A 144179-nucleotide genomic window follows, 5' to 3' on the forward strand; every position below is an offset into this window, starting at 1 on the left:
GGAAAGTCTGAATCCACTTTATTTTAAAGCTGTGAAAACAAAATGTTATGGACCAAATGGTGTTAATTTCGATGTATTGGGTTCACTCTTTGCACAATGAAACTTAATGGACTGTAAAACCTGTATGTGTGTAAACAGGAACCAGAGGGTCGGATTCTCCTTACACCTAGTCAGGTCTTACACTGATGTAACTCTAAGGGTTGTTGCCCCTGTGTGGGTCTGGAGAAGGGCACAAACGGGTTGTAAAGAGGGCATAGACTACCCACCACAGAATGTCCCGATCATGGCGGGAAGTGTTCTCTGCCTGGTTTAGAGACAACATCTGGCTGTGTGCTGGGCTCCCTCCATGCCCCTGTTGTAGGGGACATATCATGGTGGGCTGGAAGCAGGGCACAAAGTAAGGATCATGGATGGAATGCATTTTGTTTCAGCTATTCTGTGCTGCCACACTGTTCCCCAGAGGGTTATTATAAACCAGCACAATTTAGAGCAGCCTGTGCTAAAATTAGGGATGCATAAAGATGCTTTAAGCCACCTTTTTCCTCCTCCTCATCTGCCTTTCTTGAGACTAGTGCAAAAGAGAAGTATGGGAGAATCTGGCCTATTGACTCAGAAGGAGTTACTGGGGTAAGTAAGTGGACAATCAGGCCCCCAAAGTACACTTCTTATTACATGATCTGGCAGCAGATGGACCAGAGGATACAGTATTTCTGAGAACATAGACATACTTTATCATTTATAAACTGCAGTGTTCCCGTGCATTTTGAAGCACTCTTCATACTTGTTCTTAAGAGCTTTAAACAGTCTGTATTTAATACTTATATTTAAGTACATTTTAAAGATACTTAAAGCATAAATAACTCTTTATCTGCAAGTACTTTTCCAAAATAGTTTTTGGAACCAATCACATCCCTCCCAACTCTCCCAGTTTCTGGATGGCTCCCAGAATCCATCGTCCTGACTTGGGAGCTTCAGACCCTGCGTTCCAGTTGCTGGGGCATTTATTTTTCTGTTGGCCTTGCTGTGCACCAACCAGGGAAAGTGGCAGCCCTGGCCCCTGCTCTTCTGATTGGTCACTGCAACATCAGCCCAGGGGTGAGTCAATGTGGTGGTGCTGGGGTGTTGCAGGGGAAGGGCAGGCAGACACATACCTCTCAGAGAGTCCTGCATTGAGAGAATGAGCCCAGGAGCTCCATCCCCTGCAGGGTGGGGTAGGAAACGCCTGCCAGCATCTGAGCACACTCTAGTGCTGCAGTGGCTGTTGGGAATACAGGAGTTGAAAGTACAGAACGCCACTAGCCATCACCTTCAGCCCCCAACTAAAACCTATCCAGCGCATCATCAAGGATCTTCAACCTATCCTGAAGGACAAGCCATCACTCTCACAGATCTCGGGAGACAGGCCAGTCCTTGCTTACAGACAGCCCCCCAACCTGAAGCAAATACTCACCAGCAACCACACACCACGCAACAGAACCACTAACCCAGGAACCTACCCTTGCAACAAAGCCCGTTGCTAACTCTGTCCACATATCTATTCAGGGGACACCATCATAGGGCCTAATCACATCGACCACACTATCAGAGGCTCATTCACCTGCACATCTACCAATGTGATATATGCCATCATGTGCCAGCAATGCCCCTCTGCCATGTACATTGGCCAAACTGGACAGTCTCTACGCAAAAGAATAAATGGACACAAATCAGACGTCAAGAATTATAACATTCAAAAACCAGTCGGAGAACACTTCAATCTCTCTGGTCACTCGATTACAGACCTAAAAGTCATAATATTACAACAAAAAAACCCTTCAAAAACAGACTCCAACAAGAGACTGCTGAATTGGAATTAATTTGCAAACTGGACACCATTAAATTAGGCTTGAATAAAGACTGGGAGTGGATGGGTCATTACGCAAAGTAAAGCTATTTCCCCATGTTTATTTTTTCCTGCTACTGTTCCTCACATGTTCTTGACAACTGCCGGAAATGGCCCATCTTGATTATCACTACAAAACATTCTTTTTTCTTCTTCTCTCTCCTGCTGGTAATAGCTCATCTTACCTGATCACTCTCATTACAGAGTTAACATGGGGCAGGCAGGTTCAAACTGGGCAGGATCCAAGTGTGAAGGGGCTCATTGTGGGGGGGATCCAGGCGTGGGGTGAGAGGGTTCTATGTGGAACAATCTGGGTGCAGGCAGCTCAGTGGCGGGGGGGTCTGGGTGCACAGAGGCTTGTTGTGGGGGGTTCCAGGTACAGGGGGAATGGGACACCCATTGTTTCATGTTCTCTGTGTATATAAAATCTCCCCACTGTATTTTCCACTGCATGCATCCGATGAAGTGAGCTGTAGCTCACAAAAGTTTATGCTCAAATAAAGTTCTTCATGAACACATAAAAGATCAGAAAGCAAAATACTGCCATGGACAGGTGTACCTAATGTAGTCTCATCAGACATGCTAGGAATGTTTGAGTTTGATTTTTGAAATACTGTTAGCTACTGTACATGGAGGTCTTGTTAGAAGTAAGCAATGAATTGGTGTTTAGTGATGCAGGTGACAGCACTTGTTAATTTGGGGGAAGAGGAAAGAAAACTCAGAATTCTGAGGGAGACAGGTAGATAGTCTTGTGTGTTCATTTGAGGAGTTTATGCAAGCTCCCTCTCATTCTAATGAGAAGAAAAAACAGAGGACATGGGAAAAATAACAGCTTAAGCCCTGATTCAGGTAGACAAATACTACAGCTTATCTTTATTCAGCACAGCCCTTATTCCCACACTTCACTTTAAGCACATGCTTAAGTCCTGTCCTGAACAGGGATGGTTTGCTGAATCAGGGTCTAGATTAGTAACAAACTGAGCCCCATATTCATTTATTGTAATAATAATTTGCATTTATGTAGCACCTTTCCTCTTTCTATCTCAAAGTGCTTTGCAAACATTAATGAATTAAGCCTCCTTACCCCAGTGATGTAGGAAGTGTTATTATCCCCATTTTATATATGGGGTACTAGTATAAAGAGGTTGAAATCACGTGTCTAAAGGGAGGGAAGACAGTCTGTGACAAAATGAGGAATATCACCCAATCTGAACACTCCGTTCTGTGCTTTATTCATCCTTTCCACCAGATTTGTCTAAAATAAGTAAAAGGAATTTAATTTGATGTCTTCATTTAAGACAACATCATCTTCATTTACAACATCACTCATTTTTTTCTTTAAAACAAGCAGATTTTCAAAGAATGGAAGCACAGGTATGTCTGATCTGTTGCCTGAATTACACACAAAATTTTGAGGAACACACCCAGATAACAAAAATAATGAAAGTGACAGATTAGTGTATTGATTCATAATCACTGTCTAGAATGCAGAACTTATGAACAGCATGATTTTGAAAACAATTACTTGTAATTAAAGCTGTGCTGGTTACAAACAAAACAAAACTAAACCACCTTTGTGTATAACACCAATTAATTACTTTTTTTCAATAAGACTAGCTCTTAAACGTCTGTGCTGCTATTTATATCTGACCACATTCAGAAATGATATCAAATAAATATTGTTTAGCAGTATTATTTTGTTTTTAGGATAGTGTAAATACCTCCTTTCAGATAACATCTCTTGAATGAATTAAAAGTTAACCACTTCTACAAGACTAGGATATTTACCACTGTTGTCATTGTGATGAAAGGGAACTATATGCAGACAAACACTGTCTTATGAATTCAGTTTCTCTATCTAGCTTACCTATCTGCCTATCCATCTCATTTTGATTTTGCACACCCCCAGATTCAAAGAAACTAAAAGATGGTTTCTTGCTTGGAATTTTGGATTAACCAAAACCCAACCTACATGGTGTTGCAAAAACAAATTCAAACCACAGATGCCTCAGGCCATCTCTAATTAAAATAAGATACCATGTTTGATCCTGATTCTGAGAGTGGCTGAGCACATGCAGTTCCCTTTAACCCTGCTCTCTCTCTCCCCCTCAGGCTCTCAGCACACTTATTCATCACCAAGGCCTCCACAAGCAGCTATTGGTAACAACAGCTCTTTGGCTCCCTTTCTGCTGGCAGCTGGGGCTCATTGGTGAGGTAGTTAGGCTTCTCTTCCTAGCAATGGCAAGGAGGCTCCTGGCAGCTCCACCTAGAAACTTCAGTGGCTCTGGCAGCCATGTGGTGTGACTCTTCCCTCTACAAATGTTTTCCACATGACCTGCCACCATCCCACAGACCACCAGTTTGGTCCACCGGACTAAAGAGTGGACCATCTCATCCACCCCAGCCTTTAAAAAAGTTGGTCAAAATACATAAGCACATGGGGAAAAGAAGCACATGCATAAGATGTGATAACTTTCTAACTATAAGGATAGATAAGCACTAGACTAGGCTTCCAAGAAGCTTGCAGAATCCACATTGTTGGATTGTCTGAGAACAGGTTAGACAAATACCTCACAGGGATGGCCTAGTCGGTCCTGCCTCAGCATGGCGGGCTGGATTAGAAGACCTCTCAAGATTCCTTCCAGTCCTACATTTCTGTGATTCACACTACCAGCCATATGAACATTCTCACCCAGATAATGGCACATTTAATACTTCTGAAATGTCACATATGCCCTTGGAAGAAAGCAACAGAAAGTTTCCTTTAAAATCATTGGCAACACTGTTGACAAATAAAACTCGCCATATAACTGCAGGCTATTTTGCATATTCACGAGTGAGTGAGAATGATTGAAATTATGGCTGGGTTTCATGTTTTTTCCAGGCTGTCACACAAGGTCTCTGCTACAGCTCAGCCATCCATGGAAGGCCATGATTCATTTTTTGGTAATCATATCTTTCTTTTGATCCACAGAAATATTCTCCACATCTGTATCAGCCGCTCAAAGTGTCATGATCTGCAATGATGTCCACATGCACACAGTTCTACAAGCAAGTGAAACAGTCAGTGGGGTTTTACCGCCATTTCTCACAATATCTGGAAGATGAGAAAACATTACACAAATCTGACATATTATTCTGTGACAGTATTGCTGCTAGGCAACTAGCATATAGTAATATGTGATGTTGACATAGCAAGAGGCCCAAAGGCTGGGATTTCTGAGATGTCAGCCTTCCCTGAGCACCCATCGGGAGTATGCAGAAGCCATCTTGGTATAACCAGAGCACTCTAGCTGTGAAGTTCAAACCTCTTACTTAGTGGCTCAGTAGATGGGCTCTTATTCCTATGTAACAGTCTTCTCCAGTGGAAACTGAAAAAAAAAGTGCATTGTATTTGAACGATGCATGATAATCTTATTTTTAAAAAAGAAGGGACTTCTTAAGAACTTGATCCTGCAACCCTTACTCCCACCTGTAGTCAATGGGACTACTCACAAGTAGTGCTAGAATGAGCAAGAGTCATAGTTAGGGTTCAATTCACAATAACTTGACTAATGTCAGTAATGTTGTCTTTCACGCTGAAATAATTCCATGCTTAAGATCAGACAATACACTGATACTCTTGTTTCTGGAGACCTCCAACGCAGGTCCCACCACAGCTATTAGACTGTATGAATCAGGAATGTTCTTTTTTGCCAGAGAGTACCTGTGACGGGGTGTGCATACCCCACACTAGGCAGGAAAGGGTTAATTCCGCACTAGGGGAGGCAGAAGTCCCGCCCCTTAGACAAGACTGGGCAGGCTCCAAATGCTACACTAATATAAAGGAGAGAAGCCCAGCTCATTCTGGGCTGACTGCTAGGGAGGAAGGATGCTCGGTGGAGGCTCCAGCCTGGGAGCTGCTTCAGCCTCTGATTGCAGGAACTGGAGATCCTAAGTCCCAGACGGGAGACCTGTTGCCCACAGCCAATCAAAGGGAGTCAGAGTCCCAACCAGCTACTCATACCAAGGAGCTCAGAGACCCTGATGACAAAAGACTCCGGCTTTAGGACTCAAGGTAGGAAGTGGCCCAGGAGGTTGTAGTGAGTGGTACTGTGCACCTGAAGACAGTCAGCATGTTGCGGTAGGATCCTTGCTGACTGGTGGTGACTGCGCTCACTGCTGACAGGGCTCTGGACTGGGACCCAGTGGAGAGGGAGGGGCTGGGTCCCCCTACCACCCCTGTTGCCATCCATCCTGGGTGGTGGCCCCTTCTTTGACTCTGGTCACTAGGCCACACAGCCCTGACCCCAAGGGTAGCTGTGTTGAATCTGTCTACTGTGCTTTATTGTGGTGAGGGCTGAAACAGTCAGGTAGACGGTGACCACAGTGTCAGCACCCCCATTGCCTGCTGCAACAGGGGACAGGGCGTGCATACACTGCAAGAGTACCATTTTTAATGTGTCCTGGCTATAGTTAGAGTCTAAAATCCTTTTGTCTAGGAAAGCAACCCTAGAAAAGCATGTAAGTATGTGCTTAAATAATCTCCTGAACCAGAACCTCTTCTTTCTCTACTTGGCATTATTTTTAATTTTTTTTAAAAAAGAAAAGCATAGTGTATGCCAAGGTAAAACTATGACACCCAAATAATATTACCAAAGATAAACATTACTTCATACATTAAGTTCTCTTCCTTATCTCTTTTAGTGGTTAAACTAGTGAAGGGGTGTTTGTGTGAGTTTGTTCTCAGAAGCCTCCAGCTGTATCTGCCCACTTCCCCATTTCCCTTAATGTTTTTTGAACTCTTGCAATGCTTCCATTACAGGAAGGAATCATGGTGGAATACAGTACATACCAGCTGGCAAAGTCATGGGGTCCCAGAAGGCTTTGGCTAATGGATGTGACTATGTTGATATGGTTAAGGTGAATGAATTAGAAAATTCCAAACTTTTCCTGTAATTGCATTATATTACATATTGGCTGGTGTTTTTAATTTTGAAAATCTAATGAATGGTAGGGAAGCCCATGTAGAGCCACAATGGCAGCCTAATAGTTAACTGATAAGAAGTATTCTATCCTTTTTTCACTGCTGCTCATGTAGTCATTAAAAATGGAAAACAAGATGACAAAAATAGTCATGTATCTTTGAACCCCAAGATCTTAAAAGTTAGGGTACAGAGGCAAAAAGCTGCATGGGTGTCATTTTTGTTGCATTTCTAGTAGAAAGTTATTAGACTGTGATATGGGGACTTCCACAGCTATAAAACTGAAAGTGACAATGTAGTAAAGGATGTCCTAGGAAAAAATATGGAGGAAAATTTACCTCCCCTTCCACCCATACAATGTACCCATCTGTTTTCTGTATTATATGCAAGAACATTTTTTTCCAGTTGATTTTACTCCTATTTTGGCCAAAGACCAGCATCCTGGAACCAGACCAGAAGTGTAAAGGTAATGTACATTGCCACAATTAAATCAGATGCTAGAAATGAAATTGCTGTCTTTGTCCTCCTTGTTCATGAATTCATGAGCAAGACTGAGCATGAATACTCAGATGTATAGTATCTTTCACACTAAACATGATTTAACCTCTTGATGAATGTATAATATATGATCTGGGAAAAGTTATGCATATAAGCTTTATGTTGTATATGTTTTGGAGTACATCGTCAGCTTGTGTGAACTGTCATAGCGCCATCGTGAACCAATGACAGTTTACACGAGGTGATGATCTGCCCCATTGGGTATATATCTTGCCAATCTTGCATTTCCATGTATTCATTATCCATATTGCCAGATCCTCAATTGTTCATAGATTCCAAGGCCAGAAGGGATCATTGTGATCATCTAGTCTGACCTCTTCTGAAACGCAGGTATACAGAACTTTTTTGAAATAACTCTTAGAGCAGATCTTTTAGAGAAACATCCAATCTTGATTTTAAAATTGCCAGGGATAGAGAATCCACCATGACCCCTTGGTAAATGGTTCCAATAGTTAATTACACTCACTGTTAATTACTCTCACACCTTATTTCCAGTCTGAATTTGTTTAACTTCAACTTCCAGTCATTGGATCATGTTATACCTTTCTCTGCTAGATCGAAGAGCCATTGTGACAGGTTCGGTCACAGAGACCCCCTTGGCACTGCCACCTGACATACTGGGAATTACTTCTGAGCCCATTTTCCCTGCCAGCTTGGGACTCCAAAACCCTGTCTTGGTGAGTCAGACACACTAGTCCACTGCAACACAGACCCAATTTGTAATGATACCTTACAAGATACCTTTTACATAAAGCATATTCCAGTTACTTTATATTTACATTCATAAGCATATTTCCATAAAACATATGGAGTGCAACATCACACCCATTATCAAATATTGATTGCCCATGTAGGTACCTATAACCTGTGATCAAGGACCCCTAACCTTCTCCTTGTTAAGCTAAGTAGATGACTCGGGAAGCTTAATCATTATTTGGCATGTTTTCTAATCCTTTAATAATTCTTGTGGCTCTTCTCTAAGCCCTCTCCAATTTATCAACATCATTTTGAATTGTGGACACCAGAACTGGGCACACTATTCCAGCAATACTTGTACCAGTGCTAAATACAGAGGTAAAATAACAGCTCTACTCTTACTCAAAATCCCCCTGTTTATGCATCCCAAGATTGCATTAGACCCATTAGCTGTTGTAAATCTTCACTAACTTCAGGGGAGCCAAGTATATTTTTGCACACATTGAGGATATGGCCAAAGGTGGCAAGCAACAGTACCCCAGAGTTCTTGCTGAGCTGTGGCTTCTGAACATTGTAATTTAAAATTGTTTGTATCTTTTAGTACATCAATTCAGTAATATAACTTTCTATATGCACCAGACACTTAAGGCTTGAACCAAAGTCATTTGAAGTCCAAAGGAGTCTTTCCATTGACTTCCAGGGCTGGCTCTTGGTTTTTTGCCGCCCTAAGCAAAATATTTGCTGCCCCAAGCTCCGAGAACACAACTGCCCAAGCCAAAAAAAAAAAAGGGGGGCCAGAATGCCGCCCCTGGAATTGTGCCCCAAGCATGTGCTTGCTTTCCTGGTGCCTAGAGCCAGTCCTGTTGACTTCAATGGGCTTTGGATCAGGCCATAAATTTTAGGATGTCTTAATGATTCTCAAGCAAGTTATAAATAGTGCTATAACATGAAAATTCCTTTTGCTTCAGAAAAACTCACTCTTCCTCTTTTTTTCCTCTTCAAGGTTACATGGGCTTAGCACATCTAAAAGAAGTTATTAGAAACTGTAGTAAAATACATATTGTGACCTTTTCTGTTTGATATCGACCTTGTCTCAGTTATCTATGCCTTTGTCATCTCCAGATTGGACTGCTGTAAAATGCTCTATATGGAGCTAGCCTTTGAAAACTTCAGGCAGTGCAGAATACACCAATCTGGCTGGTTGAACAGGAAGGACATTACACCACATCTCTATAGATGGCACTGACTTTGTTTATTTCTGGTTGCAATTCAGGATGTTGGAATTTATATTGAAAGCCTAGTATGGTTTGGAGCCTAGCTACCCAAAAGATTGCTCTGTCCCCATATTCTGCCTCTGAAACCAAGATCACCTAATAAGCTCATGCTAACACTCTCTCAATTAATGGCTGGGCATGTTACCGGCAGGACATTCTCAGTGCAATGTCCTCAACTCTGGCTCTTGCTTCCCCCATTGGCCCAATGCAGTCTGAGTTGTTAGTCCTTGCACTTTGAACTGGAGTCTGTTTGTTCAGGCTTCTGCCTGAGAATCTGGAGAGGAGTTTTATAAGTCTGATTTATTAAATTCAGTAATATTACATTATCCACTTTTTATATACATGTGGCCCACAATACACTTTGTGAGGGGCACATTTTAAAAATTCAGAAAGAAGTGCTAGGAAAAACCTTGCCTCAAAAACCTTTTGTATGTTGTTTAATGTTAGATTGGCTGGAACTAAAGAGTACACGGGAATTAGATTAGTCTTCTTCCATATTTCAGTCTTCTCATTTGTGCCAGGAAGGTCTTACGGAGGCAGGTGCTAAAGGGGTTGATGTTAAGGAAGTTACCTGTAACAGGGTCACCACCTCCAGAGTATCACCTCATGACTGGGGTGGTTCTGGAGGGCCCTGCCTCAATTTCCTGCTGAGGTTCCCTGAAATAATCCACAAAGACTTTCTTATGGCTAGTAACACATTTTCTTGGGATGGTTTTTGAGGCGTTTTGAACTTTCTGCTCTAAGTCCCAAAATAAAGTCCATCACCACAACACCAAAGTCCATCCTCAGCTCCAGCATATTCTGCCAGTCCTGGGTTTTTTCTTCAGTCCCAGCCTGCTCTTCATCAAGCAGCCACTTCTGGCCCTTTCTTGATGAAGTCCTTCCTTCCCTCCAGGAGAGGATCCAAAACTCCTGGAGCTACCTTCTCTCAGGCTCAGTGAAGTCAGCAGGTAAACCACACTGCTGCTCTCCTGGCTCTCCCATAGACACTCAGGATCTCCTGCAGGAGTCTTGCTGTTCTCTGCAGCTCCTTTGCTGACATTTCTTTCACATTCTACCCACCTCTCTCTCCCTTATTTATCCCAAAGGCCTGATTGAATCACATGACCTCGCTTCATTTTCCCCAGCTAGGGAGGTCATAGAAGGGACTGAGACCCATTTCCCATTAAAGGGCTAGCCCCCTGTGACACTGCCGTATCAACTTTAGAAGATTTTATATAAAATGTGGTTCCCCAAATGATAACATTATTCCTAAAATTATTAAAGCAGAGAAATCAGAGGACCTGTTATGGAAGAATAATTAGATTATGTTTGAGGACTGAGACAGGTTTAAGACACATGTTGCTGACTTTAAAATTATATCGAACGTGTTCATTAGGGAAAACATTGCAGAAAAATTAAGAGCCAGATCCTCAACTCATCTAAATTGGCATAGCTCCACTGAAGTCACTGAAGATCTAGCCCTGATTTTTTTTAAAAAAAATGTAAGTTAGTTCCTGTAATATACTTATTTTTGGCTGGAGAGAAGGTTCTGAAGGTCAAGATTGATTAGATGCCTTTTCTGAGCATTTAAAAAATTATTTTAAATTTAATCTATTAATGGTAGGGTAGCTATTATCTTTTGCTTACACAGCCCTCATAATTTATCTGTTAGGACTTCTTCTGAGTGTCAAATTCTTACAGTAGCTTTCAGATCCTCAGGTGGCTGAGATAGGATTCTTTCTTTAATTAAAAGAAAGAGGATTGAGTTTCAGGGTAACTGTGTTTTGATATTCCCAGGTGTATCTAAAGTCATTCAGATTAGGAGAAGTAGGTTTCAGTATTTGAAATTAGACTTTGTTAAACTGGAAGCTGAGGTTGCAATTTTCTATCCACCAAAAATATGAGTGATTTTAAATAGTACAATGTACATTTTCACTGATTATGATAGATGCCAAATGGCTTTTTGATTGAGGGCCAGAATCTGATCTCATTTACAGTGGAGTTACTCTGGATTTACACCAGCATAATTGAGATGAGAATCTGTCCCTAAATTTCTTCTTCCCTAAAGAAAAATTGTTTGTCACATTAACCAATCTAATAAAAACAATGGGCCACAGCTGATGTAAATTGGCACAAGGACACTGAAGTCAGTGAAGCTCCGCCAATTTCCACTGTGGAGCACTTGGCCCTATGTTTTCCTGGATTAAAAATATCCCCTTTGGGGGATTTCACTGCACTTTATTGATCATAAATTGGGAGTTTTTTTGCAACTAAAATTTTTACGATATTTCATCTATGGGCCAGATTCACTGGTAGGCTCCAGCTTCTCTGTGTCACTCCAATGAGGCAAAGCAGCCATAAACTCAGTTTAACTGGCCAGTTAAGCTGGGTTCATGGCTGTTTTGTGTTGCCAAAGCTGGAGTGTATTGGTGTATCTGGCCCTACATACCTGTATTAGCACTGCAATGTCAGCGTCTGTGACTTTTCCAATTGGATATGTAGTTTTCATTGTTTGTATCTTTCTTTATAGTTTGCTGTATTTTCCAGCTATTGTAATCCTGCATAGCTGCCTCACCTGACTAATCCTTATTTGAGGAGGCAGACTTTGCAGAGCTGGCCCCTTGGGTGTAAGATTTCACATTTTGGCAATGGCCTTAAAACTGCCAATAAAAGAATGTTAAATAAAATTGAACAACATATTTAAGCAAGTAGTTTATCAGCTGCCTGTAAAGAGTGACCATGCAAACTAAGGGCCAAATCCTAAACCTGAGCAGCTGAGATGGGAGCTAGGGGTATACATGAGGAGAAGGAAAGAGACTTCTTTCCACCGACCAGCTGCCTTGCTGAGGCTTTTCAGGTCACTGATCCTACATGCTCCTAGCATGGCCCCACCACCAGGAGGGGAATGGCAGGAAGATCAAATGGATGGCTTTATATCAATTTCAATGGGGCTTTGGATCAGACCCTTTGGAATCCCAGTGCTACATGCCCTTAGAGAGGGAGATGGATTAGATCATCTAACAGATCTTTCCATTACTAATTTCTACTAGTCTACATTACTGCTTCCTAAGTAAGGCTCTGTTTCTTAATGATGTTTCAAGAGAGTCTCGGCCCTTTTGGTTTTCAATACCCTCCAGGGAAAAATTGCGCACTAGAGCACTAGGAACATTGTCTTAGCTGCGTGACAACACTAACATTTGACTGGTCAGCACAAATTCAAGACGCGTCCAGAATGAAGAGTCACCTTTATGCTCAATTTTAATATTCACAGCAATGCTTACATTGAAAATGCACTAAAAGCTGACTTCACTTTTTGATGTTCACTTGAGTGTTAGGAAGTATGTTTGTCCTCTCTTTTTCAGCAGGAGCCCATTGGGGAGCAGTTTTGGTTAAAGCCTGCTACTGATCTCATATGATGTAAAGAGGCTGAAATATGTGAAGTTTGCAACTGTTATTGTGTCATGTTTACATGCATTAATGTGCAGTAGAAACAGAGTGAGTGTGGTCAAGTGAACTACTGTAAGATAGGTTTCAGAGTAGCAGCCGTGTTAGTCTGTATTCGCAAAAAGAAAAGGAGTACTTGTGGCACCTTAGAGACTAACAAATTTATTAGAGCATAAGCTTTCGTGGACACTACGGTGCTAATAAGCGATGGTCACATAAACACCACCCTATATCGGAAACCTACTGACCGCTATTCCTACCTACATGCCTCTAGCTTTCATCCAGATCATACCACTCGATCCATTGTCTACAGCCAAGCGCTACGATATAACCGCATTTGCTCCAACCCCTCAGACAGAGACAAACACCTACAAGATCTCTATCATGCATTCCTACAACTACAGTACCCACCTGCTGAAGTGAAGAAACAGATTGACAGAGCCAGAAGAGTACCCAGAAGTCACCTACTACAGGACAGGCCCAACAAAGAAAACAACAGAACGCCACTAGCCATCACCTTCAGCCCCCAACTAAAACCCCTCCAACGCATCATCAAGGATCTACAACCTATCCTGAAGGACGAGCCATCGCTCTCTCAGATCTTGGGAGACAGACCAGTCCTTGCTTACAGACAGCCCCCCAATCTGAAGCAAATACTCACCAGCAACCACACACCACACAACAGAACCACTAACCCAGGAACCTATCCTTGCAACAAAGCCCGTTGCCAACTCTGTCCACATATCTATTCAGGGGATACCATCATAGGGCCTAATCACATCAGCCACACCATCAGAGGCTCGTTCACCTGTGCATCTACCAATGTGATATATGCCATCATGTGCCAGCAATGCCCCTCTGCCATGTACATTGGCCAAACTGGACAGTCTCTACGTAAAAGAATGAATGGACACAAATCAGACGTCAAGAATTATAACATTCAAAAACCAGTTGGAGAACACTTCAATCTCTCTGGTCACTCGATCACAGACCTAAGAGTGGCTATACTTCAACAAAAAAGCTTCAAAAACAGACTCCAACGAGAGACTGCTGAATTGGAATTAATTTGCAAACTGGATACAATTAACTTAGGCTTGAATAGAGACTGGGAATGGATGAGTCATTACACAAAGTAAAACTATTTCCCCATGGTATTTCTCCCTCCCACCCCACCCCCCACTGTTCCTCTGATATTCTTGTTAACTGCTGGAATTAGCCTACCTGCTTGTCACCATGGAAGGTTTTCCTCCTTTCCCCCCCCTGCTGTGGGTGATGGCTTATCTTAAGTGATCACTCTCCTTACAGTGTGTATGATAAACCCATTGTTTCATGTTCTCTGTGTGTGTGTATATAAATCTCTCCTCTGCTTTTTCCACCAAATGCATCCGAAGAAGTGAGCTGTAGCTCACGAAAGCTTATGCTCTAATAAATTTGTTAGTCTCTAAGGTGCCACAAGTACTCCTTTTCTTACTGTAAGATAAATAGCGATAAATAATTCAGATTCTCATTATAACAGGGGAACACAGCTCCAGTACATTGGAGAGAGTCTGTCTTTGTGTGAATTGGTATGCAGTAGCTGTTTAGTAGCCATAGCATGTAATCTAGCATTAATATTAACATAAATCAGCAGCTGGAATTAACAATATTTCTAAAGTCTTATATGATAACTGAATTCACTCAATATTATTTAGTCCTCGTGGGCATTTTAATAATCATGTAATAGAAATGTTGGAGTAGTTGCAATATTCTTTATATTGCTCTATGAAAGGTCTTTAACACAATGTCTTTAGCAGTTTTGATAGAATGTGTTGTACAAAAAGAAATATGCCTATTTTGGTAATATGGGTATGTTTCATTAGCTCAGCCTGGAGCGATATGACATTACATTTAAAAAGGAATACAATTAATAACAATGAGAGGTTGTTTTTTTTTTTTTTTAAGCACTCAGAGTATAGCTGGAGGAACTGAGCCAGGTGTCAGGGCAATTAAGTAGACGTGCTGCATTACCTTTGTCTGAACACTCATAACATCAGCCTGTCTCAATATGTTGAATAGGAGATTTCTTTACCATAGGATTCCTAATTTATTTTGATTTTCCTACAAGTCAGATAATAAAAAGGAGTTTTTATTAATCTTTAAAAATGTGCAAACAGCAGGAATTAGCATGTTTTTGGTTTGGGATATTTTCCATACAGTATGGAACGATTGTAAGGGAGCTAGGCACAATAGGGTCTCAGTGGTGAACTTAATGGAAACATCACCTCGGTATTGTGGAAGAGGACAAAATAATGCTGCCACACACACAGCCCATGTTCTAGATAACTTTTGTCCCTGGATTGCAGCTATCTTTTGAGACTACTAAAATAATCAGCATGGGTATTCTGTTGTTCAGCATTTACCTTTTATGTTAAATGACGATGCAACTTCTGGAACAGAGTCCTTGCCTAGGGTCACAGTATCCAGCATTTCTTTCATCTCTAAAGAGGTTTCATTATCTCCTGCAGTCCTAAAAATGCTATTTTGTTCCATTGCAAGCCAGACTGAATAAGGGTAACAATAGATAAATGGATTGGCCGTGATTGAGCCACTTTAGATACAGCCCTAAATAGGGGCTAGCACATAGCTGTGCCAACCCAGTAAGAACACCAGGATTTCACTGTGCAGCAGAGGCAAGTCCTCTAAGGAACAATTCCTCCAGAGTTCATATTTTGTGCTGAAGGTGATTGGGGAAAGCCGAGTCCACCTTGCAACATACTTACGCCGCAGCTTGCATCCAGACAGCTCCATTGGCAGGTGCAGACAAGGGAGTGAAGTCAAATCTCCACCTACTTCTGTCCCTTTCTGCCTTGTCCCACGCCGTCCCTCACACTTGCTTGCAGTCCCTCGTAGGCCTGCAGCCCAGATCGAGATAGGTGCTACCTGGCTGCGCAGGAGGGGTTGGGGTTGGCTGACTCACACTGTGGCTGTGTAGGGTGAGGGTATAACCTGAATGTGCTATTCTGAACATGTAACTTGATTTCTCAAAACAAATGCAGAAACAAAAGGTGTCAAATCTCATGGCCGCAGGGTAGGCCCACTCTAATCCTCGAAGGCATCATTCAGGTTACAAAATAAAATCCCATCGAATCAAAACTAGCGAGGGTGGGGGGAAGGAAGTTACTGACAACATTTTATTGGTTATCGTCAACAGTATGTAAGAGGATGGATGAAAATGCTGCTCCTGAGCCTGCGGGAGTAGGGATTAATAAGCAACTCCGTAGCCATTCATGAGTAATAGATTACAATTTTGTAGATAATAAATTCTTGGTCTGAGAAGCTCCAGGTTATTTCTTACTTACACAGCTACTTGGTTAATGTAACACTAAGCCAGCCACCTCAGCTGCTTGCTGTTTTCTACTTTCCCAAGGTTTCTGACTGCAGTAATTCTAACTGCCAACTCATGCTTCCGGTGACCACTATTTAGTCCCTGCATATATGCAGAAGCACACATCTCTTCAAACAATTAAATCACCCCAAACTGCTCAGGGACTGCAGACCTGCAAGTGTTATGTGAGCAGTTCCCCTCCCCTGCTAAGTATTATTGACAAATCCATCAAAGGCAGTGATGCATTGGTTTCCACCTTACCTAGAAGGACACTAGGGCAACAGTGACATGCTGTCACCGTGGTAACTGCTGCTGAAGTGAACAGCCTGTTGGGATAGGTGACCTCTGTTGGCAGCACGCCTGGAGATGTAGCAGTCGCATGGCAGCCATGTTACTGGGACCCAAAGGAGCGGCCTAGTGCCCTCCAATTGATTCATTAGGCCTTAAAGGTATCGATCGCTCCAATTTGCAGGAATTTATGATATTGATATGGGACTGATTAACATTTTGTGCCAGACTGGTTCGATATGTGCTTGTAACAGCTTTTAATGATTAATTGACTTTTATGATTCCATCTCAATGCTGTCAGTGAGCTGTGAACTGTGGGCAGGCTCATTCCCAAACTGCCTCTCAAGTGGCACAGGGCAGTGATTGAATACCTCGGAAATTAGTGTCCTGGCTGTCTCATTTTAGGAAAGATAAATGCTATGACATTTAATGCAGACCTTAATTTAGAACAGAACTAAGCAAATCATTTCGCAATTTAATCATAAACAGGTAAATATCAAAACTTTTTTTAGCATTTTACAAGTTAAGCAGACAGACAATGGAGGTAAAGCAAAGCATGCAATGGGGAAAAGGCAGAGGTAAAATAAGGTAATGAGGACTGGAACAATCAGCATTTTAATACTCAGAGCTTAATACAGATAATAGTACATCCAAAATTCAGGTGTGTTCTGCTAAACCGAAAATCTCTTTTTCTCTCAGATACTCTCATTTGCTTTCCACCATGTTAGCTGTAAAGTGAGGGCCTATTCCACATGACATGAAATCTGAAAGAAAAAAAAAAGGGTAATCTGCTACCTAAAACAAACATAAACATTATGGAAAAATTGCAGAGGAAAACCAATATTGTATTATACTCTTTAAGAACTGAAAGAGATTGTCTGGAAGGCTGTGTGCTGTCAACTCCTACTTTGTTGTATTCATATTTATAGTCTATTCCTCTCCATTCATTTTAATTAAAAAGATTACAAGTTTCTTTTAAAATAACTGTCTAAGCAAGACATCAGATTATGCATGTTTATCCATAAAAGAACTAAAATGACATATTTTGATTCTCTTTGAATTTTGTCTTCCTCCTCCTTACCATTCTAAGTAGTTGAGTTGATTGATGTAAGGAATAAGGACACTATGGGCCAGATTCTATAAATCATTGGGTCTTTTTGAACCACTTGGGTAGTGCAAAGAGACTGGAGAGATTCTGAATCTCCTCACTTGAGGATTCCCTTGGTGTGGAGTAGGCCCCAGCTCGTGTAAAGCTGGCACAGCTGATTCCTATTCCATCTGTGTCTACAGCACCATTTTCAAGTAGTTGTTGTGTTGTGGGCAGGAAGGGGCATTGCTGAAGAACTACTGGCCTATGCCAATCTCCATCTCACAGATGGCCCCTAAGAGCTGTGTTTCCCAGAGGGCCATGGGAAGGTTCTAGATGGGTCGTGGGCCTGGTGTGGAGGGGAGATCCCTGGGCAGGGGAGGTGTTGGAGAGTGGGCCCGCCACACATTCACTCCAAAGTGGTGGCTCTTGTCCCATGGGGCTGGCCTGGCTCCTCACTCCAGGCATTGTGACTTGGCACATAGGATTGCAGTACCTCTCAGGTTTGACCTGACTGCCCGATGCCACTCACTCAAATTTGTCCTGGCCATCCCTTGTCATGATCCCATGCACCAGATTGCAATGCTTGGAGCACAGAGCTGGGCCCAGTCCCACAGAACCAGAGATGCCACTATGAGGTGAGTAGAGGATGGATTTTCTTGCCAATTCCCACTCCCCTGGAGCCCCCCCTTTGCACCAGGCCAGGATTAGGGCTGCGGTGCTGGGGTGGAGGTTGCTGCTCTGGGTGGTCAGTGCCCCTTCTGAGGAGCAAGAAGGAGGAGGCAGTGGAAGAGGAGAAGGATGCTAGCCTATGATTTTGGTTCTCCTCTGCCCACAAATTTGGACCCCGGGTGGGTTGCAAAATAAGACAAAATGCAGTTGGTGCGTCACCAGACTAAAAAGTTTGGGAACTGCTGTCTTAGAGGACATAGCCATCTGATGTAGATTACTACATCCTGAGGCTGCTCTAATCTACACCAGCCAGGCTAACAAAGAACTGACCCCAGGATCAGAGATCCCTAGCTGGCTCTTTTACAGCCCCTCATACTCATCTTAGCTGCACCCATTAGACACTAGGTGCAGCTGAGAATCTAGGTCCATATTTTAATGTGTAGCTATAAACTAGTGTTTCTTTTGCAAACTGGCTGGCCAGTTGCAAGACACTATGCACAAGGTTTTTTGCCCCCATAGTCCAGTGAAGAAATGCCATCTGCTCCCCGTAAAAAAAAAAAACTACACAAACACAATATGGGTTTTCTTTTCCCTAACTGAAAGGAACAAGTGAAGTGGGGAGCCTAGCCTGGGTTGCTTGGCTTACTGAAGAGGTCCCTGCCAGGGCAAGTGAGCAGGATAGAAGAACAGCAGGGAGGGAAACAAATCACAGATGAATAATGACAAATGTTGATAAAGTCATGGATTTTATCTGCATTTGGACATCCTTGATTTGCTTGTCAGTTCCCTCTTCTGTCCTGTGCACACTGAGCCACATTCTTCCCTCAGTTATACCCACTCAACCCCATTGATTTGAATCAATTTGCCTGGCTAATGATGCTGTGAGCAGAATACGGTCCACTGTATATTTAATTACATCACAATAGTTATACATTCAAGAAAACAGGAGGACATTGGCAAACCCTTTCGCAAAGACAACATCAATCATTTTACCAAGAAACAAAATTTCTTTCTGCTGCAATACATCAGCCATTTCTTGACAAAATCCCAAACATTATGTTTCCATGAGTTCAGAGGGCAGTTACCAAGTGCAATTTCCACCTGTAGATGGTGCTTTTGTTTTGCTTTAATTATTCCTTTTTTTCCCCCAGTGGAATAGCAGGATTTAATTAGGCTTCTTATAGATTTCTTAGGCAATTTTTGAATATATATATTTCACCGTCTTGATTATGGTCCCGTTTAATTCATGAATGTCCCAAATTATGAGCATTGCATGGAATCAGTTGCCTTTGGCTATGTTTGGTATTATTGTTACCTTCTGTTCAGTTAACAGTATGTAGATAGGCACTGGAAAACCTCAAAGCTCTTTCTGCTGTTTTGGAATTGAGAAAGCAGAAACATAATTGCTTTTGTTGGATCACAATCCTGAATAGTAAAAGATTTTTTAAACATCTGCCCTTCCTTTGATTGGCTTTACATCATCTCTCTTTTTTGTCTATTGTTCATTATTCTGCATTATATTCATTAATGAAAAAATCTATCCATGACAATATTTCCATATGCTGTAAAATGACTGGGATTCACTGCATTTAATCTGATCTAGCCCAACAGAAGCCCTTAATAGAATGTGACAATATATGTTAATTCTGTGAGGTTTGTATTTCATACTTGTTCTGTATAATATCTGATCTGCCCTGCATACAATCTCCACTCCCATAGCTTGGAGATTTTTAACAGAGCCAAATTCTGCCTCCTGAGATGAATTTGCAACACCTAATGAAGTCAATGGGAGTTCTGTGCATGGATGGGAAAGCATAATTTGGAGCCTCAGTCCTGCTCCTACTCAAGTCAATGGCAAAACACACATTGTCTCAAATCTGGCCAAGACCAGGCACTAGTGTAGTTACATCTAACAAGAGATTCACTCTGACAGGAGAATTTGCAGGTATCACTACATGCTATCTTCCCCTTTCCGTTCTATCTCTAATCGAATGACTTGATGCATCTCTTTTCTTTTCTAGTACTGCTGTCAAATACCTGTCATGATATTAACATCCATTCCCTGAGAAATTTAACAGCAAAAAATAATGTCGATCCCCAAGTGGACCAGCATAATCTTTCATTCCACAGAGAATCTCTTTCTCTTTTTAAAATACATTGGAATTAAGAAATATGCTCAGTATTTTAAAACAGAAAGGTAATACAAATAAATGGGGAATTTTCTTGAGTCTGATGTTAAAACAGTGTTTAGCGGAATCTTAAGAGTTCGTCCAAATGACAGCATAGTGCATTATTTTTATTTGACTTGTGCATTATATTTGACATGAACACTGCAAATATTTCCATGCTACCTGTGAACTAGGCAAAAACAACAAGCGTTAGGATGGTGACTTTCCAGCTTACTCATTGGATACATCCATGCAGCAATTAAACACCCATGGGTGGCCCAGGTCACTGACTTGGGCTCACGGGGTTCAGACTGTGAGGCTGTAAAATTGAGGTACAGATGTTTAGGCTCAGGCTGGAGCCTGAGCTCTGGGACCTCATAAGATGGGAGGGTCCCAGAGCCCTAGCTCCACCCTGAGCCTGAATGGCTGCACTACAGTTTTACAGCCCTGCAGCCTGAGCCCTGAGAGCTTGACTCAGCTGGCCTGGGTTGCCTAGGGGTGTTTAATTGCTGTGTAGGCAGAACCATTTAGGACTAGACTTTCCAAAGAGTGGAGGGCCAGATTTTCAAGCAGTCAGAAGTCACAATTGGGGCCAGAGCTCAAAGAGACATAATCCCTCCAGGAGCTTCTGCAGGTATGCAGTGCTACACTGTAAAGCATGGCAGCATGCAACCTCTTGAAGGTGTGGAGAGGGGCCTGTCATAAAAGTGGCACACCCAAGAGTGCTGGTAAGAGAAAGATCCTACTCAGTGTTTCCCCTCCTGTTTACATGACAAGGGAATGATTTTCAAATGGTGCCATCCCTGTCACACGGCAGGAGTCAGTGTCCACTGATAGAGAGGCTACTGTTGCAGGGTCCACTTTGGAATGGATAGTGTCCATGGGGGCATTGAGAGGACTGAACTTGTGTCAGGCCACTGTGCAGCAGTGCAAAGCTGGCAATGCTTTGTGCAGTCTCCTTTCCCCTTAAACAATTGACAGTGATCAAATACAATCTAGTCCTCATTATTTGCCTTCAGTTTCTTTTATTGTGTTTTGGAGCTACGTTGCTAAGGAAAAGAGATAACCATGGTTAACTAATTGATAGAAAATAAAGAGTCATAGCAAACATCTGGAGAGCCAGATGAGAACAAGCCATTGTTTGGTTTAATATCCTTATAGCATTTTCTGTAAATAGCTAAGCTGAAGGCAACAGCCTTCATCATTTTTATTATGTACTTATTCTAAAATATTAACGAATAGGCTGAAAAAGTAATGCTGGATGTATGCACCGTCATCCAGATGTGATCTGAGAAATGGGGCTAGGCCATTAAAGCCAAATCATCATCTTTGCTTCTGTGGGCGGAAGGGATGAACACCTGGTGGATTCTGGCACAGAAAGGGGGTGCAAAAGGGAGAAGTGTGATCTCTGGGGGTACCTTGGGGATGTGGAGCCATAGTTGGGAAGGGGATGGCACAGAGGCCCTTCCATAAGTGAGTCAGAGGGACAACCAATCTCTCTGTAGCATCCCCGACAGCTCGACAGGGATTCCCCGCCTAACTTAGTGCTCACCGTTTCAGAAGTACTTTAAGTGAGCTCATTCTCCATACTTGGAACAATCCCTTGAAGCATGGTTTTTGGGACAGCAAAGAGAGTGGGAAGCTATGGCTCCATATCTCCCTCAGGGTCGTGCTGCCAGAGAAGCAGGGAAATAAGGTGGTGGCAGATAGCACAGAGGCACAGGGCCTCCAACCAGTTGGGTAAGACTTCTAGAGGGTCTCAGGAGATCTGTATGTTCCATGAACTAAGCCTCCTGCCCCACACAGAACAAACTGAGGGAAATGCCAGGGGTGAAAACGCTTGCCTTGTGGGACAAAGATCTGAACAGAGGACAACCTGGCCTAAAGCCCACATAGATAGTAGCAGTAAAGGGGCTAATGCCTAACCTGCCTCAAATGTCTGAAGTTAAATGTCCAGATTTATTCCAATAATCATTATTCAATAATAATAATAATAATTCACACATATATTGCACTTTTCATCAAAAATGTCAAACTATTTTAGATACATTCATAAATCCTCAAGTGCCTCTGTAAGATAAAGAAGTATTCTTATTCCCTATTTTGAAGAGAGTGAAACTGATATAGAGAGTTTAAGTTGCTTGCCTAAGTCACTCCTAAGGCTGTGCTTTAACTGCTAGACAATACTTTCTCTAATTTAATTTACTATTAAATCAATAGCCATATCCCAGAGCTATACAGATCATCTGACTGACTCCTCAACATGTCTTCAGTGAATATGTATAATATGTGTATATGGCAATGATCATGTACAGAGTTATATTGTTTTGTATGAGAGATTTGCTATTAACAAGCATTGTTGCATTAAAATGAACCTTGTTTTAGGAGACACCACTATTTTTTCTAATTGACACATCAGTTATGAATCCATTACAACAGAAAGCTGTAGTACCCGTAAACTTCTACACTTCAGTTTTATATGATCAAATATTACTGTGAGTTTAAGTGGACCATGTTGTCTCAAATTCCACAGAGATGTAATCCATATAAGAAAGAAAGAAAACAAACTATTTTTGGATACATTTGGGCTATGCAAGTCAAGCCACTGCTGAGCTGCTTTAAACTCATCTAAGAACAATGGACAAATCTATTGCTATGTAATGCACCTTTTTGCCATTTTTTTGGTACTCACTAATACTCGAACTCTTTGTATGGAAAATAATACACTTAGTGTCATGCCATCATACTACAAATACAGAGATGTAGGAGCTGTTTTTAAACTAGTGTTGGTCCCAGTCCTGGAAGCCATCTGCATGCTAAATTCCCATTGACTTCAGCGAGAGTTCTCTGAATGGAGGGCATGCATGATGGAGCCCACCAAGCAGATGGTTTCCAGCATTGTATATCATCTCTGCTCCATCTCTAGCTAGATAATCACCACTAAAGAAAGCCCCAGCTCTCAGCTTTTTGATAGAGTGGAAAGGACAAGTAGCCTGTTTACTCTCAAAAGGGTTTGTTGATATAGGTATACTCATAGATCTATGCCTCCTAGTGTAGACACAGCTTATACCAGAAAAAGAGTGCTTTTGCTGGGATAGCTTGTACCAGCTCCTTGAACAAAATAAGCCATAGCAACAAAAGGATTTTCTTCTCCACGTAAGCTGCACCTACACTAGGTCTTTTGCCAGCATAGTTATGACAGTTAGGGGTTTAATTTTTTCACATTCCTGTCCGATATGGCTATGCAGCAAACTTTTAAGCATTGCCCATACACTTCTAATCATATGAGTGGCCTAGTTGTCTCTTTTAGCAAGCTGTTTGCAGAGGATTAAATGCTGTTGGAACTATGTCACTGGAGGCTTGGTGGGTATATTTTGAAATTGTCCAGACTGACAGTTATTGCTGAGCTTTCTTTAATAGCACTCAGTGGAAGAGAGAAGATGATGATATAAGAATACCAGCTAAGCCAAAATACAGTATATTTTGATGGACCCAGCTAAGTATGGCTGGATATTTGTAAGACAGATTGATGTGGAGGTTTGCAGAGGAGAGAGGATGACAGAAGTTCCTTTCAAAATTCAACTTCAGCTCTTCAGCTGAACTTTTAGATGCTTATCTGAACTTAACGCAATACCACACCTTTGCCAGCTTGCCCAACACTAATTGTAATATAAAGGTCAGGGTGAAACAGAAAGTAGAAGACAAGCCGTCAGTCATGCAAAAAGTCTTGCAATAGTCAAATGGAAATGTCTTATGATTGTTTTTAACATGAGTCAGTGAATCAAGTTATAGATTCTTTATAATCTTCTAAAAAAACTATTGCTGTTTCCATGCAAATGCATATTTTTATATTGTTGGCGTTTACACAAGTATTACTTGGGTATAGCACTAAATATGTGATTCTGCAGACACCTTCTTTTGATCATATTTGAGTGGGTCATCTGATTAACATTTGGAACTGACACAACCCCTTGTGCTCTTACAAATAAAAACTGCTCACTTTTTCTACCTGCATTCCCATCACAGTAATAAAGTGAGAGAGATGGCAGGAAACTACCAAATCAAGTCCGTCCTCTCACATCTTCACCCAGGAATGTTCTCATCTCACCCTCTAAGCTTTCATTTTATCTACTTTTAAAAAAAAATTGCATTAACTTTTCCAGAGACAGCAGAAAACAGTTTGTGACAGACCTCTCCCAATAACCCTTAAACTATGAAAATTGTTAGTATTAATGATATTTTTTACTACTTACAAAGCAATACAATAAGATATTGTTGAAATGATATAAAAATACATTTCCTTTGATTCATGCATGGAATTCCAGGGTTTATCACTGAACATTTCCCATTCAGCACACAAGTCTGGGTGCCCAAAGGGAACTTATTCTCCTCTCACACTGGCCAAAATCAGGAGAAAGTCCATTTGAGTCAGTTGAGTTACACTGATGTAAAATTAATGTGAGTGAGAAGAGGATCAGGCCCTTACTTGTATAATGGAGTGATATAGTGCTCTTCATAATTACATGCATGTAGCGAGGAGGCGTGACCTTCCTCAAAGAGTGACAGGGAAGGATCACAACACGCCCCCTGGTGGGCAGAACCAGGAAAGCCATGTCCGCCTCACTGGAAGCGGAAGGGCAGGACAGGAAGTGGAAGTACAAAAGATGGGCCCTGCAGCTTAGTTGTGGTGGAGCCACCGCAGGAGATGGATGTATCCTGCCTGCTGCTGGAGCCTGCAGAGGAGCTGCCAGGGCTGCCTCCTGGGGACTGGCCAGAGATCCCAGGGCCACTGGCTGAGTGAGACACCTACGAGCTACTAGGGCTGCTCCTGGCCACCTACCCTGGAGAGACAGAGGACAACGACAACATAGAGGTACCAAACCGTGGGGATGTAGGAAGTAGCCCAGGGAAACGAGACAACAATTTGGCTGAGTGCTGGCCTGATACGAGGTCAGCGTGTTTTGGCTGGATCCCCGCTGATGCAGAGGCGGACCACTCTGCCACTATCAGGGCCCTTGGCTGGGAGGCGGTGGAGTTGGGCAGGCTCGCATCCCCTTACCACCTAGCACCCCACCGTTCGGTGGCAGCACCCCATCTTAGGCCAGGAGGCCCATGGTATCCTATTGACTACCTCTGTCTTCACCCAGCCCTAGACTTTGTTGGTGCTCACCTTTACCTGTGCCACTAGACTTTGTTGGTGCTCACCCTTACCTGAGGCTCATAGACTGCTTAGCAGCTCTGTCCTGATTGTAGGTCAAAGCCTACTAACTGTATGCTGCCCCATGCTGACTGAGGGACGGAGCACTAGGTGCAGCTAATTCCCCATTTTGAGCTCACCTTTACAGGTATGCGGCCGTGAGGAAGCGCGGCCTCCTTCAGAGAGTGACAGGCCTACAATGCAGAAAAAAGTCATGTCCTGAAATACGAAAAAGAGTACACATTGTTATGGAGAATAGAGGGGTATGCTTCTAAACTGTTCATTGTGCCATTTTTTGTTGGCAATGGAAGTTTGAAAACAAGTAACCACTTCTCCTCTTACTTACACCAGCTTTACACTAATGTAACTCCATTGACTTCAGATGTGACATGGTCACATTTTGAAGGGACTCCAGTTTGAGCAGGCAGATGGGAATGCAGTGTTGCTAGCACTGCACTTGCAAAGCTATCATTGCATCCAAATTTGGGGGTTGCTCGGAATCTCACCAGATGACAAAGGAACTTTTGCCAGAACCACCTGCAGTTTCCCCCTTGGCTGATAGAGGCTGCTGTGCCACAGGCAGCCATAACTGCTTGTTTGTCCTCTGCCCCTTGACTGGCCAGAAGAGCTGCCCTTCTAAATTCCACAGCAGGGGCCTTACTGCACTCCACCTCATGAAGGCAGTTAAAGTTGGGAAGCTGCTGGAGTCTGCCAGAAGACTGGAGGCTAGGGAGCTGGAAAGGCTACAGGAGGTTACTGGGGGGAAATGGGCCTGGGAGGGGGGCAGGATTTTGCTGGGTGACAGGGCACAGCTGCAGGAGCCTGCCAGGTGGGGGAGTTGGGGATGGTAGGAGCCTGGTGGGAAGATTGGAGGAGCAGGGAGGGCTGTGTGCAGTGGGAGGGAGGAGAAGAGTCAAGGAGAAGCTGTATGGGGAGCTGGAGCATTGAATTGTTAACCTATGGCTGTCTCATACCGGGAATGAGCAGGGAAAGGTCAGAAGACAGAAAAGAAAGAAATAAAGTTTAATGAAAAAGCACAAATTATTTATTTTCAAAATAAATCTCATGATTTTTAGGCCAATCTCTTGATTTTAGGTTCTGGCTCATGATTTTTGAACTCATCAGGTTGGTGTGTGAGCAATTTTGCAAACACGCAATTAGGAGATTCTTTAAAATTTTTTCCCTGAATGTGCTTTTGCTTTTGGTAGAGCAGAAGTCAAATTTGTTTTCTTGTACACCCATGTCTCTATCCATCAGTTGTCTCTTGTCTAATACATAGAATGTAAGCTCTTTGGGAGAGGGACTGTCTTTTTGTTCTGTATTTGTATAGCCCCTAGCACAGTGGGGGTCCAGGGCTATGACTGGAGCTCCTAGGTACTCTGATAATACAAATAATAATACTAAATAGTAAAGGCTGGTGTGTGTGTGGGAATGAAACACATTGCCCCTCATTTCTAGCGGTGCTGAACACCTGCACCTCCAAGTGACTTCCTTAGAGTGTGGGATACTTAGACCTTCAAGCTGATCATCACAAGAGTGAGGCACCCAATTTCAGTACACTTTCCAAATGTTGCCCTTTCTTTTTGCTGCCTTTTGAAACTGAAAAGAGAGCAGGAGTCTATTATAGCTTTCGTGATAGCTAAGGATGGACCACAACTTCCTCTTTTTTCCATGTGCTCAGAACTTTCGTAAATATTCTCCTTCCCAGCTGAAATTTCTCATCTTGGAGCCAGAGGGTGAATATTTCTTTTAAACTTTGAGCTAAATCCATCCATCAATTTTTGAATAATGGAAAGATGAGGAGAATACACTTTTAGGTACAATTTTACACATTGTTTTGCTCACACATAGCTCAATAACAACTGTCCTTTACCATTTGAAATATTAAGACTGGAGAAGCCATGCCTGGAGAAGTAGGCCCTTCCAGTATTCCTCCCTCCTCCCCAATCCCCCCCGCACACACAGAGTGAAAAATAACGAATTTGTAAGTATTTACACATTGTTTTGTACTTGTGCAGTGCTAAACTTTTGCCAGTGACTGGAACTATGATACTAATTGCAGAGCTAAGGGCTTAGACCTGTTCCCATGGAAAGCAATAGGAAATCTTCCATGGAGAATCAGGAATGAGGTGTATCCTAGACTTTGAGGAAGTAGACATGACCAAGATCGTCCTCAAAGATGAGCAAGTGCAATAATCAACTAAATTACCTTTGTTTTTTGTAGTCCAGTTCCCTTTGCCCTTTCCCCAGGAAGCTGAAGTACCATGGAGGAAAGTTTACTCTAAAGCATAGAGGTGACAAGGTCTCTGAGATATGTTTTGCTCACAAATCTAGTGACTGGTTATTCTGTCTTCCTCTGTACTATTATAGTACAAATCCATCTCTCCATAAGCTTGGTGCTGGCCATCTGGACAGGATGAATTTAATGATTTTAACGCAAGTCTCGCTATATTTGGTGTTTTTCTTCAAGTCCAGCTCCTGAGGCCATGTGAAAATCTCAGCTTTCATTTTTTACAAAAGGAAGTTTCTAGCCCTCAAGATAGTGGAGAAAAGCCTAAACTCCAACTACCTTTTAAAGGTTCGGAAACCAGAAGGTAAATAAAAGAACCCCAAATGTATTATTATTTTTAAATGTAATGCTTTTTAAGCCAATGCTGGGATTTTGGGGGGCTGATGGGTGATTTTTGATCACTTGGGATTGGCAATACTGTATGTTTAATAATTTGCGTTACTTGACATGATGCTGACCACGAATTTGCGTTCAGTGTCAAGGACAAATCATGTTCAGCTTCATGGCAGCTCGTCATGCTGAAACCTTGCCCTCGCTATGTGACATCATGCTGAACACAACTTGTCCTTGTCTACGTTGATCGTAAAGTCATAGTCAGCATTGGATCACGTGCAAAGATGTTACGATTTCCAGATGAATACAGGGCTTTAAGAGAAAAGGCAACCTTTGCTTCTGTAACTAATTTCACAAATTGCTGTTATTCAACCTTCTTTTACTACTGCTTAGAGTTGTATTTTCCCCAATGGGTAGTCCTAAAATGTGATATCAATATTTATTGTGAAATTGCATGATTGCTAAATGAATGTGATTCTTCAGCAAGGCTATTTTAACTGCTAGGTTATTTTGGTAATGAAAGAAAACATGTCGTATCAGTGCATCCGTATCACAATGCACATGCTGTGTGTTGACTATCAAGGTAGACAAGCTCCACCAAGTTTTTTTTTCATACCCAAAGAAATAAAAACAGAAGGTTGTTCTTTTTAAAAATCAAAATAGTCTCCGTGCAGTGTATCTGATTCAAACCATATTGTTAGCAAGGTGGAACATTGAAATGATTAAGAGTTTTCTATGGTAAAGGTTTAAGATTAGAGGGCCCTGAAGAAATAGGACACATGGGCCAACATTTTCAAACTTGTGTACCTAGTGTTACTCACCTAAATCCAGGTTTCAGAGTAGCAGCCGTGTTAGTCTGTATTTGCAAAAAGAAAAGGAGTACTTGTGGCACCTTAGAGACTAACAAATTTATTTGAGCATAAGCTTTTGTGAGCTACAGCTCAATTCATCGGATGCATCCGATGAATTGAGCTGTAGCTCATGAAAGCTTATGCTCAAATAAATTTTAGTCTCTAAGGTGCCACAAGTACTCCTTTTCTTTTCACCTAAATCCATACATTGACATCTAAATAAAAAGTGCCTTTTTTCATAGGTACTATGCATCCACCACTCTTGTTGCATCACTTGCTGCTGCAAGTCCTTAGCACCTTTGAAAATCAATCCACTATTATTCTCATCATGCCCAAGTGTGGATTTAGGTTTCTAACTTTATACACCTAGGTTTAGCAATTGTAGCCATGGAGTTCAGAGCTCCTTTGGTCTACTGGAGTGGTACTAAGAAACTAGACTAAGGAGAACCTGACCCCTAATCTTTCTGCAGGAAGGCAAAAAGGATAAAGAAAGTCTGTGGAGGTTGACAGGTTATTTATCCACCCGAATATTAAATGAGCTCTAGAAAAAAAACATAAGGACCATTTAAATACCTCATTGATGGGCTCAGTAAAAAGAATAGAATGCTGTTTCCATCAACTTCAGTGGATTCAGGATCAGAGCCTTCAGGTGTTCTAACCAAGGGATTGTAACAATGTAAAATACCTTTACCCTTCTGCAACTAATCCTGCTTGTGTCCCTTCTGGGACCGACAGAGAGATCCAGTCTGCCTTCAGTTTCCTTTAAGAGTTGCACTCATCTTCTGAGTATGTGAAAAGCCACAATGCTGAAAGACTTTCAGAGCTGCAGCTTAACTTCTTTGAATAAAAAAGAAAACCCAGAAGTACATCAGATTATATGAGCAAAAGAAAATAGATGGCATATTTTAGGTTAAGTTGCAATCTTTATTTCCTAGCTGATTAAAACAAAATCCTCTCTGGATGGCTGCTTTGTAGGTAAAAGTATCAATCCTGCACTAAGTTCATGTTGGACCTTTCTTATTAAATTGGAAATTATGACAAAGATCCATGTCAATAGCCATCCTCCTGCATTCGGACTCTTAAGAAAGGGGACAACTGATAAATACCCCTAAGAAATATTTGATTTGAACAACATGTGGGTAGAGTATTTTGGGACAGCTTTCCCCATATTTATTCCTCATTTAAGAAAGCGAAAGGTATTTTTGTTTCTACAATGTAAAAGATAACATAATTGGAAGTATGTTATATATATTTCACAATGGAGCTGATACTTTTTTAGAGATTTCTCTGGATCTTCTGTGGAATAAACTGGTTCCTAATATTGGGATTCTAGGTATTTGTCAAGGCATGAACTTTTCAGCCCAGGACAAAGGCTGTAAAAGCATCATCCTCATACCAAAATAAAAGTCAATTGTGGTTTAGCTTATGATAATTCATCATGTAAAAAGATGGTAACATCATCTGTTGTCTAATGATTAGAGCACATGACTAAAAACCTGAGCTGCCTTCTAGTCCTCATTCTGCACTGTTTCCCTATGTGGCTTTGGATAAGACACTAACCTTCTTTGGCCTAATTTTTTACAGTGACTAATGATTTGGAGAGTCTCCGTTTTTTGGTGCCTACTTGGAGACACCTCGAGGTAGCCTGGTTTTCAGCGGGTGGCTGCTCAGTACTTTCTGAAAATCAGGTTTCTTTAAGGAGTCTCAGCTTGGGCACCCACAAACCCTGGCATAAAAATCACTAGTCACTTTTGAAAATGTAGGGCTCTGTCTCAATTTTCTCACATATAAAATAAGATTACTAATAATACCTACCTTATTTGGGTGCTGTGAAACTTCACGTATATTTGCAAGGTTCACTGAGATGGCAGGATCAAAGGGGGAGGGTATATACTTTGTTATGAGTCAGTAATGTTCATAAAATGTCAGAAGATCGCCCAGAGCAGTGGTTGTTATAAATCACTCCTATAACTTTAACAATGCAAAACCTTACATAAAATTTGGCAACACAACACAGAATGGTTTGGTTCAGTGGTTATGATGATGATGAACTGTCTGCCTAATATAGTGCAGCATGGAGCATCAGCTTCAGAAGAGATGCACTTTTGATCATTTCCCTTTTTAGTTGCTTATCTAAAGGAGCATTACATTATATTTTCCTTTATCAGTTCAATAATGTTGTCCTCCTGGACATGATGTAAGATGTTTTAACTGTACATGATATAGGAAACAAGAACTTCACAGAGATCTGCATCCAGTTATCACATAATTTCAGAAATGGACTCTAAGTAAATCTGATTTGAAGAATTAACAGATGTAAATACAATTCTTGATACTTAAGGTTACAACAAGGTTACTGTTCATGGAGTAAAATCCTGCAACGTGTAGAGAGAATACTTTCTGCCTTCCTTTGGGACTGAATACACAAGTGCAGTAGATAGAGGTGATAGAATGCAGCAGTCAGTTTGTCGTACAGGCCTCTGTCTATATTAAAAGTGGGGTTTTTAAGAATGCTCAGTGTTGACCTAGCTCTTTTACTCCGCTGGGAGCAGAGTTAGGCTAATCCTGAATGCTTGTGAAAATCCCACTCTACATTTCCTCTGGTACTGCTGTTTACTACTGGTTCCGCAGAAAATGTCTGGGGCTGAGCCACATCCCAAACCAAAAGGCCCTCTGGCTGCCCATTGATATACTCAACATATAACTTAACCCTGAAACACCAGCATTCATTCAGGCCAAGGTGGCATTTGTTCATTTCACCTTTTTATTTCTTAGGAAAGGGGCTGGTCTGCCAGCTCCTCACAGCTGCAACTGGGAGAGAAAAAAAAAAAGCCAAAGTTCCCATATAGTCTGCTGAAAATTCCTGGGGTGTAAAGCCTCTACTAGGTTACAAAACACAGTTGGACCTTTGAGCAGATATTGTATAGGGGATTAAATCCCCCTCTCTTACTACAGGTACCTCCTCTTCAGTGTCAAGAACTTTGCTGTAAAATCTTTTCAAGTAATTGATTCCTATGTCGTCCCCCGTCGTCCCCCCCCCCCCCCAAAAGGATCATGAAGCCATTTCTTGCAGGTTAGGAGATTGTCTAACACTCATTCTGCCCCCCCCTCCCCACCATAAATCTCATTACCGTACAGCTCAGTTTTCTGCTCGAGTCAGATTAAAGGGGGGGGGGGGGGGGAAGAGAGAAGAAAAGTTTTAGACACTTAATGACTTTATAATGTACCTGTTGAATTTAAGAAAAACAGATGCATCATGTACATTTAAAATATACTTTGCATCCCACACCCGCAAACTGTTTTACACAAATCAGGCTACCATTAGGACTTGCTCCCGAATTTTTTTCTTCCAGAGAGGTGCAAGATTGTAGCTCATTTTCTGCATGCAGAGATCTCTAAAAGTAGAAGCAGGTGCTTTCAGGCAAATGGATAGAAGCTCAACAAAAAAAAAAAATCCCCTGAAGCAGGCAGAGTTTGGAACATTATAATCCTGTTGGTTGTCTTTGGAGCAGTTTGCAATTCCATAAAGGGAATCCAGATAACACACTCCTGTATCCTGTAATAATTTGTATTTTAACAAATGTGCAATTGGCAATTAGAAAATTAGGAGGAAAAAGGGAACAAAACTGAACAAACCGCTTATTAATTAGCCATATTCTCTGTGGAGCAGAAAGACGTATTGCTCCCGTTAGATGGCGCTAAAGACTTTACAACCATTTGTAAAAATGTGTTATTGTCCGAAACGAAAAGAAATGACACCTAAAAAGAGAGAAAATATTGGATCATAAAACAGTAGAAGGGGAGATCTGAAGAAAAAGATGAACATGAGTGGTAGGGAAGTTAGGATCTCTCAAGCAGCATTTATGTCTCACGTGGGGACTTTCTAACATCAACAGATCTCTGACTGAAATTGTCTAGCGAGAGCCCTTTATGGCAGTGAGTTTTCCACCGTGTGTGTGTATGTGTGTGTGTGTGAAAGAGAGAGAGAGCATGAACCTGCAGCCCTTATTCAGTCAGCACCGCTATTGACTTCAAAACTTGAATATGGATTTCAGGATCTTGCTCTTAGTAAACATGTGAAGATATGGCTCTAGACAAATGCAAATCCTCTCATCATTGGAAAAAAACTTCAACTCTCTCCTAGACGTGCTGCCGATCCATTTCTGAGCTGTGCGTTCGTCTGACCAAAAATAAATAAGTAAATAAATAAATAAATAAATATTTTTTAAAAAAAATATGGATTTGGCTAAACATTAACTGCAGGGCCTGTGTGTGTGAGATAGAGCGAGCGAGAGAGCATTAACATGTAAGGCTTGATCAAACAAATATTCAAGCCCCTTGTTCATCAGTGATGTAGCCTGTTCAGAAGCTGCAAAGAAAGCATGCACCTGTATGGACCCCCCCACACACCCCCCACTTTAAAGTCCCAGTTTGCTCTCTTTTAGGATCTGATTTTTTAAAAACCTCATACGTGTAAACAACTAACTATATGGCAACAGCATAGGTTGTAAGTGCTGCGACCGTGTGATCCCCATATGGGAAGTTTCATGCCCCTCAGATCGCTCTCAGCATCTCAGGGGGCTCCCTGGAGTGAAAATCTTGATACGTTCATGAAACTAAAATTCTAAAGGTCCTTTTTTGATTGTTTCCCCTACCCAGGCTACATGAATCAGAAGTAGACAGGGGAACGATCTATACAGCTCTGTGGGCTGGGTATTTAAATTAACACCCTAGGAAAGGATTAGGGTTCTACAAATGAAAAAGAAATACCCACCACGCCTGTGTTCCTACTGTTGGACCGCGAACTTTCTGTCCGGGTAAGTTCTCCTTTAAGAGATGAACTCTTCCTTATGCATATTTAACGCCGTTTGTCTGCAGTATCCAGATGACGCGGGGCTGAGGCTGACATGCAGGAACTGAATTATAGTGGAGTAAAGCAGCCACCCTTTAAACGCACTCTCGGCAACGGCTCTAGTTGTGAGCCAGTTGCTCCTACTATAAACATACGTAAGTCAAAACAAGAGAGAAAGGGAGGAGGGGTGAATCCTAGGCTTGGGGATGAGTAGAATATTTTGCTCCTTTCCATGCCAGACCTCATAACACAGCTGGAAACAGGATTTCTTGTCCTGATACCCCTTTTTTCCCCCTTCTTCGTCCAGACTCAGGGCTCCTGAGCTCTGAGCCCTATGTGTGTGTGTGCCTTTATCTTGAGCAGATAAAATGTTGATCTCAGATTTTCCTTTAGATGAAACCGATTTCCTGTGTGTGTAGATGTGTGTGGGTCGAGTGGAGCGGAGGACCACCGCCAGGGTAAGTGAATCGCTTTGTGGCGGGGCGGGGGGAGAAATAGGGAGAATATAATCACACATTCATCAGAAGGCTAGTCCACCCCGTTCGTGGTATGAGCTGGCAAATCATGTTTCATATGAACGCGTTATAAACCGAGACTCTAACTATATAGTACGATGGTGTTGTAAAAATCAGCAACTGGGCTAAGTGCTCATATGTCCAGAGAGACGTGAAGCCTTCCCTTGTAGATCTTCAAGTGGGAGGGAGAAACTTCCACTGCCACACTCTTAGCGGTTCCCTGCCTTTAAAGTTAACTAAACTAGTTCAAGTGTGTTGTTCGAAATGTGGTTCAGTGGTTATGCCTTCAGATTTTCCGTCCTCGTTGTGAATAGCAGGCATGTGTCCTCACATGTACAGTGTGTGTGTGTGTGTATACATACACACACACACATATATACACATACACACTAAGTATTTTATGACTCCATCTGGAGAATTTAAAAGCCCAGAGCTGTAATGTTTATTCTTACATATCTTACCAAAAAAAGTGGGGGGAGGGAGGGAAATGTGTGAGACACGTCTCCAAGTACAACCCAAGTGCTTTCCCTTCTGATTGAAAAGTTACATGCAAACGGCTTTATTTTAACATTGCCTGCTTTGTAGTTTTCAGGAAAATTGTAAAAGGAGCTGGCGATGAACCCTCAGTTTTATTTAGTAATGTATTAATTATTATTATCGATGCTGAATTGACTTAAAGTGCTTTGGAGGCCAAACTAGTTCCTGTTAGGCAGTTACAATTACTTTCTTTTCAGCTGATATTTTAAATATAGTTGGGAAGACGGGGTGGGGGAGATGAATTTCCAAAGGTGTCCCCACTCACCGCCCGAAATGGCCGGGACTAAATGTGTTACTGTTTCTAGAAGTTTGCTGTTACTTTGCATAAACAAACGAAACTTAGCTGCGTCTGTGTTGGTGTCAGGTCACACAAAGGTGTCAATGGCAAGTTTAGTTACAACTTCTGTTTCTCATTCCTAATGTGCCAACTCCAGGATTTAAATAAACGGGTTTTGCAATCAAAACTGCCCGGGAGCCCTGATGAGTTGGGCTTGGGATGTATTTTGTGCTAGGAACAGGACAGCTGACTGTTGGTTCGTTGTTTTTGAAAGACAAAGAGGCATCAGTGGGAATTTAGGCTCAAGTGTTCTTTGCAGTCTTATCTGACTAGCGTTGACTCCCCTCCCAAGTGCCAAGGCTGCAGTCCATACCCAGTGGTAGGAGGGTATGTGTGCATATCAGAACAGTAGCTGGGTTGCTGCTGGACTCTGGAGAGGGCTTTGCATGCCAGCGAGCGAGGGGCAGCTCTCAGGGGCCTGCAATAGTCACTCTGAAACAAGCAATGGGCAAAAGGGGCGTTCAGAAAAGAAGCCGAAAGATCAGTGGGGTCGAGGTCACCTCTGCACTTCATACTTTAGCAGTCCCCAACGGGCTTCTTAGGCCACTGAATGCGGTAGAGGCAATGCACCTACAGGTCCTCTGTATGTAGGTCTTCTGCACCAGAGACACATCAGGGCTCCTTGATTGTTGTTTAGGTGTTTACCAGGCCGCAGTAAAAATGGCCAGGCTGAAATGTAAAAATACATGGGGGGGGGGGGGCGAAAGTCCAGAGATTTGACAAGCAGTGGGAAAGTTTAGGTAGTTTGACACACTCTGGGAAATTCTGCCACGGCCAAACACACAGAAATGGGATTATGAATTATTACAAAACTGGTTGTAGCTGCATAATATTAAAGTTAAATGAAATATGCATCTATAACAGTAAAATGCAAGCATCACAATAAAATGTCTACAGGGCGATAGTGATCTATTTAGAGCTGAATTTTATCAGTTACCATCAAATTCACTTTTGCATGTGAACTTCGAGATAAAAATTGTTCTCTCACACACTTTATAGAGCGTGTGTGTGCACATACAGTATTTATATCCTTTAAATGATGAGCCAGCCCTCATACAGCATATCTATTACTCTCTCACAAAGGTGTGAGAATCGCACTCAAGGTGTGAGCATACCATGTTCTTTTAATACTTTGAAGAAGGAAAAAAAGCCTCCAAATCTAGCGCTTTCTCCCTTCTTTGGAGAGTGCAGTGCCCCCCTGAGACTGAAGCACACAGCCACTCGCTGGAACCCCACACAAAAAAAGCCCCCAACTTCTGGAACAAATTGACAAAATACCTAAACATTTTTGAAAACTAAGGTTATCGAAATGTAATACAAAGTGAGGAAGGGTGGAGCTTGTGTCTTTGTTTTGTTTGTGATTACTTGACTCATATATTGCCCCGCTTGGCTACCCAGTTGTGATGTGTATATAGTCATATGAAACTCTTACGTCCAATAATACTTTAGTCATCATTCCATATCCTCTTTCTCTGCATATACACAGATTGCAGATGTGCATATTTCCCCGATGATCAGTTACACTAAGTATTTAGAAAAAGACAGTGGGTGTTCAGATTTTTAAAGGACTGCTATTGTTAACGTGTTCATGTTTTACGTGTTATAAGACCAAAGTCTTTTTCTCTCTTATATATTTCCTCCTTACACTGTAACATAGCAGAGAAGAAACCAATTTATCTTTATTGAGGAAACACTTTTTGCGTCTCAAAGATCCCCTCTCCCCTTTTGTCACCACGTTGCCTCTCTGCACGCGCATTTTGGTTAGAGATGTTTTTCAGATGCCAAGCAGGGCAACCAAGATTTATTCTGGAGGGCACCTGTAAAAATAAACTTGTATCTGGACAGGCAGCTAAAGAGAGGCGCTTAATTGTGTATTCACCACATCCGGAGACCATTCAACGAAATTTCAGGCCAGATAGCTTCAATTTACTATGATGGGGGGACAGAAGAAATACTATTTCACTGGGACCCAAAGGACACCAGAAACACGTATGTTGCCCGTCTCGCGTGGAATCCAATGGGCGTTCATGCCAGGATACCAGGAGGCAAATTAAAAGCGTGGGTCTGCTGGTATCAAAACAGAAAGTGTGAGTGGATTTAACCAACTATTTGTCATTTCTAGGCGCGAGATCTAGGGAAGCTAGGTGGGGGGAAATACTGTTTAATCGGCGGAGAGACATTATCATCTGGACAATGCACATTTTGTCACTGGCGAAGGTTTGTATGCGACTGCAAAGCCACAACTCATGTGATGACCACTGCACACAAATCGCGTTCACTGTGGGCACAGAAGTAGCCCCGTTGACTCCGGGGTAAACGGATGGGCTGGAAAGCACTTCAACAGGGGGAGGCTGCTCCCGGAACAGGGGCCGGGGGTGGAGAGAAGCGGGCCGGATTTAGCCCGATTCTTTCCCCCGTTGAAGTCAGTTGGTGCTTTGCCATTGTTTTCACCAGGAGCCAGATCGCGCCCAGCAGGCTGCAGTGTCCCGAGTGTAACTTGAACTTGAAGAAGGTATCTGGCAGTGGGTTGTAGCCTGGAGCTCTCTGGAAAGCAGTCACAACTCATTTGTGTCAGAGCTGTAGCTCGCTGTAAGATATGCAGTCCTTGCTAGAAATAAATACAATCAAATCCGCTACCAAAAAAGAAAGGCTTCTATTGTAAATATGCAGAGGAAGGAGAAAGGCATCTTGCCATTTCCAGTGCTTTGAAATCCCCAGTATTTGTGAGTTGTTTTCCTCTTCAACCTCGGTATCATTTGCTAAGGTCTGACGAGGAAATCTTTGAAGCGGGGACTATATAGGCTCAGAGCACCTCCCTCCAATCCCACCCCGCACCAGCCTAGTTCTCAGTCTGGATTCTGGATGCATCTGGTATTGATGCCTCTGTTTCCTCAGACCTTTCTGTACCTCGGGCTATGCCACCAGTGCTCCTTAACCCTGGCCTGGAGAGCCAGGCCAGGGTCGGGGGGACCAGAAAGGCGGGGATTCTCCTGTCTTGAACTTCAGCAAAGCTGAGAACGAACGTAGCAGAAGCTGGCCCTGGAGTAAGACAGGGGGGACAGCGGGCTTGGTATCCAACCGAGCCAATTGCAGATGTTGTGCTGTTGTTTTGCTTTGCTTTACAGAGTAACTCTCCCTTTGTACAGAACGGATCAAATGCGCGACTTGAAAACTTGAGAGCCGGCAGTGAGACGCCCTTGCCTACCCAGCTTGATAATGGGAGGAAGCAAGGAGAGAGGGAGGCGGGGGGGGGGGGGACCCTACGAGGAGACTTTGGCAGAGAACAGAAACATGAACTCCACGTAGGATGCTCTGGCTGGGGGTGGGCGGATCATCGCGAGTGACTTATCTGCGGGTACTAGGTACCGCATGGTTAACGCTGGTGGCACCGAGGCAAGTTCTAACCTCCCTCCTGCACCCCCATTCCCCCCCCCCCCCCGCATCTCCGCCGCATCGGGGGATGTGTGCGCGGCGATGCGCTTGGCCTGGGGCTTTGGGGAGGGAGTGCTCGGTCGCTACTATGCCCCCTGCGCCCCCCTGCCCTCTCTCGCTGTCTTTTTCGGGACGTTGCAGAAAGGAGGGTGGCGGGAAGAGAGGTCCCAGGAAGAGCTGGCTCGTGAGCAAGGGCGAACACCCCCAATCATCGTGGCTGAGACGGCCACCAGACCCCGTTTCCAGGAGCCCTGTCCCCCACTGCGCCCTCCGCCGTGACACCGGCTCTCCTAAGACAGCCCTGCAAGGCGAGAGCCACCCTCTCCTCCCCCACCACCATATCTCTCTGCCATTTTCAGACTGCCAGAGGCCGCGGTCCGTGGCCCAGCCTTCACGTGGCTGCCCAGAAGACAGAGTCACCGAATCCTGCTCCTGGGCAAGGTTGACAGAGACTCGGGAAGTGGGGGCCTTGGCGCCGTGCCTGAACCGGGGTGAGCGAGTCCGTGGCTGGGGCCGGTTAGCTGGACGTGTGGCTGTCAGCAAAGGCGAGCAGGAAGAGACCCCCTCCATGCACGTGATTGAAATCCAGGCTGCTGCCCCAGCTAAGCCATTCCTTAGGAAGGCCTCCGGAGAACGCTTTCTGCTCCCCCTATTGCGGTCCCGCGGCAAGTGCACAGTGGGTCATTCTCAGGGTCTTTAAACTCCTGCTGTCCACGGGCAGTAGCTTCTATTCAAACGACAACGCGATACCCCCTCCGGAAGCCACCGGCGTCGCTCCACGGTAGTGTGGTAGCCGCCGACCCACGAGCCTTCTAGGGACTCAAACGCATGGCCCGTGCGCAAGTTTTTCTTTCCTTGGAGCTGGGCAATAGGAGCCCCAGGGCGGCTCAGGGTGATGAGAAGAGCTTAGGGGCAGGCTCAGCTATTGAACGCGAAACGGGGGAAACTCTCGTCGAAAACACTCAGTAGTTATGAGAGAACAGATAAAAATACGGGCGCAAAAATCTAGTAGATGTCAAAATCACTCAGAACATATTTACAGGGTGGTTTTTAGGGGACTTGTGACAACAGTTTGGGGTGGATTGTTCATTCCCCAGGGCATTCTTTTCCAATATGGGCTCCAAGGTGCAGTTCAAGGCTCAGGAACAAAGCGGGCATCTAATGGCAAGGTAATGTTCCCTCTTTTTTGTTTATTCTTGTGTTAATAAGGGAATTCTGCTCTACAGAGGTTGGCATATTGAGTTACTTACATTTATTTGACAATTAAAAAGAATAAAGACGATTAATCAACTTGTTCTTCAGGTAAATATGTGTCCTGTGTTCTACTTAGAATGGCATAACTCCTTTCGCCTAACACTCAAAGAAACATAGGTATCATTAGCAGTATTAAAAACTTCATTTCAGTTATTAATAATTATTAGGTACACTCTAATCCCCTACTTTTAGTTTCAAATAAAAAAAGGGGGAAAGGCAGTATTTTAAAGTACACTCTATTATAGCCAAAGGAAGTCAGTCCTGGCTAAAAAAAAAATCCATGTTTTGTTTTTTAAACTAACTAAATAACCTGTTTTAATCACTATGATGTAAATTAGTGAGCATATCAGGAAACTGAATATTTATTTATTTTCTTCTTTTGAGGTATCGATAGTATTTAATCTTCAACATTTCATAAAGCTACATGCTTAATTTAATGTCACTGATAGGAGCTTTTAGCATATGGAGTTGACATTTTTTTACACATATGTGATTGATATATATCATAGGCCGGCAGGATTTCTGTGTGCATATTTTAATCTTTTGTAAATAAACTGCGGTGTGTGTGTGTGTGCAAGAGAGAGAGAGAGAGAGAAGCAAATGAAGAGTCTGACACCTCATATTTCATCTATGGCTTTTAGTGTGGACTCTGAAACGAATATCTGTTAGATTTCTTTGAGCAATGTCCCAGTCGGTTAGATGGGCCTCTCTTTTGAATGAGAGTCCTAGAGGACGAAACAAATGTATGTTATTCCAGCACAATTCTTTACCAAACCCTTTTTTTTCTCTCCCTTCCCTCCTCCCTTTTAGAAAGAGTAGTTTCAGCTCTGCTTTTCTGGAGCCATTCTCTGACGGTTTAGGGATGTAATAATGATAAATGCTCAGCAGTTCTCATTTCTTTTGTACTTTATAAACATGCTTCTTGTCTGGAACTTGAAAAAAGCCCCACAGAATAGCATGTAATATGTCTCCTGTCCCCTTGCTCTTGGCTTTTATCTATATAATTCACACACAAAAAACACGCACTTCAGTTTTGTACCTCAGCTCTCTAAATAAGTGGTCTACAGAAAGCTACCCGGATTGATGCGACTAAGTTAAAGTATACATTAGTACTCCAGTTGGAAATGAAGCTTGGAATTGTTGAGCAAACAGTTTACTCTCCACTGTGGTGCTGCACACTGAATGCTGTATAGTGAGTTCTACGGAGCGCTGGCAGGAAAGCACCACCAAGCATGTCCAAAACTAATAACAAAAAGGTTACTATATATAAAACGTTTATACATCCAAAACTGCCTCAAGTTGTTTAAATTTCGGTTTCGTGCACATAAATATAGCAGCCATGCGGTTCCCCATATCCCAGTTCCCGCTTTTTTTAATCAATTCATTTCAATTTGAAAGGAAGGCCCCAGACACAAGTCACAATCAACAATCGTTTAGCTTTCTAACACTAAACATGCACCTTATAAAGAAACAGTATATGTCTATGTCGTCTCAAACACATATCTTGATAGTCTAACATTGTTTTTAAGAAATGGTCATATCAGAGTAACAATCTCCATTTGTTTTCCTTTATAATCAGGCTATTTTTAAGCATTCTTTTAAAAGAGAAGGGAAAATTAATTCTACACATGAACGATGACTGGACTTTTGCAAACATGGTGTAGCAGTGTGATCCCAAACCATGATATCTGTAAATAAAACTCTTACTATATAGTATGTGCATTTCAATAAACCTCAGAATACTGTATGTGGATACCTGAAATGGACAGAATATGCTACTAAAGAATTGGAATGCATTTAACAATAATGTTATGAAAATTATTTCCATGCCTAATATTTTATGTTGGTATTCAATACTAGAATGACATTGATTTAAAATCACCTACATATAAAATAAACATGTCTACTCTTGTCTATTGTCTTGTCAGTGAGATTGATTTGTAAAAGCTATTGATTTTGTATTTTAAATATAAGAATTGATGTGGTGTTATATTTTCCTCTCATTGAAACATACTATAGACCTATTCGGAAAAGTCATTAAACTTTTCCTTTTGGTAAAAACAAAAAACAAAACACTCCCACACCCCCTATCCAATAAACCTGTTTTGGAATTATAGTTTTCAATACACTGTTAGAAAATATATTCTGGCACAAATTTCAATTGCTGTGCAAGGACTGCATTTAAATGCTGGCTTTTAATCACAATTATTTTTTTATTAGCAGTAGGTGTAAACTGGAAGAAAATTTGATTATTTAAAGTGATGTTCATCCTATTATAGCTGAAGAAAGAAGCAAAGCAGTGGACAAAGATCTTGGGTGGTTGTGGGTTTCATTAGGACTACAGTCTTCACATATAAATCAGATTCTCATCTCACTGCTTTTCCTACCTAGAAATTTGTTGTATGTTTTTTGTTTGTTTGTTTGCTTGTTTGTTTTAAGGTGAGTGGAAACTAAGCCTTAGTGAAGGACAGAGATCTCCATTCAAATACATAGTGAAAGTGGTTTTTGACTAGAGGGACCTCCCATTACAAGCACCCACTATAATAATGACAATTAAAAAACAAAAATGTGGTTCTTCAGTGAAGAGGGATTGGGGAATTCGGAAAGAATTCAAAGGTCCTCTTTTTTCCTTTATCACATCACACCCCCTCTGAAAAATACTGTCCTAGCACTAATCATTTTTAAGTTGCTTGTTTTACTCTTAATTTTTAATTGAAGGACTTTAATTGCAAAAAGATTTTTGTTTAACAATTTGCTGAATAAAACAAAACAAAGCAAACCATAAACCCTCCTCCCGGAACATCCATCCTTCCCCGCAAAGAGCCTAAATGCAGTATACAAAATAGCAAACAAAAAAAGAGAAAGTCCAAACTATTATCAATGTCTTTGTATGCTAACTACCTGTATTGCCCTGCCCTTGAGAGAGGGGCCACTCTAACTTCAGATGCTGTAGTATAGTTCTGCCTTGCCGGTAAGACTGAGTGCTGGCAGGAAACTTTTTGGTAATGCTAAAGAAACACACACACACACACACACATCTTGTATCCAGTCATAGTTGTAACAACAACAAAAAAGTAAATTTTAACAGGAGTGAAAATGGAGTTTTTGAGGCAAACATTCAGCAAAGTGTCATTAAGACTTATAACCACCGTTTTTTTTTTAGTAAGAACTTGATCACTTATACTGAACAATTTCAATAGACAAAGAAAACCCAAGCTTTACAGAGTTTCATATATTTATTTATTTTAGTTTAGTTTAACTGCTGCTACCTACTGAAGTTTTCCCATCTCTGGAGAGATGTTTGCTTCTCCATCATTCTGCCTCAATTTCACTTTAATTTCTGTGGCTGCAAATGTCTTAATGTTTTCTGATTTCAGGGAACTAAAAAGGGGGGGGGGAAAGATACTTGAATATGTGCCTCAAAAAGGTTTCAGTTTATAGCTATCAGTAACACCAAGAGACAGCTCCATTAAAAAAAGTAGTTTTCCACTGCTCTTCAAAAGCCGTTATTTTTTTACATCGCTTTTAGGAAGATAGATTAACAAAACGTCACATTTCAAGCCACTCTGATCTGTAATTAAATGGAGGAGCCGGGTTGTATTCTCCTATGGCTTTTACAGAAGTTGCAGTGATCCAAAGTCAGGTTGCTGTGTCAGAGTGGCATTTTTATTAATGAGAATACAAAAAGCTTGCATATTCTTAGCCCGGCTTGAATTTAGTTGCTAAGCAACCGGTGTATGGTAATTCATCCGCGAAATTTAAATCTTTGAGAAAGCATCGTGTGTTTTGCTGAATGGTCGCCACGAGGAAAACAACTTGTGGGATCTGCAGCAGCTGTCACTGAAGAGCAGCACTGGTCGGCAGCAGGGATCAGAGCAGGACCTCCCTGCAGACCTCGTTGTCCACAACCTGAGGCAGCTCAGCCTGTTCTAAAACACAACTCTCACACAGTATACAGCTGGCGCATCCACATTCAGGGGCTGCATCCCCCTCCTCACCCCTACCTCCACTGCCCAGCTTCCACCTCTCTGTTTACTGCATGTGAAGGCCTGTTTCATCCTTTGCATGATCCACCTGCAACTAGTCACACATTAGTCAAACTGATGAGAGATTGTGTAAGGTTACTCTCTCTACTCCCCCCCCCCCACTATCCTCCTTTATCTCTCACTCAGAAAATTTCATATACTCTGGCAGCAAAATCACCTAGGGAAAGTTCAGAAGATCTTTGGTTCCGCTGATAAACTGGACCTAGAGCTCTAATTGCAGCAGCCCCACAAGAAAACCCCAATATTTTACAGCTGAAATGCTGGAAATAATGACTTGGAGAGTTTAGAAGATACCATATGTGCTAATAAATATAATAATCTATTGACTATGACCTACTCTGATCTAAGAGAATCAAAGTTTCCGATTAAATATCCCTCCTATGAATTTTCCTTTCCCAGGATGACAGGCTAGGTTAAAGATTAAAGAATGCAGCACCCTTATTTCCTTATTAAAGTCAAGGTCAAGCCCCTGGTGCAGAACTAGTGGGCATGACGTCACCTAAATGACCTTCAGCCGCAGGTTAACAACAGCTCTAAGGGGCTGAATTGGCCATGTGTCCGCCAAGGCTACACTCAATGCCACTGTCTGCACCCTGTCTTTGGGCCAAAGGCTGCAGGCTTCACTTAGGCAAAGTTCTCCTTGACTTCAATGAGACTTTTGCCCCCGGAGTAAGGAGTAAGAGTCTTGTTTGGCCTTTTCTTTCTCCCCCCAACAGAACCCACCCTGCCACTCCAAATATAGTCCCTTAGTGTTACTTTGGCATTAAAGAAGATGGGGGAGGGCGGGTTTCTGTAATTCTTCACTGTATGATAGCTTTTTAGTTAGCAAAAAGACTATCAGGCAAAAAGTTTCCTACTGCTGTGTCATTGATATCAAGGTTCCCCCCTTCTACTGAAGACCTTACTCATTCAACTATTTCAGACTACAATTGCAAATATCTATATGTGTTACCTCTGTACCCCATCGCTTCATTTTATCCAGCCATCATGCTGAAGAAGACCAATTTCCTTGCAGTATCTATCTTCCTGGGTTTATAAAAATCAGTCTATATCCTACATAATTCCAAGCCTGCATCAAGGGCCTATACTTGTTGCATCTCTTTTAGAGTTTGATTAATTACCCTGGAACTTAGGCAAACCAAACTACATGTGGCAAGAAGATCATCTCTACAATTTTGTCCAGAAAGCTGCCAGTTATAGATGTATTTTCTTCTATTTACATTCAAATTGGAACAAATATATCTGTATCTTAAAAGGTATATCTATATAAATATATAGAAGTGTCATTTTTTCTTTAGCTTGAAGATGTTGATAATTTATTACAAAAATAAACGAATAAATAGAACAATATATTGTTGTTTTCAACAGGATAAATATTTTACAAATATATAATTTTAAAAAAACAAATTTAATTGTTAAAATTATTTAAAATATTACACTTATTGATAAAATTATCAATAGTATATACTGCATTTCATATTAGAACCAATTATTCTCTAAACGTTCCATTTAAAACCATTCATACAAAACAAATGATGAGCATTGTAATGTGCAAACACCAGTCACTACATTAAAGCATAAGGAATCTTTAAAGATAATTTCAGAAATGAACCGCTGTATTTTTAAACCAAGGGATAGCTCTTTGTTATATTCCGAAAATATGTGGATCAACAGCAGTGAGGTGACTATTTTAAATACACCTGAAAATGATTCATAGCATACAGACTAGCCGGGGAAAAGATGGGATGTCAAGGAGAAAACTAGGGCGTAGTAGAAGACTGCAGAATATGAAAATGTAAACTAAAAATAATCACATCTCGGGATTACCCAGACTGATCAAACACAACTTTGTAAACCATTTGGCTTTCCTTTAGGTAGAAAAATAATAAGGAAAAATGATGAAGACTCAGATACCAAACACAGAACACTGATATTATAAATGAATACAATTACTAAATTCATTAAGAGATCTGGCGGTATATAACAATATTTTCATTATTTACATGTGTAACAGTACAACCCTTAACACAAAACCTCTTACTTATTATCTACCTCTTATTATCCCTTAGACTCACAACCCTGAAGTTCCTAATACATTCAAATGATTCGATTTCTTATTGGGGTGGGTGAGGGGAAAAACATGGCCTCAATTTTTGAGCACAGAATGAACAGATTTTGCACGTTCCTACTACCAAATGTTATTCCTCTAGTGTAAAAATCAGCCCTTCTTATGCAGAAATTCGCAAAGGTTGTCTTTTAATAGAAACCAGTGTGAAGCCTATGTAGCTCTTTGTTGTCATCCAAATCCAGTAACCAAATACCACTAAGAAATTTAAATAGACCTACTCCATGTCTAATAAGCCACCACCCTTCATGTGTGAAAAATAGGGTTCCACCTCACGTGTTAATAGTATCCACCACATAAAAACAAACCCACTGCTTCCAAACTGGAAGTCCTTTCTTTGATTTCCCTTGCATGTAGCAAAATTCATGATTCCTCCTTTCCTTCCTTCCCTCCCTCTCCCCTCCCCCCCCCCCCCGTTATAAAATTACTGGGAAGCTCTTAAATTAAACAAAGAGAATAAATGAAATTGTCTTGTATCCCCTTTCACTTTTCCTTTTTCTAATATGGCCTTTTCGGATTTCACAAATCAAAACGAGCGTGATATTTACTAGACCTGGTGTTAAAATAATGCATCCCAGTACACGGCTATATGGTTTGATTTGATTTATGAAAGTGACACAAGGCCTGTCAAAAAGGAATAAATGTGTGTTGTTTCTACAGCAGTTTTCTGGGGTTTTAACCCCAGCATCAATATCACATAGCGAGAAAGAAGGGAGGGAGGAAGAAAATGGGGGAACGGGGGAAACCAGAGATTATTGAAAGCTTACATTAATAAAAAAATAAAATATTTCTCTATAATACGTTTTCAGGGGGTACATAGAGGCATTAAATTTAGATCTGTAGTTTCGACAACATTACCAATTCAAAATGAAGAGTTGAAATATTCATTCACTTGTGTGTATATTGCAATAAATTTAGCAGATAAATATGACAGCCTACCTAGTGCATCAATTGGCATCTTTAACATTACTTATACACACATTTGTTGTAAAGAAGGAATGGCAACACTAAAGTCGAGTGAAGGAATAACTGTACTACACCACTGCACACCTCGTACAAAAAAGCCTAAACCAACCAAACAACAACAACAACAACAAAAATGGTAAACTATGAGGACCGTAGGTAGGATTTTGAAAATATCATCTCTATATTTTTTTTTGGAAAAAAGTACTTTCTTTAAATTATAACGATAAATTAAATACAAATATTATACAGACATAAAATGTGTCAAAATAATTTATACTTAAAAAGCTTCTAGCCTTCGTTTCTTAGTTTGAAAAGAGACTAAACTTTAAAAAAACATAACTGCTTTCACTATTAGCCATTAATTATCAGTCCATACACTTACACATCTACTGCATTGAAGTTTAATCTTAAATTAAACAATTATTTTAAAGAACGTGGCCTTTTATTCTCTAATCTTGCCTTACTATGCCCTTACACAGGGATATTTATAAAAAAACTCTATGGAAATTTACTCTGTATACGGATTTATAAGAAATGAGTACTGTACTAAAATGCTAACAGCATGAATACTGGAACTCTGCATTTCCAGATACCTGAAGTAGACACCAGATACAGAAAGCAGGTTATCCTTCGTTCTATCACTTAAATATTTGCAATATTTCCTTAAGAGAACTTTTTCGACACAGTGTTTATGCATCAGACACAGACTATTTCATTCTAACAAATTTATTTTCTCAATCAGCTCTTACGGAATCACTACTCAAATTAAATTACAATCAAATTATCACATCAAAAGATACCCTTATTACCTAACAACTGTCCATATTTTCATTTCATTTTGATTTGTGCTCGTCTGAAAAACACACGTAATACAAGATCTGGGGAAAAATAAATTACCGTTTTGCAGCAGTTCATAGGTATTCTGAATAAAATATTAAAAGAAGTCATTTAATGAAAATATAAAGCAAATATTTTTAGATCAACAACGGATCTAACAATTCTATATTGCCGTCTTTTTGAAAAGTCTGTTTATTAAAACCTACCAAAAACACTGCTCGGAAATGGCAGTATTATATAATCACATCCACCAGCACCCATTCAATCAAAGTTGGCAACGGATTTAGGAGAGGAGAAGTTCAGATTAAGTGCAGCTGCAGACGCTCAGTACTTCTAAATCCCTTTCTCTGAATCAGTCCAGAAATAAAAATAAAAATATTAATAAAAAAAATATTAGCAGTGGATTTTTTAAAGGAATCTTCCACGGTGATTGGCAGCCGTCAGGAGCACGACTTTGACAGCCCTAAATTATTTCCCTTTATCTGGCTGTTTCCCTTAATTCATGAAAAGTCCTTTTATAGAGCTCGAACTTTAGGGACCAACAATCTCTCCTCTTTTTTTCTCACGGTGTCTGTCCCTCCCCCCGCTCCCCCCAGCTTTCGGTATGCGGGTATTTATTCTCATATTTTTGTTTATATATATTTGCTTCCCTATACAGTCTGCTTGTGTTTAGTGCAGTGTGCATATTCCCCCCCCCCCCCCGGAGAAAGTGACCCTTTTCATTTTGCAAGATTCCCCCTCCCCCCCCATGGATATCTTGCACCAAAATGATGTGGTTTGGCCAAGAAAAACAGGGTCCTGGAATGCAGCAGGCACCCTCCGACCAGGCAGATGATTTTGCTTTTGCTTCCCTTTTTTGGATTGCTCCCATAAAAAAAGAAAAAAGTGTGTGTGAGAGAAAAAAGTTCCCGTGATTCGTATACGAGAGCCCTTGGGGGGGGGCATTTTTTGGGAGGTGGGGGCCTAAAGGGAGAGAAGGGGTGGGTGCTGTTCATTGCTGAAATAGGGGATAATTTAAAAATGTTTACAAAAAAAAAGAAGAAGAAAAGAAAGAAAAAAAATCTGCAGTTTTGGTGCATTATGCATCTCCACCCCCTCCCAACCACAGTATAAATGTTAGCGCTCGGATCGACCTTTTCAAACGTTTCATATAGATATCTATATCTATGTATATATAGATATATATACTCTATAGATAGATAGATAGATAGATAGATAGTCGAAACAAGTCTGGATTTTTGTGTGTGTGGTGTTGTTGTCGGTCCCCCCTCCCCCTTTCCCTTTCTCGCCTCTCTTCCTTTCCCTTACTGTTGTGACTCTCACTGCACACTTGTTTGCAGTCCATGGTGTGGGGGCGGCGTGTCGGAGTTCACGTTGCCGACCTGGGAGTAGACATCGTCGGGGGTCTGCTGCTGGATCCCCGGGGGGGTCATCCTTTTCTCTTTCTGCCTCCGATTGCAAAACCAAACCCTGACCACCTCCTTTTCCAGCTGCAGACTGTCCGCTAGGTTCGTAATCTCCTGGGCGGAGGGCTTGGGGCATTTCAGAAAGTGACTCTCCAAGGCCCCCTTGACACTCACCTCGATGGAGGTCCGCTTCTTCCTCTTCCTGCCCTGGGCTGCGATCTTGTCGATGCTAGTGGGGCTGCCCGTGGAGGAGTCGGCTTCCTCCAGCCACTTGTTCAACAAAGGCTTGAGCTTGCACATGTTCTTGAAGCTGAGCTGCAGAGCCTCAAACCTGCAGATGGTGGTCTGGGAGAAGACGTTCCCGTACAGGGTGCCCAGGGCCAAGCCCACATCTGCCTGCGTGAAGCCCAGCTTTATCCGCCGCTGCTTGAACTGCTTGGCGAACTGCTCCAGGTCATCCGAGGTCGGCGTGTCCTCATCCGAGTGGGGGTCGTGGCTGTTGACCCCGCCGTGGTGCTGCTGGTGGTGCTGATGCTGGTGGTGGTGGTGATGGTGGTGGCTGGGGTGATCCCCCAGCTCCGGCGTGTCTCCCCTCACCAGTCCCGGGTGCACTAAGCTCTGGCTGCCAGGGGGAGGGCTCAGCATCCCGTTCACCGTGAACCCCCCGGGCTGGGAATAGATGAGCGATTGCTGCTGCTGTCCCCCGGCCATGGACGGGAGGTGGGCGGCGGCGGTGGCCCCCCACGCGCCCGGGTGGCCCTGGTGTGGGGGACCCAGGTGGGGTGGCCGGTGGTGCAGCGCCGTGCCGCCGTGCAGGTCGTCTCGGCCGGAGTTGCCTTTCACATCCGGCTGCTGCTGCTGCTGCTGCTGCTGCTGCTGGGGGCTGCCGCTCATCCCCACCGGGCTGGTGGACCAGGGCGAGCCGGCTTCCACGGCGGCGGCGGCGGCGGCGGCGGCGGCGGCGGCTGCATGAGGCAGGGCTGTCACCCACTGGTGGGCATGGCTCAGCATATGGCCGCCGTTGCTAGCAGCCATTGCTCCCTGCATGAAGTCACTCTGGACCATTTTGACGGAGGGGTCGCCCCGGTAGCCGCCGGAGACCGAGGTGACGGCGACGCTGCCCGGCTGCATGCCCCCGCCGCCGGAGTCCGAGTGCACGATGGAGCCGGCGGAGAGGATGCTGTTGCTGGGTAGGTAAGGGTTAGAAGCCGCGGTGGCCATTCCGCTCCCCCACCCCCCTGCCTGCTGGCGTGCCACCAATCCGCACAACTGGGGGCTCTTCGGCTCCCTTTGTCAACACCCTCTCCCGGGAACTCGCGCCGCTCCGCAGGCACCCGGGGCTCGCCTCCTCACCAGCCTCGTGGGCGTTTGGCCCCGATCTCCCGTGAGCGCCCTTCCCCTGTTAACGCCTCGGCTGCTTCTTTTTGCAGGAAGACAAAATAAATAATAATAATAATAATAATAAAAATCAACGCTCAAAAGCAGGGGCGGGGGGGGGGGGTGGAGACACAACGGCGAGCCCCCTTCTCCTTCTCCCCGGCACTCCCTCAGGAGCACATCTCGCCCGCGCCGCCTTCCCCTGCCGGAGCGAAACTTTTTCTTTCCCTTCCTCCTCGAAGGCTTTGTGCGCGCGGGTGGCTCTTCTCTCTCGCGCTCCCTCTCTTCGCTCTCTCCCTGCTCGGCTCCCGGCTCTCGCCTCCTCCTCCTCTCTCGCCAAGTTTGGTCGGCGTCCTAGGAAAACTTCCTGGGCTGAGGCTGGCGGCGGCGGTGCTGGGGATGCTGCTGCTGCTGCATGTCTCAAAGTTGGGCTCTCGCTGGAGCACTCTGTCCCCTTTGAAACGCAAGTCCCTTTGGAGCCTTCTCGCCGGAGGCACGGGCTGGGTGAGACATCTTCCCTCCCCCCTGCCCCCCTCTTAGGCGGCTTTTTTTTTTAAACAAACAAACAAACAAACAAACAAACAAAAAAGGCAAGGAAAGAAAAAGGAGGGAGGTGGAGAGACGGTTCTCCTTCCCTTGCAAGGTTGGTGGTTAATTCCAGCAGCGGGCTGCGGGAGGAGAAGAGCCTGGGTAGAGAGGTGTGCGTATGTGTGCGTGCATCTAGGGGCTCCTTGGTACACTAACTCCAGCGGGGGAAGTTGGCGGCTTGCAGAGCGTGCCCGGGTGGTGCTGGGAGGAGAGCGGCGCGGCTCGTCCCCACCGGCGCGCTCGCCCTGACAGCTCTCGCTCGCTCGCTCTCTCTCTCTCCCCGTCCCTCCCTCGCAGCGCGGGGACGGCCGAATGTTTACCCTCCGCCGAGCGCGCGCACCACCACCACCACCCTTTCCCAAATACAAGGAAGTCGAGCGCAAGGGCCCCCGCTGATTGGAGACCCGCTGCGTGATTGACACAGCCGGAATGACGGGCTCCGGACGCGAGGCCCCCCCTTCCGGCCGTTCCGATTGGTTGCTTTTTAATTTAGGCAAAGTGGCGTAGAAGCTGGAAATCTGCCCCCACCAGATCCCCCTCCAGCTCCCTTCCCGGCCCCTCCTCTTCTTCTCCCCTCAACGTCTTAACTCTTAACGCCCGGCGGATAAATCTGAGTCTCCCAGCACAGAGCAATTTGGGCATGTGGGGGAGGGAGAGAGAGGGAGAATAAAACCCCCCTGGGCATGGGGGGGGGGGAAGGAATGAAAAGAAAGATGAGGGGAAGAGACACTATCTAATAATGCATTTATTTTACTTGTATGCACGAGTCTCCTCATGGGCGAATATTTCCCATCATCTGTAAGCAGCCATTGTATATTGGCTACAGTCTACATAAATCAAACAGTCATCACCTACAGAAGGAAGCATCCTGTTCTGTTTCAAAGTTTTGTATTCCATTTATCTCTCTCTGCATATGTCAGAAAGGCAAAGTGGGGGAGCTAATATCTTTTTAAGATTTACTAAGGTTTTTGGCCAGTCTGCACCGTCAAGATCCCTTACCAGATCTTAGACTGAAGCTATCATGGCAAGTTGTTCCCTTAATTACATGCAATCAGCCACACGCTTCTTTGTTTTAGTTTCTGAGTTCCCCCGTATGTATGGGAACTAGAATGCAGCTCATATGTCTTTGGACACTTATATGGATAGCTGCACCGAACTGTTTAATATCAACGATATTTGAGAGGATGCACAATAAAATGTCTTTACCACACAGAACAAGCTTCTGACCATGTGCATTATTATAAAACATGTTAAAGCTGAATCCTTATCATAAAAAAAAAATCCAAATTGAATCCTGCTCCAGATCCACCAAACAATCCTCTGTCCCCATTTCCTTCTGATTTGTGTATATCAGTATATATATATGGGTTTTCCTCCACTATTTTTTATTATTCTGCGAACGCCGGTATTTCACAGGAAACCGATCTGGTCGTATGAAACGTTTTATTATTTCTAATCCAGCTGAAAGAGTTAAGGGGGGCGGGGGAAGGAGAAGGAGAGAGAGAGAGAGAGAGAGAGAGAGAGAGAGAGATGCGACCAAGCGGAAACGCTGCACACAGGCAACCTCAGTGAACCAAGAAAAAAGAGAAAGTGGCAACCAAAACAAGGGCAAATTGAACACTCCTCGGGGATTTCCAATGAAATAACACAATTCGGACATTCAAGGAACACATCTTTACTAATGATTGTGTTTGTGTTGTGTAATCCATACAGGCTACCTATCCGTCATGTATAATGCATATACACATATAGTGTGTGTGTGCGCGCCTACGGATAGAAAAATGCATTATGTTTACATTAAAATGTGAAACATAACGCCCCCCTCTTTCAGTTAATAATTTCCCCACAAAATTCAGCTAGTTGAATTCATCTTCCAGCACAGACTACATCCCCAACAGCAAGTATGCAGCATTTGCGTGGTTTGAAGATTAACTGTAGACTTGCAGAATTTATTTAGGACCCTTTCCAGGTCCTTGCTTGCACGGTAAAAGATATCATCTTAGGTAGGTTTAGAAAAACCATTAATGTGAAGTATACAGATCTGAAGAGTAATGGTAACTAAACCCTAAACATAACTATTTTTTTTGTTCCCATGCGTCCTCCAAAGGTTTCATTTTTATGTGTATAAAAGATCTAACACAGATTTCATTGAATAAATCTGAGATCTCCAGGTGCAGACGTTTAAATAGTCAGTGCCAGAACCCCATGTTTTCCTTTCCAGCCGATTTTGCTTGGATCAGGCTCAAAAACCGAGTGAGTCTCGTGGTTTTGTTTACACTGAATGGGGAGGATAGGAACGGTGCCATGGGGCCGTCTTTCATTAATATACAGTGAGGATTTTGTCTAAATTACTGCTATGAATTTCACAGTACACGCTTTCAAAAGCCGTCTCAGGTGGCCTGATGAAACGTGATAGCGCCTCCGCAAACAGATCTACATTCTTTAAAAAATCCTAAAAATATTGTACACACGCACAACAAAAACTAAGCTTGTGCTGGAGTTTTGTGTTTTATTAAAAAAAACAACAAAAACAAAACAAAAAAACAACAGCCAACAACAACTTAGTTCCCCAACTCTCGCCCACGCCCTCCCTTGCAGAGTGTGATTGTTTTGTCTGGAAAAAAAAAATCCAAAGTATAAAAGGGGAGAACAGTTAGTGCTGATTTTCATTTGCATAAATTTTCATATATTTTGGTGAAAATAATAGACAAGTGGAGAGCTGGGCTTAGTGGAGTCAGTGCAAAGGAAAATCTTAGCATGGATCGTTTCGCTGGAGTTCAGAACATGATTTTTCCCCTGTCACCTTATTAAACCCACAAAAATACAAAATTTTTAAAAAGCCCTCTAAATCCTGGAAGTCTGGTCGGTAAGTGTTTTTAATTTTTTTTCTCTATTTTTGTTTTATTTAAAGTCCTGTGAATCTATTTTTAAAAGCTTAGGAAAAGACAGGGAACCCATGGCAACTCTCTGGAAGGAAGCAAGCCTAATGAAAAGAAAAAAAACAACAAAAACAAAAACAAACCACCAGCCCCCGTCGCTCCCCCCTTCAAAAAAAATCGCCCTAGTGAAATATTACATAAAAAGCTCATTCCAAAGCTCAAAGCTGTAAAGCAATTCTGTAGTACTGGAAAGTGTTCTGGTTACTACTTCACTTTTCTGGGCACTGTTAATTATTGTAGCACTCGGGGGGGGGGGGGAGCCCTAGAAAATATTATAGATTCTAAAGAGTGAAAGATTTTAAATATTTATTGTTTTCAAATGTTTCTTCAGGAGAATCTCTTCTGATGACTGGGGAAAATCAGCTTTGAACAGCAGTAGTGTGCTGAGGGGCAAGGCAAAAAGTAGAGAAGTGGACACCTGCTGAGAGCTGGGGAGTGAAATAAATCAGTCTGGTGCTGGGGGAGGAAGATGAAGAGGAGAAGGCGGAGGAGAGCGATGGTGCACACATAGGGTTAATATTGTAACTAGGGAACAGACGGTTAAGCACAACATCTAGAGCTCTGTAGTGAAAGTCCATCAGAAAGAGTATAATCAATCAAAACTAACCAGGACACCCCTTCATTTTATTCTCAAAGGAGATTGTGGCTTGAGCATTATAAACCAGATTTCACTTTGTTTCTCATTTCTGACAGTTTTCCTTGTCCCTAGATCCACTTTCCCTGAATTCCATCTAATGGAGAGGTATAGTCTAATGATCTGAAACTCTTTTATAGCGTTTAGGTCAGTGTGATAAATAATGTGATAAATAATGTAAGGTGAAATTAGTAGGCCAGATACTGCTCGTGAAAACTTTATATAGGCTTAAATATCCATTACATTACTTTCATTTATTATAATTTTAATTTTATTTGCACCTTTTTGCTCTTTTGGATACACAACAACTCGTGATCATTGTAATTCCCTAGAATTAGTTACTTCTTTGGAAACGATCGATACTCAAATCAGTAAAATGACTTGTAAAACTAGGGAGGTATAGGTTTCAATTTTGGGGGAGAAGAATCGCTCAGTTTCCACTTCTTGATGACGGGCTCAGCCTCTCTTTTGACTGGGGTTAACTCTGTGTTCTCCATTGGAACAGATGCCGTATAGAGCTGCTCCCTCAAGATCATTTGTTTCCTTGATGGGGGAACATTTCTGAGCAGAACATATTGGTTGCCATAGAGAAAGAAATAAAAGGAAGAACACTAGTCACATTAAGCTATATGTTTGTGCACTGGGCTTTAGATAAAAGGACCCTAGTTCAGCCAAAGAGAACGAAGCCAAACCAGAGCTTTCTAGCTTCACTAAAACTAGCTTTATTTTGTTTTGGACTTTTACAGTTGAAACATATAAGATAATTTTATTGGTTGTCGTTAATTTTATATGATACGGTTTGCAGAACAAAATAAACTTTTGAAGTGCTCAGTGAGAGCACTGATGGTCAGCAGGGGGCGCACTGATGCGACTCAGAGCCTGGTGAGTAAAACGCTACTACATTGAACAACAATTCTGTTCCTCCAGAGTTGTCAGAGGAACAAATGCCCTCTCCAAATTATATGTGTCTATGATATTTTATATAGTTATATAAATGGTGACATCAAAATAGTGAACTCGTGGGGTGGATAAAGAGGCTAGAGTAAATTCATGTCCTAAATACAACAGACTTAAGTCCAAATAGAGCTGTCACACCGCTAGGATAGAAACACAAGATTCTACATTGGGCTTTACAGTTTGGCTAATAGTTAAAAAGCCATCCTAAAAGTTGTTAATTTGGTGCATTATCTTAAAGTGAGCTAAGGCCTTCGAGTAAGTGAAATCAGTTAAATAAATAAAAACATCATTTAAGGTATCACACAGACTTTGTCCAAATAAAGCTTTTAAACCGCAGCAGATATAACAAAGAGAACCCCGGGTGTCTTTATATAATTTAATATTTAATTGCCATTTTAAACCTTCAGCAGTATCTGCAATATTCCCAATAAAGTAGCCACTCACGCTCTTTCAATTACTGTACTTCATTATCTCGAATGTAGCTATAAAATAACATTTATGTTAACAATCTAGATCATCTGAAGTTCGTATCACTAAACACATGCAAAAAGTACACAAGAAGTTCCAGCTATTTACAGACATAAAACAATCTTAACTTCGGTGTCTGCTCAGATTTTCTGTCGTTTTGCAAACATATTGTACATAGTCTTAACATATTGCGCAAGGAGCCCATTCCTGTTAGCTATTTTTCTAGGTGGCTACATCGGACACATAAGTCAGCAATTCAGCTTCTGTGATTTTATTGATAAGTACATATGTTTATTCTTATGAAGGTCTATCTGTATATCTATATGCACACCAGCAAGTTAACATTCCTTTAGCAGGAGCTAAACACCTGTAAAAGTGGAAGTGCCAGGGAGCGCTGGTGGGGCAGGCGCATGTTTGATGCATAACCATAACAAACTCTGCCAGGCCGTAAAGACAGGTTGTTCTCTCGAACTAGAACTTCGTCAGTTTCAGTGTGACTGTGCAAGTTTTATTCTTTGTTTTTACAATATGAAGACCAATTAAATCCTGGAAATAGTATTGCCAATAAATCTGGTGGAAAGCAAAGTCACTGTTCAAAAACATAATAGAGAGAAATAAACAGCAAGAGAAATAATGAAAAAATAGACATTTCTATTTTGCAAAGTGTTCACATGCCTTCACTTTTACAACTGAGTTAAGCCTTGCCGTGTATTGAATATGACTGAAGATGCATTGAGATATTTACATGACTAAAACTTCCAACCTTGCCGCATTTGCCAAAGAAAGCAATGACTATTCCCCAAACTATTAGAGTACATCTCTATAGTGCAATTTTATTCACAAGCGTCACCACATAATCTTGGATTTATCATTGTTTACCAAACAGTTTTTGGACATATGACCATGGGATTTTGAGCTTAGAGAGGCCAGTGATGGTTAATATCCCATATTTGAAAATATTGCATTTTCGTGCAGTTCGTGCTTTGTCTTTTTTCCACCTCAAAAGCAACTTGCATTTATAGTCCAAGAAAACAATTCTAGTAGGTCAACTCCTCAGTCTTATTCCTGTATAAGTTACTGCCTGTATACATCGAAGCGAATAAAAGCAAATAGAAAGCACGATCACTTAAAACGAGCAACAAGTTAATTTGATAGAGTTACTTTCCATCCCGGCTGTTAAAGATATTATTTGGATGTGATCGCCACGTTTATGCCTTAAGTACCAGAACAATTAAAACAAAGCTACAAAGAGGTTTTTTTTAATTATTTTGTCCGCAAAGTCTCATTTGCAAAATGAAGAACATTGCCGAGGTATTGGGAAATACAAAGTGGCTATTTGCTGTATTTAATATTCATCTACTTATATTCGAGAATGCTTAGGTGTGTAATAATATAATCGTGTAGAGCAACTGCCTAATTAGCATTTACAAATTCAAATATTAAACAAAGACATGCTGAATATACAGTATGCTATATGTAAAATGTTTTCCTTTATAATACAGCAGTCAGATGAAAAGGTGGAGTTGACTGGATTCCAGATTTGTAGCATTCCTGGGGTAATGTGATTTGCTCTGTTTTTAAACCTTACCCATATTGTAGTTCATATAACCGTTCATAGCTGAACAAGAGATATTACACCAACCAATCTGGAGAAAAGAGGAAAATATACATATTACTTTTAAAGGCTTACAGTAACAAGGAGATACACAATAGGTAGGATGACCTTTTATCCATACATTTAATTGTGTAGGTTCCAGTATGAACCTTATTTATTGTTTAGGGTAATAAATAATTTCTGATTCTGTAATAAATTAGTAATATAACATAGTGCTACACATACAATTAAGATATATTTGAAAATAGGTAGGTTTAGAACAGCACATTTCTGATATTATACACTCTATTGTGTTTAGGGTGCACCTAACATGCATAGCAATGAAAGTTCTCAAATGAATGGAATAATCTATCTGCTGGCTTGAGTTCCATGTAGACACATTGCATATGAAACTTAATGTCACCACTTCCCTTAAAATTCTCCGGATATATGGTTACAACCTAGCTCCTCGAACATGTAGATTTTTATTTATAAGAATAATTGTGCATATAGCAACATAAAAAAAGATTTATAAGTTAGCGTCTTTCAAAGGCTGTGGAAACCTTAGCCCTGCTTTCATTAAACATATTCTGATTTGCTTGCTGGCCATCTCAATCGCGTTTCACATTAAAAAAAAATCTATATGCATTACATAGATTTTCTTTTACGCACATACGAGTGGCAGTCTCTTAGTGGATAAGAGGGTGAATAATTGTGGTACACCAGAAAACAGTTCGTGCAGTTTGGCAGCTCTGTTTTTTATTATTAGATTTTTTGACATTTGAACTTGTCTATTGTCTGAGGAGCTCAGTGCAGATTGCAGTAGGTCAAGCTTAAGGCTGCTCTTTTTGGCATTTCACACAAACATGCACATGTTGTCTATTCTCCTTTAGTGAATGCAAGAGCTACAATTTTCCTGATGGGTTGTTGTTGTTGTTGTTTTCCTTGGGAGATATAATCTAGTGATATTTTCATGATAGCGTGGTTATTTTTTCTCATTTTGGACCAATTCCTAATATATCTTCATTTCTTGAGGTTTGATTTTTTTAAGTACTCAGTCGCTTTTACAGCAGTATGATTTCAAGCCTCAAAATGTTTGAAAAAAGGACTTCAGTAGCTCTGGGATTAAATGATTTATTTCCCCGAAGCTTCACTCAACTCTATCATGACTCCTACAGTCAAAGTTAACATCGTTCATCATTTCTTTGCATCCCCCCTCCTTAAATTCAACCCTCTGATCCTACTTTTTAAATATTCTTGTTGCTTGATGGGGCTGTGAAGGAGGAGATCCTGAGCTGCTAACATGGATTTGTATACGTCCCACTACAATTTTGCAACCTCTGAAGCAAGGAACCTCTACCATAACAATAGTAGCAATGGTGAGTTTGGGGCCTTTTATACTGTTTGGTTGAAATGATCAAACACGCCCACAAATAGTGGCTTATTAAAGATCCACTTTTTACAATTAAAATGTAAAGAACAATTTTATACTGTTGAAGGGAGGGATGTGAAGCAAACTGAGTGAATCCCACCTAGGAAAGTCATTTTATACTCTCAAAAGACAGGAATTAATTCTAAGTAACTTTTCCCTGGCGTGATTTACGCTTTTTGACTCAGACTTTCTCCTAATCTGCCTCGGTGCATTGATTGAAGCGGAGCTGCAGTCGAGTTCTTCCCATAGCTGCTTTTAATTTAAATTTCTTTCTAAAAAAATGCAGCATTCTCCCTCTCTCTCAGCAGCCCCACTCCCTTTAACAAGCGTCTAATAACGCGTTTAAAGCTTGTTATTCGAACGCTCAGATCAGCATGTAGAAATATAATTGCATCGTTTTTCACCAGGAAAGAAAAGAAGAGGGGGGAAAAACACACCTAAAGAAACCGTAAATGCTGAGTCACTGTAATGCGGTCATTGGGTAAACAGGAGAGAGATGCTGGCATCTTATTGAAAACCCTGGTGCAAATCGCATTCCCTATCTTCAGGCTTGAGAGCCCTTCTCCCTAGCCTGGATTTATTAATTCAGACTATGAATAAAGTGGCAAAACCGCAGGCAGAGCCCTCCTTTGTCACTGGATCTCCTCCTCAGGCACCATGAGACCTGCTTTGTTATGGTGGAATAAGATAAACACTGCACTACCATTTCAGCTGCCCATAATGTGCTTCATGATGTGGGGGTGGGGGTGGGGGGGGGGGACTACAGGCCAGTTCACCTACTGTTATAAAGGAAGGGAAAGCACGTTTCGTTCTGATCTTGGTTTGCTTATTTCATTAGGCCTTTTAAAAGTATATTGCTCCGCACTGGGGGAGATAAGTACTTTCCAAAACAAAAGAAAAAAAATCTAGATATTTAAAAAATAACAAAGGTGGAATGTTTTCTTTTTATTTAACAAGATCTTTTGTTCAAGGCTGTTTTCTGGGGCCCCACTACCTCCCTTTTGAACTGCTTAGAGCACTTTGTTGTGGTTTGCTTATCATTGCCCTGGTTTGAGAGGTATATATGGCTTCAGGTATGTGTGACTGAACCTCATGAAATGACAGAGCTTCGTAGGCCTCTGGCTGCTGGTGGATTGAATGAGGAGAGTTGAAAAACAGTTTGCAGCAAGCCCTGCAGTGGGAAACAAAGAGGCAGAAATGCTGAGAGACCAAGGAGAGGCAGAACTACAGAGAAGCACTGGGCTTCCCAGAGATGCTTTTGCTTCTCTGTGGGGAACAGAGAGCATCCTCTGGGCTGTCTTTGAAGTTGAGGGTTGGACTGGACAGCCCACACTGAATCCGGAGCATTCAGAGTAAATTAATAAGAGTTCACATTGTTTTGAAATGCTGCTGTTGTATTCGAGAGAGGGGTGGATTGTTTGTGTCTTCTAAAGGTGAGTGCAGATTGCAATAGTTGCTGCTCTGTTTTTGTTTGTCAAACAGGGCTCTTCTCCTGGGAGAGGGGCATGTGGCGGATCCCAGCCCAGGATTACATTAATCAAAGCATTATTTCCCCAGGGATGCACAACACAAATAATAGTAAATCCTAATAAAATTGGATCGCTGAGAAATTGAACGCTTAAAGTAATCTGCTCTGCCTGATAAAAGCTTCAGATTTATAAGATATTGTGTCCCCACCTTCAGGTATCATCAGCGTGTGTGTATGAAATATTGTATATTATACATATAAAAGATCAAGCAGTGTGTAGTCTGACAGACTCATCATTATATACCGTATGAAAAACAAAACACCCCCTATTATTTGCAGCATCCATAGGCTATTATCCTACACAATCGATATCATAAACTCATTTAGGTAGTGGATTTTCTCTCTCATATATCTGAAGTCAAAATGGGCCCCAATATTAGATTCTCATGAGCTGCATCTCATTAGGGAAAATGTACACTTTTAATGTTGACACTGTGGGGAAAAAAGACGTGAATGGTTCAAGCTGAGTTTAAACATCCTTAGAGAGGATCAGTTACAGAAGGAAACAATGCTGGGATAAGCAGCCATTGGTGGAGGGAGGGGAATTGTTCCCGAGGCTGTTATTTTGTCTAAAATGTACGGCATACTGCACTCTCTGTCAGTTATAAAAAGGCCCTGCAGACCGCTCCTTCGCCTGTATGCTGGGGTCAGCGCAGCTCGAGGGGAGCCGCGAGGGATTCGCTGCCTTCAGGTTCTCAGCCTCAGCTAGTTCCTCTCTGCAGAAGAAAAGTTTGTTTGCAGCTGAAGTAGGAGGAAATGACAGGGGGCTCAGTGAACCCCGCCGGGCAATGCACAAGTGGACGGCTAACGCTTTCAGCGCCCGCCGTGGGCAACAGGAGCCGGAGCAGGGAGCATCCTTCCCCCTCCCCAGCACACGGGCAACTTTTTTTTTTTTTTTTGGGGGGGGGGGGAGGGGAAGGGACGGGAACACAACCCCAAACCAAACCAACAACCCTGCCGTTAACATAGCAACCTCCAAGCACCAACGATTTCCCTTTTTTCAGTCTGCCGGGGTGCGTTGAAGCCAAGCTGCACGGACAAAATGCGCCGCGGCGGGATCCACCAGGGGCGCGAGCGACCACCGAGCCGCGAAGCCGCCCGTCAGCGGGCAGCTTTTCGCGGCACCCAGGGGCGCGAGGACGGCGGAAAGGCGACCGCAGCAGATGCGTCTTAATCGCTCTCATCGGCTCGGCCCGACCCTTCCCGGAGCCTCGCAAGACAAGGGCTGGCTCCGGCTCCCCTCCCCCCCCCCGGCCCGAGCCACCTACTGCGCGGGGTCCCCATTGCCCCGGCCCCAGCCCTGCGGGCGGGCTGACACCGCGGCACCTGGATGGGCAGAGCTGCACAGACCGGCAGGTAGCTCAATCCGGCTCGGGGAAGGCGGGGGGGGGGGGACCCTCCTAAATGACGCAATCGATGCTCCAGCCTTGGCTCCCACTTGTGCTGGTGCCGTTGCAGGAGCCCAGTCTCCCTTCCCCCCCCCCCCAGCTCTCTTCCTCCCCCCTCCCCTTTTTAGTGCATCTCCCCGGGCCTGGGGGGGGGGGGGAGGGGGGGCGAGTCCTGCTCCTCTCCGCTGCCAAACGGGAGCTGTGGCCGTGGCGGGAGAGGCAGAGCGGGCGGGGGGGGGGGGAGGGGGAGGCTGCGGGCGGGAGAAGCCGCGGCCCCCGGGGCGCGCGCACACCCACAGCCCCGCTCCCCCGCCTGCGGCACCCAGGGGGCCGGCTGGCCGCGCGGAGCGACTGGCGGCAGCCCTCGGCTCCCTTCCCCCGGCCCGGCCCCTCCGGCTCGCCCAGCCCGGCGCTGCGCACGGCGGCTCCGCCTGCTCCCAGGTAGCGGCGGCTGCTGCTTCTCCTCCGCCGCCGCGCTGTGGCTTTGCGCTAAGGCCGGGGGTGGGAAGGGGCGGCGGGGGGGGGGGGGGAGGTAGCCCTGCACCGCTGCAGCTCGCCTGCCTCACCGCCCTGCCTCCCTTGCCCACTCAGTGCGGGGGGGGGGCATGGGGGGGTGTCCAGACTCTGTCACTCATTATGGCTTTTCACCCCCCTCCTCCGCCACTAACTGATCGATAATTTGGTACCCAAGTTTGATTTTTCTCTTGCACTCTCTTTACTTCCTCTCCCCCCCCCCGCCCGCCACTCCGCGTGAAACTGGATCAAAAATATCAAAGGGGATTACACTTTGACCCAGTGCCTTCCTGCGAGCACTCATAAGGTAGGTATCACTTGGGGGAGAAAATCCATCCTTTCCAGCATGCTCAGTAAGGTGTGTGTGTGTGCGTGTGTCTCCCTGTGTGTTTGTATACAAATTTCGTTTCTTTAATTGGTTCTAGCTTGATGTGCCCTTGCTTTGTTTAGGCTCCTTTAATATTTTAGGTGGGCGAGACAGAAAAGGGAGCATTTGGCTTTGTACGTCTATATGATGGTGTCTTACTTCTGTTGTTAATTTGGAGTTGGGGGTATAGTTTGTATGTCAAAATCCTGGCGTCTGAAGAATTGATAGAAAGAGAAGACTGTTCCATACTACAGACCTGGAGACTCTCAATTTGTTTACTGTCATCCAAATCGTTTTGTTGTGGTCACAAAGGAGAAGGGGTTTATTTATTTATTTAAAAGATTTGGATCAAGTTTTGTTTTTTTTTAAATGTTCCGATTTGTTAAATTCCAAATTGAAAACATGGCAGAGATCAAACCAATATGGGAGACCTTACCTGTACTACGCTAAACAATGTAGCAAAACTGAAAGTTCAGAGCATATACTTAAAAAATATACTAATGTGTCTTCCTTGAAGATTAGTTATGAATAACCTTGGAATTGCATTCCTACTTAAAGCAACGTTTGACTTTGATGACGTTCAGAAACAGTTGGTTAGACAACTAGCCATGTATATATTAGCTCTTTACATTTATTTATAAGTAATTTCACTACCGTTCACTATTCTGGATCCAGTGCTTTGTAATTATCTCACTGTTGAAGGGCATTTTATAGAATTATTTTCTGATTCACTTATTAAAGCTTTTAGGCATCTCCAGGTATATTTTCCACCATATCTTTGGGGATCGTTATGTAGCCATGTGATCTTTATATGAAGAATATGAATGTTACAGGGTCATAAATAGGTTCTTTTTTTCACATCCAGCATTTTTGCCTTTATTTGGATTTGATGAGGAAGCTGTTTCCCTTTGGGCCTTTATAATAGAAAAGTTCTCAGTCAATTTACCTTTTATATATTTTAAAACACATACTGGAACAGAAAATCACACTGAAAAAGTTACTGAAAAAACAGCAGTAACTGGATCTGTTGATGCTCCACCATAGAAACTGTAAATGAGACCCAACATGTTCATAAAGAATATTTACATGTAATTTATTGGAAGTTTCACCCTGTAAAATCCATTTAACTGATAGATATATCCACATGCACTCTCATGTCAACATATAAATGTTCATGTATATACCTGTGTTTCTAAAACTAACTAATGAGGGCCATGTATTGCACTTGAAAAAGACACTAGCAAGATAAGACCATATAAAATAGTAATGGAAAATGAAATTTTATATAATGTCAACAACTTCAGCATGATTTTTGGCATAAGTAATTTAGTGCAATTCTGTTTGCCTGAACTGGAGTGATATTACAAAGTGAATTAATAGAACATTAATATTGAAAAAAGAAACAATTCTTCCTTTGAAATATGAAGTGTCACTAACTTGCTATGACACCTGGAAGTCAGTGAATAATACATGTGAAATATTAATATTTTAAATGAATCATATTTAACATTACTGTGAACTTAAAAACGTTTCATATCAAGAAAACATAAGAAGTTCATTTTAGACTCTAAATTTTAAATGCAGCATTTTGCCAGTGAAGCAATTTATTAAAGAACTGAAGTCAGATATCTCAACATATCAGGTAATTTTGCACATGAAATATAAACATTGTGGAATAGGAATTTAATTTTGGACATTATAAAAAGAACATTAATTTCACTTTCCACTACATTGCAAGAAAAACATTTGCAGGTAGCTGATTAATGAAATGAAGTGAATGGACATACTCTATAATTCTTGCATTTTTTTTAATACATACTAAAAATAAAACCATAAAGGGACATTTATAGAAAGCATGAAGCCAGATAACACAACAATAATCATATTTGGTTTTAAAATTAATGCAGATTAGAATAGTAATCTATACAATATATTTGCTTTTGCTTAAAGCAAATCATGTAACATTGGGCATTGGATTTTTTAAAAAATACTACAATATTAAAATTATCACAATACAAGCTATTGGGAGGATTGTATTAGGGTCAAATTCTGCATTCTAACTCCAAATTGTGGTCCCATTGGATGTTTTCAGTGTGATGAAGACATGGCCCTCAGTCCTTCTTCAAGCATGACTCCCTTTGACTTCAACACTTCCTGGTTTTGTTCTAACACAAATGAGCATGTATATCTAATTCTTCTAAAAGCTAAATCCTGTGTTCCTTGCCTAGGGCCAGATTCTGCTTACCATATGTTTTAAAGGCAATGGGAGTTTTGCCTGAATAAAGTGAGCAGGATCTGTTTCTCAATCCTCACTCTGACATAAATGCTACAGTGGGCTTATAATATGGTTGGCATGAAGGCCATATTTTCTCATTAAAATCTATGAGAAGTGTGCTGGAGTAAGGTCTGAATGCCATATTGTGATCCCAGTTAAGTCAATAACAATTATTCCAGCATGAGAAATGAGGGCCAGATCCTTCTTACTTTAATCAAGCAAAATTCTCTTTGGTTTCAACAACTAAGGCAAGCAGAATTTGCCTTTAAGTAAGGAATGCAGGGTTAAGCTTTTTAGAAGAGTTAGATATACAGGTTAATTTGTGCTGATTCATAGGATCAGAAAGTGGTGTTGGATCCAGATGATTATGAGAATTTTTCTACCTAACAAATTACACAAGACACTGTCAAGAACTAGGAAATACTGAAGTTCCCGTTTGGGACAGAAAAACATAGGAATTGCCATACTGGACCAGACCAAAGGTCCATGTAGTCCAATATCTTGTCTCTGACAGAGGTCAACCAGATGCTTCAGAGGAAAGTGGAAGACTCTTGTGATAGGCAGATGTGGGGTAATCTACCCTTACATTAGGTCTTTTCCTGAACTCTACTAGTTAGAGATGGGCTAAAGCCCTGACACATGAAGTTTAATATCTCTTCCAATTTTTTTTGTTATTAATTATGATAACTCTGTCTGGTGTTGTCTTCTCTATATAAATGTTCAATCTCTTTTTAAATCTTGCTATTGAGATTTTAAATTCCAATCTGTTCTGATATAAAAACAAATCCATTGTTAAAAAGTTTTTCCCTTTCCTCCATGTTTGTTTAAACGTGAATTTCTTTGCTATTAAAATTCATTTTCATTTCCACTTTTTTTTGTTTTTTGTTTTAAATTTTGTTATACCAATGTGAATGATGATTGTTTATTCAAGAAGAAACTTTTTAAAACAATGGGACTTTCATGTCATGCTTAAAGGATAATTATTGAACTTATCATAATGAAAATCATACTAAATCTACTCCCATGGTTGTTGCCTTAACATTTTTTAAAAGTTTGGAATTAAAAAACTCAGACATGCTACCACAGACAAAAAAATTGCAAAATATGTAGCTATATATATAACTCCCACAGGGATATTTAGATGTAGACAAGAGTGTACTTTTGGGTTGAGAGAATATCAGATGGTGACATATGATTTTATTTTTATTTCTAATTTTTTCATACAGTTTAATAAAGATGATGTTTTATATATAGATATAATTTGCTGAGCAAATATTCCATTCAGGTATGTAAAAGAAGCCTTTACATCAAGCCAATTAATGAAGTGGGGCTATGAATTCAAAACTATAGTAGCTATAAATGATAGAAAAATAAGGAAGAGAAATGGTCACATTATGTATCTGGAGGGATAAATACAGAATAATCATGCAGTTTGAAAGCAAAAAGAATTACAATTTGACAATAAAGCCTACCCTAAAGATAGGCAGACACATTATAGTTCCACTGAGAAACATAGTAAGTAAAAGAAAGCAAGAAAAAAAGATTATTTTCAAACTTACTTATGTGGCCAGGTCTTTTCTAGCTCCATGTTGAAATGTTCATTTATGTATCATAATTGCAATAATACTGTTAAAGAACAAATTACTCAGACAAAACTGTTCTACATTGGTTTTAGATTTTCAGTACCCTTAAATCCTAAAGTTTAACCTCTAGCAGTCCCACTGTTAATGGAAGCAGGTAGGTTTGCATTTTACAGTTTAGCACTATTTTGAGATCTGGTCCTGCAAGCCCTTACTCAGATGAATAGTCCCATTGACTATGTGAATAGGAGTTTTCAGGATTAGGTCCTTATATTGTGCATCAAGGCCAACATTTTCAAACGTGGGTGCTCATAAATCTATATTTAGGAACCACCTAAATGCAAGTGGTCTGATTTTCAAAGGTGCTGAGCACTTTACAGCTGCCATTGACTTCAGGGGGATTTGTGGGAGCTCAGCACTTCTGAAAGCCAGGCCACAGGAAATTAAATATGGATTAAGGAATCTAGGTTTTGGTGTGCTGGTTTAAAAATTTGGGCTACAGATTGTTGTTTAAATTTAGGTTCCTTTCTGTAGAGGATGTTCAGGATAAAAGGAATACTGAATATTGAAGAAAGCAGTAGTATAACACCCTCTCCCGCAAAACAATCACCTTACCTCCATGCAAAAAGGTTCTTTATTGCTCCCAATGATGTAAATGCCAGTACTATAATTCCACGTATAACTGTTGGTAGCTTTGCCATTTACAGAAGGGAGAGTAGGTACAGTCCCTAAAACAGTAAAAACATTTTGAAAAGAAAGTGATATCCGTGCTACAAATAGTTTAATACTATTAAATGCAGGGAGGCTGGAAGCTGCATATGGTGAGTTATGCTTTCAATGCTGCCATTTTATGTTACACAAGTAAAGATCTTAGTATTATATTCTTCCACAGATTTTGTGCTATGATTTGGAAATACTAAGAAGTATATTTTCTGGGCCTCTTTAGGAAGAACAATTTTCTGAGTGTAATAAACTGAATTCTAACCACCAGTCCAAACTTTTTGTGTGTGTGTGGAGGGCAATAAATAAGAGTGAGGAAGCGATGATGTCACGTACTCTACCATTGTAATTAATCATGTAACATTCAAATGCTGACATTATGGAATTTTGTTTAGTACAGTGGAATCAGAAGAACTAAAAAGGGTGATTGATCATTAGTGAAAGACTTTCAGTAACATGATCAATGTTTGAAACAATTTTTGTCAGATATTGATGAGTAAAAATTAGGGATGGGCCTAGTCCAAGCCCCTCATCCCAAAGTTCAGGGAAACCCAGCTCTTAATTTGGATCTGAACTTCCTTTATGTCTATAAGGATGGGTCAAGCAAAGGATAATACCAGGCATTACAACTACAGACCCATTCCCACCTCTGATCAGTGGGATAATCAGTTTGGGAACTGAACTTAGTAAAAATTCTACTCCAGATCTGGGTCTGATCTTTGCTACTTGGGCTCATCTCTTCTAAAATATTTTAAAAATATCTTTGATTCTTCTAATAGTGATCAAGCTATATACCGCATGGACTGTTGCTTAATGCTTTGAAATTCTCGGTAAAACCAGTATGCATGTGTTTTATAAATATATTTCATAAAGCCAGCCAAAATATTAATAGGTGAAATACTTACATTTTAAAGGGAGACTGTCAGCTTATATAAATATTAAATATATGAGTTAAGTGTAGTTTCAGGTACTTCACCAGACCTAAATGTTCCTCCCAATTTCTCTAGTTTTGTGCTTTTACAGTTATTTTTAAAATTTTTTTTGTTTCCACGGGTGCTGAATAAAAGAATCACCCAAACAGGGGGAAGTGACCGACTACACAGGTTAACCTGACTATGCACAAATTGTTACAAAAAGCACAAAGTAAATAAACTGAATAAAATATAGGAAGATAGTTTCTGTAATGTTTTTCAGTGATAGTAATCATAAGTGTTACATCAACAGTCAGGGGAAAAAAAATCAGACCAAGATGTGATTTTTAAGTTGACAGTGCTTCTTTAAATTATGCTTGAAGAACCATCTCAGAAATAAAAAGACATATGACACTGTTCTGGATTTTATTTGTTTAAATGCAAATTTATGGAGCTGGCCGCACACCAAAAATCAGAGAGTTTGGTACTACAGTAGCTTTGGTGTTTTTTCAGAATTGTAAGTGCTACAGAAGGACAAAAGGAGAATATGAATATATGGCAGCTGATATTTAGATTTAGGGTTATGTTTTCGCTTGTTACAACTGTCATTTCCTCTTACGCTTTCATTCCATCATATTATTCTAGCACTACCAGACACTGATTTATAAAAGCTGAAATTATTTACATCCAAAATTGTCTTTTTTATACTATACTTCCTTTGTTAGCAACCTTTCAAGCATCCATGAATCTTAGAATTCATGCAAAAACTCTCCCCCAGTATAGTATACATTACTAAAGATTGAGTTTAAAGACAGATAAAAAAGAAAATATTTATTCAAAATAACAAAAAACATTTTATTAATAGGATTTCTAAAAGCAAACTAACCTGTAATATCAGTATCCCTTTCAGAGTATTTTCTTTTCAGAGTCTGTCCCTGATTTTAGTCCACAGGTGCTGATTTTAGTAGTGGTATCCATTGCTCACTGTGCACACGTTAGATGAGTGGTATGCACATAATTTCTTTATCTATTACCTGAAAATTGCTCAGATGATTTACTTTTCCAATGAATTGCACTCAATAAATGCCTTTCACAGCATTAATACAAAAATGAAATACAAAAGAATATTAATCTAATACATTCCAAAATTCAAATACTTGTGATTAATAAGCATTATTATCCATAAATAAGGCCCTAATGATACTTCGGCAGTGTTGTAAACACAAGAATCAGAAGCAATTATTGTCATTATTGTTCTGTAAGTACTTTCCATGAATACTAAATGGATATGGCTGTCCGGCTACTTGGCAAATATAAATCCCGTAAAGAAACAGATGTCAGCCAATCAGGTCTGGCTGCTATTAACTATATTTGTCTAATACCCAGGGTACATAAAGAAGAGGCCACCAAGTTATTGGAAACAAGAAAACTATTGGTTTAAACTCTTTCTTGACTTTATTAACCAACAAATATGTTAGAATAATGCTAAAGAGGAAGTTTTCAGCACTATGATGGGAACTAGTTACACAGTGGCCACAATTGTGAATGGGAAATGGATGCCTGATAATGCACTGATGTATTGATAATTTCCTCTTACAAAAGGAGCATTTCAGCGTATATCACATTTACTTGTCTTTTAGTTTTCTATAGGCCCTGTAGTCTGGACTCACTGCTGATCACCAGCCCCTATGTGTTTTGACACTGTAGCATACATTCTACTGGCAACATCTCTTTCATGAAATTGAAACCTGTCCCCTTCAGGCAGCTTCAGTCCACCCCAGTGTTCTGGGGTGGATGCCACATTGCCCATAGGTAGGGATTTTGTTTTTTGGGGTTTATTAATTTAATATTTTGTGGTTTATTTCTAGCAATTTTTAAGTTTTATGTAGAAATCCCAAAATTGTTTTTTTGGGCTTTCCTCTTTCTATATACTGTAATGACTAATGTATATACATTATATACACTATATACATTACTCAGTTCAGTATAGAGGAAGAGGAACCTCTGAAAACATCCTATTTTTGGACTTCCACGTAAACCTCAAAAATTGCTAAAATAAATACTCAAAAATGAAATTAATAAATCCCCCAAAACAGAAGCCATACCTACGAGCAACGTGACACCCACCACAGAACCCTGCTGTGGACTGGAGCTGTTTGAAGTTCCATGATACTGTAATGAGTAATCTCTTTGTAATGTTCCCTAGTGTTTTAACGTAGTACTATTTCCAAAAGCACTATTGCTGAAGTGTACTAGGTAACCTTTAGTACACTCCAGTGGGGTGTACGCAGCCCAACTAATGCACAACATCTTAGAGCGCTTTAGACATCAGACCCCCAGAGTGCACATAACTGCTCCATGAACAAGCCCTTAGACATAAGTAACCATTTCCGGTATTTTTCTGGTGTTTATTGGATAAACACCGATTTTTTTCTCCTGTATCTTGGGAGTTTTATCACGTTTATTAGTTAAAATCAAAAATCAGAAGCCCTACTCATAGGATTCATGCTAGGGTGTCATAATGAATGGGAGCACTGTTGGTTTGGACCTTAGTCTCTGTGGAAAGAAAAAGCAAATCAAAAGCTTTACATTCCTAATGTGCTGAATTCTTTCCCCCCCTCCTTGATATTTGGGACATGCAGCACTTGTTCTCTTTTTTTGTAGGTTAACATTGTCACAATTAAATTTCAGTATGTTCTGGCTGGGTTTTGCAGCACATGTGACATGAGCTGCTTTTTCACAGCTAGTAGGTCAAATCTTACTCTGGCTAAATTTGTACAGAAGCCAAACACCCATGATTTTCAGCTGCTTACTCTACTTATAGCTCATTGGTAAATTGAAGACAACTCCATGTGTAGTGCCCGGCAATGAAAATAAAAGCAGTGGGCAAGCTAGTTATAGTTCACCAGTGTGGAAGGGGTCACATCCCATGAACAAGGACAGTGTGAAGTCACAGCCGTATCCAAATTACAATCTCACACACTTGCTACTCAGGATATACAGCCTGATCCAAAGCCCACTGAAGTAATTGGGAATCTTCTCATTGACTTCTATGGGCTTTGGATCAGGCCAATATTTGGGAATGCTCAGTGAGAACACAGCACAGTGCGAGCAACTTGTTAAGTGAGTAGAGGGCTGTGTGGCTAGTTATGTGCTGATGGCAGAGCCAAATGGGTAGTAGATTTTCTACATATGAATTAGACCACACGAGACCCTTGTGTGTGACATACTTGCCTTCATTGGGGCTAGATTGTCCCTGGCTCTTGGTGTGCTGGCTGGAGGGTGGAAGGGCATGAGAAGACTTCAGCCCCTCCCCTTGCATTCCCGGAGCAAGAATTAGGGGCAGTTACAGTCCTTTTACTTAGAGATCCTTCTATGAGTCCCTGGGGGTACAAATTTCCCTACAAGGGGTGAGACCATGCCTATAACTGCTAGCTGCAGAGAGAGAAGCATGCCTGTGGTGATGAATTGCCTCGCTGTGCTAGGAAACTGGGGAGGAAATTGTCTCCCTCTTAAGACAATTCCTCCAAAAACTCCTTGGGGTGCAGAGTAGATTTGCATAATCTCCTAGCTCAGGACCATGGGTAGTTTATACAATCTGCTCCTCTGTGATTTAGGTTGGATAGAATCCTGAGCAAGATTTGCTCCATTTGTATCATTACATTCCATTTTCAAATTTTGTTCACTAGCCTTGAATTTTGATAAGTTGGTGCATTTTATAAATTAAAAAAATCTTGTGTCACTGACAAGAAATTTTTATTTGTTAGCTATTCAGCATAGAAACTAAAATAATGAGGGTCATCACTGCTGTGTGTGTTGAATTATTCACTGTTTGTAAAGCCCAGTAATAAATACTTATGCCTTAGTGGGTATATAGGATTAAGTTAACAAACATCTCTGAGAGATTCTGAAGCCCCAGTCCCGTAGGTATATCCATGCGTGCAGAACTCTGAGGCTGGACAGAACCCAATCAGGAGCTGCCCAGGAGAATCCAATTATAGGATTGAGACCTGTGGGATTATACAAGGAAAGTTGTTGCGGTATTACTAGAATGCTATTCCCATCAGTTTTTGGTATGTTTATAAATGGCAGGGAGAAGTCCCAGCCAGGTCCAGGTTAGGGTGAGATTGTGTTGAAGTGCAGCATGATACAGGATGTGGTTTGATTGTGTTTGGGGACCAGGAATGGGGTAGAGAGAGTGAGCAACACAGAGATTCCTAGGAAGAGGAATGGAAATATTGGCCTTGATTCTGTTCTCGCTTGTACTGGTATAAGTCAGGAGTAATGCCAGTGAAATCTCTGGTGTTGTACCAATGTAAAACTAGTGCAAGCAAGAGGAGAATCAGGTCTCAAACATTTGTAAATTTTACAGAGGTCCTGTAATCTCTCTGTGCCTGTTTCTCTATTTGTAAAATGGGAATAATAATGCATACCCACCTTTAAAAAGTGCCAGGTATTATTATTATTATTTATTATGGAAAGGAAACTTTTTCTGAAATATAAACCAGGAGGGAAGGTCTGTGATGAGTAAGGGCTGGACCATGTTACCATGACATGGTATAAGTATGGAAGTGCTGAGTGTGATTTTTTTTCCTCCACTTCTTTAGATTAAGGAGATCAAGTTGCCATTTTCTGATGTTTAATAATAGTTTCCTTGTTTTGCTACATAAAAGGTGTTAGGGTCAGGTAATCATGAATTAAGGATGTAGCACCTGACTTAATTCAAATTTAACCAAATGGTGGCTTTTTTAAAAAAAAAAAATCTCTATCCTTGATTCTTAATTTTTTTGTTGCTAATAACAGCCATTAAACCGTTTACATTTTGTTTCATTCTCCTCTTGTTACCTTTTCCAGTTAATTATAAGAAAATATATAACAGGAAAAAAAGCAGATTCACACTGGGCCTCATCCAAAGCCCTGTAAGTCTTTCCAACAACTCCAGTGGGCTTTGGATCAGGTTCACCAAAGGGAAGAGAATATTTCTACCTTGTCTTGAACAGCTACAAACCTGAAAGTGTGTATGTTGGCAGTGTAAAATATTACAATAACTCTTTTAAGAACTGTCCGGTTCTGGATGGATTCTGCTACGGAGAAAATGTGTATGACATATGTTACATATCTGTGACATTGTGTTAAGGATAAAGGTTATTGTAGCATTAGCACTGAATATATATATATATATATATATACACATTTATATATATATATATATATATATGTAAAGAAGAAACAAATTAACTAAAAGATAAAATGTATTGATGGAAGTATACACGATGCTCTTTAACACGCATATTATTGACTCAATAGATTGTTACAGCTTCAGAGCTATTAGGGTCTGCTGTGTCAATGTGTACTCAGGGACTGTTTAATATGCAGATGCTTGACATGACAGACCGCAGCCATTACGGTCTATCATGTCAGTGGGGATACATGCATATGCACTTTGCTAACCTACTAAAACTCCTTTTGAAATGTAGTTATTGTGCATGCATAACTACCCTTTGGAAATAAAATCAGAAAGCTGTTTTTTAATGTAACACAATATGAATTACTCAGCAATAAATATATTTCCAAATTGTCATTTTAAGTATAGAATGTACAGTCAGTGATCCAGAGTGCAATCTTAGATATGCAGCTCCTATCAAATCTTTTAACATAAGCTATTGCACTTGTGCATGTGGTGTAGGAGATCAGAATCTGGCTCTCTGTGTGTGTCTGTTTGAAAAATATAGTTTTGTCTTTTTTGAGAGGTAAGGGAAAGTGTCATCTCTTTTTTCATCCAAATAATCTTCAGTAGCAATTAAATAAGCTTATGCTACCTAAGAGATCAGTTAATACAAGATAAGTAGCATGACAGTTTGGAAAAACTGAGTATGTCTTTGATTATTTACGAAGTTTTGATATCTGCTATTTGCCTCAAAATGCTAAAAAGTGAAGTGTAAGATACAACATGAAAGACTTATTTGATCATCATAAGGAAAAGAATCAGTAGTTTTGCTTTTCTTTCCCTTAACAACTTATATTTTATTAAAATAGCAAAGCCAAGTGTTGTGTTTAATAAGATATACTTTTCCAATTTGAATATCAAATGTAAAAATACAATTAAAATATATCTGAAATGTGACATTAGTTGTAGGATATATTTCAGCAATGTGCATTTCTAAAAAGTTTAGCATATGCATTTTTTGAGTGTTTTTGATCATTCCATCAGATGCACAGACATCTAGGATTTTTCTACACATATTTCTGAATGGCAGTTATCCAGTCATATTCTTCTCATTCATAAGCCATGAACTGAGAATAAAAATAGTTGTGGGATGTTAAACTATTTCCAAAATGCAAGGATGCCATTATGTTTATTGATATGTCATATGGCTCAGCCTTGAGTTGATTTGCCCTGGGTGAGGGGCATAGCATGGTTTCTAACATGAAACTTACAAGCAAACGGCATTCTAGCATTCAAATAATATTGACTGTGTAACATGTTGAGACCTTTTCTCTTCTCTGAGATATGGTCAGGTGCAAATTCTTAAAGGAGAAAAGAAATGTTCATAATAAGGCAAATGGCCCAACATGAACTCACAGTATGTGCTCTGTGACGGGTCAGTCACAGATAGACACCGATTGTGCTGGGGAGAAGCCAGTACAACCGCATCAACTGTTCCCAATGTGATACCATTGTTTAGGTGGGGGAGGGCTAGGAACAGCACAGAGCCAAGGGGTACAAACTCATATGGCCAGAGATCTGCAGGGTCTGCACAGTCAGTGTCCAGAGTTCTCCAAACTATGAGTAACTCAGACCACACTCCTTGCTTCTTCCACATGTTCACAAGCCTTCCTTTCCCTAAATGATACACAGTTTTTAAATTAAGTGCTCCCTTTCTACATTATTCTACATGAGAATGGGAGGATATGGCCTAAAATGAGCCATCAGTATACTGTACTGAATTGGTGACAGCCCAGGTTTTCACTGTGCTGCACACCATGATCACTTTGAGCTCCATGTTAGCAAGGGGACAAGTCAGATCCTGCTATAGCAAATGTACAGGCTGCTACCACTTAAGCAACAGGAGATAATTTTTTAGCTGTTAGCAATATAGGGCCTATGACATATGGTTGAACAGTTCAGATTCCATTCAGTAGAGGGTAACAGTGTGTGTGTGTATGTGTTTGCTTTCTATGTTAAAGCTGATCCTGGGAAAACTCAGGACATCTACTGAATCACTTAATTGCAACCTTGTTATTACTGTAAACACACTGATACAATTCCAGGAATCAGTTAATTTGCTGTGGATATTGTTTTGTATCTGGTTATTTTTCACTGATGTAAAAAAAACACCTGCATGTATATATGGATGTATAGACATCAATTAAAAATGCACACACATAAAAACAGAGCACCATATTAAACAGTGAAAATTGATAACGTGAAAATGTAGCCATTGACAGCACTTCTAATTTTACCTGTTACAATGGTGTGCCATTTCTTTGAATGCAGCACACTTTTATGCCCCATTAAAGCATGGCTGACATAGCTTTCAACTAGTCACAAATGCTGAGATGTTGAAAAACATAACATTTACAAGAGATACATCTGGTGCATATTTATAAGGCTCAGAATAAGGACGCATTGAAATAGTGCACATGCTATCGCCATATTAGGAGAAAAGTTACTCCAGGCCCATATGTGAAATCAGTAGTGAAATGTGTGCTGACTTAAATTCCTGGTATATGATATTGTGTGTCTCTATGTTGGACATACTAAAACAAGAGACTATTGAGCAATGTATGCCCTTCTCCAACTGAGCAGCATATCTGTGTCAAATAAATGTCAATGTGTGTAGTCTAAATCTACATGGGCAGAAGATGGTCAGTTGTTTTGAGAGGCAAATATTTAATGTTAGAAATTTATCTCTGACTTCTAATTAAAATACGTCAGCATTTGTTCTGTCTATTCCTCTTCAGAGAGATAAGTGAGAACTAGTAGAAATCAGGGAACAAAATACTATGTGCTTTGTGATGTGGATGATGTATTAAATTAAATAGATGAGCGGGATATAACAGCCTATTTTATATCACATAACATGTTGAGGAGTAAAATAATACTTTCCACCATTCCCCCAATACAACAAGGCACTTGAAATAAACCAGAAAGCCACATTTTAATTAATGTTATGGGTCATGTTTTAACCAGATGGAGCCAGGAAATTCAAGGTTAAATTCTGGGCTTTTTTAGTCTTATGAACATAAATTAGGGAGGTAGCATCAGACTTCATTGCAATTTCTGGGTATCTAATTTAATCTAACCCAATGTGAGTTATTGAACCCAGAACTGACATCTGGGGGTGCTAACAAAGTTATTTCATGCAAAAGTCACTCTAGCAGGACTGTGACTTCCTTACATCACTTCAATGTAATTTTTTTAAAATTTATATTTATCTTCACTGGAGGAGTTGCCAGAGTGTTTTCATTTTATGTTAGACACCCACACTTAGAAGGTTACAACAGATGCACATGCAGTTTGCACAAACACTGTTTTTGCACATATAATGTATCTAATTACCAAATTTGCTTGCACAAATGTAGGTTTTGATTTAGCATAGGCAAATGAGAGAGTGAGGACAATTTGTATATGCAAGTGTCGAGTCAAGGTCGAGCCTTTGGGCTCTCATAGCTCTACATTTCTCACCCAGCAGTGGGAGATATCACCCTATAGTCTGATACTACATCCTTAATTCACTTGACAATAAACCTTAGGGTCCTGCCATCAGGGACAATCATCTTTGGCAGGTTCAGGGCTTTTGGTAACATCAGCTGAGGCAGACGTGGCTAACCATGTCATACCCTCACCATTACTAACTGATTGAGCAAGATGAGATTCTGGCTAAATCCTTCAGCACAATGGACAACAGCAGTACTGAATATACCTTTGTCCCACAGTGTCTGAGAGAAGCTGATATGGGAATATATAATTAAGGCACAATATCCAACCATACTATTCTCAAGATGCTCTATATTTATATTTATCTACAATTATGGACTGCCAGTAATTATTATAATATACTTATTTTTAAGATGATAGAGTTTTTAGGGTCATATATATTTGACACTCGTATGGCTTTTGAAGAAGGATAAACTGTAAAGATGAGCTGGCCTATTGTGATATTTGTTTAATTGGTTAGATTCGTATGGTTCCTTTGTAGCCTTTATGATCTATCATGCCAGTCTGGCAGCTATGCATGGGCACTATATCCAGATGCCCACCAGGAGCCAGATTTTAATCTTAGATAAATGGCATGCACTCAAGCTGTTTTCATGACACCTCTAAAAACTACTTTATTTTAAGAAGAAGGACTGTCTTCTCCCTTTCATCCCCTTGATTTAAGCCTATAGGTGTGCCAGGATAGTAGAGTGCATGGTCCCAGTTGTGTCTAGGTGTGTGCCATGCATGGGAGATTAGATTTTCCTCTAATATCTGCAGGCTAAAAATCACTGTGATATTTTCACTCTCAGTATCTTTGCCATTTTTATTTTAGGATGTTTTTAATGCACCAAACACAATCCACCCTTATTACAGACTCATCAATTTTGTCAGATTTCATTTCTCTGTGATGCACAGTGCAAGAGAAAGTCTTCTCAATCAATAAACCCTTTTATATTTGTACCTCTTAAAATTATCCAAGGTGATTTTTTTTCAAAAGCTGAAAAACAAAATTATCCTGAGTTGAATTTTATAAGTAAAGTTTCAACTAGGAACAGATATTCACTGCCAAGATATATAACAGGAGTTTTTGAGAGATCCTTATCTTCAATGCTATAGTAAAAAAACATGTTACACCCTACTTTGCATCATTCGTTAAGCAATTAAGTTACTGATAGGCTTTTACATTTATTTACCATGATGGAAAGATATGTTTACTCAACCTGAGTACAAATCAACATAAGGAGGCAGAAGTTCAGAGTAAATTTGACTAATGATGTTGTGTTTTTATCCTTGGAAGAAAGAAAAAGCCTCTCTGCCTTTTGATGCTATTTTATCTCCATGGAAGGATCTGAAATGATCTGAATTGTCATGTGAGAGCTCAGTTAAGCTCAGATCCTCTTTGATTGCATCTGAATGTGTCTCGCAGTTGGCTCATACCTTTCTTATACGAATACAGCATCCCCACACTTTGGAATGTTTATTAAGCGCTTTAACTTTTCATATATTAATGGTCTCACAATTAAATTTTTAAGCAAAATATAGGGGGAAACCTTTGCCACGAGGAGAAAATTTTAATGTGGAAATAGCAATTAATTTCCATTTGAGCATGACTTTTAAACTACAAACCTGACTGTTATAAGTTATACTCTGAATGAACCCTAATTATCTATTGTTTTCTTATAGACTTCTAGCATGTTCTCCAGCCTTGTCTATATGGATTTCAAAAGCTCTGTTTCTCCAGGTAACGCTTCAGCATCCTTTGTGTTGGGATCCATTGTGTGTGAGCATCATCGTCCGTCTCTAAGACAAGTTTTTTTTAAAACTTTCAATATTTGCGAAGAGATTGCTAGATATGAGGTCTCAGTCCAGAGCTGCTCTGGGTGCAGATCTACTCCAATGAAGAAATCGGTCAGTAGAGCAGCTGTAGAATATGGCCCATATTGAGGGCATGTACTGAGGAGTGGGCATTTAAACCAATCTCCATTGTAATATATTGATTAAAAGCACCTGCTGTCAGATTCTCAGCTGGTATAAATCAGCAGACCTCCATTGACCTCAGTGGAGCTGCAGGGTGCTGATTTGTACCAGCTGAGGATCTGGCCCCCTGAATTTTTGTGAGTTCAGGTTCTGCAGACAGATGGTTATGATCTGACAAAACTGTATTGTAGCTCAAATACTGCCACATCATGCCCAGAGAGTCTTGTGCTTTGGGATCCCATTCCAAAAGAGGGGGAGAAGCTTGGATTCTGGTTATGATTTTTTTATAGTAAGAAGTAAGAAGATAAACTTCTCTTGTTGCATCTATGCTTAAATCTAGCCTTCCAACCATGGGGTTAAATTCTGTTGTTGCTTATTCAGACAAAACTCTCTTTGAGGGTTTATGGAATTAAGAACCACAGAATTTGTCTAAGAGCTGTTGGATCATACCCCATTTCTGACCTCAAATACTTTTTACTTTCATTCCTGATTTTTCTTTTTGTAGATATTGTCTCCTGCACCAAAATGTGTGATGGTTTTGTGATGTGGGAAAACATTTACTGGGACTAGTTTTAAAATTACATGATATTCCTTGCCTTTGTGATCTAAGCCAAATTTGAACCCAGGTATTCATTCTTCATTTGAACACAGACATTATCTTATTCTACAATCTAATCACTTATACTCTTGAATAACTTGTGCTGGAAGCACACTCTGGTATTTTGGCTCTGAAATGATTTAATTGTTAGGCTGAGTGTGACACAGATGGTATTCTTAAATGTAAAATTATTTTTATGATTCTTGCATTTCATATTTATTTCATTAGCTCATTATTTATGTTAAAGGGACATCATCAACTTGAAATCTGCTTAGTTAAAAAAAAAAGTAGTTTTAGGTACCTGCCTCACAATCTGCCCTGTTTTGTGGTTTCAGTGCCACATTTTTTTATTTTAAAAATGTTTTTGTATCCCTAGCTGCTGTGTGGCAGATTCACACAAACAACAAAGGGAAAGAGTCTCATTTAAGCGATTATAGGTGACTCTGCACAAAGTGTTGTTAAATGCACACAGTAAAGAAAATGAAGATAAAAATGATTTCTTTTTTCAATATCTTTTAGTTAGACTAATGTTAAGTGTTACTTGTAATTTCAGTAGGGAAACAATTTTCAGATAGAAATGTGATTTCTATCCAAAGCTGTCTCTTTAGTACGCAAATATAGTTATTAAATAAACATTAATTATGATAGCTGCAATTACTCATTCAGATCAATAATCAGAACCAGGAGTGAACCAAACCATAGCAACTTTATTTTTCCATTAAATATAGTTTGATTTAAAATAAATTCAAATAGCCCTAACCATTCAGCCCCATCTGGTAGAAATGAAAAGTCACTTTAAACCCGATGCACATCGTGAAAAAATGGGAGAAGAGGTGTTCAAAAGATACAGCATATGAGGACAGCTCCTCAGATGGTGTAAATCCATGCTGCTCTCTTGAAGTCAACAAAGCTATGCTGATTTAGCCCAGTTGAGATCCTGGCCTGTCATTTTTAAGTGCCAGGTGTTATGGTGAGTTTGTCCATGGGGTCATATACTGATCCTGTTCATTAAGGTAAAGTGGTGAATGTGATATTTTTCATTTTAATCAGGACAAGGGAAGTAAATGCTGTCAGGAAAAATCTAATCTGAGGATTTTGTTTTCTTGGAAACTGGGGGCTGTTTGCCTGAATTGTATGGGGTTTTTGTTTTGTCCTGTCTGCGTTCAGTGGGCTGAATCCTCCTCTGACTGACATCCCTTGCAACCCCACTAATTTTGATGTCTGACAGGTCTGTTTTAATCTGTTTAATCTGTTGGAACTCCCACAGCAGGATCTGTAGGAGATTTTTCTTTCTGTCCCCTGTCTGAGGTGCAGACTCTATTGTCTGTGTGTTGGGGAGCAGGGTTCCACTGTGTTAGAAAATCTTTTTGCTTCAGGCCCAAGGGAAAAGTGATAAAGAATTAAAAGGGAAGGACTATATCTATGGTTAGTACTGAATGCTGCTACTATTGCGCCCTATGCACTCAGCAAATATTTAGCCTCATAGTGACAAGAAGCCTTTTTTTTTTAAATTTCCAAAGTTAAAGGGTAGATTGTATCTGACCACTGCATGTTTGCACAAGTGTAGGGGAGGGCATGAAAAGTCTTCACTGCTCTCATTCAGTGGCTGGGAACAACTGTCCCTAAGAGCAGGGACAACTGCTCCCTTCTAGTGCTCCCGAGGCACTAGCTACCCCAAAAGGGAGGGGAAAAGGAGGCGATAGGGTTAAGTTCCCCATCCTTGCACATACATGAAAGCAACGACATGCTGCACCCCTTTAAAGGTGGTAGTGGAGATATGCTCTCCCTGTAGAACAAGGGTGAGCTTTGCAAGATGTTTTTCCTACATAAAGCACAATACCTCCTGTGTTCTCCCGGGGGAAATAAAGTTGTGCAAAGCCTTTTACGCAGGGCAGTGCCTATCAGGTCCAGCAGCACTCTAGGACTGCATTGGAATGCACACTCAGGAGAGAGCTGAGCTCACGCTGTGCTGGGGGTCAGCTGTAACTTTGGTATTTCCTGATGTTGCAGGGCTTTACTCTGAAGTCTGAACATTCTTCTAACAGTTTTTTAAAAAAATGAATTATGTTGTTATACTTCCCCAGCCGAGTAGAGCTGGCTGAAGCTTGAAAGGAGGTTCAGTCTAGATGCACACCCGTATGTTCGGATGCATATCTGAACCTTGTCTGAACTGTCCACACTGCTTGTACTGGAAAAACTAGGCTATAAGCGTGATGAGAATAGGCTTTCATGCAAGATGTTTAATATTTATTTGGGACAGAAATATTGCAAAACCAGCCTATGTGGCCCTGCTGCCTTCAGTATTCATCTTGAGTGAAATTATGAAATTCAGAAGTGCAGAAAATAAAAATAGTGGGTGAGTGAAGGGAAGTTAATCTCTGTTTTTCCAATCCCAATAAAAGTTAGATTAGGGTTTAGTTCAGGCTTTGATTGAAATTTTAGTAGTGGTGGTGATCGAGGAAAGAATGTTTTTGTTTTAGCTGAATTGGTTTATCCATCCTTGACATGCTTATGGTTAAGTGTATGCCCACTGCTATGATGCAAAGTTAAAAATAAAAAGTCTGTACTTCCTTTTGAAGAGCTATCCCTTCTGAGAAAATTAGGGCTGACTATAATAGCCTGTCTCTACTGTATGCAAGAGAATGTGGCATAACACCAGTAGAAAGAGAGAGGATTTTTCCAAAAATGTGCTTCTGTGGTGAGTCTTGCTGCTCATTGTCCTCAAAAGCAGGTGTATCATCTATGTCTGTTGCCTGTGTATGTTTCTGATTGTTAATTAAACAAATATATTAGTAAAATACAAATACTGGGTGACACTGAATTTTAGCCAAGAGTTTTATCCTTCCTATGCACACTGGGGATTTCTTTTCTAGTACTCCTGATTCAGATTAGTTTATTTCTTGGTGGCACCATAATCAGTGGAATTATTTCTATTTTTATTCCCATTACAGAAATTTCAGTGTTAGTTAATAAGTGGTCAGGAAAATAAAGACCATATTTATGGAACAAAAATCCTCACTTTTTTGTTGAATGGTAAATTAATAAATGGTAATTAATGATAATTGGTAATTGTAATTAATGCTAATGGTAATTAATGGTAAATTAATTTAGGGATCTAGCTAAAAAACTGTAGCTAAAAATCCAGACTCCACTCTGGCCTGAGTGAGCTTGGGAGATGTACAGTGGCAGGCGGGGAGAAATTTCCCTCCCAGGCCACAGTATAACTTTGGTGTTGCTCCATGAATCTATGTCAGCCCAGTGAGTAATGTTGTCTGTGAGGGGCATTCACACTGCATCCCCAGTCAGATACAGTTCTCCTGGCCTCACCCTGTTGCCCATGCTCTGTCCCCTCCCACTCCCTTCATGCTGTTACACGGACAGTATCTTGCTTACATCCAGTTTGTCTTGAACAGCAGAATGATTCCACAGCACAGAGGCCCTTGGCAGTTGTAGAGGAGAGGCCTGGATTTACCCATTAACATACTAAGGACTAAATTCAATCCTGAGTTAAGGACCCACGATGCTTCACTGAAACCATTGGGGATAGAATGGAATGACTATCAGGGCCGAATTTTCCCTAACAGTCTGAGTTACACATACATACACTTCGATCTTCTCAAAAAGCATTTAAGTAAGAACTGACCTTTCTATGTCAGTTGTGAAAAAACATATTGGCTGGGTTTGGAGAGGTATACAAACTAGGAAGCTGGACATAGACAAATGTGCATTTTTTTCTAAGAACACGTTTACAGCTGGAATTCTATACAGCATTACAGTTAAAGGGAGTTGATGTGGTTATAGTGTTCAGTGACAATATCTGTAAAGCTCCTTCCTAACATGTAATGGGATGTGAGGCCTTTGATTTTAGTCGTCCCAAAAACATTATTTCTATTGAAATGCCTGCTCCTGAAAAGTTGCAGTCCTTCATGTGTATGGTGCACAAATGACAGAGAGTTGTGTTGTGGCTCTTTTAAACTGTATTAAAGTGGCTGTAAAATAGGCACAATGTCCCTCCACCCTTAGGAGTATCCCGGCATATGGGGCCTCTCAGCCAGCCATAGAACCAGTTTAGCCACCTCTATGCCCTCTGCAGGCAGGACATTTCTGTGCCCCAGATATTCTCTGGTAGTGCCATGGCCCACAGGAAGACCTTAACAGCTGGAGAACTAGTTAAGGCAGCCTTCAGGAAGGCTATGTCTACACTACAGCTTGTGTCGTCATAACTTATGTCATTTAGGGGTGTGAATAAAACATGCCCCTGAGCAACATAAGTTACACTGACATGACCACTCGTATGCACAGCGCTATGTCCGTAGGAGAGCTTATGCTACTTGTGGAGATGGGTTTTTTTTAATGCTGACAGGAGAGCTCTCTCCCATTTGCATAGATTGTCTTCATCAGATGTGCTGCAGTGGCCCAGTTGTATTACCGCTGCAGTGCAGTACATCTAGACAGACCTTAAAACTTGCTCAGTAGAACTTAATCAGCAAATCTGAGCATTGAAGGCTGAAGTGACCCCCAACAGCTCCAGAATAGGGGAGGTGCAAGCTGCTCTTTCTTCATTGTATTTGTTTATGGCTTTATGGATATTGGAGGGGGCAAAACTGGTTAATGGTATCTGACCTGCTTTGTGGTGATAGTGACAAACTTGGAGACACTCCTACAGTTTTGTCCACCTTGGACTCAATTCTGTCATTTGTACTCACATTAAGTAGTACTCTCCAAGTAGTTCCATTTTTTTCAATAGGCCTACTTGCAAGCCCTGATCCTGCAAATATTTACATGAGTGCTTAACTTAGATCCATTCATGGGACCTAGACACATTCTGAAAACTAAAAGGTGCATAAGTGTTTCCAGGATCAGGGCTTTCGAACTTACTCAAGCCTCAGTGGAAGTGAAGTTGGCAGAATACGGTGGAGTGGGGTGAGAAAATTAGTGAGCACAAAATCATGATATTTACTCAGTTTATGCATTTTCTACTTTTTTCATGAAAACCTGCATACAAAACAGGCACATAATTGTTTTGCTAAGTGAGCCTTGAAAGTAAGAGTCTTGATAGCTGTTAAGTATCTCCTTCCTAGTACAGTATGCTGTCCTTATAAGCTAATCAGTAAAACTTGCTCGGTAGAACTTAATCAGCAGAACTGAGCACATTGTCCGTGCTTAATTAGTACTACTACTACTACTAATTAATAATTAGTAATAACATGAACTCCTTTTAACACAACCTATCAGACTTCTGCTTTATTTTGAGGAGGGCTTTACTTGCCTCTAGTTAACTTAAGAATTAATATTTATTACAGCTCTATTTACAACAGCCAAGAGGAATTTGAGTAGGAAGGAAAATATTGATGAAAATTAAATTTTGACAAATATCGGAAATGAAATTCAGAGAAAATTATCATGCTGTTTCACCCATCAAGCAACAGTGCATGTAGTATAAGGTTCTAAAAGAACAGTAATTTTCGTACAAGTAAGTGTCCAAATTATTGCTAATAAAAATGGATCTGGACAATTGTTTGAAATGTAAAACACTATATTTGTATGTGATTGTTATTAGAATTACCTTTGATCTCCTGCTGTTCTCTTCTTTAAAATTTTTCCTTAGAATGTTGTGACTTATATATGTTATAAGAGAGGGATTGGATGGCTCAGAGAATTGGTAATGGATCCAGAGCCATTCACTTCTGCATCACCCCTCTAATTTAACACAGGCTGGCAGTGACTGAAAGTTAATCTAATGGCTGTTTGGTAGTTTATGTGAAATCGATTAGTGGTTTACACGCAGTTCCAACAGGACAAGAATTCACATTGTAAACAAATCTCTGGGCCAGATCCTTAGCTGCTGTTAATCATTGCAGCTCCAGTGATTTCAATGGAACAATGGTAATTTACACCAATGAATGACCATCTATCACAGCTGGCACTAGTTAACGTGGATTGTCAGGATCAATATAGATGACAATGACTCAGTGAGGAGGGAGATTATGGGCAGATTCTCAGCTGGTGTAAACCAGTGTCATACCACTGAAGTCAAGGTAACTATACTGATTTACCAGCTGAGGATCTAGCACTAAATGCCTATGTCAGGTCAAGTTTGAGCCACAGTTAGAGTTGCTTGCACCACTGATGTCGTGCTGTACCGGGTGTTTGAGTATAAAGAGAACCTTAATATTCAGGGCTGTCAACGAGTGTTAACTTACAAGCAACAAAATTTACTGATTTATTTTAAAATCTTGTGGAAAAAATTCTAGGGACTAATTCTACTCCCACTGAAATCTGATGTGTATGAGATATTGTGGTGCTATTGGTAAAATATAAGTGAAAGTCCTAAGTAAGTGTTATGAGATCTGTCCTTTTCTTGATATGTGTGCATTGTCCTGACAAATACTCAAATGTGAATTGCATATGTGTGCTAAGGAGAGAAGAGGTCCCTATGAACACAAATAAACTCTGCTCATGAAAAGCAGCAGTATTTTGCAGGGGTAGCCACAAATGCTGCAATACCACTCCTGGGGTGAACACATATTTAATGTAAAACAATATTGTTACCTAGATTTTAAGCTTTCCAAGGAAGGGGCTTTTGGTCCAGATTTTAAAAGATATTTAGGTGCCTAAAGATGCAGATAGGCATCTAATGGGATTTTCAAAGCAGGATTGCTGCTTCACAGTTGGGGAATATGATCCCTTATCCCTTATACTTACATTTGTCTTTAAAAGCACCTAGCACACAGTTGATGCTATATATATATTAAGTAAATAACAACAGGGGTTATAAGAAGGACTATACAAGTAATCTAATAATGTGTGTACTTCTGAGGACTCTTGACACATACATAAAAATTCTTATGAATGAATATTGTATTGTGAAACCCTAACTACATGAATTGCAGATTGAGCCTTCTGTAAGCTATTCTTGGTGGCATCATTCAATGGAAATAGGGAAAATCCAGAGAACAGGAAGGTCCTCAAACACAACGCAAGTGGATCATTTCCAGTCATCATCAGGTGGGAGCGGGAAGGATTGAAAACTTGCACAGGAGTGCATCCCCTTGGCAGTGTCAGAGTCTATTCTGTTGTGGACTATCCCTACTGCAGGATTTTGATGGTGGATGTAGTTCTGGGGAGGAGCAGGAGTAGGGAGTAGTTGTGATAGCATAGAGTAGGCGTCAGCAGTGGATCTACCAGTGTGTAGATTCACTGACCGTTGGTCCTTGAAGAATAAGGATAAAGCAGTAGAGTTGGTGCATCACAGCTAGGGAGCAAGAGTCCTTTTCTCCACCCTCAGTCTTATCATCAAGCTAGGTTACTTAGGTTTGGGACAGGAGAAAGGATTTGGTTCAGAATGAGTAACTGTATAAAGTGCTTCTCATGTAAAATATTAGCTTAATTGCCTAGTAAACATATAATGATTTTAAGAAAAATCAGTAAAAACTTATCCTCAAAGGACACACCAATCTGAGGACTACAAAGGTTTTTAATTAAAATAGCAGGTAAAAAAAAGTGTGATGCAATATTATTATTTCCTAACATATCAACAAAGTACAAATGCCCATTTTTAGTGCAATTTTCTAAATGAAAAAGTAAACATTAATATCTTCAGAGATCTTACTGATCCAGTATGATGATTTAAAAAAAATCTCTATTAGGGATAGTTATATATGCTTTTTGTTGGAAATGCAATCACAGAATGTGCACATAACTGCAATCTGTAGACAGATTAAGTAAATTAAATCACTCAGTGTCTTTTTTTCAATAGCTCTAAAGTTAAAAGTAATTTGCAAAGAAAATACTCAGTTTCAATTGGTTTGTAATATCTGCTAATGATCTTTGGAAAAATTTCTGATAACACACTGGAATTCCCTCAGGGACAGGATTTTGAATAAGTAGATATTTTAAAAATCTGAGATGTCATTAGCTAGTGATTTCTTTTGAAGTAAAAAGCTGTTAAAGAATAAATTGCATAGGTATACAAGTGAACAGGACAATCATTTTTATGAATAATATGCATTTTTCCACTGTGCTTTCTGCCCAGAAAAGAAATAATTCAAAATATAAGCTGCTAACTGATATAAATATATAGGAATCACAACAGTGTAAGCATTTTGTGCTTATTTTACACATTTATTAAATCTTTACATATATTTAGAGACTGCTGGTGTAAAAATTTTAGTGTAGGGACCAGTTTTGATCCTTTTCATTGGTTTTATCTGGTAAACAATTTCCTAAAACTAGAGGGCCTATTAGTGGTGACTGCATAACTCCTCTGAACTGTCACAGTTCTGCAGCAGCCCACCTCCACCATTTCCCTAGCGACAGGGTATAAGACTCTTCCCACAGTGCCATATATGGCCTATCGTGTAGTTGGTATTGAGGGGAGTGTGGTCATGGGAAAATGGAACCTCCTCTGCTGTTCCTGCATAGGAAGATCATAAAGGGACCCAAGTGGTCTCCCTAATTCAGCACCAGAGTCTGCTGACATCTCCTAAATGGATTAGATGGGAGCACTGGCCAGAAGCTGCCCCCCCACCCCATGCAGATAGTTGGGGAAAGAGGAACACACAGGCACTATTGACCCTCCAGCCCCCTCCCACTCACAAACACCTGTTTCATCCAGGTGCTCATTGAGTTCTCCTCCAGTCCTTGGCCCTTTTTTTTTCCTGCCCTGCAGTTCTGTGGGGGCTATTACAGCACCTGGATCGCTGCAGCCTCTGTGACTCCTGTGCAGGGACAGAAAGGAGACAGGATCTGCACAACTGTGGTGAATGGGATGCAGAGACGTACTTTGCATAAGTTCTCTAGTCTTTTCTGGGCCTCTGCAGTTCCTGTATACAATGTCTCCAGACCTGCACTAGCCTGTCCATCGTTGGGCAGATCAGATGGCTGTTGACCTTCCATACACAGGACTTCTGTGCCACTGAACCTTTGTTTGAGGAATATTGGAACCTATTCATTGCTATACCTGAACAGACCCATGGTCCTTCAAGTATGGTGTTGTGACTCTGACAAAGGTCACAACACCATAGCTGATGTTTCAGAAGCAGCTTATTCCTCTACATAATGCACCTAGTTGTGCAATGCTTTATCATGAGGGCAATGTCTTCCTGACCCCAATTTGTGACTAAATTATGCCATGAACCGTTTGGGATACCATTGGGATACCTGGCCATAGTAATGTAACCCTAGCTAGTCAAACTTTCATAGATTTACAGGCCAGATGGGATCATTATGCTCATTTAGTCTATTATCCTGCATAACACATGCCATTGAATCTCACCTAACTTCTGAAATTGTATTTCTTTAAATGTCTGGTCATTTAAAAATCTTATTAAGCTATTTACTTCAGTAGTACTTCGCAGCAGCCAGTTCCACAAATTAACCATGCATTGTTTAAAAAAGTAATACCTCTTAGCCATTTTAAATTTGTCACTTTTTGGTTTCATCTTGCAATATGGAAAAAGTTGAAGGTTTTTTTTCTATGCCTTTAACTGAGCTTGATGATGATGATTATGACAAATTATTTATATTAATGTTAATGCCTAGAGACCTGAGCCGACATCAGGGCCCCATTGTGCTAGGCACCATGGAAATACATAGTGAAAGACAGTCTCAGCCCTGAAGGGCTTACAGTTGAATTTTCAAAAGAGCCAAAGTGACTAAGGAGCACAAGACTTATTGTAAGGCAATAGGACTTGTGCACCCAAGTCACTTAAATTTTTGAAAATTCCATCCAAAATGTGAAAACAACAGTACAGAAAGAAGTTACTTGCCCAGGGTTACCTATCAGGTTTGTGACAGAGCTGATTCACGCCAGGGGCTCTGGCAGGTGAAAGTCCTCCCAGAGAGGCGGCTGCAATAATGCAGAGTATCTGCTTTATAGCAGGCCCATAGCTGTGCAGAGCAGCCACAAGAATGGCTAGGGTTCAGTGCATCTTGTAAACTGTCTCTGGCAACAGAGGTCTTATGAAGCACTGGTCACAAGCAGTTCTCCAAATGGAACCGTCATGGTGCAAATATTATTTGCACCCCCAGGGGGTAGATCTCCCCTGCAGCATAGTCCTTGTGTTTTTAATCTCTTCTCATGAAATTCCCCTCCCCTTTGCCTTTCATCATTTTTATTGCCATTTTCTGGATATTTTTTATTTTTTATTTTATCCCTCTTTTCAGGGATGAGGTGACCAATCTTCAGTATTCAAAGTGAGGATGTGCCACTGATTTATATAATGGCATTTTAACATTTTCCATATTATTCTCTAAAATTGTTCTTCCTACAACCCCCATAAGATTCTCTTTTTAATTCCTTGAACTACACTGCCTTTTAACATCTGTAGTTTACTCTGATCAGATTTTGACAAAGGAATAAAAGGCTTCATTTTTCACATAGGATTTTATTTATTGTGTGAACTGTAGAGAAGAAATTGGTTAACTTACTATTTAAAATTCATGGCAATACAGTAACAATTGGGCAAAGATTTCATTATCAGTCCTTATTTTAGTGACATACATTTCCTGTAAAATGTAAGCAAGGATGAAAGTTGGTATACAACATCTCAGCTCAAGAGTGTGTTTTGTGCATGTATATTTTGCCATATACATACATGATTTTGTTCACTAGACTATGTGCATGTAAATTAGGCCAAATTGAGTCCCCTATATGTGCTTACTATACTTACTGTTTTTTAAAAAGGTCTGTACTACATACCTATTTATTCAGTTAACCAGAAATATAGTCAAATCCTGATCAATGGATAAACTCATTGCAACAACATTTTATTTTTCCATCAGCTGCATTCCTGCTTTAAGAGGTATTCAAATAAGAGGGCTCTAACAGCTTATGAAATATCTTTTGGTTTAATATCTAGAAAACATTCATTTAACTCTTCTGTAACTGAATCAATTTTTCCCTGAAATGTATTTTTAGGTGCTTGGAAGTTTCTTTTTTTCTGGTATCTAGCTCCCTTACATGTGTTTCTAAAAATATCTGCTTATTTATCTGAGAGGTTCCAAAGCATCTTTCCCTGCAAGCATAAACATGGGTTAAAATCTCTTTACTGTACTGAGGAAATAGTTCTGGTTTGTTGGGTAAGTAATACACTCATGAAAATCATTTGGGAATGATTGGGTTTTTCCTTTTTAAAACAGTTCAAACAGGAAACGAAGACATTGACGCCTACAAAGACAGGGAGGGCTCATTCCAACTCCCACTGGAAACATCCATTGACTATAGTGGACATTGGATTGGGCCCAGAGAAAATAAATACATTTGAGTTAACAATGAGTTTATGGCACAAGCCAGGAAAATCACAGACTCACATAAATTAGCAACGTACAAACCTTTAGGACATCCAGTCTAGCTCCTTGCCAATGCAAGATTGTGTCCTATGGCATATTTTCTAGTGTTTTGTACATCTAGATTAAATGTCCCAAGTGATGGTGCTTCCCTAGGGAAACTATTTCACTGCCTAATGGATCTTGCTGTCAATTTTTTCCCCTTTCTTAATGTCATCCCATTACTCCTAGTTATGTTCCCTTGAACCTCCTTAAATAATTCCTTTCCTTCCTTGGAGTTATTTCCTTCAAGTATCTTTAGACTATTATAATGTTCCTCTTAGTTGTCAGTTAGCCAAGCTGTGTATACATATTTAGCTCATTTAATCTTTCCCGATAAATCAATCCCTTCTGTCCCCTGGTTATTTTTCTCTCAACACTGGTCTAGATTGTCAGTGTCTTTTTGGTGACGAGGTGTCATGAGGTGCTGTTACTTCTCTGAATTAAGGATTGATTTTGTATGGTGCTGAGCACCAGCTGTCTTAGTTTATACACTCTGACACTTTGTTGGTGACTGTCCTAAAATTCCTATACAGGCAGACAGAGTGACAGAGAACCTTTTGCAAGATCGTTCCCTTACCTTCACATTTTTTTATTCTGTTGGTCACTGTAACCTATAGTCAGGAGTGCAAGTAGGGAGGTACCCTCTAGTACGCAGACTCGGCAAGAGATTTTTACCGGATATGGGGTAAAGACTTGGGGCTAGCTCCTCCCTCCAGAATGTGTGGGGATGGTGCTGCGCTCTGCTCTTTAAGGGAGCAGAAAATGGTTAGGGAAGGCATTCATTCTTTAAATGGCTTTAACAGCACAATACATATGCTAATAAATTTAAACAAAGGCTTTGTTTAAGTTTGTTAGCATATGTATTGTGCTGCTTTACGGTCAGGAGTCCTCAAGAGGGGAGGGGTGCAGGGGATGGAAGGTGTTTCAACAGTGTTTTTCATTCTGTTGCTCCCCATTGTTCTGAATTATCCATGACTCCCATACTGCATCACATCAAGTCCAAATCATTAGAGGAATGCCTCTGTTTGCACTGACCGGAGGATGTTTGGATTCTGATGTCAGCCCAGTTCTGCAGCCTGACAGGAATCAGGTGTTGTCCCCAGTGTACATAGAATTCTTCTTTGCAGCCAAACTAGTCTAACATGCATTTTATTAACTGGAACTTGAGCAGCAAAACAAAGAAAATAAATGCCTCATTTTCCAGCTTTCTGGGTGAGAGAACTATAAGTGAAGATTATAATGCTGGACACTGATGGCCTTAAACCAGCTACCTCAGGAATCTGCCAAGAACTTTGCTGAAAATATGTTCCTCATCTTATCAACAGATCTAAGACTTATCACACATCTGCTCACCTTTATTCGAATGAAGCTCCTTCTGATCTGACGGCTCAGGTATTGTCAGTTTCATCCAGAACAATTTACAAACTTGGAACCTAATCCTGTAACCCTTAAGCATTTGATCAATCCCATTGAAGACAATGGGACTATTTGCATGACTATGAACCACTTCTGTGGACTAGTAAGAGTTTTAGGAGTCTGTTCCTATAAAGGAAGTTGAATCCCCCATTGAAATGCAGTGTTTGGTACAATACCATAAAGCAGTTTAGGATACAGTTCTACTTAAAATTTGTCTGTTAATAAGTCATATATATGCTGAAATGGCTCCTCACCCAACTCCCATATTCCATATAAACAGACTGAAATACTACGTATTTTGGGGGAAAGTGAGTAGTTAAGCATGTTGATGTTTGTATATACAAAGGGGAGTGTTGGAGAGGACAGGGACAGCGTGGGGGCCCCGAATTGGGGGTGGGGCGGGGAGGAATCACATGGAGGGTCACATGGGGAGGTCACATGCCCCCCCTTGTCTCCCTTCCATGAGTGCAGTACCGGCAAGAAATTATTTCTTCTTGCACCACTGCCTATAGTAGTTGAAACAGTCTATCCAACTGTTTTTAAAAATAAATTCTCACCATTATGATTTTTTTTTTACAAAAGCGTGAGATAAAAATGACAATGTCCAGCTTTTGGTGTTTATTTTAAAATCTACAACTATTGAACTTATTGGCTTGTCTAGTAAATAGGTGTAAGTGCTAGCATAGTCTATCATAGAAAACATTATGTTGCTAGTCATAAGCCTAACAGTTCACTTCAGGTAATAAATCCTGATCAACAAACAACACTTCTTTAGTGCTAAACAGATCTTGGTTGTAATTGAATGTCTTTACCAGAGTTTTCTGTTGGACTGGAGGAATATCATTTTCATCCACACTCTTTAAATTTTCATTAAGAAAAGCTTTGGCTACTTGCAGCCTCATCTGGTCATGTATAATGATATCTGCTAACTCCTTCTTCTTTGTACCAGCAGGGGCTTCTTTAAATTGGTCGGCTGTGTGGAACATTGCTTTCGCGAGTTAATATCTTTTGGATCAGCCTTTTAAAATAATGGCTCCCAATAAGTTCATTTATACCTTATTTATATAAGCTTTTTTACCCCCTTTAAGCAATTCAAACTGCTGTCAGCATAGAAAACAATTATCAGTAAAAGTGATGATTGTACAACTTGTTTAACTTTACCCTGTTTCACCTAATACAATTCAGAGGAAATAGTATTGATAAGATATTTCTGTTGGTTCATTATGCTGAAGCCATCTTTCTAAAAGAGTGGGATAAATGTTCTTTGCTGATTGATTATGCTGCCTATTGCATTATATATTTTTTTGCATAAAGTCTTGCTTCATATGGGCACTCCATGGCCCAAATCATTAAAATATTTTATATGTGATACACAGAGTCCTGTGTTTTGTTTTTTATTTTTTCCTATGTAGGATATGCACTGCCTATGGCTGACTTATTATATAATAAAAACAATTACAGTTAAAACCCATTCTGGAGTTACCTGCAAACTATGACAATGTGCATGTTTATATGGAAAATATAGATTCAGTATAAATATAGATATGGAAAATATAGATTCAGACACAGATTCAGAAGAACAAATTAGGACATGTAATAAGTGGGTGCAATTGCCATCTGCATAAATGGAAGCTCTATAGCTGAAGCCAGAGAAGAATTTGCTCCATAGAAGACAGGTGAGAACCTTTGGCCAGTGAACGCTGACAGGCAGCCATATGGCATGTCTAGATAGTGGAGGCCACTTTTTATCACAGCTGGTTAACAAGAGAGGTGTGCAAGCCCTTTCGAGTTCAGTTCAAAACAGATTTACTTGGCAGCATTAAGTTAGGTTGGTTCTGACATTCAAAAAAGGTTTGCTTTGAAAGAACCCATTTCTTCATGTTTGAATCTCATTGCAAACATACAGCTAAAATTAATTAATCTCTGTATTGCCTATGGGTTTCCTCAGGTTTATGAACATTTGCATGGGCTCACTTATGAACTATACTAAGCCAGTGCCTGCAAGAAAGAAACAAAGATGAGGCCCCTCTGATGCATTGTTTGTGTGGGACTACCATAAAAGGAAACTAACCCTCTTCTCTCTCAGTTTCTCCACTCTCTGCCTGGCTATACAAATGGAGATTCTTTCAGTCTGATTAATAAAATGGGATGAAATGATATTTTTGTTTTTAAATGGATAGAAGAGTTCAGCGAAACATGGACCGTATGAGAAATGACCGCTCTGCACCTTTAAGCGATGGGGGGGAGGGGGATATTTGGCACGCTGGCTGAATAAAGGGAATTGTGCTTTTTGGCTTAGTGGGGGCGGGTGAGATGAAAACTGCTGCAAAAGGGCTCAGCATGGTCACTGACTCATCTCCTTGAAATGAGAGGTTTAAAAGGGACAGCCCTGTGCCTTAACCTTCCCTTTTGCATGGAGCAGCTTGAGGCAGCACCCACCCTTCCTCTCCCTTTAGGTGGTAAAATACCAGGTTTGGTCCAGACCTGCTGTGGGCATTACGCTAGCTGCCCCTTTGTTAAGGGGGGCTGGGAAGTAACTTTACCTTTGCCACCATATTGACCCAGGTGGAGTTGGGGTTTTTACACCTTCCCCACAGTTAGGGTTGTTTGTGCCAGGAGTCTCCTGGAATCTGGCTCTATCTCCCGGCAGCTACAGAAGCCAATCCGGGAGATTTTAGGATGCGAAAAGTCTGGTGGTGCAGTTGGGCTAAGGCAGGCTCCCTGCCTGCTGTGGCCCTACGCTGCTCCCGGAAGTGACTCGCACTACCCACCATCCCCTGGGTGGGAGGCAGGGGGCTACGCACGCTGCCCCGTCCCGAGTGTTGACTCCGCAGCTCCCATTGGCTGGGAACTGCGGCCAATGGGAGATGTGGGGATGGTGCCTGTGGGCGTGGGAAACGTGAAGAGTCCCCTGGACCCCCCAGAGTGGCTGCAAGGACATGGCAGCCACTTCCGGGAGCAACGCGGGGCCAGGGCAGGCAGGGAGCTGGCCTTAGCCCTGCTGCATCGTTGACTGGCAGCCCCTGAGATAAGTGACGCCTAGCTGGATACTGCACCCCTCACTCCCTCCCACAGCCCAACCCCTGGCCCCAGTGTTGAGTCCACTCCCAGAGCTAGCACCCCAAGCCTCCTCCTGCACCCCAACCGCCTACCCCAGCCTGAGCCCCCTCCAGCACCCAAACTCCCTCCCAGAGCCTGCACCCCACACATCCCCTCCCACACTCCGAACCCCTTGGCCCCAGCCCAGTGAAAGTGAGTGAGGGTGGGGGAGAGTGAATGATGGAGGAAGGGGGGTTGGAGTGAGTGGGGCGGTGCCTTGGGGAAGGGGCATGGAAGGATGTTTGGGTTTCTGTGATTAGACAGTTGGCAACCCTACCCACAGCGGGTTTCAGGAAGGGCTCTGTTCATGCATGGCATGAAGGGCAGTAGGCCATATGTCACAACTCATTATTCAAGTGAAGGGTGGATGTCCAGTGCAGGTACTCTATAGGAAAGGTATATAGTGACCAGATAAATGGCTTGGAAAGGTCTTAAAAAGAGGTGTTCGGTACGGAGTGAATGGGGGAGGGGGACTCCTATGATTGGTACAGCAGGGATCCAGCCTCCATTATTATAGCCCACCTTAACTCTCCTACGAAGGGGGGAGGATGGTGAGGTCTCAGCAATGGATTTGCTGGAGAGACCTGGATGAAAAAAGAGGGGGAGCTGGTAAAAGCCCCCAGGGTAATTATGGAATAAACATAGGGTTACCTGCCTTGTACACTTTTACCTGCTGGGTAGTCTCAAACATCTAATAATAAAGTTATGGCCTGATTAAACCCATGTCAAATGTCTCCTGTCCTCCTTTCTGTATAGTCAGACAATGAAGGCTTTGTTCTGCCAATCAGGGCCACAGGAAAAGTAACATGTGGTTTTGCCTCTTATGATCCTTCCCAAAGAACACACATTGAACTTGAAAGATACCAGCAAAAACTCAGATTCTTGATGGAAATCCAGATAGAGCAAAAGTGTTTGCACCCGAATTTAGTGAAAAATTACTGAACACAAAAAACCTGGAGCAAAACGTTGGTTCATGCAGGGCTAAATTAAGTATGTCTAAAAGGTGCAAGTGAAATTTATCACACAGCTCTAGTTAATAACAATCCTTTACACTTGAATAGCACTTTTTATTCAGGCATCCTCAATACTTTACAAACATGAGTTAATTGATCCAAAACAATATGCTTATGAAGTAGTTAAGTATCAGAGTTCACTTTACAATGGGCTACATTTGAGAGATTATTGCCATCTTTTATTATTGATTATGTGTAGGACAGTGGTATTGTGTGGGCACACACTATGTGAAACTGGAGCAAATAGTACTAATTTTTCCTTAAAGTGATACCTTGAGCAGGGAAAAGAAACAATATTTTAAAAAAGATGAACATTGGTAATGTCACCAGAGTGTTAAAAATACACAGCAGCACTGAGTGCAGCTAGAAACTGGATCTACTTTACCCTTTCACCTGAGCAGCCCAAAGGAATTAGGGCTAGATTTGAAAAGCTGTTTAGATGCCTAAAGATGTAGATAGCTGCTTAGTGGGATTATAAAAGTGCCTAGATGCCCAACTCCTATTGAAATTAATGGGAGTTAGGCACCTAGGATCCCACTGGGCACCAATCTGCATTTTTAAAACACTAAAAACACCTTTAAAAAATTTAACACTTACCCTGCTTCACTTGCAAGTGCAGTGGAACCAGCCTGCACCCACTTAGACACCCTAGGGGATGGGGTAAAGTAGAGGAGCCGAAGGATCAACAGGCTCACCTCTTTCAAGTGGTATTGCTTCCCAGTGGCAGTTCTGCTTTCTCTATTGGCACCATCTGAGTTCTCCTCGGGCACACCAGCTCCAGCACTGCATCTACTACCATCATCACTTGAGCACTAGTGCTGGATATGCCCCTCACCATTGCTATTTTCCTTCTCACCTGGCTCACCACCAGCTATTGGAGAGTTGCCAAGAGCAACTCCCTCAGGTAAACCTTTGTTGTGTTTTCATCTTCCTCTTCTTGGCAATGAGTCTCCATTGACTGTGCCATGGCCCTCTCTCACTCCTCAATGCCTCAGCCAATGCTTTCATCAGCTGCTTCCAGCAGCTGGTCCCACTCTTCTCCACAGCTAGCTGCTGCTCCCTGTGGTGGTTATGATTTATATTCAATAGTGTCCAGGGAGCCAAATCAGTAGTGGGGCCCCATTGTTTAGGTGCAAGCACATACTAATAAACAGTCCCTGCTGTATGGATAAGGCCTTTTCTTGTAGCCATATTGTAGAGTCTAAGGCCTTTGTCTGCAGCCATATTAGGAGAGCAGTAGCCATTAGCCAAGAAGCAGAAAGTTACATCCTCACATTCCATCTAAATTACATTAAAACAATGCAATATCCGGCTGTTAAGGTGATCCTCCTAATAGCACCCACCATCACCAGATAAAGAAACAGATTTTAAGATGGTTAAAGAAAATTTAGTTTGATAGCATCCTGTCTGGCAAGAAATCACTTATCAATGGTTGTGGTTGTGAAAGCCTCATTTCTGTATTGTTTTATCTTCATGGTCCCCACTTCTCTAGTATTTATCTGTCTGGTCTCTGTCTGGTTCTTTAGTTGTTTCTGTCTGTAATTTTGCTAGGTGTAAATAAATTAAGGTGATGGGGCATGATTGGTTAAAGAATTGTTTTAGTAAAATGATTGGTTAAGTTATAGCTAAGCAAGACTCAAGTTTCACTGTATAAACTGCAGTCCAAGAAGGAGACCAGCAGAAGGAACAGAAGAATAATAAGAAGGAAAGACCTGGAAGAAGAAGAAGAAGAAGAAGAAGAAGAAGAACTCACCTCTAAGACACAGCCTAAGATCAAAGCTGTTGACTCCTCTGCACGATTGTGATGTGCAGCAACCAGAATCCAGACTAGAGGACCTTGCCTGGCCAACAGGGAAAGTCCGCCTGCCTGATCAGGATTGGTGAGCATAACATTGTATGCTTAGCATATGTATTCTGCTTGGTAACTGTTAATAGAGGTTAAGGATATTACTGTGTAGGGCTTTTTCACTGCAAAAGGTCCTGCAAACCAGCTGAAGCTTATGCCTGAGCCCTAGGAATAGGCTAAGGGTGGGTGCCTCAATTAAGAGGGTTACCTTAAGCCCTAGGAGCTGGGTAAAGGTGCGTGCCCTAGAGTGTGGGAGTAACAGAAAATTTTGTATGGTTAATACATGCCTTGAATAGCAGTTGTGCCACAGGAGCAGCCACCTGTCTGTATCATCCTGCACACTCTCACCACCTTGCTGTTGGTGACAGGCCTCCTTGTACTTACCTGATGTATTTCCAAAAAGCTCAACTACTCAATCACAGATCACCTCTCTCTTGCCATGGAATCAGATGGCAGCTTGGCTGTCAGCTACAATTTTAACAGTGCATCAGGGCCCAGAAAGGCATGCCTAGCATTTGATACCTTGTTGTCCATCTAACACCTCCCCTTCCCACCTTTTTCTTTTACTTTCTCCGCTCCCACAATCTCTTCTGCTCAGGTGTCCCTCTCCTTCTTGCACCTCATCTCAGTGGCATTAGAACAAATTTGCTGAAAGCCATTGAGCAAAACTGTAAATCTTGGATATGATGGAAACCACTTCAAGCCAGGGGTGCTGCCATACCCCAGCATCCCTAGTTCCAGCACCCCGTCTCATCTTTCCTCCCCGCCTGCTTTTCTTAAAGACATGATGCTCACATAAGCCTGAAGGAATCTTAGTTCCTAAAACCTACAATTTACAAAGCTAACTAAGGCACTGCGACTAAAAAGAAACAAAATGGAATTAAAACAAGGGAAACAAAACTGTTATGAGTCTCTATGCATGTATGTGTGACAGAGAGGAGTTACACTGATTTATACCAGCTGAGGATCTGGTTTAATGCAAATGTAACTATCTATTTTTATAAGCTCTCTTACAATCTGTCTTCAAAAATCACCGCCTGTCTCTCAACTAAAAGCCTACAATAAGCCAGTCAAAGATGTCCCACATCTTATATTTGTCTAGTTCCAGCGCTGGTATCATCTGAAAACTGCCCAAACATAATGAGCTCACAGGGGATACAAAGAGCAGAACAGTAATAGCCTGTTTTGCTTGCAAGGTTTTGGATCTGAATGAACCCAAAACTTTAAGTGAAACTGAAGGGGTATGAAACCACGCAAATCCAAACCATCCAAAATATTTGTCAGAAGCAAGGCTAACCAAAACCAACAAAATTGACTGATCTGTTTCTCATAATCCTCTATAGTTTGTACCAGTCACAGAAATGTAGTTTCAACATCAATTCTCCTTTCGTCCGACAAACCATTATTTTAATTGTTTTGGTTTTATATTTAATTTCTTCCCTATAGACGTACACACGCATTTCATTTGTAACTATGAAATGAGTTGGAACTGCAAACTTTAGCTCTGGAGTTTTAAATCTTGGGTTTGGTTTGTCCTATTGTAAGATGGGAACCAGATGTGAAACTTGGATCCCAGTCTGGGATGGATGCTGCATTCCCAAAGTTTGTGTGAGCTAGGATTTGGAATTTGAATTTTATTTCCTTACTTTTTTTATAAGCCTTCTTTTGAGGAACTGGCTCAAATCTTTGGAAATTCAGGAGATTGTGTATTGTCACTTTTCTGTACTATTTTTGCACTTTTTCAGAGTACTTCAACAGATTAGCCAGGCACAATTTCTCCTTGGAGAAGCCATGCTGGCTTGACCCCCAGGGGGTTATATGTATCTGAAAGTTTTATTGCATCTATCTTAAATTACTATTAAAAACTGTGTCTCAGGTTCTCTAGAACTGTGGTGGTGCTCATAGCTCTGCAATTCCTGGATCTTCCTCAACTTCTTTTAAAGACAGGCAGCGCAGAATAGGACTTTCCAGTCTTCTTGAGCAGCTGCTGTTTTTAAGGAAATAATGCATACCCTTGTCAATATTTTGGCTTTTTTCCCTCAGAACTCCCAAAAGAACACCATCCGGCTGTGGCGCTTTCCTGCACTTGTTTCTCAAGTCACTCTATAACAGGGGTCTCAAACATGCGGGCTGCGGGCCGCATGCGGCCCATGGAGTTATTGGCTGCAGCACGTCAGACGCCCTGCACCCCCCCACCAAGTTATTTCCTGTGGCCGCCAAGCTCCCCTCTCCCACTTCCTCCCCTCCCCCCAGTGCGCCGCATCCCCGCTCCTCTGCCTACCTCGAGGTGCTTCCCACTGCCAAACAGCTGTTTGGCAGCACTTAGCACTTTCCAGGAGGGAGGGGGGAGAAGCGGGGACCCGCACGCTCGGGGATGAGGTGGAGAAGAAGTGGGGATTTGGGGAAGGGGTTGGAATAGGGGCAGGGAGGGGGTGGGAAGAGGCAGGGCAGGGGCAGGGCCTCATGGAAGCGGTGGAGTGGGGGCAGGGCCAGGGGCAGCTAGGGGAGGGGTGTGAGTGATTCGGACCTCGGGCCAATGTACTAGTCCTCATGTGGGTCTCGTGGTGATTTGAGTTTGAGATCTCTGCTCTATAACATTCTCCATTGAGACTCCAGTCCGTGTAAAGGCCATGCTCTGATTTCCTTTGCAAAGTGCCTTCAGCCTAAGACTTTCTACACCATTCTCAGTAGTAAAGATGATGCAAGAAATTCATTTAACTGCTCAGTTATCCCACCAGCCTCTTCAGTTGACCCACTTCATGTGGATTTGTGATGCTCTCTTGGGGTGTTGGGTGCATAACCCACTGATAGCATTACATTCAATGATACATGGAGCCAGATCCTCAGCTATAATTCTGAAACTGCTCAACTAAAGAATATTTCTGCATATTGCTGTAGCAACTTATATTGAGTTTTACTTGGATGATTTATTAAATTAATAATATTACCCTTATACTACATTTGGCACAGGTGAAAGAAAGACTGGCTAGATCCTTAGCTGAAGTAAATTGGCATCGCTCCAGAGAAATCAACTAGCTGAGGATCTGGCTCTATACATGGTTGACTTCGATGGAGCTACATCAATTATATAACAGAACAGAATGGAGACTGATTATTCAGTTATACAAAATGGGATACTAGACTGTCTGCAGCATTTCCTAGACCATGGCATGATGCTCCTTGAAGTGAAAAGTGTGCCAGGCTTTGGAATTTTGATTCAGGTATGTCATAAAATGCTGCAATAGATCAGGATCAGCTCTGCTGTGCTTAGTGGCAATGAGCTATATTCTATTTTTTGTATATCATCCTATTTCCGTTCCCTTCCCGTGCCTTTTCTACTTTAAAAAAGATAAACATATCTGAACAACAAATATAAAATTTATGATCACAAAGGACAGAACTAGACTATAAGAAATGGGGCAAATATTCTCTATATTTTCTGGTCGTGCACATGGTGTTTTCATCCAAAGTTTCAGAAGAAGATAATTTTGATATTGCCAATCATAAGGATTGTTCTTGCAAATGGTAACTACCAAGTGTAGTTTTCACTAGCATAAATAATCCCATACATGGGCACAGGTATGGATTAGACTCTGACTGCATTTGCCAGAGGCACAGATATGGAAACCATGTCCCAAACCAGTTCCATGTGCACACCTGCCAAAACAGAGAAGAATATTGTGTGAGCTGGAGTATCCTTCTAGCATACAAAAAAGTTGGGCTGCCTTTATCACAGCCTATCACAATTACTTGCCTTTTTCAGACAAAGGGCAGAATCAAATTGTACATATTGCAATACAACAATATTTAAGCATGTGTTTTTAGAATAGACTAAGAGGCTTACCACTGTGCTTCTTAACCTTTATTGGCTGAAGTTAGATATGGACCAAAGCCTCAAAATTCAAAGCCAGGTATCAAAATCGAGATCACGTTCATCCCTGGTTGAAGTTAATGGAATGACATCACAGATACATTGAGTCCTAAGTTTCCTGAAGTTTAGGGTTTCAGATTCAGTACTTTGGTTTAATTTAAATCAGAACTGTAGTGTTATTTGGGTTTTATTAACTCCAACTTGTTTGATCTTTTAACATACCTCATAATAAAAAAGCCCTGCAAAAACAAAACAAAACAAACAAACAGAAAACCCTTCTACTGCTAGTCCCCTTCCACTTGAATTGCCATTAGACTACAGGTTGACATGATGCAAACAGAGTCACTGATTTGTTCTCAATTCCATCATGTGGAGATGTTACTAGTTTATTGTTCAATATTTTGCCAAAATTTTGTGATATGTTATGATACCACTTAATACAGCATAAGCAAAATATATTTCAGTGCATAGGCACTATATTAAGTATAGACAGGATACATAGAGCCATGCTTAGTCTGATTGGTAGAATTGCAAATTTTGCATAGGTAGAATACTACACACTGACACATAACAATGCTTTTTCAGACCAGTTTGAAAGTATAGTAACAAGGCACAGAACAGACAACAATCTGGTGTTATTGAATCTGTTACATTTGAGTAATACTGGAAGTACAATGATTTTATACAACATCTAAACCTGTTTCCTCCCCTCCTCCCAAATGGTAACTAAAGCCAGCTAAATATCTGTAAATAAAAGTTTGGAGATTATTTTAAAAAACTATCCTTGATTTGAGGGTTTCTGTGACAAATTATGGCATCCAGGAAAATAAAACAAGCTAATTATCTGAATCCCTTGAAAAGAGGGATTATAATGGTGTTGGAAATGTTTATGCAGCCTGATTTTAGTCTTGCTAGTCCCTCCTTTCCTAAAGGATACTCAAACATATGGTATTAAAGATCCTTTGGAAGAGTATTTTGAGGTGTCTGTATGAAAAAGGTAATGTTCATCTTTTAAGGTAAGACAAGACTTGTCTTTTCGTTGCAAAGGCTAAAAGGTTATGTTTAGATGGGCCTATTGCAGTCATTAATAGATTGGTGTTGGATTAGCCTGGATTTTATGCCTGCATATCTTCTTGTTCTCTCCCACGGTGTGGTATGTGCGTGCTGTCTTGAGTAGATTGCTTCCTTCTCAGTGCCTCTGATGCACAAATTACTTTTTGCATTAAGAAGGAGAGGAATCCCAAATTACTTTCTTTCTATCTATCTACATCTTTAAGGTACTGTACCAATTCACATTCTGGCCTTGGGTTTAGTGTCACACTTCCATGGCCCGATCCTTCAGATCACACTGAATTGGGTTTGCTGAATTCTGTTGCCAGCAGAGTGCTTTCCCCCTATCCTCCTCCCCATACTTCCACCATGATGTCTATAATCCCCTTCCCTTCATCATCAGATCTCTGCCATCATGTCGACAAAAGACTATCAGCTGATAATAACTATAACACCTAGTGAGTGGACACCTCTGCCTGGTATGCAAAATATTCATTTTATTGTTGCCTTGTCCTCCCACTCTCGCATTCCACAATTTGTTTGTTGCATCCATCTATCATAAAGAGATCCATCTAGATCCATCTAGACTGGAGCCCAGACTATGTATTTATACAGTGCCGATCCCAGTGATGTCCAGCTCCTGAGGTGGGGTTCCCTAAGTGTTATTATAACACAAATAATAAATAATCATTATCATCCTCATCATCATCACCTCCTTGGATGTCAAAAAGGCTCTAGAGAGGGTGAGTTGGAAGTCTGCAGTTCTTGGGGTCTCCTCAGTTCTGATCCAAATCTAGATTTGAACTTTATGGATCAGGCACATCTCCAGTGGCAACAAGCTCTACTCCTGGTTTCAGAATTCTTGTGTGAATTCATGCAAAATGTGTGTAATCTCAAATTTGAACATTGGAAAAATAAGTTTGTTCAGACCTTTTAGAAATCAAGGCACTCAAACTCATGAGAACTGATTGCATACAGAACTAGTTCAAACTGAACTTGGAAAGGTTTTCATAACTCTAGTTGGAAGGTGATTTACTTATATGATCATTGCATTTAGATGTTGGGCTGGATAGACTTTTTCCAGTAGATTATACAACCTTTAAAATATTGGCTATGAAAACAAATTTTCACCTGGATCACCTTATCATTTTATCTCCTTTCACATGCAAAGACAATGGATGGTACTACTTAATGGACCTTTCACTAGTCAAAAGACTATGAGGCTGCCCTTGTTTACAAATGCAACACTATTCTAAGATAATGGTCCCACACAATACAGCTTACAATGTATTATTGCAGAGTTTTGGACTGCATTACAATTGCATGACAACTTTTTTTTTAAAGAGTGGAAATTGGATTTTATGAGCACTTCCAGGACCTCTTATAGCATAAATTCCCCAAGACAGAGATACTACTTAACTCCTCTGCAGCGCCTAATGAAGGTGGCCAAAATTTTTGAAAATGACTAGTGATTTTCAGTTTCTCAATTTTTGGGTGCCTAACTTGAGATATATTAAAGGAGCCTGATTTTTTAGAAAATGCTGATCACCCATATTGTTAAAATTAGGCCTCTTAAGGTGTCTTGTTTTTGGAACCCCCAAAATGAGATACCTAAAAAAAATCTCTGGTCACTTGAAAATCTTAGTTGCTGTTCTTCCCTTTGATGATGTGTGCACATAACTGAATCTAAACCAAATCCTTTGAGCTTTGATTATCGCTGATTATCACCTGCATAGTTGAGCCCAAAGCCAAACCTCAGATCCAAACTCTTAGAGCATTGGGTTGTTTTAAATCTGGTTACAGATCCCAAGTCTGTGGCATATGGCTCTTTGTAGTTATTACCAGTTAGCAACTCTAAATACTTAACTCTTTTAAGAAGCTTGTCAAACAATTGTTTCCAAACAACCACTCATTTTGTATGTTATCACAAGAGCAATTTATGCATAGATAAATCCAGAATATGTTCAAGTGACCACTGTTCTTTGACAGAACACCACAGAGTGGATGAGAATAACACCGCAAGCCAGCCACAAGTTTCTGTGTGGATGATGCACTGAGAAAGAGAAGCAGGGCCAAAATGAGAGCAGCCACCTCACCCCATATGACTCAGTAATATATCAAATGATGATTTGTACTAACCTTATTGCTAACTAATTTTTGATTGAATGTCATCAAGCTCAGGCTAGCTTATGTCCCAGCACTCATGTTGTAATCTTCCTATGGGAGGAGTGGGGAAAGGGAGCTTCACCAGAAGTCTTTGTAAATGTTGACACTCATCTTGGACCGCAGCTGGATCTCCAAGTAGCTGATTCCAGAATAGATAGATGACCTTAAACTAAAGCCCCACACCGCCACCACCACCAAAAAACCAAACAAACCCCAATACAACCACCTCACAAAAGCAAACAAAAAAATCACAACCCCCTGAAACACTCATTATATTTCAGATAGGTCCTGAGATTTTCAGACTTGCTTGGTGAAATGTTAGCTAAATATTTACTGTCCCAAATTAAATATTCTCCCATGCAGTCCCTCAGATTTAAATTCAAAGAATAAGGCACGTGCTTACTGAGGAATGCTGATGAGAATAAATGGCTAAATGTACACACCTTACCTCCTCTCAGCAGTAACTGGGAATACCTCTCTCATTGTCTAGTTCTACTTTCCTTCTCCCTTTCTGAGAAGAACCAATTGAAATGGCTATTTATTATGTGTTGGGGATGAAGGTAGAGAATGCTGTTGTCTATTTAAAACAATGAAACACAAAATTTATGAGAGTTTGAAAAGCAATTTCCTTTTAAGATGCAAATTCCTAATTTTCTACATAAAAGTACAGGAATTAAGTGCTAAATCCTTATTTGCTAGTGAGACCTCTGAGAGGAGGTATGAAAAAAAAGAAGAGTTACTGTTTGGTTTCTATTCATGTCTCCTGAAAGCCAGTGTAAGTAAAAATGCACTGCAACAGTCCTGATTTTTTAATAAGCTTTCCTGTCGTTCTGATTGACTTTTAAAAAATGAACTCTTGTCCAGCTTTGTATGGGTGGTTCTGATTTTGTTTTGCCTGCCCTGTATCACTTTTCTCCTGCTGCCATTAATCTTCCATGACTACTCCCCAGGGTATAGTTTCCCCCTTTTCTGGATGTATAGTTCCTATTAAATTAACAAGCATTCTTTGCCTGGGTGGAGGGAACAATACACCTCTGTATCGGCCTTATTGCAAAGGGAGATTTTTGCTGGTCACTGAGAGGAAGTATTAACTTTGAAGGGCCAAAGTAAAGTGGTGAAGACCAATAGCAGAGCAGAAGCAGGAGGCTTTTTTTAAAAAACTATTTATAATTTAAAATAAAATGGAGGACAGCTCAGCGGTTGTGTTCTACAGTTATGTGGGATGACTCAGATCTAATTTATTCTGAGTCTCATTCCCCTCAGAGGCTTAAATGGAAGAATCTTATATTCCTTAACAGTGAACTCTTCGATCAATTAAAGCGCGTGTTGATGACCTTCAAATGAAATCCCATAAATCCTTAAAGGAAGGATGGTGGCTGCAATGTGAGGCCTTGAATGACCTTATAAAATATACTACAGTAACTAAATATAGTAAAATAAATATACTACATTTAAATAGACTACAGAAAAGTAAATATAGTATAGGAATGGCCTCAAGCAGCGTATGCTACAATAATGTTACTGTCATGTTTTGGACCATTATTGTAGATACTGTAATCTTTCAGCTTTTTTTTTAAAGGCTAGCAGGGATGATTAATGGAGGTTAAAAACATTCCCCCCAAGTTTATTTTCTTTTAATTTAAACACTCTCCCCTTTGTAATCCATGAAAAACCAAGTTTGTCTATGAAAGCATTGCATGGATGTGTTAGGCCAGTGGTTCTCCAATGGTTTCATTCTGTGAATCACTTCACAAGGGAGATCTACTCTCCTGCACCACTTCCCATGGCCACATCCAAATCTCTCACTGCATGGTTCTCAAGATGTCTCATTCAGTGGACCAGAAGCAAGAGGTCCACAGACTTTTGGGCAATGGTTTGAGAACCACGGTGGTGGCCAGATAAGAATTTCTTGTGTAAAGTTTTGATTATTATATAATTACCATACCATTTCCCCTATGATTTTTTTCTTTCAGCAACAAATTTGTTTTTGTGCTTTGCATTCATCTGAGTATCTCTGACAAAGCTCTTTTGTTCATTTGTGAGTATTTATATATATCTCATAATTATCCTAAATGGTGCTCTAGCTGCCTCTGACACCAAACGCCGCACATTCGTTTTAAGCTTTGCTTTGTCAAATTTGCTTAAAGTGACCAGGCAAATACATACAAATAATTCAGTTATAAGCAAAATTAACTAATGCTCTTTTTCATGGTGAGATGCTGTACTGATTTTATAGAGCAGTCAGACTATTTAAATACTAATGCTGCCTTCATGCTGTAATAACCATTCCAGTCAGATGTCATTTTTAGCAGCCTATAGGGAATCCCATTCCTTAATTATTCTTCAATACACAAACCAAGCATTCTTTAATTGGTGTAAATTGAACAGTGTTTCAACGCAAACAAGGAGTGGACAAACTAATCAATGATTCCGTGCATGTCTATTGGAAAGCTATTGCCATTAGATCAAGTAACAAATCCTCAACTTCATTAGCTTTGGTGGAATGATGGGGGAAAATAGTGCTAATGCTGCTTCTTCTTATCAATCAGGATTGGGAAGCATGGAGCAAATCATGATTCATAAACTCCAGGTTGTTTTAAAGTGCTAATGAAAATTTGAAATGCAGATGAAGTTTCAACTTCAGAATCTTCATTCAGAAGCCTTTGATAAGTATTCATGTGGAAACAATATGTTTTTAACCTCTGCTGGCTCTAGGCCTATGGTTTGTTTGTTTGTTTTATTAAATTGGAAAGATAATAGAACAATTTTTTTCAACTTATCAAGTAATTTTTTGGCGAATTTTCTTCCTCTGATAGAGTATGATCCATCTATTCATGTGTATTCACTACTGCAATGCACTATGATGTGTGGTTCTCCCTTTTCTTTTTTTTAAATATGATCTGAAACAAAGGTGCCAGATTTAAGAAACAGATAAAAAAAATCCATCTCATAAATGTGTCATATTCACTTTTCATTCTTGTCTCTTTTTATCAATTCTCTAAAACTGATTATTTATTACTGGAGATGGAAGAAAAGAAAGCAAAAAGGCCCATTACATACCTCTGGCCCAGATCTGCCAGTCTTATATTCTAGGCAGTGCAGAAAACTAAGCTGTGCTGGGAAGAAATATAATGGCTATATATGTTCACTTTTTAATCTATTTGTTTTTGATGATATGCTGTTTACTGTTTAAGGGCCTTTCATGTTGGTTAAAGTCAAAGTTTTAAACTAGTCTAGTGCAAAAATACAAAGTGACATGAATGGATCGAGAAACGCAGCATCTTCTATAGGCAATCTTTGTTAATACATTCCAGTTAAAAAAAAAATAGAATGGGCTCACTTGATATGAGAGCTTCTTGAAACAAGAAGGGTTTTAATTTACACACATTTCAATTGTAGTTGTCTTCCTTTGGTCTCTGCACCAGATCCCTTAGGGCTGGATCTAGATTCTCCAGTGAAGTCACATGTGTGTGGCCGCAGGCACTTTTCCGTATGTAAGGGGACTGTTGCCCCCTTACTAACTTTCAATGGGGGAGTTTTAGTTGCTAGATCCCAGTACTAAAAGGGGGAAGGGTCGATGGGGAATCAGGACCCTGAGACTGACAGTCCCTAGGAACAATGGGGAGAGGCCAATGCTCCAGATCAGCCTGAATGACAGGGTGGGCAGGCTATTCAGGGAATCAGGATGCCAGGGAGGTCCTGTCCTCCAGGTGAGCTGGAATTGTCTGGGTCAGACAGAGTGGGACCAAGCTAAGGAGAAAGCAGGGGCCCGAGCTGAGCTGGGAAGCAGAGCCGTGCCAGATCCAGAGAGAACAGACCCTGTCCTGGGAGCGGAGCTGCAGCCCCAAAGCCAGAGGCACAGCCCAGAGAGAGCAGACTTGCCCTGGGAGCAGAGCTGCAGCAACCAGAGCCAGAAGGGCCAGAAAAGCAGCCCACGAAGCCCATCAATGCTGGGAGCAGAGTCACAGAAGCAGCCTGTAGAGTAGACCTGTCCTGGGAGCAGAGCTATAGCAACCAGAGCCAGAGGGGCCAGAGAAGCAGCCCAGGGAGCTGGAGACAGAGCAGCAGCTGTGCTGAGGCAGAGTGGAACTGGAGCTGGGGCTGGAGCAGTCTGGAGCCGGGTTTCATGAGCAGCTGGGGAGAGCAAGGGGAGACCCTGGGCAGTGGGACCAGCATAGGGAGACGCCTCAGCCAGGAGGCTCTGCAGACCAGACTCGTGGTGGGGATTGGTAACCCTGATAGGGCGGGGGCAACGCTGGGAAGAAGGGCCCTGCCACCTAGAGCCTGAGAGCGTGTGGCCACCATCAGAGCAAGTGTCCAACCCACAGCATCCCTGCAGCATAGCCAGGGCCTGAGAGGAAGGCCTGGGACTTGCAAGAAACAGACTGTGAACTGCCCTGACATTCCAGAGACACTGTTTGTGTTGTTCCCTGCCACAGAGCTGGTTGATGTGTTTCCTTTAATCTTTCCCATTTTTCCTTATTCCTTTTTAAACTAATTGTTGATTAAATACATTGTATTTGCTTTAAATCGTATGTAATGATCAGTGGGTCAGGAAAGTGTCCAGTGCAGAGGGAGTACCCTGGAGTGGGGACACCCTAGCCCCTGTCCTAGGTAACCACAGCAGGGTTGGGGGTCGAGCCCCCCAGGAATTCTGGGCCCAGCCTTGTTGGGGTTATGAGGACTCTGCCAGACAGGAGAGTGGAAGGGGAGCCCTCAAGGGCAGGAAGGCCACTGGGTAAAGGAATTGGGAGCGAGGACTCAGATCCTTTCGCTAGCCCACTTCACCGGGGTAGTGCAGAAGCCAGGAAAGTTCCCCACAAGAGCAGGACTATTCCCTCGCTTACACGTAACCTGCACAGCTGAGGGTTGTGAGATTTATTTTTGCCAGTTGGGATTTTCTAGCTTGCTAATTGTCGTGGGTGCTACGATGGATTGACATAGGATGGAGTAGGGAGCAAGAGGCTGTGCCTGGGTTTGAGAAAGTTTTACATTTGACATAGGCACTGTGGTTTCATTTTCTGAGGGAATCTTCTGAGGGCAATCAGTGTGGAGGAACAGTGTTCAGTGCTTCCCTCCTCTCTCCTTGCAGCCATCTAATTCTCCTCTTCTTCTACATTCTCTTTGTCTCTTCCCTGATTGGCTCCCATGTGGTGTTGAACGCTACTCCCCAACAACTTACAGGGAGGAGGGAGTTCCCTGTCTGAATTTATTGCATCACTGAACTTTCTCCTCCTCTAAAGGTAATGACTTTATCACCGAGCTGCTTCCATGGCAGTTACAAAAGCACCAGTGGGATGCTGTGACACTTGCCCTTGGGCATTTGGAAGCTTTTGTAGCTGCAGGGTCTTTTCCAGGCTGGCAAAACAGATAAACTATCAACACCCCCTTTCTTCCCACACGGCTGAGATTGAGTCTTCAAAGGTGGGTCTGTTAAACTTTGCTTGCTGGCTCCAGCTCATCTTCTCTGTTTTTAAAGGTGGAGTCCCGGAACAAGAGGGATCCCTAAAGCATGGGGTCTGACTGCAGCTCCACACTCTGCATTGCTTTGGGCTTAGGTCATTGGAACCTCCACCCTTTGGGCAGTGATCTTGCTACCTGAAGAAGCATTGCTGCATGTTGTAAAAATGGCTGTTTTATCATTAAACAGCATCTGGCTTTTGTGTGTCCATATTAGAGAACAGAATCAACACCTTAGAATTTAAGGCTCAGATCCTAACTGTGCTCTCCTGCTGGGACAGAGAAGTCAACAAACAATGGACACGGTCTGTGTCCACTTACAAATTGAGGTCTGCAGATACTAAATGAGAAGATCTAAAACAAAAGTGTCAGAAGACCCATCTTGTTTAGCAAAACAGTGCTGTTTGAAAAAAGTTGACAGGATGAGAAGGACACTGCGCAGTACTGTTTGCTTTTCCGCAGCTATGAAAAGATGAACAAAATGGTGCAGTGTTGAAATGTGAAGTTTTAAGGAATGAGATCAGGTCTAAGTAGATTTGGTGACGCGTACACACAAATAGTGGCAACATGATGGTAGGTGATAAATTCTGAAAAAAAAAATTCATTTCAGGTCAATGAAAATATTTCATTTTGAAAAAATCAAAACATGTTGTTCCAATATCACCCTTTAACAACTTTTTACAAGTTTTTTTTCCTGTATAAAAACAATTTATTTAGTTTTAGAAAATTAGTTTTGAAAAGAAAGATTGAAATGTTCCATTCTGAAATTGTCAAAACATGATGTTTCAACGTTATTGAAATGTTTCCTTTTGGGGTTTTCTGAAAAACAAATGTGGTCAAAATCAACACTTATTTGAAACATTTCAATTTTGACAAAATTCACCGGAAAACTGTTTTGATGAAAAATTTCCAACCAGCTCCAGTGGGAACAACCTTTTGAAATCACTTCCTTGGGTCATTTCTGTCCATAGGAAAAAGATCTCAACTGTGACAGTTTGGAGAAAAATACATGATTTTACCTGTTTTCTGCTCAACAAAAAATGCCATGATTCCAGCAGAATCCTGGTAGAACTATTATTTTCACTCATTGCTCCATAGCAGATTGAAAAAACACCTAAGGTCCAAAGGACGGAGCGAGAAAAAGACAGACTATGTGACATCAGCAGTGTCAGTATATTTATTTACATGAAGGGATAACTATTGAACATGAGTGGCTGAGTGAAATGAAACTAGCAGAAGACTTCCATAAAGCAGCTGGAATATTTAGTACTGCAGTTTTGATGGAAATAGATATAAATATATTAATAAAATATCTAATTTGAGAGTGCTAAGATATTTAAAAAATTTTTTTTGTAGCTTTAATACTTTTTTATAATCACCTCTTCAGATCAGGCAGATTTGAAAGAATTATTTTTCAAACATAAACAAGATGATTTTATGCAAAATTTATTGAAGTTTTTTTTCAATTTGAGAGTGCAAAAATAATCATCCTTACGTAAACTTACAACATTTCAGGTGCGTCTTGCATATTCATATCAGGTTTACGATACATAAACTCTGGGTCAGATTCTGAGAGGTGCTGTGCATTTATAATTCTGGTTCTGAATATCTCTCAGGATTATGCTGTCAATATTACAGATGTATCAGTCTGGAACAGTATTCTACCCATTATTATGAATCAGCTTCTAAGAGTTGCAGAACAACATCAACTTCCATTATCAGGCCCTTCATTTATTTCCTTTTCTTTTTTATTATTTAATGCACACTTTCTGACCAACTCAAGCTTTCATCAACAACATCATTCTAGTTCTTATTTTCAATAAGATCAACAGAGGGTCTCTCATGCTTGCAAGGTTAGCCTGTATTTTACATATTGATCTTTCATATGAGGTAAAATCTGCTATTGCTCTAACCCACATTAAACAAGATTGCATTGAACACCACATAGAGAGCGCTGTTCTCATTCCAGGCTCACTTTATTCCATGAACAAGTTTAGTACCCAGTCCCCTCCACCATAAAAGCAAAAGGCCTATCAGCTCATTACAGTAGCTAAACAACACAAATGCAATAACTGGTGTAGGAAATGCTTGGTTAGTGAAAATAAGCTTTCTTCCTTCCCTTCTGGGAATATCAAGCTTCTGAGTTCCAGACAGAATCAACCAACCAGCATTATGAATCCAATTACATTTGTGTTTTTCTTTCTCATAAATGTGGGCAGAAAAAAAAGGATCATTGCCTATATATAAAGTTAGGTTTCAGAGTAGCAGCCGTGTTAGTCTGTATCTGTAAAAAGAAAAGGCATACTTGTGGCACCTTAGAGACTAACAAATTTATTAGAGCATAACCTTCTCATATAAAGTGAGACTTCATTATTCTACTTACCCCTCTCTTTCCAGGAGAAACCTAGAAAAACCAGGGGTCATGATAGCAGGTATATATATTCTGTCCTCAAGAGAATGCGGGCTATAGGAAGTTAAGGTTTTCAGGAGCAGGAGAGGCAACAAGTACTCCTCCACTCCCCGGTGAAATTAAGAAGAACTTCACTGAAGTCAATGTAGTTGCACAGTACATATCACTGGCCATATCTTTGCCACTATAATGAGGAGGCTATGGAATGCCCTCCTTTTTTACCACAAAAGTAACCTCTAATAAGTGGATTTAAAACACCTGTTAATTGGTGAAGGTCATTGACTTTAGGCATGGGATGTTGACTTTTATTTATAACTTCATATTAATTTTGAATAGTTTATAAAATATTGTACGTTTCAGTCACGTAAGACCCAGTCTTAAAGGCTGTTGTCCCCTAAAGGGCCATAGCAAAGCTCCAGTTAGCTTCACTTAGGCAGGATTGGGCCTTTGTTTTATTATAAAGCCCCCAAGATATAGTGGTGATAGGCACTCTATGAACAAAACTAGTAGTATTATTAAGTACATTTTCCTTTCCGTTTTTGTAGGGCACATAAGCAGGCATGTAAGACTTTGACAAAGCCCTCTGCTACTGACATCACTGTTTGTCTCTCTGTGTCTGATCCACCCAGGTAGACAAATATTTGGCAGCAGACGTGTGTAAAAATATTTGTTTTAAATGGATGATTCTTTACTACATTGCTAGGTTATGTTATTCCATTAAATTCCACCACATATGATCCTTCCTGAACAAACATTTGCCATCAATATTTGCTAAAAAATGAAGTAAACGAACTATTACAAAACAATTTCGTTCTTTCACCCAACTAAATCCAGTAAGACTTTAACACAAGTACAAACCTAAGACAAAGGGTAAGTATTTCTTAAAACATGAAGGCCTGTAGCACATTTGCATTTTAAAATTAATTGCTGACCTAATTATTTGTCAGTAGAAGCATAAATTAATCAAATATAACTAACAGTAAAGCTTTTAAACACCCACAGGATTTTTTTCCCCAAGAGTAAATTGTCATAACAGTCCAGTTTGACAATCCATTCTTGCTGTCATCTCATGACCGAGGGAAGAATAGCTGGGAAATGGTACCATATGGAGACACAAGAGAGAATGAGATACTTAGATCTCTTGTACAAAGGCACGATAAGCTAACAGTCACCAGAGGAAGTCGGGAAAGACGTAACTTTGAAAAAAACAACAACAACCCTAAATGCTCTACATCCACTTAGATATAATTTGTACTGCTTCCAGTTTTGTCTAAATTTCTCTGATATTAAATATGCATATTTATTAGGAAGCAAACTAAGTGTGTAATGTTTCATTTCTTATATCTCCACTGATTATGTTTTGTGCTCAGTATCACTGTTATGGAAAAGCCTGTATTTATAGACAGAACTGGGACTTTATTTTTTCTCTTAGGAGAGCTCAGTGTTTTACTCACAAATAACATGTCACAGTCAATACCTTCATGACCTCAAGCTAAGAACATATAGTTTAATTTTAAACGTTCAGGCTTTACATGGAAAGAAAACTGGTCGAACCTTCCAGGTAACATGTCCAATGCGGTACTTTCAAAGGGTACACCTAGATGACTGGGATAGAAATTCCTCATCAGTACATGCGTGAATTATTTTGCTGCTTCTCTCATTACAGTACTGCCTCTATCCTGTCATCATCTGGCAATGGCAACCCACAGGAAAGGCTGTTTTTCTGATCATTTTGCACTCATTAAATACAGCTGTCACAATAGCGGATGCGAGAATGCATACAAAACTTTTATGCCACGTCAAAATAAAGCAGAAACATTTTAAAAAGATCTGAAACCTTTGAAGCTTTTTCTTGAGAAATATTGAACTATTGCTTTTGTTGTTGTTGTTGCTTTTGACAATTGAAATTGTTCCACAGCAACACACATTAAATCTCACCACAGAACAAAATATCATCTATCAAAATTATAAAAAGGTAAAAAACAAAAACAAAACAAAACAAAAAAACCCAGCCAACTTCTCTGAAGCATAAAATATTTGGTTTCTGAGGGGCTGAAGTTCGGGTTCATCACCTGATTTCTGGGGCTGAACAAACAGCAAGTTTCAAACTATCAAAAGAACTGACATTTACTTCTGGACCATAGGGTGAAATCTGTTCCATAAAATTTCCATTTGAACTGAAATCCCTGCTCCCAAGTTCCACATTTTGAGTAATAGCTCCCTTTCAAGATAAACAGCAGTAAATTCAGCAGTTGTTAGACACTGTTGTCTCCAGAAAAAAAAAATGAGGAGGAATGACTCAAAATCCATTGTGTAATCTGTGGAGACAGAGATACCTATATGTTCTGCATTAATTAATCTTATTAGTAAGAAAGGAGTGTAGAAGAAATACAATATCCAAAATAACTCAATGAAGACTTTGGTCACACTGACTTCATTGATAATAGTTATTTACACTTCTATAGCACCTTCTTCTCTGAGAATATCAAAGCACTTTACAAATATGAATATATTTAATTTTGCAACAGCTCACTGAGGTAGTTATTATCCCTGGATGGGGAAACTAAGGCACAGAGAGACCAAAAGACTTGTCCAAGATTACATCGCTGGTTTGTGGAAAAGCTAATGGCAGAAACAGACTCCAGATCTCTAGATTCTCAGTCTCATGCTTTAATCACAAGACTTGTCTAGAGGTTGGACTACACCAGGGATGAAAGCTTACTACTACCATCAGCTTAAAGTTCTCAACTCAAGTGGCATATGCCTGTGTTTCTCTGCTGACGGGCTTAGGTCCTATTCCTCCTGATGCTCTGTAGTCAGGATTATTTACTAGGGATTTGATTTTCAGTGCTAGAACTCAGCTTCTACTTATTTACACATAATTTCGTGTGAGCTCTCACCATATCCACAGAAAGTACTGGTGCTGCAGGTGGAATTGTGAGCACACAAGTGGAACTGATGGTTGAAAACCACACCTTTACATCCATAGGTGAACTCACAATGCAATTTGTTTGTTAAGGCATGGAAATCCCAAATTGTTTTATTGCGCTGAGAAGCTCAAACAGTGGAGGATCTCAGGGGCAGCATGAGTAGTAGCTAACCAACCAGACTCCTGATCTCCAATGCAATTCGAGTTGCTGTGATCTTGGGAAGCTATAACTCTTAGATCAAAGTTGGCCAGAATAGCTCTTCCCTGCTCACTTTGGGTTCCAAGTCTTTCCCTTCTTGCTGTCTGACACTGCTGGCTCCTGCTAACTCTATGCCCCTTCACCCTCACTGCCAGCCTCCCAGTTGGCTACTTAATCAGCTGCTCTCCCTGCATTGAGTGAGTCTCTCTTCCCTGCTCCCTCCACTCTGGCTAGCTCTTACATCAGTCTCAGACCCTTACATCAGTCTCAGACCCCTCCTCTGGCATGGAAGAGAGAAAATTGTGCCCTCCTTCATATCCTGGCTTGAGGGGGGGGGATTCAAAGTGTGTTGGGTTGAGTGGGCAGCAGTGTGTGTGGGAGTGAAAGCATGGCAGAATGTCTCTTTGTGGGGTGTATGGAAGGAGGTGTGTGCACATCTGAGGGAGGGGTGATAGTGACAGAGGGTGTGTATGGAAAGGACATCAGGGGTACAGAATACACAGTGAGTGAGAATGGAAGGTGGAGTGGAGAGAGACAGAGGAATTTGGGTAGCACTGAAGGGGAGGAGAAGGTAAGGAGCCATTGGAAGGAGTGAGGAGCTGAAAGGAAAGGAGTAAGAGACAGAGGAGGAAGAGAGCACACGAGGAGGGAGGGAGGGAAAGAGAAACTAAAAGAACAGGAGAAAGGAGGGAGAGAATATAGCACAAGAAGAGAAAGACTGGAGCAGAAGAAAAGGGAGGGGACAGTTTTAACAGTACAGACAAGTTAGACTGAAGGAAAAATACTGAGAAAGACTGAGGAAAGGATACATCAGCAGGAAGAGAAAAGAGAATAAATGCAAGAGAGACCCAGTACTAGAAAGATAATTGTTTCTATTACTCCACAGAAAGCCAAGTGCCAAAACATACATCAACAAACTTTGATTCTGTTCATATACATACAGATCTTTTGATCAGCCCACAAAACCTGATTCCTGTCCATGTGCCGGAATCCAGGCTGCTTGCTCCCCTGAAGCTAGCACAGCAACACCACCCAAACATTGCACACCTGCCTGCCTGCTCCAGCACTGACAGAGCTGTACCTGATTGCTTGCTCCCCACAGCCACTCCTCTCATCCTCAGGTCAAATCCTCTTAAGCTCTAGGGCAGACCCTGTCATTTGGCCTCCAGAATTCATTTGCAGACTGGCCAGTAACCCTTAAATCTGCTCCTCAATGCACAGTTACAGCTATAGGCTCAAACCTGCAGATCTTATTCAGCTTTGACTCATTCCAAACTTCCACTGGTTTCAAAGAGACTTTGGCCTGAATAAGGACGGTAAGACTGGGAACACAGTTAGGTTGTTCAGTGTGAAAATGACTTCTTTTTCAGAGGGTTTCATTGTTACCTGATTTAAGGTTTTATTGTTTTGTTTCTCTTATTGAAATACACAGAAGGGGAATTGTACATCAAACTCATAAAAGGTTTCAACTTTTTAATTCCTACCATGTATTTTGGTAAGAGGAATTAAATGTCAAAACACAAAAGCAATAATACATTTAATGGTAAAAAATATACAATCAACTCGTTTTTATTTTTCAGATTGGAGGAATTGAAATAAAAGGGCAATAAGGTCTTCCTTTGGCATTACATGAAATGGAAAGGCACATTTGTATCCTTTTGTACCTTTTACAAAATGAATACACCAGTAATCAAACCCATTCATTTCGGAAAAGGAGCTCATACTTTAGGTCTATAGTGTATTTTGCAAGGATTTTCAGAAGGCATACTAGTGAAATATGCCATATGAAATCAACTGTGGGTTAAAGCAGTTATTCCTCATGATGAAATATGGTTGATTTGGTATAATCCTTGAGGAGAAACAAAACCCTCTTGTTTAGGAGATCCATAGCGTCACGTTTCACTCACATCAGTATAAGCAAAGTGGGCAAATTATGCTCGTGGTATCTTACAAAGAAAAACAACATGTACATATACATTACACTTATTACATTACATTACTTAGATAATAAGCTCTTTAGGACAGGAACTGCATTTTTGTGATGTGTTTGTACAGTGCCAAGCACAACTGGGCCCTGACTGTTGGGGCCTTTAGGTGCTACTACAATACAAATTATTATTATTACTATTATTACTAATATGCAGATGCAAAACTATGTAACTGAGCTCCTAGATTGGTGGAATGTTTTATTTCTGAACCCATAATTACCACCCTAGATATCATGGTGAGTGGCTCACTAGAAGTACATATATAGATATAAATAAACTCAGTGATAGCACTCTCCTGACATAGTGCCTTTCCATCAGATTAGAAACTAATGGTGAAATTCAGTCCTCAGATAAGCACACACTCCCCACTGGAATCAATTGGAACTCTATGTGTGCATCTGAGGACAGACATTGGCCCTGTAGATGGGAAATCTCCTTGTTGAGAACTATGGATGTATGTGTTTTAATTTTTTACTAAAGAAAAAACATTGTTGAAAACTACACATAAAATAAACTGTTGCATCAAGCGACATTAATATAATTGTATTAATTGCAATACAACTGCCGAAACAGAAGGGAGTCCTGAAAGCAACAAATATTGCTAAAATGGTGTGGAGAGACAGACCAGCAACACCCTATATTAGACCGTTACGCCAGCTATCTTTCAGAGGCTGTCAAATGTAAGAGCATATATTTCAGAAAATATACAATTTGTATGGTAACCATCCTTTGAGCCATATCCATGTGCTTGTCAAATCAAAACCATCACAAAGTTCCAGAGGCCTGATTCTCATGTACATGAGGACACCTTTACATCACTCTGGCAATATAAAAGGACCTTAAAGAGTACAAACGTAAATGCAAAAGTTGTGTAAAGATGCCTTAGCATAAACAAGAATCAGGCCCTGGATCTACAAAACTAAAGGACTGTATTGAAATACCAGAAAATTAAGATCAAAGCTTAACTCCATATCAACCAACAGTATTACTCCTATATATGGAAAGGACCTATGAGCAGAAAAATCAGTGCTTAGATATTGAAGTGTTTGGTGTTCTGTAAATAGCACAGCTAGCTAGCTGGCAATACATTGAAGGTCACTGACTTCAATAGAGCTACACCCGCTGAGGATCTGGCCCAATGTAAAAATGAAATATTTATTATGGAAAAGAGTAGAATACAGTTTCTGTTTTAGTGTAGCCTCTGAAATCTTGGCTTTTTAAATTTAAATTAGGATCTTTTACTTCTGTATAAATAACCTGTATTTCCTTGTTTCTTTTGTATAATGATAATATAAAGATAATTTTAAAATCTCAGAAAAGGAAAAAAAGAAAAGATAATCTTTCAAGGAAGTATATGAGAATTAACTCATTAATGTTGGCTACTGAAGACATTACAATAGTACAATATGTACAGTATTTACAGATTTTTAAAGAACTCTTAATTGCATATATTTATATTCTCTTTGTGCCTAAAAAACTATAAAAGCTATTTTTGTACCTCAGTGGCCTATTATATAAATACATTTAGCTTCCACCTAACATGGATATTTTACCAATGTAGACTTCAGAACAGTCTAACAAATCCATATAACATGAAGTCATCACATTTATTCATTTGCTTCAAAGAGTGGACATTTGATTTTTTTTTAAAAGTAAAAGAGCCTCGTTCAGATTGTGACCAGTCAAAATGTACTTTACAATAAAATATAATTTTGACTAGTAGGGGAAAAAAATCAACCAAACTGGTAAACACTATTTGCAGTCTTGCATTTCTAAAATGGAGAAATAGATAAAGATCATTTATTATTAATTTACAAAAATACATTTCTCCCTGGCTGAGCCCTAGTACATCATGTTTCTGGACAGACAGACAAAGTTATAAACTCCCAGAAAACAGACTCTTTGGTGGACATTCTTGTAGACCCTTTACCATAGTGGCATAAATTCTCTGTAGAATAATGTATAGTAATGATTCTGAAAAAGGATTTCCCTCTTTCCAATTTAGAGCTATGCTTCCCTTACAGTAGTTGAATGGAGAAGCTACAGACAACTAGTTGATCTAAAAATTCAATTAGCATCACATCTTGGCACAAATAAATAATTTGGATCAATGCCTAGTTAAATCAGGTTTATTTCTAGTACACTGAGCAAAAAGAGCAATTTTTTACAGCCCAGTTTGATAAGTAAGAGGTGTCTCTCTCACCTGCTCACACTCCAAATTGTCAGTCTCATTCTTTGTTCCTTTGCATGCAGCTGTTGTCAGTTTCCGAGTCACAGAACCACTTGCAGGAACGGCTCTAGAGAATTTGGGAAGAAAGGAAAGAAAAGAGAAGCTTCAATTTTTTTTTTTAACGGAAGAAGGAGAACATAAAGAAAAGAGAAGGGTTCTCAAATATGTAGCCTAAAGCCTTGTCAGGTAACATTTCTTTAAATGGTTTTCTCTCCCCTTCCTCACCCCAAGATCTCTCTTCATCATTTTTTTAAACTGCTCTTCTGGGACAGGGACATGAAAGTGAACTGTGGGTCAAAGGCAAGAATTAGGGGTTGCCAGAGCTACTGTCTGATGGCTTTACTTTATCTTTGTGTCCAAGCTTTTCCCAGTCAGCAGGTATGGGAGGTTATCCATTCCAGTCACATCATTTTCTGCTTGATGACAAGCATCACACCTTCATCCATCACATTTACATTTCAAACTGCCACACTGCTGCTATTGATTAATTATTTAGCAGCCTGTGGCCACATGAGCATTACTGATTTAACGTTTCACGTAGAAAGTCCATTTAAAAAAAATCTAAATCTTTTTATTTGTGTGCATCTGTAGTTTTCTAAGATAAAATACGTGCATATTTAAGCCTCTGTGTGCATTAATGTATATTTATGCATACACCTATTTAAATATATATTTGTATCCGCATACACATATATAAATGCATACATACGCGGAGTATAACCTTGCTAATCAGATCTTCAGCAAACCACAATAAGAACAGATTTTTATGTTTGCAGTTTACTGAAAGACAAGTCAGTGAGATCTTGCAGGGCTTCTGGGCCAGGATCACAGCAGGCAACATCACACTCTCTGTGGGCCAATAGGAGAGGATTACATCATCTGCTGGCCCCATCACTGGCACTCAGCAATGAAACATGTTAAAGGCTTTTTCAGTCAGTTGGTGCTGCTTGTGCTCCCTCCTCACCACTGGCATAGGGTGGAAGGATTATTTTGTGCAACAGGACTGGGAATCAGGGGATCTGGTTTCAGTTCTGGGCTCCAACACTGATTTCCTGGGGCAACCTACATCATCTCTCTGTTCCTCATTTGTAAAATGGAAAAGCAGGGATATTTGAGGCTAAATTCACCAATATTTGGGAGGCACTCAGCTACTGTAGTGATGGGACGCTCTGTACATACCTAGACAGACAGGTTTCAACTTCCTCATAAAACTCATTAATCTGCCCTGGTGCTTCCCAATGTTAGTGTGAATTTATATATGAAATTATAAAATAGAAAATTGGGATCAGAGCAATGGCTCTATTGGGCTATTGGTTTCTGGGACTATTGATCCTGTAGAGACAATTGCATGGATTCTAATGAAGTCAATTGGAATTTCTAGTAGGGAAATAAAGATCCAATGTTTTCCTTTTGCATGTTGGATGGCATCCATGATTTACCTTAATTCTACTGTGAAGCTGTATATGAGCTACTAATATTCAATTCAGATCTCTCCATTTTGACTAGAGATGGAAACTGTAGGTATGTGGATAAGTGCTGATGTTTGGAAAGTTTAGGGAATTTCAGATTTGGTGTAATTTCTGAAGCACCTCTAGTCCTTCTGCTTCTAAAAGACAAGACACTTCCCCAGCCCCCTAAACATGCCCCACCTCCACACAATTGTTCCCACCTCAGCAAGCTCTGGTCCTCCAGAATTGCCACGGCACTCTCCCATATTCCTAATATCTTGCCCAAAGAAATATATTTCTAAAAGAATCAACGACAAGAAGAAAACAAGATTAATGAAGTATCTCCATACAGAAGGAGAAATGGTTCCAGCAATGAGTTTCCTAAACCTTCTGACATCAGTGGTATCTCTGTGATACAACATGGCAATGAACAAATTTAATCTTTGAATGCTAAAATTAGAATAAAGAAAAGGAGTACTGGTGGCACCTTAGAGACTAACAAATTTATTAGAGTATAAGCTTTCATGAGCTACAGCTCACTTCATCGGATGCATTTGGATTCATCGGATGAAGTGAGCTGTAGCTCACGAAAGCTTATGCTCTAATAAATTTGTTAGTCTCTAAGGTGCCACCAGTACTCCTTTTCTTTTTGCGAATACAGACTAACACGGCTGCTACTCTGAAAATTAGAATAGTATTTCAATCACTTTCCTGATTTTTAAGGTTTTAGTGTGGATATAACCCAACAAACACAAACAGTGTGAGTTATTTTGGATTTCAGACCTCATCCAAAGCCTACTAAAGACAATGGAAGACTCTCCAGTCACTTAATGTGATGGATGAGGCGCTTTGAGAGAATTGATCAGACTGTACTTACTACTGCACCACTTGTGTTTCTGACTTTGTCCACCGAATTGTTCACATAAATGTAATATCATAACTGACTCGTTGCACAGACTTTCTTTAAGCGTACATAACCGCACAGGTTTTATGTCAATATTGAATATCGCTCGCCATGTGCAAAGGGTGGGTATTTGGGCTCATTGAAAATTTTCTATCAAAACTCTTTGGAGCTTGGAAATAGCATTGCTATGAGTGAACGTCATATAGAATTACATTTTATATGCATTATAGATTTACAAAAAATACTAGCGTTTGGACAATAAATGCTGAACGATAACAACATTTCAGAGTCAATTAGTGATGGCAATATACTGTTTTGTTCATACTGAGTGATTAACTGGCCCAATCCCATTAAAAACATTGACATTAAAAACAAACAGTCAATGGAAGTTTTGATCCTTGAGGTCTTGAGGATTTGGCTACTACACAGCAAAGGGAATATCTATGATAACCAAAAATGAAATAAAAAATTGCAGGGAGATGCCGGAATCCTGCCCCTTTCAAATAAGAGGGAGTCCATAATTTGGCAAGGGGAGAGCTATTTGTGAGGTTGCTTTGGCTACAACGCCAAATGGCTACAACAATTAGTTGGGTTAGTTGCTAAATACAATCTCCACCTAAATTTAAGTAAAAAGTAGAATTTCATTTTTCTCTTTGCTCTCTGTCCACTTTTCTCTATAGCTTTTTTTTGTCTTGCTCCCTCTCTGCCCGTTAGCCCACTTTTTTTGAGCTGAATGAATTTTTTCATCCATTGCTCTACTAGACCCTCTCCTTTCAAGTGCATCCAATTTTTAGGCACCTTCCAGATCTGGTGCCTCTTTCTGTCTCTTGATCCAAAGAAATGATTCTGAAGCCCTTTTCCAATAGCTCAATGTAAGGCAGATAGAAAGTTCCATTTCTGTTTATATTGTATGGCTAAGCTATGAGTAAGAAAAGGCAGGTTAGCTAGATCAGAATTTTTTTGCTGAATCAATGGTGCAAATTGTACAGGACTGCACTGTGTGGAAAAGGAGTGGAGGATACAAGCGGTGTATACATTTCTGACCTCGCTATATATGTTCTCCAAGGTCTGAGTCCTGCAAGTTGAGCAATTAGGTGAATCACTGTGCTTGCCAAGAGGCTGACTGACTCCCAGGTTGCAGGGTTGGAACCCAGATTTACACTTTGGCATGCAAAGAGGAGAAGATGCTGTGGTAGAGACAGGAAGTGGAGGGAACAATGAATAGTTCTCTTTGTGTCTAATCCTAGCCTCACAAATGCCAATACACTTCAACCATTTTGACAAAAAAACAGTTGTTTCTGTCTGGTTGCAGTTATTCCAAGTGATTTACACTGTTCTCATTTCCCTGTGTGAAATGTGATGCAATACTGAGTAACAGTCACAATTATTAAAATTATAAGTAATTTCAAATACACACTTCCATGGTTAAACCCAGGGGATGATATTGATTATAGCCATAAAGTGTACAGCATTGGAAGACACTGCAGTTTGCACGAGTGTTTGAATGCTCAAGTCACCACCCAGTAAGTATAAAAATTAAGGCCAGATTGTGAATCTCTGACTCACCTCACTGAATAGTTACTCACATGAATAACTTCACTGGGACTATATGCGGGGTAAGGTAGTATTCAACATGAGTAAGGGTTTTCACAGTCTGTCTCTTGATGCTATACTGGTCCTACTTCAATATCATAAATTAAAATAAGCACTGTTAAAAATAAGCTCTGTTTCTAGTGTTTTCAGGCTACAACTATTATAAATTTGTCTAATCTCCTAAAAATTACTTTTGTTTTTACAGATTTTATTTAACCTGAAATCTACCTTATTATTAGACAAACATGTCTGTCTAATCTGTGTATCTTCCTCCCTATTCCTCCATTGATTCTAAAGTGGGGGGAAGGGAGGAGGAGAAGAAAGCAAGACAGAATACATTAGCACATAGCGTGTGTGTGTATAATATCATAGACAATATTAGCAGCAAGGCCTTTCTCTCTTCTCTTTGTTTTTGCTTACTTCATCTCTTCATGTTCACAGTTAACAAGCTTGTTCTGTACAAAAAATATAAACATAGTAATTAGTTCGTCATAGGTGTGTCTAATTTGTATTGTCACAAATAAAAAGCAAAAACACCACTTAATCTTTTTATCTGGGCTTAATGAGATCAGGAAAGTATTTTCATAATTGAGAAGAAAGATTTTTGGGGGTATGAAATCTTTTAATGTGGATTGAGAACAAAACAACACAGGCAGGCTCCTTACTCTGAACTCTTCTGTAAAATGACAAACACAATAATAAATAAAAACAATTAGATTATGAGCAGACTCCTTACTTTACAAAGATTAAAATATCTAAACATAATAATTCTGAGTTCTTTACAGGATTAAATACAATCTTATTCTAGGTCACACCATTGTGACTGAATAAATAATAATCAGAGTACCCTGCCATTGCCATTAATGAACAAGGGCCTCAACAATCAATGATATGCCAGCTATAAAAACAGTTCAGGGCAATCAAGTGCTTCTTCAGCTTAACTGTCACACTATAGCATGCCTCTGCCATTTTGAAATGGCTGAGGAATGCACAGATTGCTAACAAGAAAGGCTATGAAGCTCATTTTTATTCAGACTATTAAAAATGGGCAGTTTTCACTTTAGTGACTGTAACAATTATTTATGTTGTTAAACAAATAATTTATGGGCTGGCCCATAAATGAAACTGGGGTTAATGCTCCTGCTCCACGTGCACCCTAGTTTTGTGTAATGAGGGGGGGCGGAGGTGCTTCTGGGAGTTATAAATGAGAGTTCAGAAGCTGGCGAAGGGAGTTCAGTACCCAGAGTCCAGGATCCCGAGCGAGAGCTTAGTGGGAGAGTTCAGAACCCAGCGTTTAGACAGGGAGAGAGCCCTGAGAGTAAAGAGAGCTCAGAGGAAGAGCAGAGCTAGGCCAAGAGCTTCAGGGAGGGGATGCACCTGACAGAGCGAATGGTGAAAGTTGCCTGGTTGAATAGGGGAGCCAGGTCAGGCTGGAGAAAGCAGAAGGCAGTCAGGGGGTCACCTGTAAAACACCCCAGGCGAGAAAACCATGGCCAGTGAGGGCTGGAGGCTGACAGCAGCAGAGGGAGATACTCGCTGGCTCTCTGAGAGGGCTGAAGGCTGGGGAGCAATGGAGGGGTGAGCCCACTGATGTTTACAGGCAGAAGCTGGAACCCTACTTGAGAAGAAAACACGGTGGGGGGAGGACTGGTGAGAGATGCTGGAGCTGTACCGGGGGGCATGCTGAGAGATGTCAGAGCCGTATTTGATGTTGGACTGTTGGGATGAATGTACTGTCTGGACTGCGCTGGATGGATTTTGATTTATAGTAGTGGGACTTTTAACAATAAGTCTGTAGTGAGTTTATCTGAGGAACTGAGAGAAACTGAGGGAAGGGGCCATTTGCAGAGCTGTCCTGAGGAGGCATCCAGGAGGTTGCAATACCTTTACAGTAACCATAATTCATCACTGATGAATGTCTCAATCTCAACCTATTTTCAGTCTCTATCTCTCTCTCTGTATGTACGTGTATATATGTCACAGAAAGAGAAGATTTGCCATACCAGCCCAAACCATATACTCCAGTAAATGGCAATGGCCAGTATATGATGCTTTAGAGGAAGCAAAGGAAACAAAACTAATAATTAATGGCCAAGCCAATTATGCTATGTTGTTGTCTATGGAGAACCGATTTCCTTCCTGACTCTCAGGTGATTAGCTTATAGACAGAAGCCTAAGGACTGATTTCTCTTATTTTATTAGCTATTACAATAGCAAATAGGACCCTACATTTTATTCCCTGCACACCCAGAACTCCCATTAAAGTTTGCATAAGTCTTAGGTGTGCAAGGAATACAGGATTGGGCTTATTAATTATGGTAATAAAATTAGTGAATGCTCTTTTCCACCTAGTGACCGTATTTGTCTGAACGACCACCTGTAGCAGTAAATTCCACAAGCTGACCACACACAGCACAAAGTATTTCCTTTTATTGCATTTAAATGTACTATCTCATGCCATTTAATTTCACTCAGTGTCCCCTTGTTTACATGTTATGTGACAAGAAAAAAAAAGGAGATCATGACTTGTAGTTTAATTAATCACATCTAATTAATCACACCTCCAAGTGCCTAAGGTAAATACTATATTGAGAAGAGGATTAGTTGGTAACGAATACATTTGGCAACATTGAAGAAGAACATGTCACCCAACTTTATTAATCTTAATAATCAGCCAGTATCTAAAATACCTAAGTAATTAGCACTATATACAATCAGGATGGTTAAGAATCAGAATCAATGAAGACTCACGTGGGTTCAAACAGACAAGAAAGTTTTCATTGTATGATGTTTAAAGGCAGGAATGGTCTGTCCTGTATATGAGGGAAGGAAAAGAAAAAGTTCAGCAAATGTACTGCCAAATGCATCCTAAAATGGAAGACTTCATTTCCCTTTCCTGATGATGGGCAATGACATCAGGTCTATAAAAGCAGTCTGAGGTGTTATACCATACAAAATATTCAGTACACAGGATTAACTTGTACTGAAAACTGAAAAGTTCCCCTCCTAGAGATTCCGTGGCATCATTGTCTCAGGAAAGGAAAAGAGAAGGGCATTGCCCCCAAACTGATTGATCCCCTCACCCCCATGTGGTTTTGCGGATCTGTGTTTCCCAAGGCCTCCATCTACTACTACTCCCAAACGCTGCCCCCTTCTGGGAGGGCCCTCCTTCCCACAAAGCGGTAAGTCAGCCTTAGCTTAGGTAGGGAATCCTTGCAGGAGTGACAATTCTGTGGTGGGTAGCCACCCCTGCTCTCTTCCAACCTGCCCCTTCTGCAGCTCTGCATACGTATCTATCTTAGATACTTATATGGCTCCCACTACCAAAGGACCCTGACAATGGGGGACTGAACCTTCAGCCTCTTTTCACAGGGATAGAGGGTGGGTGGGGAAATTCCTCCCTCTTCCATATGGAAGAATTCCAGGGAACCTCAGTAAGTGGAAAGTTATTTCCCCAGTGGGAGTAACCTATGAAGAACACAACCTGGCATCCTGTGACTTGCATCTAACAGAGTGCAAAGGTGAAATGAATCCTGAAATTCAGATAAGTAAAGGTTTTCCTGGTGTAATTTCATTAGCTGGAATGGTCTTACTCCAAGGCTGAATTTGACCTAATAAGTCTATTAAAAATAACACCATCTCACCTGTGGATGACATCCTACTATCAACCTAAAAATGGGTTCAGAAATCTGTGGTTGTGCGGAGGGAAGGTCAAAGGTACCATTCAGCACAATCTTTATAGATAAGACACCTATCCTAGGAAGCTTCAGAACCAAACATTTTGAAAAAAGAAATCATATCATTCCCTTTGGTTTATATGTTCTGGAGTCCTGAGAATTCTAACTAAGAAATAGCTGGCTGTGACTCCATAGTTGAGGTTGAGCTGAATTTTGCACTCAGAGCAGGCACTGAATATTATAGTGACTGATTTTTGTGATTGTTTATCGCAATGGAGAACCATTTTGTATTTGTCTTCACGTGAATTAATGGCATAGTTGTTGGTAACTGAATGATCTTGTAAGGAAGAAATATGGCATTCAGTGGTCTAATGTACAGTTAACAGACTCTCAGGGAGCACAAAATAGTGTGTAAAGTAGTAGTAATTGCATTAGCTTTTTATCTGTGGATTAGCTGATTTTAGAGAAGGCTTCCATCCTGGATTTGAAAACACCCAGTTGCAACACCCACTATCACATCAATTGCATCCATCTCATTAGTCTATGAAGGGAAGTGTTTATTTCCTTACCTTAAATCTTATTTTTATCTGTTTTTAAAATCAAAATATAGTAATTTATCTATAGGAAGAGTAATACAGCAATGAATTGTTAGGTCAGAACTGCAGTTTGGGCAAATAATAATGAATAAAGTCAATACTAGACAAAGCTGGTTAAAAAAACTAGTCTAAGTCTAACACACATAGCAGCAATTGTATCCTAGAGCAACCTCCCTGAGAAGTTTAAGACTTCCTGGAAATAAACTTTTGAAGCTCAACAGATTTAGATACAAAGCTGGTGTATATGTCTTCCATGTGCCTTTAAATTCTATTAAAATCAAATCTGACTCAACTCATTCAGATCAGACCTGTTATCAACAACACATGGTCTCGGGAGACCATCATTTGTCCAGTTAGGGCTTCTGTCATTAATTGTCCACCATCATGCAAGCCAAATCCAAATCTGTGGAGAAAAAGCAATTAGATATTTTAAGTAGTGATAAGAACACCACAAATAATCAATTTCTATGGCATTAGCAGCTACCTGGTCCAGGAAAAGTCTATAAAAGCTAGAATTTATTGCAGAACACCAGACAGCTTACAGAGCATTGATTCTTAGTAGTGTGCATAGATTGCTGGATTTAAAGAGCAATCCCTAATGATTCTTACCTTGAAGTTTTTTGTTTTTACTTTATAAAAAGAAAGCAGGGGTGAGGTGTCCATAAAGGCAAAATTACAGCCAAATGAAGGACCTATGCCTGTTATATTACATTTGTTTACCTTTCACAAGAAGAGGCAAGGAGCACACTGGTAGCAATTAGATGTAATTTGATGCATGGACCCTCATACAAGAGGAACAGCTACTAACATTTCTAATATACTATGCTTACAAACATATTTATCCTGCTTATTTTTAAGATGTATACCTGAAAAAGAAAAGGACCAGAAACCAATTTTTATGTAATCAGAACATAGATCAGTGTCCTTTAAAGCCTACTTTCCCCCCAATTATTAAAGTTCGTACCTGACAGAATTTTAATCCACATTAATTAAAGAGAAAAACGATCTTAAATGTTTTAAAAGTAGCATGAAAGAACCCTCACAGATTTTTGAATAATATTATTTTCCCCCCAGAATTATTTAGTTGCAATACTTCCTGAGAAATGATTTCTGAAAATAAATGGTTATCTTTAAAGTTTAAATGTGAATTTAAATATTTCCAAACATTAGCATTTAAATCCTGAAAATTCTTGAGTGTTTGGGCGAGAGCAAGTATAAATTACATGATATACTTTTACTAATCCTAAATCAAATAATTCTGGAAATATAGAAAACATGACAATTAAGGCTCCTGTCTTCAAACACTTATGTACTGGTGTAGCTTTGTGAATGCAAGTAGTGTCATTGAGTTCAATGATGCTACTCCAATGTGTAAAGTTACTCCATTGTGTAAGCGTTTTCAGGACCGGGACCTAAAATGTTATGGTCTGAACTACTTTTACTGAGATAAATACTAGACATTTTGAAAACTAAAATATCTGTTTTTGGATCCTGGATACTACAAATTATTATGATATGAAGAAAGAGCAAGAAAACTTTTCTCATTCTAGAATTGTGGTTGCTGCCATACATGGATGATTGCTGAAATCCAAACACAAGCTGAGGAAAAAGAGAATGAATTAAAAAAAAGTTATCAAGATAATTAAAACTTTGCAATAATTCAGTAGTGGTGCTGATAAAAACAGCACTGCTGGTTGAATGCAAATAAGATGGTAAAGGCCCTGTTTGGATAATGGTAATTACTCAGTCTGAAGTTAGCTCAAACCACACACATATACACACACAGCAGTGGAGTGGAACCCGACAACTATACTTGGCATTTGATCATAAAATTCCCTGGCACACTATCAGAATGCCATGTGGAGCTATTTGTACAGTTAGGTATAGAACTCTGCAGTACAGGAAATACCATCGGAAGTACTGCTGACCCTGTATGGCCTTCAGTGTGAAGCTGCTTCCATACTTATCACTGGCCTGGATTCAAATGGGAACTCTGGAGAAGGCAAATCAATCGAACACGTTTGGTCTAAAAATGTCATTTTAGAATATGCTGAGGTATTGCCCTACATTAGACCATTTTCTTTGCCCCAAAGATTTGTCAAGTGCAATTGAATGCATACACATCACAATACACACTGTTGCCAGAACAAAATAATTTCAATGTGTCCTTTAGTACCTTGATAAAATGCAGACAGTCAGTGTTGAAACGAGATGCCCTGTGAACGTCCTGTACATGCTGGCATTCTGCATTTCTTCCAAGAATTTGTTTCTTTTAAATTTGATATCAGTCCAAATGAGCAGATTTTGTGTAAGAATGAGGAAGACAACCCAGTCAATCTCTTCTCTTGCCTCCTAGATGGTTGGGTTGAGCCAGGATAATTTATGTCACAAAAATCATTAAAGAAATTATCATTTTAAATAATTTCAAACTGATTCCTAAATAACAGTCTTATAAGAAAAAATAACATTACAAATAGCCCTATTAATTAATTGATTTAGCTTTACAAAAAGTTCTGATACAAAGAAAATAATGTTTCTTTAGTAGTTTTCACAAGTAATATTATATATTGGTATATACATCATTTTTATTACTTGGCTCTTTGATTTGTTCACCTTGTATATTCTCTACAGATGTATAATTTATTGCCTAACTATTACTGGTAGCAACTCCCATTAGTAACAGAACAATGTGGAAGAGATGTGAACTTTTCAACAAACCATCCCCACTCCTAATTCTGCTTTAGGTCAGCACAGAACAGACTGTTTTGAACAGATCTGAATTCCTGCAGTCTGACCACCATTGCTGAAGGTAAACCCTTACTGTGGAGGGCAAGTTTACCTGCCTGGCATATTCAAAGCCTGTAGAGACCATATCAAATCTAGATTCAGACATGACTGCTGATACCAAGATACAGTCCTCTGACCCACAGACTCATTAGTAAAAGGCACCAGCACCACTCACTTTCTCTTTCCCTTTCTCTCTCTCTGCCTCGACCGCTGTGGCTACTATAATACACACAGTACATCAACCCTGAAACGCTGCACACTGCTTTGAATGCTGGATTTTATCTGAGACGAAAAAATAGGTGTGTTCTGACTAACTGTAAGATCTTTAAGCAGTCTCACTTTTTTCAACAAATACTATTTAAAAGGAATACCGTCAAGACTAGTAGGCCCAAAATGTGACCTCCTTGACATATTTTTCTAATTTGTCTTGGCAAAGTCCATGAAATACTTTCTCTGTGATTGTCTTTTGTTTCAAACAAATGCTTCAGCAATGAAAACAAATAAACAAACTAAATACATAAATGCCAATCACCCTTAATCCACTTACGAATAACGTTACAATATTAACCCAGGGCTTAATGAATACACAGTGGTATAAAATAATTTAGTAAAAATATATATTTCAGTCTGAGGATTCAATTTTAAGGAATTTATCAACAAAAGTGGGTAATTCATATCATTAAAGCTACCTCAATAGTGTCCTTTTCACTTTGTCTTATGCTACATATATTTAATCACATAAGGTTATACATGAACAGACAGAAAAGTTTGAAGACATTTCCTAGTCTAGTTATGAGAAAAATAAGACACATAACTCAGGCAGTGCCACCACCCAGAGTTCAAATTTTGCAACAGAAAAGGCAGTATATATCAGAGCACCGAGGACAAGAGTAAAAGAGAATTTCTCTTAAAGGAATCCAGAATGTCTCATAATCAGAAAGAGAATAACTCTGCTTTGTCATAAAATAGGAACATTTTGTGAAGGATGTAATAATAATATGAGATGTGAAAGAAACACTGGGAAATACTCATGATTAGTTTATATCAGTGTAAAAGGCACTATATAATTGCACAGTACTACTATTGCCATAAATACAGTATTTGCACTGAAATGCCAAATGCCTCTCATAAAGGGGTTGATGGTATATATAGAGTTTTGTGACTTAAAATTAAGGGAGAATTTAAAGCCTTAAAGGACAAATTGAGGAATCAGAAGAGCTTGACTTTTTCTGTATTATATATAAAATTGGAAAGTGAATAATAATTTCTGGACCCTTTATTGTTTTGCACTGCATGGATTTTTTTTATTAGTGTGGTCAAGTAAATTTTATTTGATAGCTTGTTGTATTTAAAGACAGTGTAAAACTCTCCTTGCAAACAGTTGTTTACAGTGCGCTTTTCAGCACAAAGCTGTTTTAAAGCTCAATTGTGCATTTTGCAGATAAAGTGGGAAAACTAACTGAAGGCTGTATTGTAAGCAGTGGTTGCCGTGGAAACCCCAGTTTCAAGAGCTGGTTCTCCATTACCACTTAATTTAGGCTTCCTAATTGCATTCCACTAAATCGGTAGCGACAATATCTGCAGAGCAAAACTGCATGCCCAGTCTAGCGCAAACCTCTTTGAAACAGGCTTTTTGAAAACCAGGAGCTATAAAAACTCAGCATGACGTGGAGCATATGAGAAACCTGTAGTTCAAATGTACTGCTGCTTGCTTTCTCATCCTTAGTAACTTCAGTGCGCTCCACACCAATCTATTAGTTCAGTCTACCTTAAAGATCATAAAGCTCTGCCATGTGGAAACTCATCTGTCCACCAACACATTGGTGCAAAATAGATTTAATTGTACTCCCAAGCCAGTATCATGTCCATCTTATTTTACTACACACCAGCAGGTAGCCAGTGCAGAGCCTTACTTTCCTTGAACTGCCCTTGCTCCACAATATGAGGGAGAACAATACTTTCTCAGTTTAAATTATTTGCCACTCTTCAACTGTGCAGCAAGCTAGACCGCCCATATGTGACCTAAAGAGAGCCTTGTCAGAACCACTAGACATAAAAGCATTCCAATTATCGAACACACTGCTTTAATAGAGGAGGCAACTAATATGATAGTGTAAGTGATTCTGCCAGTGAGAAGCTCTTCGTCACTGTCAGATTAACACTTGAGTTAAACTCTTGTAAATCAGTCACATTATGCTGTTGGTTGAGAAATAAACATAGACCTATTATGCTTAGAATTCCAGAGGGCTCTCCCCTCAATAGGAGTTACACTGGATGCCCTATTAATCTGAATTTTGTCATGTTTATTATTTTGCAATTACTAATGTGGGTAATGTTGGAAAGATTTAAGTTGTCTATGATTAGATTCTGAAATGGATATACATGCCTAACAAAACCTTCTGCAGGGGAAAATTGGAGAGCAAACGAGCGAGCAAGCACACAGGGTAACTTCTGACTGAAAAAAGCCCGCAGACCACCAATTTATAATTAAATCCCATAACTCCCTTTTTTTAAGCACAGAGCATTTAAAAGCAAAATACTTCAGTGTCTTCAAGCACAAGACCTCCCACAAGCTCACAGTGAAGTGCACCTCCTACCCACTACTGTGGTTACATTCGAGCCCTGTTATGCGTATCAGATGAACACTGCAGTTGAAAATAATAAGTAAACAACTGCTCATTTGATTCTTTATTCTCTCCACAATGTTATTAAATGTTGGTAAAATCATCAAAAGCATCAAATCATATAGACTGTTGCCAAGCATTCAACTGTTGTTTTAGATTCCCTCACATTCCTTAATTCCCTCCTCTCCTTCTAGGGGGGGTTTGCAGAAAGAATGAATAAAACTTAACTCTTTGTGTTTGTGTTTGGGAATGAAAGAGAATGAAAAAAACAAGACCAGTTACACAGAGTATCCACTTATTTGAAATAAGTCAAGGTCAGCATTTTCGTGTAGCTCTGCTAGACCTTATGTAATGACATGAAGTGTTCAGGAGATCAAAGTCAATGGTTGAGGTATTGGCTGTTGAGCTCATCTACTAACTTAGTTTTAGCCAATCTTAGCTAGCCAGTAACAGTAGACACTTTCAAATCAGCTCCTGTTCAGGATCTAATCAGCCCCACTCAAAACCAAAGCAGAGGGCTATGAGCAGTTGTAGTAAAAATGTCATCCTTCTAAAGCCCTAAATAGGGATATTCCACATGGAAATGTATCCAAGGGGAGCAGCAGCAAACAAACTTTGGGCTAATCATTTGGTCCTCCAGGTGGATCCCTGTCCCTTTCCCACTTGGAAGTGTGGCAGAGTACGCCTCATCCATGGCACTGCCCTTCCATTGTCTATCCTGTGGGGCCAGGGACGGGATAGGGTGGAGACAGGAGAGGAAGACCCCAGAGAGAAGTATACGTTCCTGCTATAGCCCTGAAGAAAAGTAGGTGGAGAGTTAATGTAGTCTGAGACTGCATTAACTTCTGCAGTCTACTCTGGCCTTAAAGGGAGGGCCATTCCAAGAGGCAGCAGCAGCAGCAGCTGGGGGAAATTCAATGCAACCATATCGCAAGGGAACTGAGGGAACCCACAAGTGACTTTGGAGGTGGAATGAAGGCACAGGCCTCCAGATGATCCTATATATAGGATACTATATATAGAGAACTATAGTCAGAGGGAAAATCCTCTTCCCCTTCTGCCTGATAAAATGATTTAGGGGGAACTCTGTGAGGAGCTCCTCAGAGAGTTTTCTGCAATGCATTGACCTTTTCCCCTTAGATAGTTCCCAGGGAGGAACTGATGTAGGTTATTATTATTTTGTCTCTACAGTCTTTTAAACCAGGGCTAGAAAAACCTCCTAAGGGATGAAAAAAAAATCTGAATATCAAGCATTTTATGCTGAAGGAAAACTACATTTTTTAGTTTATATAATTCATGTCCTAGAAAAAAACAAAGAAAAAATAAAAAAGTTTTCAACAGACAATGGGCTCTATTTTGTCCTCACATGCCAGGCTTAGTTACAAGTGGGCTTTGGGCCAAATTCTATGCTCAGATACACATGTGCAACCTTTTTTGACTCAAACAGAGCATATATTTCTACACACAGAATTTGGCCTTTTTGGGTATGTAAATTATTATCATTTATTTATGATTTGTATTGTATTATAAAGATCAGGGTCCCATTGTTCTAGGCCTTCTGAAAATTGAACTATTTATGGTCCCTGCCCCAGTGAGTTTACAGTTAAGGAAGATAAACAACATATAAAGGTTGGGGAGGGGGAGACAATGCAATATATACAATGTTTTATATACATGAATATATATTTGCCATATATACATATGTATATTTAGATGTATAATTACACAGATAAATAAATATTGACTTTCCTCAGTTATCCCTCAGTTGCCTTTCAGACTATTCATATTTTGGCTAGTTTCTTATGGCAGAAGTGGTCCTGAGAAGGGACTTAAAGGGGCAACAGGCATAAACTGATTATGGATCAGTTCAGGGAGGGTGCACAGTGCCTAAGGAGTGATGAGGAAGAAAGAACAAAGATATTTGAGAGAAGAGCTGTGCAAATCAGCCCCTCCCTTTAGTTTATGCATGTGTGGTATTCTGCTATTGAATGAAGACTGTAATGTAAATTGACCAATGGCAGATGATATCAAAGAGCCATAGGCACGCATCCACTGTACAGTGGGAAGGGAACAAAGGAGTAGGGGAAAGGATGAAAATGACTAGCAGAAATGATGAATGGGATGAATTGGACGGATGATGAATGGATGATGGGATGAATTGCTGATGGGATGAATTGCACCCTCAGCAAGTTTGCAGATGACACTAAGGTGGCGGGAGAGGTAGATATGCTGGAAGTAGGGATAGTGTCCAGAGTGACCTAGACAAATTGGTGTCCAGTTTTGGTCCCCCCACTACAGAAGCATGTGGAGAAATTGGAGAGTCCAGTGGAGGGCAACGAAAATGATTAGGGGGCTGGGGCACATGACTTACGAGGAGAGGCTGAGGGAACTGGGCTTATTTAGTCTGCAGAAGAGAAGGGTGAGGGGGGATATGATAGCAGCCTTCAACTATCTGAAGGGGGGTTTCAAAGAGGATGAAGTTAGGCTGTTCTCAGTGGTACCAGATGATAGATCAAGGAGTAATGGTCTCAGGTTGCAGTGGGGGATGTCTAGGTTGGATATTAGGAAACACTATTTCACTAGGAGGCTGGTGCAGCATGGGAATGGGTTACCTAGGTAGGTGGTGGAATCTCCATCCTTAGAGGTTTTTAAGGACCAGCTTGACAAAGCCCTGGCTGCGATGATTTAGTTGGTGTTGAGCAGGGGATTGGACTAGATCAACTTCTGAGGTCTCTTCCAACCCTAATCGTCTATGATTCTAGTATTCTATGAAAACGGAGAACAGAGCTGACTTTCCTCTCTCCTGAGCCCTGGGAAGACCCTCCATGCAAACAATGTATGGTTGGAGGTCGCAGATTTTGAAGGGAAGGGTGTGGGATAGGGAGCCAGGAAACAATTGCTCTCTCTGACATGTTCCTCTCCACCCTGGCGGATTTCCCAAGGGAAATCAATGTGGGAATCATTCCAACTCATCAAGAAAATCAACATTTTCCAGGATATATGGTTCTTGTTTCTAGATATATGATTAGGTACTTAACAAATAGGAAATATATAGAATTCTTATTTTGAGGAGGTATGCATACTGTTTCATAGACCAACATATCTCATTTTGCAAGCTTGTATACTTTTTAAATGCAGCATGTTCAAATACCTTAATGATCGTTGTTAACTTACTGAGTGACATTTTAAGCTAAATGATGTATAGTTCATAGCTCTGTAAAAACTCTGCAATTGTATACAATGGATATATTGTGAAGTAAAAGTATAAACATGATTTAAAAATAATTTTGTGATTATAGGATGATGATTGATATTAGGAGTTAGGGGATCTTTATGTTCTATTCCTAACTTTGCCACAGATTTCCTGTGTGACCTTGATCAACTTAATTTCTCTGTGTCTCCGTTTTACTGGCTGGTAATAATAATAATAATAAGTATCTGCATTACATGGGTGTAGTGATGTTTAGGTCATAAGCATTTTCAAAGTGCTTTGAGATCCTTGCATGGAAGGGTACTATAAGAGTATTATTAGTTATTGTTACCATCTAAAAAGTATTATTAGTTATTGTTACCAACTAAACCTATCCTGAAGGAGATTTTAATTAGCTTCTTATGAACATGGATGAATAAACCCTTAAAGAATCATGTGCATAGTAATGTAACAGTTAATGACTACAGTGCAGTAGGCTGATACAAAGCTACAAAAAGCGTGTGCCGTAATGAGGAGTCAGTCAGGAGCCCTGAGGCATGGAATGGGGAGTAGTCTACAGGACAAAACAATGTGACACAAAAGCTCAGTAACCCAACTAAATACACATTTCTGCTTTATTCATTTGTTCTGGAATCTTTGTCTCTCACACATATCATATTGTACACAGCAAATAGCCAAACAAACCATGATGCACACACAACCCAATCCAACTGGATGCAAGTCCGTAAGGATTTTGATACCAGTTGTCACAGACTCATAACCTTAAAGTTTCAAATTTTCATGGGGCTCCCTAACACATTTTTTAAAAACGGTGAGCAAATCTTAAACATCGTGGAAGTTTAATTTTGCTAAATGTCTCTCAAGTCTGGTTGCTGATTGAAAATTTATCCAATCACCTGAAATTTTGGGGCTGAAGTGCTTTTTTTGTGACAAAACATTGGCAGTTAATATGCACTCAGTTGGTGATGGACCGGGTATAAGAACACAGGCAGACACTAAGTAGAAGAGAAGAAGGAGGGACTGTAAATTAATAAACAGCCATCTCTGATGTAGGGTCTCACTAAAGTCTTGGTTTATTGTTAAGATTTTTGCTAATTTTTGTAGACCAATTGAGTGTGTGCAAAAATGTCTCTGCATCCATTTATGTGGTAGCAGAGCTGGGAAAATGCAGAGGCAAAGCTCTAATGGTAATGGTGTAATACAGCAGCTGAATGTTAGAGGACAAACCTGAATTTGTGAAGCAGTCATCTTAGAGAAAGAGGAACCAACTTTTGTCTGAGAAATGGAATGGCAAAGAATGTGGATTCAGCTGCCCCATTCAGCAGCCAAATAATTTCTGAAGACAGAATGGCTGATATTTTTATACTGAAGATAACAGAGCACCATTTCGATTGTGTCCATTTGATTTTCATTCAGTTGATACTTCTCCTTTCTTGGAACCTTTCCTTTCTCTCCAATCTCTTTCCACACCTTGTTTCAGTTTTTGGTTTCATAGGTGCCTTTTGCTTAAATTTGAAAGAAGATCATGAAGTTAGGAGGTGTTTGAACGACCAACCAAACCTAACCTAGGATACAAAATAAAATTCAGGCACTCTGGTATCAGAAAGAAGTAATCATTCAGGGAAACATATGGTATATGATGACACTGACTAACCTCACACCAGAAAGTAGCATCCTCATTGACTTCCCAGAAATGAGAGGCTGCAGAAAAATGCATCTTTAAAACAGGCTGGAAATCATATGAGATCAGTCTTTCATGTGAGATTTCAGCTGGTTATGGGTTCAGATGGGTCAGAAATAAACTGAGAATAATCATTCTCACAGTGATATGGATGAAACCAGAATTCGAAAAAGTGCTTGGAAAGCATGAGAGAAAACCCCCCTAAAAGTTTTTCAAACCTTAAAAAATGTTTGGTTTGGTTCCTATTTTATCCATAGTGGTCATCCATCTCTTGCTAACTCTCTGTTTTTATAAGCATAATTTACTTACTTTGCAAATACATTTTATACAATAACCTTTTTTTGTTTAGTACATGGGTTACTTTAGAATTCAGAAAAAAATGTGCCTCTGTGTGTGAGTGTGTGTGTGTGTCTAGTTTTCTACAGAAATACAATAAAGTAGAATGGAGAGCAGGGTCCATCTCTTGGGTATATTGGTGGTATACTAGGCTAATAATTATAGGCATATCCCAAGGCAAAAGAAAAATGATCATCAATTATATTTTTCTAAAAAATTCAGCTCAATGAATCACATCTTTGAGGACCACTCCTAAATGTAAAGCTAGAATATGAATAAGGTAAAAATAAAGTGAACTTACCGTGATACTGTCTCTATTCTTGCTTTTCTTTTCCCATTCTTTTACTTCTGCCTCAGTTTTATTTTTCTTTCATCAGGTTTCTTTTTCCACCTTGTCACCATATTTTTTTTGTTACTCCAGTCTCCTGCTCTCTTTCTCTCTCACTCTCAGATGGAGAGGTGATGGGTGTATAAATGCTAAGAGTTGATAGGATCTCTGTTGTTATTTCCTCTTCCTCTATCTCTCTCCCACTTCCCTTTTCCTAAGGGCTAGGGCATGCATACTCTGTTTTCTTCCTCAAGAAACACAATAATTGCCATGTTGGATCAGACTGGAGATCGATCTAGTCCACTACCCTCTCTCTGAAAGTAGCCAGTAGCAGATGTTTCAGAGGAAGATATAAGGACATCACAATATGTTGATATTTGATAATATCCCCACAATTATGTCTCATCCTGATTGTTAATAGAGATTGATTTAAACATCGAAGAATGACATTTCATATCCTTTCCAGAAAATGTTTGTTATAATTAATTATGATAAATTCCGGCTATTGTTGTTATCCATATAAATACTCAATTTCTTTTTTTGAATCTTGATAAGTTCTTAGCTACATTGACTTTGTATGGCAATGAGTTCCAAAGTCTAATTACACATTTTATGTAAAAATATTTCCTTTATCAGTTTTGAATTTGACACCTTTTAATTTAATTGACTATCCCCTTGTTCCTGTGTTAGAAGACAGAGACAACAGAAGTTTCCGATCTACTTTCTCAATCCCATGCATTATTTTGCAAACTTTTATAATGTTCCCTTTTGATTTCTTTCTAAGGTAATAATCCCTTATCTCCTAAGTCTCCTCATTAACTATTATTCTTATTATTTGTATTGAGTTAGTGCCTACAGTAGCCAGCCCTTATTGCTCTAGGCATTGCAAAACATATAACAAAAAGACAGTTCATGGAAGAGCATACTATTGACGCATGAAACAACAGATAACAGCTGGATACAACAAACAGACTAAGGAGCACAAAGTAATGGAGAGAACACAGCATACAAACTACTTATCTTCCCTGGCTCACCCCATTTCTTCTCACTTCCACACTTGCTCTGTTCTCCTATCCAGTGTTCCTTGGTAATCCAGTCCCCGACCCTGGTTCTATCTGCCACCCCTAACCTTTCTTTCTACCCCCTCCCCCCACATACCTGGTTCTCTTTGCTCTTCCTAATCCCCCCTCTCTTCCTCCTGGTGTTCAAGGAACCTCAACAATATCTGCTTAACCAGAAACTTAGGCATATTTCAAGGATTTCTCAGGCCCTCAGGACTATCTTCAAAATGTCAGGGCTTTTAGTGGGACTACGGATGTGGGTGCTGTAACCATGAAAATGATGTTTAAGAGAGAGAGAATTGAGAATCCAGAGAGGCTATATGTGCCCTATTGTTGTCTGGATTCACTTGAAGTTCTGCGGTGAAATCCTGGCTTAACTGAAGTCAATGGCAAAACTCCCACTGACTTCAATGGGATCAAGATTTCTGTTCTATTCACTTCTAGTTCCAGGAAATTTATTTGACTGTGCCTTAAAAGTTGAGTGGATTATGAAATCAGGACTAAGACAAGATCACTGTCATTTCAATGTATAATTCATAATTGTGTCTAAAGCAGTGACATGGCAAATCATTGCCAGTTGTCTAAAACTGATTTTCCCATTAAGGTCCCGATCCAAATCCAATTCAAGACTTTCATTGACTCCAATGGGCTTTGATCAGGAAAGCAAATCCTCAATATAAATAAACTGGCTGAAGAAGGCACAGTGGTAATTTTCACAGTTTGGAATTATGAAAGGGAAAGCTTATAGGTTTTGTGATATACATATCATCTTTGGATGTCACTATGGAACAGCATCTTTGAAGGCAAACCACAGACCCATATGTAAGTATCTTAATAAGTGTGAAAATCAGAAGTGGGCAGAAATGTCCATATTATGTCAAATTAGTATGATTCATTTATATGATCACCAACAAAGCAACATTATTCCATAGAAGAAGAAAGCTAATGATTTCTAATAATTCACACCATATATTACTATTGGTATAAATACTACTGAAGTCAACAGGAGTATTTCATTGACTTCAATAGGAGTTGTATTGGGACTTTAATCAGTATATAAATGAAGTAAGTATCCCATCAACTCTGGAAATATACCATGCACACACATGGATGTCAACCTCTCATGTGAAACCTCCTCTCTGAATAGCAACACTACTGTTACTCTGGTTGTTATTATATCATTGGAGAAAATCTTGAAATCCTGCATGGCATCTGTCTAATTGTTATCATCAGGTTTAAGATCTGCTACTCATTTAATAGAATAAACGGAAGAATTTTAGTCTGAGCTATTAACTATAACAAAGATTTTTGTTATAGAAGCTTTTCTTGGCATTGTCTACATCTCCATCTTTGATCTAGAGGTTGAGACAGACCTGCCTAACCTCTTGCTTTCCAGCCTAACTGCTGAGAATTTCAGAATTCTGTTGCCTGGCCACCAAAAGCTTTTGATTTCTGGGTTTGGTTTTGTCTTTTTAAAGTTTTCACCTGCAGACAGCTAATGGAGGCCACTTCAGTTCTTCCATTGGGTAGTGGAAAGGTGGGAGGCCATACTTACCCGGTCTTCATTGGCTGATACTTCAGTGAGGACTGAGTGTGAAGATGGATCCAGAGAGGGTGAATTGCCAAAGGAATGAGTGCAGTGAGGGGTAACCTGGGATATGGAACATCTCACCTGGCCCAGAGGCACTGAGTAGCAAAATAGCTGCAACAGCAAGTGGAATCATCTTCTTGCTTGTAGAATGAAGATTTGGGGAAGGGTGTGGTGAGACCAGCAAAGGACAAAACCTGGAGGGAGAAGAAACAGAAGATGGGGAAAATGAGGCTAACTGACCTTAAGGAGCAGGGAAATAAACAGAATTGGGAGAGTTCACAAGGGAAGACAGAGATGGGAAAACAAAAGGGAAGAATTTCCATGAGGGGCATGAAGATTGGGAAGCTCAGAGAAAAACGGTAGCCCTAGTCTTCTCCAGAGGAAGGAGGAGAGTGGCTCCTAAAGTTGCCACACATGGGAGACAGGCCAGTTATCTTCCCCTAGAAGACACCATCATCCCCAAGGAAAGCAGAAGAGAAGATTTGCTTACTTTCCCATTAAGCTGAACGTATGCACATTTACACAGCTTTAATGAATAGTGATGCACATTGGACAAACACAGATATTTTTACCTAAGATGCAGGAATCTAATTTAGTTTCCTGGGATGAAAATTACCTTTCTATTTATGATCATTATTAACTATTATTTGAATAATAGTACCCTCTAGGGGCCCTAAACAGGCATTGGGGTCCCATTGTATTGGACACACAGATACTGAGACACTTAATGAAAAGACAGTCCCTCCCCTGAAAAGCTTACAATCTACGTATAAAATGGACACAGCAAACAGATGGGAAAGCACAAGAGTTAGATCATTCTGATTAGTGTAATAAGCCACAGTCACAGCACACCAACTGCCTAGTGTTTTGTAGGCATTGCAACAGTGAGTTTTAAAGAGCGCTTTGAAGGAGGATAATGTATTCTCTTGCAGATTGGTATGGGGAGTTCCTCCCATGGAGAAGTGGTGGCAGGGAAGAAAGCACAAAGGTGAGTCTGGAAAAATGGGTCTACTGGGCAACAGGGGCTGGCATCATTACCAGAGTGTTGGTGGGGATCAATGACTCAATTGTATATATGAGATGATAGGGAAGATGCAGCTAGAAAGTGAAGACAAGCCATTGGTTTTTGGTGCAGTGGAGAAAACAGAGCTAGCTGGTAGGCAGATGCAAAAAACCAGGAAGGAGATCTCTGCAGCAGGATTTTGAATGGATTTGAGAGGGTAGGATGGCATTTGTCAGGTTCAGAAAGGAGAAAGTTGCAGTGGTCAAGACGAGAAAATGGCGAGGGCGTGGCTGAGAGTGTCTTGAATGTGTCAGTTTGGAGAGATGGTGCAATGAAAGATGCGATCCAAGTTACAGGCCTGAGTGATAAAGATGATGATGGTTTCCATGGAGATTCACAAAGGGGAAGAAGAGCTCATATTGGC

General features: G+C 40.5%; 2 protein-coding genes and 2 long non-coding RNA genes across 6 annotated transcripts; 2 read left to right on the forward strand and 2 right to left on the reverse strand.

Moving 5' to 3' along the window:
- The first annotated feature begins 6686 nt into the window (after positions 1-6686).
- On the forward strand, positions 6687-8083 carry LOC122457677. Its single transcript, XR_006277339.1, has 3 exons — positions 6687-6784; positions 7252-7312; positions 7960-8083. It is a non-coding gene; the product is annotated as an uncharacterized LOC122457677 (long non-coding RNA).
- Positions 8084-16925: 8842 nt separating this feature from the next.
- Positions 16926-33953, reverse strand: LOC122459728. Of its 2 annotated transcripts, XR_006280600.1 has the most exons (7): positions 33825-33953; positions 32687-32809; positions 32278-32445; positions 29736-29887; positions 25717-25795; positions 19527-19583; positions 16926-17216 (listed from the first exon to the last, which is right to left on the reverse strand). It is a non-coding gene; the product is annotated as an uncharacterized LOC122459728 (long non-coding RNA). The 2 variants fall into 2 exon arrangements; XR_006280603.1 differs by lacking the exon at positions 32278-32445.
- A 12237-nt stretch (positions 33954-46190) lies between these two features.
- On the reverse strand, positions 46191-52529 carry POU3F3 (POU class 3 homeobox 3). Its single transcript, XM_038388085.2, has one exon. It carries the CDS (start codon positions 50576-50578, stop codon positions 49271-49273), a length of 1308 nt encoding a protein of 435 aa, XP_038244013.1. The 5' UTR covers positions 50579-52529; the 3' UTR covers positions 46191-49270.
- A 400-nt stretch (positions 52530-52929) lies between these two features.
- Positions 52930-87475, forward strand: LOC119843653 (translation initiation factor IF-2-like). Of its 2 annotated transcripts, none has more exons than XM_043512727.1 (3): positions 52930-54188; positions 61879-63082; positions 79016-87475. In XM_043512727.1, the coding sequence occupies exon 2, from the start codon at positions 62038-62040 to the stop codon at positions 62938-62940; it is 903 nt and encodes a 300-aa protein (XP_043368662.1). In that variant the 5' UTR covers positions 52930-54188; positions 61879-62037; the 3' UTR covers positions 62941-63082; positions 79016-87475. The 2 variants fall into 2 exon arrangements, 1 of the variants encoding a protein (XP_043368662.1); XR_006280632.1 differs by lacking the exon at positions 52930-54188 and having other exon boundaries at positions 61993-62230; positions 63039-63082.
- Positions 87476-144179: the final 56704 nt, after the last annotated feature.

This window comes from Dermochelys coriacea, chromosome 1 (assembly GCF_009764565.3).
Source record: "Dermochelys coriacea isolate rDerCor1 chromosome 1, rDerCor1.pri.v4, whole genome shotgun sequence".
Classification (NCBI taxonomy): domain Eukaryota; kingdom Metazoa; phylum Chordata; order Testudines; family Dermochelyidae; genus Dermochelys; species Dermochelys coriacea.

What these genes read in the sequence shown, in the direction of transcription:
- POU3F3 (XM_038388085.2), bottom strand. Translation starts at nt 50,578, where the DNA reads ATGGCCACCGCGGCTTCTAACCCTTACCTACCCAGCAACAGCATCCTC.
- LOC119843653 (XM_043512727.1), top strand. Translation starts at nt 62,038, where the DNA reads ATGCGTCTTAATCGCTCTCATCGGCTCGGCCCGACCCTTCCCGGAGCC.